This window comes from Oenanthe melanoleuca, chromosome Z (genome assembly GCF_029582105.1).
Source record: "Oenanthe melanoleuca isolate GR-GAL-2019-014 chromosome Z, OMel1.0, whole genome shotgun sequence".
Taxonomy (NCBI): Eukaryota; Metazoa; Chordata; class Aves; order Passeriformes; family Muscicapidae; genus Oenanthe; species Oenanthe melanoleuca.
In genome coordinates this window covers 799,797-916,124 of record NC_079362.1, presented here as the reverse complement: position 1 = coordinate 916,124, position 116,328 = coordinate 799,797, and the positions used below count along the sequence as shown (strand labels likewise).

At 45.8% G+C, this 116,328-nt stretch overlaps 5 protein-coding genes across 7 annotated transcripts; 1 reads left to right on the top strand and 4 right to left on the bottom strand.

Moving 5' to 3' along the window:
- Positions 1-36,661: 36,661 nt before the first annotated feature.
- Positions 36,662-42,484, bottom strand: LOC130264649 (maestro heat-like repeat-containing protein family member 6). The gene is made up of 14 exons (XM_056512997.1): positions 41,922-42,484; positions 41,621-41,685; positions 40,854-41,506; positions 40,462-40,609; positions 40,067-40,254; positions 39,841-39,978; positions 39,461-39,575; positions 39,162-39,299; positions 38,753-38,929; positions 38,469-38,624; positions 38,210-38,311; positions 37,743-37,845; positions 37,413-37,469; positions 36,662-37,137 (listed from the first exon to the last, which is right to left on the bottom strand). Exons 1-14 carry the CDS (start codon positions 42,031-42,033, stop codon positions 36,932-36,934), a joined length of 2,358 nt encoding a protein of 785 aa, XP_056368972.1. The 5' UTR covers positions 42,034-42,484; the 3' UTR covers positions 36,662-36,931.
- Positions 42,485-52,098: 9,614 nt separating this feature from the next.
- LOC130264910 (translation initiation factor IF-2-like) lies at positions 52,099-54,590 on the top strand. Its single transcript, XM_056513535.1, has 3 exons — positions 52,099-52,178; positions 53,228-54,000; positions 54,278-54,590. The coding sequence occupies exons 1-3, from the start codon at positions 52,099-52,101 to the stop codon at positions 54,505-54,507; spliced, it is 1,083 nt and encodes a 360-aa protein (XP_056369510.1). The 3' UTR covers positions 54,508-54,590.
- Positions 54,591-60,613: 6,023 nt separating this feature from the next.
- Positions 60,614-62,106, bottom strand: LOC130264654 (serine/threonine-protein phosphatase 4 regulatory subunit 3-like). 2 transcript variants are annotated; one of them, XM_056513006.1, is made up of 2 exons: positions 61,914-62,106; positions 60,614-61,807 (listed from the first exon to the last, which is right to left on the bottom strand). In XM_056513006.1, exon 2 carries the CDS (start codon positions 61,472-61,474, stop codon positions 60,755-60,757), a length of 720 nt encoding a protein of 239 aa, XP_056368981.1. In that variant the 5' UTR covers positions 61,475-61,807; positions 61,914-62,106; the 3' UTR covers positions 60,614-60,754. The 2 variants fall into 2 exon arrangements, with proteins under 2 accessions (XP_056368981.1, XP_056368982.1); XM_056513007.1 differs by having other exon boundaries at positions 60,616-61,807; positions 62,065-62,106.
- A 14,955-nt stretch (positions 62,107-77,061) lies between these two features.
- Positions 77,062-89,223, bottom strand: LOC130264650 (serine/threonine-protein kinase PAK 3-like). Of its 2 annotated transcripts, XM_056512998.1 has the most exons (14): positions 89,022-89,223; positions 88,597-88,634; positions 88,035-88,160; positions 85,231-85,365; positions 84,615-84,953; positions 84,172-84,334; positions 82,567-82,630; positions 81,949-81,997; positions 81,087-81,199; positions 80,311-80,428; positions 79,756-79,855; positions 79,125-79,321; positions 77,735-77,872; positions 77,062-77,290 (listed from the first exon to the last, which is right to left on the bottom strand). In XM_056512998.1, exons 1-14 carry the CDS (start codon positions 89,098-89,100, stop codon positions 77,162-77,164), a joined length of 1,788 nt encoding a protein of 595 aa, XP_056368973.1. In that variant the 5' UTR covers positions 89,101-89,223; the 3' UTR covers positions 77,062-77,161. The 2 variants fall into 2 exon arrangements, with proteins under 2 accessions (XP_056368973.1, XP_056368974.1); XM_056512999.1 differs by lacking the exon at positions 79,125-79,321.
- A 7,849-nt stretch (positions 89,224-97,072) lies between these two features.
- On the bottom strand, positions 97,073-107,482 carry LOC130264651 (uncharacterized). The gene is made up of 9 exons (XM_056513000.1): positions 107,381-107,482; positions 105,862-105,941; positions 102,971-103,109; positions 101,554-101,728; positions 100,588-100,635; positions 100,277-100,339; positions 98,760-98,870; positions 98,567-98,623; positions 97,073-98,037 (listed from the first exon to the last, which is right to left on the bottom strand). Exons 2-9 carry the CDS (start codon positions 105,906-105,908, stop codon positions 97,190-97,192), a joined length of 1,488 nt encoding a protein of 495 aa, XP_056368975.1. The 5' UTR covers positions 105,909-105,941; positions 107,381-107,482; the 3' UTR covers positions 97,073-97,189.
- Positions 107,483-116,328: the final 8,846 nt, after the last annotated feature.

Here is a 116,328-nt window from a genome sequence, read left to right as displayed (position 1 = left end):
ATCAATTCCTTCTTTCCCAGATGTCATAGTGAAGTATATCTTAGCAGCATTTTATACCATAAGTAAAACTGGCTTTTGGTATGCACAGCTTTCAGTCTGCATCAAGAGAGAAATAACACATAATGCATGACATTTTAAGGACAGATGGATAAAGTTTTTTGTCATTACAGAAAGCTACCACCCATTGGAAAAAAATGGCAATCAAATATAAAATAAAGAATTATTATTTTTTTTATCTGAAGCTGTATTGCAACTTTCTGGCACCTCACTAGGATGTGGGTGAGAATATTTATTGTGCCTGAGGTGTCACTAATTTACCCCATCCCTGCTTCTACGACAGTTTGTGAGTTGGTTATTTGCTTATGGACAAGAGATAATCAGCACGCTGTGCTAGATAGCTGCACTGTTATGCAGTGAGCACAATGCCTTTCAATGTCTGTGTTTTCAGATTACTTGCCTTTCTATGGTAGGGGTCCAGATTTATCACAGTAATTTGTGTTTAAGAAAAGACTTATCACTGTTCTTAACATTTAGAAGTTTTGGAGAAAGAAGCTTTGGACAAAGGTAAGATTTAGAGGAAAACAACAGTGGCAAAAAAACTCCATTTTTTTATGGAATTAGTTGAAAGAAAAACAAATTGATTCAGTGCTTTCAGGTCTAGGAGGAAAAAGCTTGTCTGAATTTTTTATCAGTTTAGTCTGTGGGCCACTTTCAGAGTACTCTTGTTAGAAATCAGTTTAGTTTAGATCTGCAACTTGCTTAGGTCTTCACTAACTGTTGATCAGAAGTGATTATTCCAAAACAATTTTGTGTAAGATGCAAAGTCTTGTTAGGTATAAATTATCTGCCAATACTTGAAGATTTGTAAACTGTAGTGCACAGAAACTGGAATTATAGAAATGAAAAGAAATAGTGAGTAGTTTAGATACATTTGTTAAGTTTGACCGACTAAGCATAGAGGTTTTTTTTTCATTATTTAATTATAAATTTCTGACATTATTTACTCAATTCCTAAAAAAAAAAAAAAAAAAAAAAAAATGTCAGTACATAATTTAAATTATTTTCGAGTTAAAAATAACACCTTTGGCTAGTACAAATGTATGCATAAAATTTCTTAACTATATTAATTTAATGAAATCTATCAACAGACTGGTTGCTGGAAAAGCATGACTAAGGCTTCACTTAAAACTACATGACAATCAGCTGAAGTTTTAACAGATTTCTACCTTGTCTGAACAGAGTATCTGTACACAATTGGACCTCTACAGAGAAAAGAAAATACAGCATTGTATCTCTGCATTGGCTAACTACCTTGCTGAAAAGCTCAAAGAAGTAATATAAACACGGGCATTTAAATGGTTGTAATGAGCCTTTGAAGTTTATATGCATCAGGACACCCGAGAAAAGTTCACACTTTTCTTTAAACTACTGTTTTGTTTGGTCTAAGTTACCACAAATTTGTTGGAAGCATTAATTCTCTCTGAAAGCACCTGCATGGTGTAGACCTAAGGTGCCAAATAAGCCTTTTGTCTATTGCTGTTTTCTTCTTAATGCTTAGCTAACCAAAAGTGAAAATTGAGTGTGAAGTATACTTTTTTTCCTCTTCTTAGATATTAACCTGAACAATCAAAATATGCCAGGCTATATATGTAGGTTTAATATGCCATAACTCTCCTTTAGAGAACTGTTTTACCATTTCTAGGGCAGAATTCCTTTTTTTCAGGGTTTGCAACAGTTATATCATCCAAGCCTTGTTCACCTGGCACCTTTCTTTCTTTCCTTGTTTGCTTGGTGCTGTATCATAAGCTTCTAGAGGATTCATTCATGATCTGTCTTCCCAAATTCAGGTGACTGGCCAGGCATTGGCCAGGTACACTTGGCAGGCAGAATGTCACAGCAAAAGGCAGGTCTGATGGAATATGCTCCCTTGCTTAATGAACTCCCACCATAACGCACTTCTTGTGCTGCAGGCCCTCCTCTGTGACCATGTCTCAGCAGGAACCTGTTCTTCATTTGACAAGCATTGTTATGTAGCTTTATGCATAAAATGCCAGTTCTTTGTAAAATGTCACTGTAGCCTTCGTTTTTCGAATTCACTAATTTAAGTTAAGAAGCGTAAAGTGGCATAACTATATGCTACCATATGTAACACTACATTTACACCTGGAAATTTTATTTGCACACCTATTTCAGTCACAAGCTTCTCCTGCTCATATTCCAATCTGACAGAGCTTACACTACAAGTGTTTACTAACACAGATGTTTGAACTTCCCCTCTGCTACAAGAACACCACTCTTAGGCATCAGTTCCATTAAACAATATATTTTATGCTCGTGGATTGGTTACACTTGGCCAAAACCTTGAAAACTATGCCCTGTGTACTGGAGTAATGCAATTCTCTAACTGGATCAGCTGAAATAATGTATTCCATTAGACTTGGTGCAAGTTGTATAAGACTATTTTTATCCCTCTGAGTTGCAGCAGTATAATGGGTAGGTCATGCTAGAAATTATATTAATGAGTAGTCTTTTGGTATTTCAGTACTTCTAGGTATAAATAAGTTTATAAAGAGTAACAGTTTTCAGTGTCTGAGTTCAAAGTCTGAGAAGAGCTTTTAAGAGTATGAAGAATTCAGCTCAAAGATAAGGTTTGTTACTTAATCATATTGCTGTTAGAAAAAATAGACTAAAAAATTTGAAGGAATCATATGTGAACTGTTTGTTCCTGTTATTAAATAGAGAATAAGCAGGGGCACTGTCTGAAAGAGAAATCATACTTCTGTACTTGGCCATAGAAAATATGAAGGGGTGTTTGGAAAAGACCTGTGCTATATTGATGTGTACAACAAAACCAATTGATTCTATGATATAGAAAGCGATGAAAAGCAATGATTTTGAAGCTGAGAAGAGTAATGAAAATGCAGAATATATTCATTCCTTCAAATTGTTTGTACTGTCATTCAGAATTTAATCCTCAAAATATTCCTGCAAGACAATAAATAAAAATTAAAAAGACGGAATAGCAGCAGAAGAAGAAAGGCTACAAGGTTTTAACTGCAAGTACTTTACAGCAAGACACTAAAGATATTACAGTATCTCTGTATCTGTTTTCTCAGGGTTGATTTTTAAATTAATTGCATAATTCATTTACTGGTAATGTAAATAAAAAAAGGACAATGGGACCTCAGATTTTTGAGGTCTTGTCTGAGACAGTTCATTAATATATTAAAATATATTGATTTTAATTAATTAATTAATTAATTTAAATACATTTTAATAAATCTTAATTTAATAAAATATATTAATCTCTGTCACCATGTCTTACCAACAAGATAGGATAAAAGTTCTTTCTGAAATTACTGATAGGAAGTTTTAATTCTTCCAAAAGATTATAGAAATTAATGATTCCCCTTAGATGTAGGGCTAAGAACTCACTTTAGTAGGAAGAAACACCTTAGAGATAGAGATTTGTTGCTTGAGACAGAAGAGAGCTAAGTCAACCCTAAAACTTAAAGAAATGTAAGAGAAACACCTTTGCTGTCAGACCACCATTTAAGACTATTGTCCAGTCATATGAGGCAAGCAAATATAAGAAAGCGTTTACATCATACATGAAGCTGTATGTGAGGGCAGGAGCAAAAAGGATAAACTTCTGTGAGTTCTTGGCAGTTGTGAACTGTAAAGTTAGAATGTGTCATAAACTTTCTTAGACGGTGTCATGAGAAACAAGAAATTCTAATGTGAATTTTAACATTTTCTTTTTTGTTTCTGCTACAGTCTGTAATTTTAAGTGAGCAAGTTATTTTTGTCCTTATAATTTGTGAATGAAATGGAATCCTTTTATCTGACTTTTCTGTTCCTTCTTTGTTACAAATTTCACTACATATGGTGGGTTGACCTTGGCTGCCTGCTACTAGATACCCACAGAGCTGCTTTCTCATTCCTCAACATCAGCCAGATAGAGAGAAATTTAGATGAAATTCATGGGTCAAGATAAAGACAGAGAGAAAACTGCTAAGTAACATCACAGGGGAAACAGACTGGACATGGGGAAAATTAATTTAATTAATAAATTTTAAAAATGCCAATTAAATGTAATTAAAAGACATCTGTATGGAGAGAAAAAAAAATACAAAATATCTATACTAGCTTCTCTTCATCCTCTTCTTTTTCTTAGGCTCAATTTCAGTCCATCAATCCTGACTCCTCTCCCTGAGTGGTACCAGGATATGGGAAATGGCTGCTGGGATTAACCCATAATAGCTCCTCTCTGACACTTTTTCCTTATTGCGCTCTTCCAGTACTCCCAGGTGGCTTCTTTCCTTCACAAACTGCTTCAACATGGGTTGTACACGGGCTGTAGTTCCACTAAGATAAACCTGCTCCAGCATTGCCTGTAGGGCAATCACTTGTCCAGTTCCCGGAGCATCTCATCTCCTCACTCTTTGATCTTGGTTTCACACATTTCTCACTCATCCCTCTCAACTGTTGTGCAGCATTTTTTACCATTTCTTAAGTTTTCTGAGCAGTGCTACCACTTTGACTGCAGGGCTCAGCTGTTCCTGTGTCTGTTGGAGCTGGCTAGAGCTGCACGGGGCAGGCACATGGCTGCTCCTCTCTGAGCAGTCCTTGCAGTCCTCTGCAGTGATCATAATGCTTCCTTCCAGCCCCAATGCAGTAAGGTACCGAGTCACTTTCACCATAATGAGAGCTCCAGAATCTCCAAATGGTTTTATATTTTACCTCCACTGGAGCTGCTCAGTTTTCTTGACAACTGGTACTCCATAACTCTGAGAGTAAGAAGTTTTTTTTGGTGGCTGACATTAGCTGGATACGCATCCTGGCATTCCTGAGCCTCATAGGAATTGTGCAGTATTTGTGCTGGAACTGAATAGTCCTCCCAAGCACAGGTTGGGAGACAGAACTCGGGACTGGTCTTTGTCTCATGGAGGGTCATGAGCTATGCTTTCACAAAGATGTGAGTTATGCAGAAGAGATTTAGTAATTTTATCTTCCTTTTGATCACTGAAAAAGTAACTTGCTGAGGTGCTTCTCTGTGTCCTGAGGAAGTCCTTCCAAATTGCTACCTGTGTGGAAAGACTGAGGGATATGATGACTGGGAGAACACTGTATTGTATAGTTATGTTACTATATCCTTGCGTTTGTAAGTGTAAAATGCAAAAGGTCTTATAGCAGCAGAAAACAAGAGTTATGGAGCTGACTGCAAATACAAGCTGTGCCTCTCCTACTGTTCCATCTACAGGGAGCTGGGAACAACCGGCCTCTCCGTAGATAATAGAACTTCCTGTCCTTCTGAGGAGCATACAAGGATACAAGATCTGAGGGGAACCGGCAAAAATGTTCCACCTGTTTCAAAACTGAAAAGCACTCAGTGTTTGAAATTTCAATCAGTGTCCCTAAAGGAGCAGCCAGGTATTGCTTTATATTTTATATATATGTATATATGGGTGGACATATGCTTGCTTTTAAGATAACAACATAAGTAAACTTATGCATTGGGATACTGGCATATTGGATCCTGCACTTTTTGGGTTAAGCACACGGAATAGCAGGACCTCTTGCTGAACTATCAGTGGTTATGGTCCTTTAGGTGGAGATTGGAAGTAAAAGCACTGCTGTAATTCAGAGAGATTTCATCGACTTTGTAAATTATTATGAAACAGGAAGATGCAATAATATTGTTTTAAAGAAAAGCATGACAGGAAATTAATACTTGGCAGGCCTGTGTTTGGCATTCTGTGTTTATAAATAGAGAACATTCAATGATATGGATACCAAACATTCCTCTGCATACTGGGTAAAGCAGCAGTATCGTATCATTTCAATGTGGGACTGTCTTTAAGAGGCTCCTAGTGATTTAAAGAAACCAATAATTTAAAATTCAGAAAGTGTACAATCGAGTATATCTGAAGAGTCTTAATCTAATCTTTTAGTTTGAAAGAGACCTACAGATACATAAATTAAAAATCCTACTGCAAAAATACACGTATGTTTTTTGGAACATCCATTTAAAAAATAAAAAACTCCCAACCCCCAAAACTTTCCTATTGATGTAAGTGTTGGGTTTGAGTTTTTTTTTATTGAAGGCATGGGGAATAGAATAATGTGACTAAATTAATGAACCATAGCAGGTGTTTTCATTTCAAATTCATCTCTAGCTGTTTGTTCTCCTTATCAGTCCATGGAATCATGACGATTGTCATTGCTATTGCAAATGTAATAAAAGTGTTCATATTAAATGACCCACCTCAATTTAGTTGGCCACACAAATTGCTGCTTTAATTTTTTGTTGATGTTGATTGAAGATATTTTCATATGCCAGAAGTCCTACCACATCTTTCTATAAATGCAGTCTTAAACTACAGAGACTCTGCTCTCCCCTCCCTCCTTTTCAATATCAAAACTTAAAGAAAAACTAAATTCAATTATTGAATTTGGAATAGAGAAAGTTCTGAGTTTTTAATTGAAGAAAGAAGTTCTAGGTCAGGATAAGATGGCAATTTCTGTTTTAAGCGTCCCAGAAATATAAGTCCAATAGTGTTTTTAACTTTAAATTTGCTAAGAGCACCAGGCTGGAAAATATTTTCACAACTTTAAATATGATGGGAGTGTAAAATAGGAATGAGAGGTATCTTTTTTGATTTCATATTGTTTACCAAACAGTTTAAAAAACCATTTAAAATCTGCACTGACATTACTTACTTAGGCTGTATAATACTAAATTTTATTACTGAGTTCCAAAAATAAGAGAAATGTGAAGACTAATGAGAAAGAGTGCTGCAAGATATAGAATGCCTTTTGTGCAGAGTGCTTTGGTGCATGCTTGTGCTATGAAAAAATGCCAGAGCTGCATTTATGAAAGTGGGAAGATTAAAAGTGATTGTGAATTGCTTGAGATCACACAGCTGTGTGAGACAGTTCTGACAATTAAGCAAAATTTTCCTAGATCCAGGAATGGATTATGCTTGATAAGTGAACAATAGAGATATATCTCCCAAATCATGCTTTTGAGGATTTCTTGTGTTGATTTTTAAAATAAATTTTTTAACTTTTTCTTTACTGTCACAATCATGAGGTAAGTCAGACCTGAAAAAAGTTTCTTACAAATCACAATTCCAAGACATGATTTCTCCTATTGGAAAATAAAGATATGGTTTTGTAACAAGCAAACCCAAAAATTGAATCAGCTTTTCCCTAAATAATTATGTCTTATAGTCATTCTTCTACTAGCTAAGAAATATTTGCTGTTGCAGTGCTGTGGTTTTGGGGGTTTTATTTGGTTGTTAGTTTGTATTTTAAATAGTTTTGAAAATCAGCCCTTCAAAAACAACCTTAGAGTCCATGTACAGCTTGTAAATGAGAGTGACAGTATATATATCTCTATCTTTGGTAGAGAAGCCTGTATTAATATGAGTATGTGTTGCTTCCGTCAATACACACTGATTATTTAATATCTTCAAGTGATCTAGGATTCAGAAGTAATTGTATTATCCAAAAGGGAGCATTGTGGAAAGCTGCTTGCAAATGATGATTTAATAGTGTTTACAAAGCATATCTCTACCAAAAATGAAACAGCATATTATGTAGTTTCTTCCTTACAAGAATGTAACCTTGGGAATCAGCCAGCAGAGGAGCAAAGGATACTTAAGGATGGAAGAGGTAAGAGTAAGCAGCAAAGGTAATAGTAAATCCATTGTTTGTTTCCTCCACTGACACTAAAAACATCAGTTTAATTTTTTTGTCTCTGATTCCAAAGTAGGATTTGCACATGCATTTTTCTTGTGTGGGAACCTAGTAATTAAACTTTATGGTAGATTTTTCTTATAAGATTTAATCTTTTTCATTCTGAAATCAGATTTTAACTTCATTTTGGAATAAAGAAGGAAATCCCAAAAGGCTAATTTTTTTCTTACAAGAAAATTCAATGAGTCAGAGTCAGCACATGGAAACAGAACAAGACAGCTAGTGAATACTGCAGCCTATGGTTAAAGTGTAGAGGAAGTTTGGTATCAAAGAATGAGCAAACTGAGACTTACAAGACTTCAGCTTTCAGTTGGAGTGTATATTTGTGCAAGAAACAGAGATGATCACCTTAATGTCAGGGAAGATCATGTTAAAGGATTGAATAATCATTCTGAGACGTTGAGAAAAGCAGCGCTATAATTTCAAAATCCCAGGGAGTTGCCTATTTTATGTGTGAGTGCTAAGTAACTGAGATCATGACTTCTTGAAGTTTCATTTCCAAGTTACATTGTCTCCATCCAGATGGACCCGCTGCTGTATCATGTCTTTTATGTACAATAAATAATATTGAGTTCTAAGGTTTGTATAATCCTGTTCGCCATTCTTAAGAAGAAAATGGAATTATTATGGTGGCAAATGTTACCCAACATTAAGAAAATAAAAAAGAAATATGCTGTGCAGCTGTTCCACTTTGGGAAGCTATTGGTAAATTAAAAATAGTAGTTCTTCACTTACAGATTCTGAGTTATTGTGTGGCTATTGTGCAAAAGTCTGTATTCAGTACATTCTAGTACTTGTATGTGTCTGAAATCTGGGATGTAGCTGGTATGAATTCCTTGCATAAATAAAAATTACTTATTTTTGCAATGAAAACTTCTTTAGTACAGTACATATTCTTTCATTAGTAGATGTACCTTTTGCTTCTTGAAGTAAGCTGTTCTTTCACTGAAAATTGGAAACTAATTTCATGTAAGTAGTTTGTGGTTTAAAATATTTTTTTGTCCAAGTAACTACAGCCATTCACAGTTTACAATTGGTATTAGTAGTTTTAATTTGTCTGAAATACTAGCTTTTCATACCACACACTAAAATAAATTCAGGGGGAAATCCCCCACATTATTAACAATTTTGTTAGGAAACAACTCTAGAAAACCATAAGTGGAACAATCAGCATTTGTAAACAGTAGAATTGTGGATGTTCTCCAATGACAGTGTAACTTTGTTGGGGCTTGGCTTTTTTCCCTTTTCTCTCTGTGGAATTTTCCCCATGGTGATGCCAAGAAAACTTGTTGGCTACGCCCTAGCACAGGTAGCTAGAGACAAAGTGGGGGGAGAAGGAACACCTGGAGACTGGTGCTAATTTTCATAGCTGCTCTTTTTTTTATTTGTCTGGTTAGATATACTAGTAAAGAGCTGTTATTCCTAACCCCATGTCTTTGCCTGAGAACCCCTTAATTTCAAAATTATAATAAATTGGAGGGAGGGGAATTTGCTCTCTCCATCTCAGAGAGGGGATCCTGCCTTTCTTGGCAAATACCTATCTTTCAAATCAGGACAAGCTTTTATTCATTATGAAATTGATTTAGTTCTGTGATGTTGGAACACCACAGGTACTATAAAGCATCTGTCCTATTTTAGTTTATAATTCTTAATAATAATGGGGATAGTTTTTGTAATAATTTTTACATCTGTGTTTTAACATTGATGAGTTACAATGTGAGATACTACTGGCACCTGAATGTTAATTCAGACTGAATGTAAAAAAATCATGATCTAACATATTCTTATGTTTGTATTCTGAGACTTTGTGAAATTTGGTACAATTTGCCAGTGTGCAATAGAAGGAGCATCAGCGAGAATTCCAGCTAGACCAAACAGAATTATTTATTTGAATCTTCAGTAGAGTTTTAAAGTGTCAGTTTGATTTACATATTTTTATATTACTCTAATCAGAGCTGATAGTCCTGAAGTAGTTACAGCTGAATTTTAATAATCCACATGATGATATTTTACAGAAGGTGTTTATTAAACTACTATGTAGGTCCACCAGTTCTAAACCATTGCTGTTGACTTGCCTTTAGATTTTTAGATTGTTGTTTAGTGGTTGTTTTTTTCCTAGACTGTTTAGGGTAACTTACATTAACTCAAAAACTGGAAGATCTTATTCCCTTCTATAGAAGGATGAAGTCTGCAGGTAATTGAGAAATAGCCAAGCAAAATTACTAAAGTAAAAATTGAGATCTTTATCTTTCATCTCTCATTGTTGGTCTTTTTGATACTTAATATGATAACGTGGATACTGGAAAGGACAAAGAATTGCCTAGTCTGATCACTAACTTGAAAAATGCAAATACCTTTTCATTGAGGCTATAATGGTGGGTCAATTTTGGAATAAGTATTTTACTAACTCTAGAACATTGTCATGCTCTTTCTTGATTGAATGAAGAACTCTGAACAATTACTGCTTAAGCAGGGTGAATTGATTATAGTAAAGAATGTTAAAATGCATTAGGACTGTAAATTAATCAATCAATCATTAGTTACCTATAGAGAATCTCAGTATGCCTAATGTCCTTTACAAGTTCTGAAGTAGAGGAAGGAGTTTTATTATAATATTTTGAAACATAATTTCTTATATAAACCTGTGTGGGGGAAAAAAATCAGATTTTATTAGAAGCAGATATCTATCACTCTAATAGAATGTAAGGTATGTCACTGGTTTTTTTTGCATTATGAATTTTAAATCAGTGATATTGAAAGTTGTAACTTATGGAGAAACATATGGTCCAATAGTGGTAGCCCAGGTGGAAAAATCTTATAGAAAAGGTATTGTTGAGAAATTAGAGAATGAAACAATCACGATCACTATGAAGTTTAACAAGGACAGATGCTGGATTGTACTTCTGGGACAGGGCTGTGTGTATAAACTGAGGAATGAGGTGCTGGAGAGCAGTGCCATGGAAAGGAACCTGGGGGTCTTGATTGACGACAATTGAATGTGAGTCAGCCCAGATGGCCACAGCCTGCCCCAGCCTTGCCACCCACTCTGCTCTGCAGCAGAGTCCTGGGGGCACTTTTGGGAACTGCAATGTAAGAAAGACAGCTGTTAACAGCATCCAAAGGAGTGCTGTGAGGGGAAGCCATGAGGAGCAGCTGAGGTCACTTGTCTGACTGAGGGGAGACCTCATCATAGCCAAAAACTTCCTCGTGAGGGCAAGAGGAGGGGCAGACACCTCTGCTCTGTGGTGGCCACTGACAGGACTCGAATAAATGGCATGAAGCTGAGTCAGGAGAGGTTTAGGTTGTATATTTCTGACCCACAGGATGGTTGGGCACTGGAGCAGGATCACCAGACCCAACACCAAACCTGACAGAGTTCAAGAAGTGTTTGGACAATGCTCTCAGGCCCATGGTGTGATTCTTGGAGTGTCCTGTGCAGGCCCAGGAGTGATCCTGATGAAATCAGCATACTATGTGATTCTATGACTCTATTCCTTAAAATCTCTAAAATTAGGAGTCAAAACTTTAATTTAAAATTCTTGACATTTTTGTACTGAAGTATAAAGGCCCACAAAATTGTGTCTGGCCTTATCGAAACTGAGTTTTTTAGCCAACAATTTTATTTTGTTTTTAATAGAATAAAAGATGGGAAAAATATTTTCTGTATAATTAATTGATTCCTTTCAAGAGAATGTGAAAAGGCTACATAATAATTTGACCTAAAATGTAAATACATTTTCTACATCAACCCCTGCATTTCTCTTCGCCTTGTATGAAAATTCTACAAGGTGATCCATGGACTGGATAGGCATGCTGATTAAAGAGATACTTCTTGTTTTAGCATTAAGAAAAGTTATAGGTTGAGCTAAGAAGAGTTAAGTAATGAACAAGAGAGGGAAAAAAGAACAAGTATTGTCATGGCAGTGACTTGCCATCTCCAAACAGCACATTAGTGCCCAGCTTGTGTCTGAGTATTGGCTACTTTGGAAAGAACACACCCCCAGTTCTGACTGCTGAGCATGTTGTTGTATGGCATATATCACTTGCAATTGTTCAGCTTCCATCAGTTGTCCTGGCTGCTTCTCCTCCCAGGCTCTTGCTCACCCCTGGCCTGCTTGCTGCAGCGACAGAGTGACAAACAGAGAGAGCCTGGACTGTGCAGGCCCAGCTCAATAACCAAAACACTGGCGTGTTATCAACACTGTTTTGGTCACAGATGCAGAGTGCAGCACCATACTGGCTGACACGAGGAAACATAATTCTGTCCCAACCAGTGATACAGATATATATGTGTATACAGACTCTAGTGCATAACTCTGTTACTATAGAGGTGCAAATTATTTTAGGCAGTCTACTTCCTTAGCTGCTACTTCCTCTTTCTGTACTTAGAGAGTTTATTAGCTCTCTAATGGGCTTTCAAGTACACTTCTGTTATGCAAAGTAAGGTACTGCTCCTTTAGGCTTCACTGAGAGAGCTTCCTTAAAAAGTATCCCCAGGTGCATTGAGCATTTGCACCGAGATTTGAACAGTGCAGAGGTGGATGGTGAAGAAGACAAGGCTGTTGTGCTTTCTAGAGATATTATGGACAAGGAAACTGCCAAGAGAAACAGCTGTAAGTGCTCTTAACTTCATTAATGCAGTGGAAGGGCAGGAGTGACCGTCATGAGTCATTAGCACAGGGAGGTGAAGCTGCCAAGGTACTTAGTATGTACAGACTAGATGTGCATTCACCATCTGACACTGTCCAGATCTGAAGATTGAAGGGATTTTAGATTCTGAAGCCAATGTTAAGTTCTTATATTTTGGTTTAGTTCAGTTTGTTTTCTATTAGACCTGGATGATGTTTTAAAATCAATGACTGTTACCTCCCCTTAATTGCTATCATGTATAGAAATTCCCACTTTTGTGTCCAAATTATTTACATAATGTCTAGAAAAAAGCCTAAAATCTAAGATCAGTTTTTCAACATAAAATCCATTTGAGCATTCTCCTTATTGCAGTCAAAATTAGCACAGTGATCTTACAGATATGGTTAAGCCACATTTGGTTGTGTCATTGCCCCAAGTGCTTGCTTGGTGAATGCTGCTTTAGAGTTACTGCAGAGCATACATGTCAGGAAGCCAAGCTGCAATAATGTTGTGGATCCTGTTCTACAACTCCTCATCAGCTCTGAGGTCCTATACAAAACCTTCCTGTTAGAAGGACTGCCAAAGTTGAATGAGGTGAGGTTTACTCTTTGTTATACTGTCCCTCATACTTCTTGTTCTTCCATATAATCACTGCCCCTGTTTTGCCTTGGCAAAACTGAGCCTCAGATATGCCTGTAACAAGTATCAGAAATGCACTCTAAGGTTAGCATATCTTCTGCAGTGTCATCCTCAGTGAAATCAGAGATGCTGGGACAGGCCTGTTCTGAGTATGAATTAGTGTGAGATGTAAAGTGACTTCCTAATTAGTATTAGGATGCAAAGTCAAAACTTGTTGCTATACCCAAGTCTTTTAAGTTCAGCTGCCAAAATTCTGTAAACTTGTACCAGCAGGACCAAGCCAGTATCTTTTGAATTTGCTCCTTTTTCTGCTGAAATAGTATATTAATAAAAATAATATTCCAGAAGTAGCACATGTATCTTTTCCATAGTAACTGCTAACACAAGGACTGGATTGAAAACTTGGAAATATGAAACTTACAACTACATACAGAGGGATTTTGGCTCCCTCTAGTGAAAAAAAGGCATCAACATTGCAGTGGCAGATTGACTAACCTGTTCAGATACGGACAGGAAAATCATTCCAGGACGTCTGACTAATGTACAGCAGTGCCTCAATCTGCTACACAAGGCAGGACTTGGCTGACATAAAGTGACAGAACTGGATGATCTTTGTTAAGATAAAAGATGTCTCATTCTGCAATTTCCTTAGGAGTTGTTTTTTGTCGTTTTTGTTTTTGTTTTAAATTGCTGTACAAGTGTATAGAAGGAAAAGCTGCTGAAAGATTGACAGCTGTTGGTGTGGGAATTTTTTTTTTTTTTTGTTTATTTTGTCTAAAAAAAATTTAACAGCTATTCTTTTTGCATTAAAGTACTTGTGAATACTCTAATAAAAAGCATCAAAAGAGAGGGACAATTAGGTGGAATGTGTAAAAGAAGGGAATTAAAAAAAATCAGATCCACTTCTGCAGAGAAGTGGTCTCTAAGTATCTCTATACTGTTTCTAGCTGCCTTAGACCAACTTTACTTTTCTTCTTCCTTTTTTTTCTTTCTTAAGAGAAGAATAGAAAAGCCAAGTGAGAGAAGAAAATGAAGGGATATAGCAAAAGAACATGTCTAAAAGAGAAAAAGAGCATTGTCAAAGGAACAAAATAATTACTATTGTTGCCAATGTTCAACTGAAGAACAGCTTGTCAGATCAATGTCAAGCTCTGTTGGTGTGATTTAAACAGTTTATTTCTCCTAGATGACGCAGCTGTGCTTAAAGTGATTATAACAAATGGCAGAGGCACAAGAAGGTACTATTATTGTTTGAGCAGAAGTCAATCCTTTTCTATAATTCACCAATATTTTTAAAAATTTCTGTTTTCCTTTATTTTCTTTTCTCCAAGGCAAGGCATGAAAAGCAAAACTTCACTTCCAGTTTTCTGCAGAGATCAAGAAAAGACAAGTTGATGGGTTTTCTTTTCATCCAACCTATTCAGAATTTAGCAAATGAAGACTTTAGGCAAGACTCTTTCACAAGAGAGCTTTCTTTTCAAACACAATGATTAGGCATCTCTAATATATTTTTTGCTGTATTATTCAGAAACATAGAGTTTAAAGTAAACAGAAGGAGTGCGAGAAGAAGGACTTAAATAATTGCTGGTCTGAGTGTTCTTTCTAATTTCCTTCACTTACATGTCAAGTAAATCCAGTTCCTTAATGTACTGTTAATTGTCCCAAAGGTATATATCAATTCCAATGGATTATTATTTGATTGTAGGAAGGACATGGTCATTTTCTAGGTTGGTGCTCAGTTTCTAATTTAATGGTTGAGATTATGGGAATTTATGTGTGTTATCCAGGTAAACTGCTGTTTAATTTGGATTAACCTTGAATTCAAACACATAAATATTTAGAGAAGGGAGAAAGGAGGAGGAAGTAAATGCTGGCATAAAAGTCCACAAAAATGTGTATCAAGGAGAAAAGCCCAGATCTTCCTAATGTGGTGCCTTACCTACAGGCATTTCAGAACACATGGAACTGCTTCCATGGAAAGGTTTGGGATTTTGTTTCACCTGCACCAAACATGCACCAAACATGAGTAAGAGTACATAAATAGTTATGTCTGGGCAGGAATTTTCTTTGGGTGAGAGAAAAAAATTTAAGCCTGGGTTTATCAGAGAACTGGTTACCTTGTCTTGAGAAACTGCCTGTCTGCAAGAGAAGGTGTCAATAAGAAAGAATCCATGGCTGTGTTTAGCTGCAATTATTATTTTTTTTTTTTTAAGAGAAAATTTATTCTTCTACTAGGAACTTGACAAGGACTTATAAGAATGTTGGTAAAGTCTCAGATGATGAGCTGTTCACAACAAGCTAGTCTGTTTAAGTGAAGGTGTGAGAACAGATTTGGGAACTTGACCATGTTTTCTTCAGAGAGAGAATGGCAGAGCTAGGTTTTCTGCTGTGTGTCTACAAAAGAGTTCAATACAAGTAAATTAATTTTATAGGACATAAAATTGAAAGCTTTGCCTGAAAAGAGTATTAATTTACACTTGCTGTTTAGCAATGTGCAAAAGTTGTTGATTGTAGTATACAAAAGAAGAAGGTTGAAAACTAAAATAAAGTTGGAGTTTGATTTCATTAGAGGCAGTGATCATAAACTTGCAACAAAAGAAGCCTATTCTGACAGGTGAGATTTTCACAATAAATAGTAGTAAATAAGTAGTAATCAGGGAAGATGGTGTAATTGTTGTGTAACATATTGAAGTTAGGTTATAAATCACCTACTAAAAACTACAGTCAATTTTAAAACTAGTTAAGCCTCATGTGGTGTTGTAATCATTTGTAATAATATTTAAATTTTTAATAAAGTATTTTACCCAAAATGCCTAATTGTTCGCTAAACATTACAGAAAAGAAAAATATTTTTTCTCTGTTGTTTTTAAGCTCTAGTGATGCAGTTGGATCACAGTTTGTCCAAAATTAAGGTACTAAAATCTTCTTATAGAAGATAAAAGTAAGCTTTCTAAGAGAAAAAACAAAGGCAGTATAGCTCAGAATAAAAAAAAAAAACAAAACAAGCAAATGTTATCAATGCAGAGTAACAAAAAATACAGTAATTTGCACAGTGTAATAATTCCAGATCTCTCTGGACTATTGTTAGTCACTGACCTTGTATATATACATATATATATATATATGTATATATCTGTATACACACACACACACACACACACACACACACACACACACACACACAAACACACACATAAATATATAAATGTATATATGTATAAATATTCTCCATTCATTCAGAAAATGAGCTGTAGATTCTATTAACAATTGCTGCTAAAGAAATAGGGAACACCATTGCAAATATCATTGTGTATATAATGGCCAAGTAATTAACTGGGCAAAGAGAAATCTGAATTGTTGACTTGAGCCACATGGGTACTATCTTCCCTGTAACTAAACACAGTAAAAGCAAATACAGATACTCCAATTATAAATTTAAATCAACTGTTTTTTTCTGAAATAATCTCTTCTGTCTATCCTAAACAGAAACTAATCTTCTTCAGAAATGTGAAACTATGAATTTTTAAAATTGTCAGATGCTTTTACCTGAGTTCTGTCTTTCTTTACAGTGTATGATGCTACTGTTCTATCATGTAGAGAGCAGAGCAATTGCCTGAAAGCTAAGATTGAAAGAGCTGGTGAAGTATCTGTTGGAGAAAAGAGATGAGTGGCAATGTAATCAAGTCTTACAGAGTCATGAAAATGGTAAGTAGTACTATTTTTGCCAAGTCCTAAAATCAGAGGCACTCCTTAAACTAGTAGGAAACAGCTAGTGAGTACTTAAAAAACAAAGTGCCCCCTTTTCTTTTTCTCCTACAAAACTGGCAGTGAACTTTTGCTTCAGTAGACTATAGAGAGACAGAGCATCAAGAGGTTCAGAAGGGACTTTTTTAGAAATCACTGATGATGATCTGTAAATGGGGATATAGCCTAAATAACATCTGTTTTCTGCTCCTGGCAGTAAAACTGGAGAAGATGGACCCCTACCCACAGTCTAAGAACCCTGTCCTTTTCTCAGGAATCCTGTGTTCTTGCACCTGACTTCCAATGCTCTCGTTTTCCATTGGATTCCTCTCTATCTTCCTCATGCTGTCACTTTGCCAGTGATGCTGTTAGGAAGTGTTGTTCTTTTATCATATTTGTTGCAAATATACTATTTGCAAAATATACTATTTGGTAGGATTCATCTACTCAGAAACAACATGAGCAACTAAAAAACCTGGAGCAGATGCCTAACATTCTTCTGCTACAGCAGCAAACAGAATTGGCATATGTGCTGGGATATGTGCTAGGCAAAGTGTGTGAAAATGTAGATCTGCTTTCTACTGCCCCTGTTATTTTCTATCATCTACAGTCCATTTATTCTACTTGTCAGCAGGACATTCCTTGCTGCACCTTTTTTTTTCTTCACTATGACATGAAGGTAGTTTGAGTTTTTCTTGGTGCTCTTGGATATTGTAGAATAACTGACACGGAGATTTCAAGAAAAGCACAGTTAAAGCAGGGAATATGTTTGGGTAGAGTAGAATATACTTATTTGAAAACCTAGGCTGTTTTTTGTATTAGAAATAGGACATAGGCATGCAACATTTGTATATCTGTGTAATGTAAGCTTTGGACTTTCGGGAGAGATTTAACTGATTGCATATTAATACCAGTTTATTTTCTTCCAGCTATACTGATAAAAGCAATTATATTTGACTTTACTGTCTTAGCTTAGATTGTTCCATGGAGTTGCCATGCAGATGTTCCATATAGATTTTAAAATATCAATATATCTGTAGTATGGGAGCATTTCTAAAACAGTGTTAACATGACACTTGCAAAGTACATGTAATATTTCTTTGCTGTTTTTTCGTGTTGTTTTGCATTCATATTTTAAGGCCTTTAGAATGTATTTTGTTCATGAAATTCCACTTAGATATTGAAATGAGATTAGTAGTTGTCATAGTTTTGTTCTGTAGCTTCTCAGCTTGTGAGCATTCCCTTAAGAGGAAAATGTCTTTCTTAGACAGTTCTTATTTCAAAAAGGAAGATGGCTCATGGTTTGTTTAGGAGTTGTGCTAATGGAATATATAGTAGAACTGTCACTCTGTTAGAGTTAAACAGCTACATGCTCTTTCAAAGAAATTGTCTTTTTCATTGCTCTGAGCTGAAGTTGTAGTGTTGATCCTTCCTCCTGGAGTAGTTTAACCTACACAGCAATTGTGTAGGTTAATTGTGCACAGAATTATTGTGCACAGTTACAGTCACAGTCAACAATCACTCAAGCACTGCCTAATCGTCTTGGGACTGAAATTTTGAAAAGGTCTGCTGCCACGCAATTGATGTAACTGAAAGGAAGATTTTGGTTTTCTTCCTCTGACACCAGTCTTGATTCTTGTCCTGGTTTGAAGGACAGGTGTCTGCCGATGAAGGCAGAAGTTTTCCTTTGAAACAGAGACTTTAATTCCACTCCCCCCAAGTATTATAATTGTTTGAATCAAGGACTCTGAGGCAGAGATAAGGGGGTAGGAATAACAGCTCTTTTACTAATATATCTAACCGTACAAGCAGAAACAACAGCAGTTGTTAAAATTACTAACAAAACAGAACAGATGACTCGGTTCCAGTCCTTTCTTTAGCTGCAGGCACACTCTCTCTCGGTGGGAGCGGAGGCGGGAGGGGGCGGGAGCTGCCACGCCGGTCTCGGGTGGGAGCGGCTGGAGCGGCAGCTCCTCGCTCACCGTTCGTGTCCGGGTGATTCTCTGTGTCCGCAGAGGCAGGAGGCTGCAGCGGGGCAGGTGCAGGGCAGGGGATCGCAGAGGGTCTGGCTCTCCTGCCTTCGGCCGTGTGGCTGCAGACCGGGGATCCTCCTCCGAGCTCCCGGAAACACAAATCCCCCCTCTGGAAGCCCGAGAGCCCCTCCTGAAGCCGCTCCCACCTACCCCTTTTGTCCAGAGTTATCAAGGGTCCTGGGTGTAACCCGGCCAGCTCCATTGGCATGATAATGGGAAAAATTCTTTAAAATGACACAGTAACAGAAAAAACACTCAACCCCCAACATTATCCACCCCGAATTTTTCCCATGCCAACATGCTACAGCAAATTAAAACTTTTAAACCATATACATCCATGCAATTACAGGCACAGTATCATAGATAGTTCACCCTAGAAAAAGGTCTCCTTGGGGTATGCATCTCCATCCTTTTGCATCACCCACCAAGTGCAACCTGATCCTTGAGCGAAAACCACTCCACGAACAGGACTGTCTTTGCTGGAGGGAGAGTTCACCCAAACAGTTTTTCCTAACATGCCTCTGAGTTGTACCACTGGGACTTTATCTCCATCTGGTGTTCCCAGGGGCTCAGTTTGGGCAGTGCCTGCTCGGTTAGTGGAACCTCGGCTATTCACTAACCATGTGGCCTTTGGTAGATTGATCTCCCAGTTCTTGAAAGTCCCCCCACCAAGTGCCTTTAAGGTGGTTTTAAGCAGGCAATTGCACCGTTCGACTTTTTCAGCTGCTGGTGCATGGTAGGGAATATGATACACCCACTCAATGCCATGTTTTCTAGCCCAGGTGCTTATAAGGCTATTTTTGAATTGAGTCCCGTTGTTTGACTCAATTCTCTCAGGGGTACCATGCCTCCAAAGGAATTGCTTTTCCAGGCCCAGGATGGTGTTCCAAGCAGTGGCGTGAGGCACAGGGTAGGTCTCCAACCACCCGGTGGTGGCTTCCACCATGGTCAGCACGTAGCGCTTGCCTTGGCAGGTCTGAGGCAGTGTGATATAGTCAATCTGCCAGGCCTCTCCGTACTTGTACTTGGACCACCCCCCCCATACCAGAGGGGCTTCACCCACTTGGCTTGCTTAATGGCAGCGCACGTGTCACAGTCATGGATAACCTGGGAGATGCTGTCCATGGTTAGATCCACCCCTCGGTCTCGTGCCCACTTGTAGGTGGCATCTCTACCCTGATGACCTGAGGCATCGTGGGCCCATCAAGCTAGGAACAATTCTCCCTTGTGTTCCAAATTTAAGTCTATCTTTGAGACCTCTATCTGTGCAGCCTGATCTACCTGCTCGTTATGCCTGTGTTCTTCATTAGCCCGACTCTTGGGAACATGAGCATCCACATGACGGACTTTCACGGGTAGCTTCTCTACCCGAGTGGCGATGTCTTTCCACTCATCAGCAGCCCAGACTGGTTTTCCTCTACGTTGCCAATAAGCCTTTTTCCACCTCTCCAGCCACCCCCACAGAGCTTTGGCTACCATCCAGGAGTCAGTGTAAAGGTAGAGCTTTGGCCATTTCTCTCTCTCAGCAATGTCCAAGGCCAGCTGAACAGCTTTGAGTTCAGCAACTTGACTTGATCCACCTTCTCCTTCAGTAGCTTGTGCAACCTGTCGTGTGGGGCTCCATACGGCTGCTTTCTACTTCCAGTTCATCCCCACAATGCGACAGGAACCGTCGGTGAAAAGGGCGTAGCATTTTCCATCTGCTGGCAGTTGGTTGTACGGTGGGGCTTCTTCAGCCCGGGTCACTTGTTTCTGCTCCTCTTCGTCAGCGAGACCAAAATCTTCACCTTCTGGCCAAAATCCCAGGGCGATTCGGGTGGCCAATACGGGCACGCTGCGTGATGAGGGCAATCCACTTGCTCCATGTGGCGTCGGTGGCGTGGTGGGTAGAGGGAACCTTTCCTTTGAACATCCACCCCAGCACTGGCAGTCGGGGTGCCAGGAGAAGCTGTGCTTCCGTGCCAATCACCTCTGAGGCAGCTTGAACTCCTTCATAGGCAGCCAGGATTTCCTTCTCTGTGGGAGTGTAATTGGCTTCAGATCCTCTGTAACTTCGGCTCCAAAATCCCAGGGGTCGGCCTCGGGTCTCACCAGGCACCTTCTGCCACAGGCTCCAGGACAGACCATGGTTCCCGGCTGCAGAGTAGAGCACATTCTTTACCTCTGGTCCCGTCCTGACGGGACCAAGGGCCACTGCATGAGCGATCTCCTGCTTGATCTGGGCGAAGGCTTGCTGCTGCTCAGGGCCCCAGTGGAAATTATTCTTCTTGCAGGTGACCAGGTAGAGAGGGCTCACAATCTGGCTGTACTCAGGGATGTGCATTCTCCAAAAGCCTATGGCACCTAGGAAAGCTTGTGTTTCCTTCTTGCTTGTTGGTGGAGACATTGCAGTGATCTTATTGATGACCTCAGTGGGGACCTGGTGCCATCCATCTTGCCACTTCACTCCCAGGAACTGGATCTCTCGGGCAGGTCCTTTGACTTTGCTCTTTTTAATGGCAAAACCGGCTCCCAGCAAAATCTGGATGATCTTCTATCCCTTCTCAATTACCTCCACTGCCATGTTCCCCCACACAATGATGTCATCGATGTACTGCAAATTTTCCAGTGCAGCCTGGATCAGTCCGTGGCAGATGGTGGGGCTCTGTTTCCACCCCTGGGGCAGTCGGTTCCAGGTGTACTGCACGCCCCTCCAGGTGAAAGCAAACTGAGGCCTGCACTCTGCTGCCAAAGGAATGGAGAAAAACTCATTGGCAATGTGAATGGTGGCATACCACCTTACTGCCTTGGACTCCAGCTCGTACTGCAGCTCCAGCATGTCCGGCACGGCAGCGCTCAGCGGTGGAGTCACTTCATTCAAGGCACGATAGTCACAGTCAGTCTCCATTCTCCATCAGATTTGTGCACAGGCCAGATGGGGCTGTTGAAGGGTGAGTGGGCTTTGCTGACCACCCCTTGGCTCTCCAGCTCTCGGATCATCTTGTGGATGGGGATCACAGCATCTCGATTAGTCCGGTACTGCCGGCGGTGCACTGTCATGGTGGCAATTGGTACCTGTTGCTCTGTCACTTTCAGGAGCCCCACTGCAGATGGGTTTTCTGATAGTCCAGGCAAGGTGTTCAACTGCTTAATGCTCTCTGTTGCTACAGCAGCTATTCCAAAAGCCCACCTGAACCCCTTTGGGTCTTTGTAGTAGCCATTCCTGACGAAGTCTATGCCTAGAATACGTGGAGCCCCTGGGCTAGTTACAATAGGATGTTTCTGCCATCCCTTCCCTGTCAGGCTAATCTCAGCTTCCAGCAAAGTGTATTCCTGTGATCCCCCCGTCACCCCAACAACAGAAACAAGTACCTTCCCCACATGTTCTGATGGTATCAGGGTGCATTGTGAACCAGTATCAACTAGTACTCTATGTTCCTGTGGCTTTGATGTGCCAGGCCATCGCACCCACACTGTCTAATAGATCCTGTTATTCCATGCCTCTCCCTGGCTAGAGGCAGGGCCCCTCTAGCCCTGGTTATTATTTCTTTCCTGGGCATACATAGTGGAGGTTCCTTCCAGGGGATCTGACAGATCATCCTCCCTTCTGTGATACCCTGCACCTTTACCATGGGAGGTTGAGGCTACCTTCATCTTAGCACGGTTCCCTCGGTTGGCATTTCTCTCCCTGAGCTGACGCACCCGTGCTGCCAGGACAGAAGTGGGTTTCCCATCCCATTTTCCCATGTCTTCCCCATTGGTCTCACAGGAAGAACCACAGGTCAGCTCGTGAGGTGTACCCTCTCTCCCTAGCTGGGGGGCATTGTGTTCTAGATTTGGGTCCTGTGACTCACACTGATGCTGCACTGATCTTCCTTATCTCCTTTTTTATCTCCTCCCTCATCTCCTCCATCCTGTCTTGGACCTCTTGGAGGTCCCTGGCCATGGCAGAGACATTGGCCTGCATTGGGCCATTCATCATACACTAAATTTCTGAGTTTGTTGGCAACAGAACCCACTGTCTCTTGGTGGTCATCAGCATTGATCATTGCAATGAAGGTGGTATACTGAGATGGCCCCAGGTTTGCCAGATTCCACAGCATCTGCCCTGTGCACCTGACCTTGTCAGGGTCATTGTCATGCTGTCCATCCCTCCCAAAGAGTACCTCTAATACTGCCCCTTCTCTCAGCTGCTGGATCCCTTCCTCTAGGGTCTTCCAGCGCATTCTACAGTGGTGCTCTTGCATTCTTTCTTTGTGGACAAACCTCTCTCTCACACTCATTAAAAGCCGGTCCCAGAGAGAAAGGAGGCCTTGCTCCCTTATGAATATCTGGTCCACACCTGAATCCTGGGCCAAGGATCCCAAATTCCTGGCCTCAGTTCCATCCAGTTGCACACCTGCTCCCGTAAGGTCCCAGAGCCAGAGTAACCAAGTTGTAAAAGGCTCACAGCCTCGCCGTGCAATGTCTTTACGCAGGTTACAGAGACTGTCGTATGAGAGGGACTCTGTGACAATTTCAATTTCTGGCTCCCTTGCTGGTTGTGAGGACCCTCCTGGCTGATCCCCATTATCTAGGTGCCTCGTTTTAATCTTAGATTTTCTAGTTTCCACAGGGGAAACTGCTGCTGGCTGTGGCTGCTCCTGTGATCCAGCTGGAACCTGGACAGATACAACATCTACGGGTTCCACTGCAGCACCATCTGACTCTCCCTCTTTAGGGCAGGGGGAGGGTTTCTAACCAGCTGGAGAAAAGTGCTCCTTCAACATCTGGCTGTGCTCCTTCAACACCTGGCCTATATCCTTCACTAAAGCCCCCACTCACTCTGGGTGGTTCATTTCTGCGGCGGGTAGTGGGGCAGCATCAGGCTCTGGGGCAGCATCCCTAGCCCCTGGGGCAGGGTCATGTTCTGGGGCAACATCCCTAGTCCCTGGGGCAGGGGCAGGCTGTGGGGTACCATCCCTAATCCCTGGGGCAGGATTAAGCTCTGGGGCAGCACCTTTATTTCCTGGGGTAGGTATCAGTGTTGTTATCCAAGTTTATATTCCCTTGTTTCTGAATGCTAAGTAGAGCAGGCCTATCAGCAACGCCAGCCACTGTATAATAACACTAACAATTAAAACAGATCTGAAATCCTTGAAAACTGGTGGGGTAGCCTCAAAAAACTGGTTGATGGGTTGGGAGACAATTTCCCTTGCATTCATTACCTCACAGTAAGTACCATTATTGAAATAACCTCAGAAACACGCAGTTAGAGTACAATAGCTCTGGATCCATGTGGCCACTTCCCAGAAAAAATTAAAAACCATGAATTCCTGACATAATCAATCCACCAGACAAATCGGATAATAGCTACAGTAACTTTGGTGAGAGGACCCATATTCAAATAAGGGCTTGCAAATGGGAGAGAGATATCTGTGGCCACATGGAGCCCAAACCAGATTAAACCGGACAGCATGTTGCCACTTAAGAGAAGTGTTACTCCTGTCTTAACTCTCCACTCTGTGCCCTCTGCCCCACGTTGGGCGCCAAAATCTGTCCTGGTTTGAAGGACAGGTGTCTGCCGATGAAGGCAGAAGTTTTCCTTTGAAACAGAGACTTTAATTCCACTCCCCCCAAGTATTATAATTGTTTGAATCAAGGACTCTGAGGCAGAGATAAGGGGGTAGGAATAACAGCTCTTTTACTAATATATCTAACTGTACAAACAGAAACAACAGCAGTTGTTAAAATTACCAACAAAACAGAACAGATAACTCGGTTCCAGTCCTTTCTTTAGCTGTGGGCACGCTCTCTCTCGGCGGGAGCAGAGGCGGGAGGGGGCGGGAGCTGCCGCGCCGGTCTCGGGTGGGAGCGGCTGGAGCGGCAGCTCCTCGCTCACCGTTCGTGTCCGGGTGATTCTCTGTGTCCGCAGAGGCAGGAGGCTGCAGCGGGGCAGGTGCAGGGCAGGGGATCGCAGAGGGTCTGGCTCTCCTGCCTTCGGCCGCGTGGCTGCAGACCGGGGATCCTCCTCCGAGCTCCTGGAAACACAAATCCCCCCTCTGGAAGCCCGAGAGCCCCTCCTGAAGCCGCTCCCACCTACCCCTTTTGTCCAGAGTTATCAAGGGTCCTGGGTGTAACCCGGCCAGCTCCATTGGCATAATAATGGGAAAAATTCTTTAAATTGACACAGTAATAGAAAAACACTCAACCCCCAACAATTCTTTACCAGGTTGGCCTAACTCACTGAATGGCAGGGTATTACCCACTGCTTTACTGAATTAATTCTCTGGCATCTTTTGTCAGTTAGAAATTAAGTCATGGTACCATGCAGCTAAGATGACAGAAGACAGGGAAAAGAGGAAGAAGAGGGATGTCTTCTTAACAGCTTCTTGTAATATTTGTCTTGCTCAGCTGAAGAGAAGGAGGTGCTTCCAAAGACTTAGAAAAAGTAATACCTGAAATTTAAATAGGTGTAGGCAGGTGTAGATAGATATTAGTCTAAGTTGTTGATTACAGACAAGATGACTGAGAGAGTCTTGCTGCTTCATTTGAGTAATCGTCAGTCTTTCTGTAGTTCACTTTCCCATCGTTAAATACCATAATTTCCCTATGTTTACAATGATATTGCAAAGATCAAATTAAAGTGACTATCTGAAAGATCTGGGAATGACCCTGGTGATATATAGTCATCCAGAGTTTCTGAGATACAAGTTTTCAGGCTGCAGATAAATCATTATCAATTGCCCATAGCTGACAAAATAACTATTAGACCATATATACACATCTGATCAATTGTGTTTTATTGTAAATAAGAATCAAAATTATTTTACCATTTTGCCAATATTTTTGCAAATGCAGTCTAGAGAACTAGCAGTTAAAACAAAGCCTGACAATTTGGTATTGAAGCAGAGAGCTACATAAAGCTTGTGGAGATTATGGTATTATGATACTATTGTATGCTCTATTGAATTGATTTCTGCAAAAAACATTTAGAATCTGCGTATTGCTAACATGGCAAGATTTTGTCATCTTTTGAAAATTTGTTAAAAGTCCATTTTCATATCAAATATTTAAAACACCTTGAAAGAGAGGTAATATCTCAAATAAAGCCAGGCTTTCAAGTGATTTCTTCAAAGATAAAAGAGGAGTCGTTGTGTTTGATGCTCAGCTGTTTCTGATGCTTTCATTTAATGCAGTCAAGCAGGCTTCTAGGGCTCTTGCTACTGTAGATATGAACTGCTGTTTTCTCCTCATCTTTCAGATAAATTTGTATATTTATAGTTTAATTTTAGGCTGCCTTACAGGGAGCAAGGAGTTGAATCCATTGATCTTGATGGGTCTCTTCCAACCTGAGATATTCTATGACCCTGTGATTCCATGTGTGTAGTCACTTTTCTGTCAATCATTTGTAATGAAAAAGTAGAAAAACCTACAATCCATTACAGCAATCAAACAACTAACCACAGTAAAGGAATACCACAGCTGCTTTACAAATGCTCACACAGTAGCATAGGAGACCCTACAACATGCATTGTAGATCACAAAAACATAAAAGGGGAAACTAATCTTTTGCAATGGGCTAAAACTTGTTAATTAATTAAAGTTAGTATAACTTAAAACTTTCAAGTAGTAGGAAAAGTAAGTCTTTTTCTTTGTGCATGATTAGTAGAAGCAATTCCTTTTTCTGACAAGTAAATTTGTTCTATCACCTTTAGCTAGACTATGAGATAATTTACTTTGAAGGTGTGGGTTTTGTTTTGTTTTATTTTGTTTTCTGGGAGGCTAGGTTAAGGCTGAGAAATGAAAGGGAGCTACATGCCAAAAGCATGTTAAAACTAGGTGAGAATTTTTAATTGAACTCTTGAGGGGATGTTTACAATTCTGAGTGTCACAATTCACAAACACATTTCTGTCCATAGAAATGATAGACCACTTAACTACAGGCAGATGATTGTCAGGACTGTATTCCCAGTGCTTCCAGCATGTGCCAGCATGTATTTATTGGAGGGAGCACCATCAGGTTTTGGTGACACTGGACTGTGAATTCAGACAGCAGCAGTGCAGGCAGGCATTTGTGCTTTGTGTCTGGCAGAAAGCTAGCATAAAGAGCATGACATACATTTTAAACCACTGAAGCAATATGCCCACCTTTAAAATGCTAACAGAATATGTAAAAAGGTATTTATGAAAACTGGTCTGCAGAAGTGACCTGAGGTGCACCTCTGTCATCTGAGTGGACAAACTTATGAGAATATCTTTACGGTGCTGTCATTAGTAGACTTTCCACAGTTGTTTACTTTCATGGCACTTAAAAATGAAAGCTCAGTGCAATTAATTATTATATCTTCAAAATTATTTTACAACAGTGAAATATGTTTCCTGCTTCCCTTCACATCTCATTCCTTGCCCTTTCTGAGAGTGGCTACATTAAATATGGAGTTTGGTTATACTGGCAAGTGGAATCTAGAAGTTTTCACTTTAAGGGTTATTGCCTGAAGAATTTGTGAATTTCCTTTTGAGATCTGTGTGTGGTATAATAGGATAATGATGTCCTTCCTAAAAGGAAAAAGAGATGCTCCTGTCAGTTTGGTCAGTAGGTGGCATTAGACACTTATACAGCTCAAAGCTGCAGGCAACTACTTTCAAATATATTCCCACTGCACCATTCACTGTGCTGTGAGTCTATTAATGTAGTTTTATAACTGTGATACTGTTGGTCTGACTTTATTATGTAAATTTAATAGGATCGTAAGAAATACCATTTTACAGTCTTCAAGAGTAGATCATATTTCTGAAGAGTCATTATCTCTCTGGAATCAGATATTATAATCTACACAAATAAATTTTGTAATTTTAATTTTGGGTTTCTTAAAAATCCAACATATAAATGCATATATTTTATATATTTTCATTTTGTTTATAGATTAATATACATTTCATTAATAAGCAATCTGTATATAGTCTCATAAAACTGATATTTAAAGTGAATTGCATATTGACATGAATATCCTGTAATGGTATATTGATATTTGCTCTTAAGCTCTAAAAATTAATAAACTTTTGGATGAGATGTCTCAGGATCCTTCCAGGTGATTTGGAAATTGCATATTAAATCTTTGAAATGGAAATTCTGAATTAATCCTACTCTGTGCCTCAAAGAAATGCATTAACATAGGTGCCTGGTCCCTGTTGGATTATAGGTTGATTACTGGCATGCTAGATGCCCTTCTAATAAACTAAGAAATAAATCCCTCTAAAATCTTCAACAACCTTCTGTTTGATTTATGTCACTCTTCCTATAGAGCTGCTTATTTTGAATTTGAAATGGCCGGTAATTCTCTATTCATCTTTGCAGGGGGCATCTACACAGATAAACAAACTAGGTGGTATTCTTGCTAAATAGCTGGAATGAAACATAGTCTGTCCCTTTTTGTACTCACCCCTTTCTTTTTTTGTCAGATCTAGAAGGGCTATACTAAAACTGTTTGACCTGTTTGTAAAGCACTACATGCTAAATGACAGTAGTGCGTATCAAAAGAAAAACTGATGTCAAAATGTAGATAAATTGACCCTCAAAAGGATGACTCAATTATGGCGTGAAGTTTAGAACTCCTCATTTTCTAAGTATGGCTCTTTTTTTGTTTTGAACAGTACCGATACCTTTCTTGCAATAAGATTTAAAAGTTAATCACTTATCCATTACTACATCTCTCCTTCCCTCAATATCTAGCTGTGTCTCTACTCATGGAACTATCTAAGGGCAAGGATCACTCTGTTTTAGCTAAATAAAAAGACATTTGGGTTTATAACTTACATAATATCATACATAATCTCTGCATTGATGAGATTCACTACTTATTTGACTGCCTGAGCTGTTCTCTAAGCATTTGTGCAGATGCCTAGAATCCTTCTCTGTTCAGCTGGGATCTTTTTTCACTGAGTTTTGTGTTGCTGATTTGCTATGATTTTAACCGTGAGTTGCTGATGTTCTGCTGCAGATTACAAAACTCAGAAATGTTTCTGAGTTTTGGTAGTTCTGGACCATGATTGGGAATTTATTTTGTCTCAAAGTGAAATACATGAGACAAAAGTACTGTTTTCTATAGCAGGCTTTTAAAGTTGTGCTACTCTGCTGATACGATAATGTATCTGCTACTAGGGCTGCTTTTGGATTTAGAGATCATTCAAGCTGCCTTATTTTCTGCTGGCTATTCACCCATTCTTGCTGCCAGTTCTTTGCCTGTGCCTACTCAAGACGTTGTATATCTTTTGTTCACATGATCTTTATTATCATTCCTTTGTTTGTATTACCTACTCAAAGTAACATGTAGCACATGTTTTAGTTTGACTGCTGTTTTTGAAAAGAGCAAACTTAGCTCCACATTTTCTTCATCTAAAGCTGCTATTTTTCTTCCCATTGTTCACCAGCATACAAACTGTGCTTAACTTGAATACTTAAAAAAAGTTGACAAGCTATATCAATTTTGATGTAGAATTAAAAAATCTTGAAATCAACCACTTTTTATTTGATGCTGAAAAATTTGAGGTTTTGGTAGAATTTGTGGCTTACTCCTGGATAATTCCTGCAACACATCACTATTACACAGCAGGCTGAAAGTCTGTGGGTAAGTATCAGAGACTGACTTATAGCTGGTGTCTACTACAGGCTGCCTGATGAAGGGAAGCATATTGAGAAAGCCTTCCTGCTCCAGGCTTTATCTGGAGGCGTTGTGTTCACAGTCTCTTGTCCTGCTAGGGGACTTCAGCTACTCTAATAGCTGCTGGGGAAGTAATACAGCCAGCTGTAGAGAATCCAGGAGACTCCTGGAATGCATGGAAGGTAACTTTTTGTCCCAGATAATAGACAATTCTATCAGTGGATCTGTTAGTCACCAGCATCAGGATCAGAGGTAGCCTGGGCTGCAGTGACATGCACTTGTGGAGTTTGCAGTCCTGAGAGATGTAGGACAGTTAAAGAGTAAAGTTAGACTCAACTTCAGGAAAGCAAACTTCCAGCTCTTCAAGGCAGTAATAGACAGGATGCTCTGGATCAGAGTCGGCAGATCTTCAAGGAATTCTTCAACAGGGTGCAAGCGATAACTGTGGCCAAGAGCAAGAATTTGGCAAAGAAGACAAGAGCCAAAGGCATGTTCTGCTGAGATGCTGGTGACTCCTCATTTCGGTTTATGATGGCTCATGACTCTCCAGTCAGGGCCCTCAGCCCTAAAGACCTGCTAAGCTTTTGATTGAACAAAGGGCTGTAATCACTTTGATGAGGATTTTATTTAGGAGGCTCTCAGGAATTAAAGAAGGAAAAAGAGCTGGAAAAATGCAGCTGGGTGGTGGATTTGGCACAGCTTGGTTTTTGATAGCAGGCGAGAACCATGGGATGGGTAGCTTCTGTTGAGGGCTGCCAGAAGATTCCACCATGTCTGATGGAGCCAGTCTCTGATGAATCTGAAGATGGACATGCTACTGGGCCAATTAGAGAGGTTGGTAAGGCCACTGTGATGACATATTTAAGAAGAAAATCAAAACAGCACATGTGCAGTTTTTTCCCAGGGGTGGTGAGGCACTGCTGCCAGGGCTCATCCACGGCTGCCACCATCCTGGTGTGACCCACAGTGAGCCTTGCCTGCCTGGCCACCCCTAGGCAGCCACGCTGTGGGTAGAAGGGCAGGGGGGGCAGCGGCTGCTCCTTCCCAGCAGCCACATGAAGGGAGGCGTTAAACAGCACCAGCCACCACTGCCCGTGCCGTGGCAGGGACACCTGGCCAGCAACAGAAACATGATGAGCAACTCCCAGAGCAGAACTCAGATGAGATCAAAGTTTTGGTGCTGTGAGATCCTGCAAGAATCTTTGAATTAATGGAACTTTTTAACAAAAGTGGTACCTACAAGGAGCAGTTCTTCTTCTAGTCAGAAAAGAGGAAGAAGTGAGGACATGTGAGGGAAAACAACATGGCAGCACCAAGGCAAGTAGAAGAAGAAGGATACGAATAAAGAGAATTCACTGGGCCATACCCCTGTGGGGTGTCTTTTGAGTTTTTGGAGGACATAGCCTCCTTTTATCCTAAATTCCCATCTTGCCCTCTTACTTTCCCCTTTGGCTGAAGTAGTAAGAAGGTACAGATATCCCAATCCTCCTCATCAAGCATTGTATGACCATGAAAATGAGCTTTAAGTATATCCTGGGCTGAGGGCATGGTCCTGTGTTGATTCCATCTGTCTGAGCTGTCTATTCTGCCTTTAGCATCTACTGCCCTGCAGGGAGAAAGCACTGCCCAGAGACTGTGTGCAGGAAATAATAATTTATTTCCTTTTCCTCCAATGAAGATTTGTGAGAGTCCTTCTAGAGCTGCCAATAGGTTGGCCTCTTGCAGGGCTGGGGAGAGTCCTGGGGGCTGGGGACCCTTCTCTTAATGGGGTGCAAGGGTTCCCATGGCAATGGGTCCCAGCCCAGGACAGGGATGCAGGGGCTGAAGCTGCTGCCCTGGGCAGAGGGATCAGCTGCTGTCACCATCTCCTGCCATGGCTCCTTCTGGGGCCCGTCCCACGCCATGGGGACAGGTGGGGGATGGCTGGGACCCCTGGGGAAAGCAGTATCCAATGTGCCAGCTTCCTCCTCTGCACCATAGACTTAGGGGCCACAGGCAGGAGCCCCCACCCAGGAGCTGCTGGTCTGGGAACAGCTGGAGCTGGAGCTGGAGCTGGAGCTGGAGCTGGAGCTGGAGTTGGAGCTGGAGCTGGTGGAGCTGGAGTAGGAGCAGAAGCTGGAGCAGGAGCAGGAGCGGGCACTGGAGCAGGAGCTGGAGCTGAAGCTGGAGTTGGTGGAGCTGGAGTAACAGGAGCGGGAGCTGGAGCAGGAGCAGGAACTGGAGCTGGAGCTGGAGCTGGTGGAGCTGGAGCAGAAGCAGGAACTGGAGCAGGAGCTGGAGCTGGAGTTGGCACTGGCCACAGGGCCATTGTTCTCTGTCGCTACTCGCGATGTATTTCGCTAAAATAACGACACGGACTCCTCTAGCTAGGTGGCTAAAGAAGCGGTTTATTGAACGGCGGACCACATTCTTATAGTGTGTTCCACAAACTACAAACAGAACAGCAGTCTATTGGATAATTGAAGAAAACAAAACTTTCTCACAAACCGTGAGAACTGTTTATCATCGAAGCACAGGTGTTAATCTTGTTATTAATTCCTTTTTATTTTTCCCCAGCGTTATCACCCTGGGAAAGGCTCAGGCTGGAACTGAGAAACTGTCTCAAGCCTGGGAAAACCTCCTCTGCATGAGAGAGAAACTGTCTCAGCGTGGGAGCTTCCCTGCCTGAGAAAAGTTTCAAGCCCTCGCCATTGGCAGCCTGAGGCTTCAATGGCGTCCACAAGTCCCTCTTATAGTTTTTAAAAAAAAAGAAAAGAAAAGAAGTGCTTGTAGTCCTCCACGGGGGCCCTACGTGCAGGAGAACAAACACCACTCTGGAGATCTGTGGATGCCTGAAGCACTCAGGGAAATCCTCACACCTGGTGCTTTTTTAAGAAACTCAGTGCTAACATGATAGCAAAACCCATCACCATTTTCCAAACTTATAATTTCTTATATATATTTCAAAAGAGCTTATTTAACAATGTCCCAAAGCTAAAACATTTCCAAAGAAACAGATGAATGCTCATCCTCTGCTTGTAGAGGGATCGTCTGGCTGGTGATTGGCATATTGTTCAGCATTTGAAGGCTGTGCCTCGGCTGCATTCTGTCCCTGATGTCGCAGGTCAGGGCGGACACACCTTGCAGGCAGGCAGTGCATCCCAGTATCTGTTGAGATGCAAGCATACCCACTGCCCCAAACGATGAGGCAGGCATGTATCATCTGCAGCCTGTAAGAAAGTGAAATAACTCACAAAAACAAGATTATTAGAATCTTGTGGCACAGTAAGGTGATTGAAGGTATACAAAACTTTTCCCAATCGGCTGTGTGGTTCTTCACCAGCCACTTCCCTTTTCTGTTTATATAAAAACTTTTTGACCAAATTCAAAAGTACCTGAGAAATTTGTTGGAATGCCATTGTGACTGCTTTCAACTCAATTATCTGAGCAGAACCTGTCTCGTGGCCTTCCAGCATTTGCAAACCAGACTCATCCTCCCAGGTAACTGGCCAATGATACCTGTAGGATGTAAATCCAGAGTGCTATCTACTTAATTTTTGGTGGGGGCCACTCATCCTGGACATTCCTCTCCATTCGGAGAGCACCTCCCCCCGGCACCCCCACCCCCTCCAAGAGGTCCCAATCCCCCTTTTCCAATGCTCCCATCCTGACCGTCTCCCATAACCCGTGGGGATTTCTGCCACGCCTGCTGGTCAATATGAGACCACGCCTCCGGCGGGAGGGGTGCAGGTCATCGGCATCCACGGTGCCGGACCGGAGCGATGGCGGCGATCCGTGCCGGCCGGGAGACTTCACGGGAGCCGCTGGCACTGCTGAAGACGCAGGAACGGTGGCACCGGCCGTCGTCAGAGCAGCAGGACGCGGCCGTACAGATGAGGGGGGGGTAACATCGTCCCGAAAAGATCGGCAGGGGAACCCAGAACTTCCGGGATCGCGGAACTGAATGTCGAACGCCGCTCAGGGGGCGGCACTGCCGCCCGCACGGCCGGCGGTGTCTGCTGCCCTGTCCCCGGGGGCGGGCCCGCAGACGGTACGGGGCCCGCCCCCACGGCCGGGCCGCCCGCGATCCGCCGCGATTCTGTGGAAGTAGCAGCCGCGTAAGGGAGCAATGCCGAGCGCAAAGCCGCTGATTGACCTGTTGCGGCCGCCACGAGTAACTGCTCGACAACATCCAGCGGGATAACTGGCGTTTGGGCCGCTTCTGCCGGCCATGGAGGGCGGTGGGTGTGGTGACGTCAGCGAGTGACTGTCTCTGTGCCCGTTGCACTCCCGCCCCCCTGGGGATGAATGTCTCGGTGTGCTGCGGAGCGACTGTGGGGGGTCTTCCCGCGCTGCTGGTGCTTTGTTCGTCTAAAAAGTCTTTTGATCGAGGGCCCGGAACATAGTCATTAAACAACAAATGCTTCGCCCTCGGGGGTTTTTGGGGGGGCAACTCCGGCTGCAGGGGTTTTTCCGGGTACCAGTCAAACTCGTCCCCGCTTTGTCCTGTTTCGCTCCATTCAGAGCCTGATTCCCCCTCTATCAATTTTACATTGATGGTCCCCCAGGTTTTTATTATAGGAACAGCTGAGGGTTCCCCGTTACATATAGCATCATACAATCGGTCTCCTAACTCTCGCCAAGCTTTCTCAGAAAAAGCCACTCCTTCATTCTCAGGGAATCCTCTTTCTTTTGCCCACTCTAATAAGGTTACCAAGTCCTGGTCTGGGATTGGGGCATCCAAGCCTTCAAGAACATCCCTCCATAAGGAGAGTACGGTTCGTTCTTGCTTAGATTGCTGATTCCCCATCATCCCGGAATTTCCCACCTAGCCGCTATGCTGGGAGGGAGGGGGAAAGCGCAGTACCTCTCTCGCGGGGAAGGAGAACAGTCCGCGGCTCTCCCCGTCCGGGCTTGATCGGCACTTGGCTCCACGGGCTGCGGGATTTCGCTCGCCGATCCGAGGCTCCAAAGCCGGTCCCGATCGCGCTGCTCCGATGAAAGGCGATCTCGGTGGAACCTCCAAATGTCGCTACTCGCGATGTATTTCGCTAAAATAACGACACGGACTCCTCTAGCTAGGTGGCTAAAGAAGCGGTTTATTAAACGGCGGACCACATTCTTATAGTGTGTTTCACAAACTACAAACAGAACAGCAGTCTATTGGATAATTGAAGAAAACAAAACTTTCTCACAAACCGTGAGAACTGTTTATCATCGAAGCACAGGTGTTAATCTTGTTATTAATTCCTTTTTATTTTTCCCCAGCATTATCACCCTGGGAAAGGCTCAGGCTGGAACTGAGAAACTGTCTCAAGCCTGGGAAAACCTCCTCTGCATGAGAGAGAAACTGTCTCAGCGTGGGAGCTTCCCTGCCTGAGAAAAGTTTCAAGCCCTCGCCATTGGCAGCCTGAGGCTTCAATGGCGTCCACAGTTCTCGTCCCTGATGGCACCAGAGCGCAGCAGCCTCTGAGCCTCCTCACTGCACTGGCCCACAGTGATGCTGATGGTGCCACACATCAGCGGAGCCGTGCGGTGCTCGAGGGCAGGCTGCAGCCCCTGGACCAACACCTCGGCATTCAGCCCCCTGGATGCACAGGTCGTGCAGGATGGAGCTCTCTGCGGCCTCAGCCACCACCAGTGCCGGAATATCCCGTGCAGCTGCTGGCCCAGCCCGGGCCTCACGGGCTCCAACAGCTGTGGCTGTCTATGGAAAAGTCCAGCCCACACCTCGGGCAGGAGACCACCCAGGAACTCCAGCCCTGAGGGGCCCTGCTCAGCTGGGGACAGTGTCCCAGGATGCCACAGGGCCGTGGGGGTTGTTCTCTTCCAGGTGTCCAGGAGCTCTCCCTGCCTGGCTGACACCACTGGCAGCTGCTCGAGACATGTTAAGTAGAAAAAAGTTTAGTTAATAAAGTTTAAGATCTAGAAAGAATTAAGCAGATATAAAGGTGACAAACTAGCCTTAAGAATAGAACAGGATTGGCTGAGATGAAATTAGATGAAGTTTCTTAGTACTGGAATATAAACATAAATATCCTTGTTGGCAGTGTTTTATTGGTTAATAAGTTCTTAAAAAGTCTTGTAGCCATAAGACTTGTGACTTCTGGTCACGCTTTCAATACCTGTTACAAGAACTCACGTTTTTTGTAGAAGATAAGAAAATAAATGGCAGTTTCTAAGCAACTAGAAGTACCATTTTTCTGCCTCATTCACAATAAGAAAGAATCCCCATGGAACGTGATAAAGTGGAGAAAAAAGTCCACACTCATGAACCAACAGAAACACAACAAAAAACCTAAAAACCCCAAAAGCAGCAGGAAACCTGCAACCCTGCCTGCTTGCCCTGCCTGCACAAACTCCTTTCAGAACAGGCACTCCAGCTCCAGCTCATGTTCTACCAAGTGTGTTTCCAGGTGCAGGTTCAGACGTGCAGCCCCAGGCCCTCTACAAACACAAGCTGCCCTCTGCCTCTTCACCTGCCTACACTCCTGCCTGCGGTCACAGCAGCAAAACCAGGCTGTTCCCAGCCAGACATCAGGCTCTGCTCCCCCAGGATGCTTTACCAGCACCTTCCAGGACTCTGCTCTGGGCACACAGCACTTTTCATGCTCACTCTGAACAGGCTCTGGCACACAGAGCACAACCTGGCTGGCTCTGCCACCAGCACACCCCGAGCACAGGCGGAGGAAGAAGAGGCAGGGGCTGCTTTGCAGCCATGCCCAGAGAGACTGGAAGGGTGCCCTCCCTCTGGTCCCACTTGCTTGGCTTTCTGACTGGCTCTGAGGCAGGGGCTGCCATTCCTCACTTGTGGGGACCAGAACCGCACCCAGGATCCCGGCACTGCCTGGCAGCGCTCCGGACACTGGCACGGTCACGCGTCCGAGTCTCGGGCACTGTGCAGCTGCTTCATTTGCTCTTTGGAACACCCAAAGCTCTCTGTGAAGCCCTGATGCTCTCTAGTTCTGCCCTCTTCCTGACCCTGTGCAGGGATGGAGCATTGCTGTGCCTTCAGGAAGCTGTTCTTGAAACCTTGCAGCATTCCAAGCTCCTTTGCCCTCTGTGGATGTTTGCCATGGAATCCCTCCCAGCTGCATTCAGAGCATAGTCAGGTTGGCTCTTCTAAAACCCAGGGGCTTCAGAGTGCTCAGGAAGACCTTGAACTCCACAGTGTTGTGGAACTGCAGCTTCAGCACACAGTGTGTTCCACGGCTCAGGATTTGCTCTTCAGCTCCACAGAGATGCAGGCAAAGTGAAGGAGCCAAACAGTTTATTAATGGAAAGAAAAAATCTGGGAGGGAAAAGGGAATGGGTATGGTCTGAGGGCTAGAGAGATGCAGCTGTCTAACAGGAGGAACAGTGAAAGGAAAACATGGGGATGGACATGGTCTGAGGGCTGGTGAGATGGAGGTGTCAAAAGGGAGAGAGAGGGAAAAAAAGGGGATGGGCAGTGTCTGAAAGCTGGAGGGAGAGAACTATCTTCAAGAAGGGAGAGGGCTGAAGCTATGTGAACTTCCCATGGGCTCAGCTGTGCCCAGCATCAGCTGTGCCTAAAGCTCCAGCGACATTTGGATGTGGTGTCCTCTTCAGTGTCTCCTGGTAGTGTTCTTGAGACATTGGTTTCCTGGATCCAAATAATGACCCTACTTCTTCAGCTCTGTTGGCAAACTGGGGTTGAATTCCAGTGTTACACCAAGACAGGCTGGTGTTGTCTCTTGGGGCATCAAGGCCTGGAACAAAGAGGAAGAGGGCCATGGTAAGAGACTGGACCTGCAGCAAACTGAGGAGGCCATTCTGCCAGGGAAGCCCCACCCAAATCCTGCTACGTCCAGCAGAGAGGAGCTGCCAGTGGGATCACCTGAGAGGTGCAGGCCATGAATCCTGTCTGTGTCCCAAGAAATCTCTCTGAGTTCTGCCCACACCCTTCATCCACACAGGGAGCAGAGTCCTCCGCAGCCGGGGCAGGGCCTGCAGCTCCTCCTGCCAGCCCGCTGCCCTCACTCACCCTCACAGATGAGCTGGAGTTCTTCCTTCTGTCCCATCAGGTACTGCCCGGCCATCCCTGAGAACACAGAGCCTGTCACGGCTCTGCCCAGCGGCACAGCTCCCTGCCAGCGGCGCTGCCAGCCCTGTGGCCACTCGCCCTCGTGGCCGGCAGGGCTCAGCCCGGGCCCTTGCCGCATGCTGCCGCCCAAGGGCTCGGCTGCGGGAGGGCGGCAGCAGCCCCGAGGGCAGCCGGGGCTCAGCGGCGCCGGTCCGGATGGCAGAAGCTGCCGGGGCAGCAGGCGGGGTTGGGGCCGAGCTGCGGCGGGGCGGGGAGGGAGCCCGGGCTCACCCATGAACCTGACGGCCGCCTCTCGCAGGGGCTCCTGTGGGCTCTCCAGGTACGGCAGGGCCTGGCGCAGGTGCTCGGCCGCTCGGCTCCTGTCCTCTGCCAGCTGCGGAGAGCGGCGGGAGGGAAGGCTCGGGGCGGGCTCTGCCCCTTTGGCAGGCGCTGCCCGCGCCCGGCCCCGGCCTCCCCTGCCCGCACAGCGCTGAGGCGCGGCCAGCAGCCGCTGGGCCGGGCTCTGCAGGGGCACAGGGCCGGCTGTGCCCGGGGAGCCGCGGTGCCGCCCCGCCCTGCAGCCCCGCTGGGCCGGGGCTCCGTGGGCAGCCGGCTCGGGGCCGCAGGAGCCTGGAGAAGAGCCCGTGCGGCCGCTGCGTGCAGCACTGGGCAGGGCCACAGCTGCCAAGCGCACACAGTGAGCGCCGCGCTCAGGGGGCTGCTGCAGCCTGAGCCTGGCGCTTCCAGGCCGTCCTTACCAGGCACTCGGCGAAGTTCCAAAGTTCCGCTGTATTCAACACCTGCTGGAGATTTGTCTTCTTCAAGAACCCGACCGCACAATGCAGCGTTTGCCGAGAGGCCTGGAGAGCAGCAGAGATGTGGAGATGGCACCGCAGCCCAGGGCACAGGATTCGTGTCCCTGTGCCAAGGCCTGGAGGAGGCTGCAGCCCTGGGGGTGCCAGAACAGAGCAGCCGAACCCCCTCCCAGAGATCCACCAGCACCACACAAAACCTCACCTTCGCCACCTGCTCGCTCTCATCATGGCAGTGCAAGAACAGTGGGAGTAGGCTCTGGCTCAAAATCTTCATTAACGGCTTTTTCCCCTCATCTACTACCAACTGCATCGTCTTGACAAAGAGGTCAAGGGAGAGCTCCTGCACATGACTGTTGTCCTGGAGGGTAGGAAGGGTTTAAGGTCTTAAGACCAATTACTCCAGGCTCACTTGGGCAAAGGTTCAAAAATCAATAGGGCAGATGTTTCTGGCAGCCAGTGCCCATGGCTGGGGACACAGGGCCTTACGTTGTCAAGGAGCATCAAGAGTGCTTCAGCCAGCTTCAAGGAGGTGGTGCTGGATATCAGGACGTCTTTGTCCTGGAGCACATTCGTGAACACACAGAGGGTCATGCCAACCACCTCGCCATCTGCATCACCCAGCAGATCCAGGAGGCTTTGAGACAGGCTGCATATTCTTCTGGCCTGTGTGGAAGACAAGGCTGTGTTGGGAAACCATGAATGGCTGCAGCGCCAACACTGCCCTGGCACTGCAACCCCACCCTGCTGCTGCAGGGCCCAGTGGCCAAAGGCCTGTCCCGAAGAGCTCAGGGAGGTGAGGCAGGAGAGCTGGGAGCATCTGCCTCAGCTCCTGAAGCCCAGCCAGCCCGAGGGGCTGCTTTCCCCAGCGCAGCTTCAGCCACTACCCCCTTCTCACCATCGAGGGATCCTTGCTGAGCAGCACAAGGCCTCTGAGCGCCAGATGACACCTCTCCCTGCACTCACTCTGCAGGTACCTTGACATGATCTTAAGGATGTTGTCACCATATTGAATCACGTTAAAGCACTCAAAGACCTGAAAGGCACAGGGGAGCCAGCTGGCAGGAGCCCAGAACTGCACAGGGCTGGGCCCAGACAGCAGCACAGGGCACGGGCACCATCCCAGGCAGCTGTGGCTACGAGAGGACAGAGAGCTGGGAGGCAGCTCAGCGAGGCAGTGCAGGTCATCAGGCTCACCTCCACAAGGAATGCCAGGAAGGGCAGGTCCCAGCGTGGCTCCTCCGTGTTTAGAAGCTGGAGCAGGTAGCATGCAATGCGGGAACAGAGGGGGTTCACGATATGTCGCATCTCCCTAGTAGGGGGAAAAAGGCACCAAGGCCCTGAGCTGAGGGGAAGCAACACTCTCCCAGAAGTGACTCACAGAGATCCAGTCTTTCCCCACCATTCCTCAAGGCAATGTTGGCACTTTAGGAGGCTGCCCGTTCTCCCAGCCTTTTCCAGTCTGCTTGGCCGTCCCTTGGTGACAAGGCCCTCTGGCCCACAATCACGGGCCCTGTGTGGGGCACCCAAGGCACGGAGCACAAATGTCGGAGGCAAAGGGCAAATGGGAGTCTCACCTGGCCAGCAGACCCACGGCATAGTGGTGGGTGTCAGCACACAGCAGCGTGTCCCAGCCATGCTTGCGCACCATTGCCATCACCACATTGTCACACCGCAGTCGGAAGAGCAGGGACTTCATGGTCTGCACTGCAAACCTGTGTGCAGAGCAAACCCAGGTCATTCTGTGAGCTCTGGCTCCTGCCCTGGGGGCATAGGAGAGACAGGAGGACTGGGATGGCTGACCTGCTGTGGTTTGTTTGAAGGTTGTGTTCCGCCTGGCATTGTGTCCAAAAGCTGTCTACCTCCTCAGTTCCATGCATGGTGCTGTTGAAAATTTGAACTAACAGAGCCACAAGGAGGTGGGGGGCATAAATGTCCATTGCCTCATGGCACTTGGGCACCTGGATAATCGCCCGGAGTGCCAGAGTTGCCTGCAAAAGGAGCAGCACGAGACAGCGCTCAGTGCCGAGGTGCCCATGGGGCAGGACCTGAGGGGAGAAGCAGGGGGAGCAGCGGGCCTGGTGCCCCCTGAGCCTGTCCCTAGCCCAGGTTTCAGCCTGTGCCTAAGGCACAGAGAGGATGGAGAGCTGCTGGAGAGGTGACCTAGGGGTGAGCAAAGGCCAGTTCCAGAAACTCACAGCCAGGGCAAAAACATCTTTGTTGTCTCCATCCGAGGTGCACATTCTGTGCAGAGGCCAGTCCTCCATCACACAGAGCAGAGTTGGCAGCACCTTCTCCACTGTTGACTTAGATGGGCCTATGGTTCTCCACATCATTACAGCAGCTCTGTGGGATCAGAGCTCTGTGTCAGGGGGGCCTGATTCACAGAACCATGCCCTGAAAGCTGCGACAGAGCCTCGGTGCCCTGATGGGCAGGGAGGGAGCTTGGCAGTGGCAGTAGGCTCAGGAAACAGAGGGGCCTGAAGGTCCTGGACCTCTCTGCCTGTCTGGCAGACCCCATTGGCTGTACAGGGCGACAGGCCCTAAAGGCTGCTGGGCCCGGAGCTCTCAAGGCCCATGGGCCCCGTACCTGTCACACGTTGGGGCACAGCGCAGGAGGGTCAGCACCATGTCAGCAGGGTGTTCTTCAGCCAACCTCACAATGTCAATTTGCAGCCTAACATCCACAATGGCATGGGAAATCAGACTCCTGTGAATGCTTTTCACCATGGCTGGTACCTGGGGGAGGCATGGTGAAGACTTGGAGCGCTGTCCAAGGGAGCAACTCCCCAGCTTCCTCCAAGAAGTGCTTCTCTCCCTGCCACACTGTGCTGGCCTCAAAGACTGAGGGGGCCCAGTGAACATGGCGTGAGTGGACACGCAGTCCTGGGAGGCCTCGAGCACTGGCCCCAGGTTGCTTAAGTGCTGCTGAGAAGAAGCACAAGGGTCTTTGAAGTAATCCACTATGAGTTCCTGTCTCAGAGTGGGAGTGGTGTCAGTATTTGTGATGCCCTGATTCTCTCCAATGTCAGCAATTGTCATGGCCGTGTCCTCAGTCCCTGCCATGTCAGCCTTTCCCCTGTCATCATTCCTTGCAGTGTCAGAGTCTTCTGAGCATTCAGACAAATCTGCGCTGACATCAGGCTCTGCCTGGATCTCGGTCAGCCTGGAGTCAGGCTCAGCTGTGCCTTCTGTTGCTGTGCTGGTGTTTCTACGTCGAATCAGCACAAACTTCCGCAACATCTGCAGGAGAACAAAGGACAAGGAAGAGAGGCAAGTCCCATGGAGTGCTCAGTGCACTTTTCTGGGCTGAGTGGTGACAGCAGGCCCAGCCCAGGTGGGGATGGCTGCAGGTACCTTCAGTGCTCTGCGGAAGCAGCCACGGGCGGTGTCCTGCTCTTGTGTCCGGTCCATGGCTGCACCTGGCAAAGAGCGAGCGCAGCCAGAGCTGAGGGGAGAACACAGCCCAGCCCTGCGCTCCCCAAGCAGGGACAGCCCTGGGATGCCCCACGGATAGAGCACGGCCACTGAGGGGTGTCTGCCCGGCCCCTCTTCCCTCCTGTCCCTGGCCATGTCCTCAGGGGATGGCATGGCATGGCATGGTATGGACCCATGTTTGCAGCAGCAGTCAGCCCTGTGGCCTAGCTCTGCCACTCACCATCCTGCATTGGCTCTTCAGGCTCTTCAGGCTGTTGTGGTGGGGAAACTCCAGCGCCTTTCTTTTTTTTCCTCCTGAACACTTTGAAGAGGTTGAGAAATCTGCCTTCCATGGCAGAGTCTGGCCTAGAGGGCACCTTTTAGAGAGATGCCTCGGGAAAGATGTGAGGCAACAAGTCGTGCAGTTTTGCCTTGAAGACACCCATGACAGAGAAGCCTCAGGAAGGCTGCAGGACTGCAAGTCCTGCACTCTGGTCTTGAGAGCTCCTGCTACAGGGACAGGAGACTCCTTGTAAACAATTCAGGTCAGCAAGTCCCACAGTCTGGCCGCGACTGCTCCTGCAAAAGAGAAGCCTTGGGAAGGCCACGGGCCACCAGGTCCCGCAGTCTTTCCACGAGGTCACCTGCAGGAGTAACACTCAGAAAAGCTCCGGGTCAGACAGGGACGAGTGTGCTGTGTGGGGGCTCCTCACGGCACCGCTCTGTCCCGTCCTGTCCCGTCGCGTGCTCCGAGCACTGTGGCGTGGCCGTGTCACCGCCAGCTCCTGTATCACCACACATCACAAAGGGTCCTTTGACACCCTGTCCTGTTCCACGCCATGGTGACCATGCTGAATCGTGTCACAAAGGGCCCTTGCACGCACTGCCACCGGCCCTGTGGCTGCCCCCAGCCCAGCCAAACTGGCCCAGGTTGGAAGGAATCCCTCACCCCAAGTGTCTCAGACAGCCCAACAGGAATGTTAGTAATGGCTCAAACCATCAGCAAACGCTGCCCTGCTCTGCGGGCTCAGGGCAGCAGAAGGAGCCCCCAGGGCTCCGACGCAGCCGCAGCGGGAAGGGCACAGGGCCTTGCACAGGAGCTGGCTCGGCCTCCCTGGGACACGTCCCGGCTGGTGGCCGTCCTAAACCCGTGGCTGTGACACAGACAAGGAATGTGTGGGCCAGGGCACAAATGCTGCTCTCCTGGTTTGAAGGACAGGTGTCTGCCAATCAAAGCAGAAGCTTCTCTTTGAAATGGAGAATGTAAACCCCCTACCTCCAAATTATTATAATTTTGAAATTAAGGGCCTCTTAGGCAAAGGTATGGGAATTAGGAATAACAATTCTTTACTAGGAAAATTAAAATAGAAATACAGTATTACAAAGAACAATCCCAGAAACACTGACAGAGTCAAAATACACCCTGACACCCTGTCAGTCAGGGTGTTGGTAGCAGTCCCATTAAATGGTTGCTACAGTCCTTCTGCAGTGGCAGATGTGGTTCAGTTGAAGCTGTGCACCTGTGGGGGGATGTGGAAAGATCCAGTTTTCCTCTGGAATCCAGTGGAAAGAAGGTAGCTTTCTGTCCAAAATCTCAGTTTTTTATCTAGGTAGGAAAGGCTTGGCTCCTTCCCCTGGATGGAGCATCTCCCAGTGGGATGATGTAATTTTATCAGTCATACAGTGGGACTTAATGGGCCAGAAGCAGATGATATCTTCCTGGAGGGAGGATGGGTTGTGGAAAAGATAAAGATGATTGTCCCACCTAGTCTTAAAGATGGCCCATTAGCAGATGGTATGTGCCACGGAGATAAGGGTCACTACCCCACCTGGCTTCAACAGATTGTGACAGAATACACATTTCTGACCACATCTTATATTGCAACCCAAGACAGCTGCTCTGACCCCTGGGACCCAGTGAGCACTGAAATCAGCAGGTGTGGCAGAGTCCCTGCCCAAGCAGACCTGCCACTCCCCAAGCCCTGACAGTGCTGGTGCCTGGGCTCCTGCCCCAGAGACCTGTGCTCTGGGGGGGCTTCTGTGCCAGAGGGAGCCAAAGCATTGGGGGCTGTGCTCCTTCCTACAGGGGCTGTTGGCAGGAGCATCTGGAGCAACTCCTGGCAACTCTTGGCATCTGTCAGTTGATGTTGCTCCTTTCTGGAATGATTTTTTTTTCATGGAGGGGATTGGCAGTAGCCCAAAAAGACCATCAGCAACTGAGTTTCCCAGGACAACTAGATTGTACACAGATACTGTCATGCTTGCTTGTGCTTTTCTGACACTCTTGAGTTCTGGAAATAAAAACTCTGCCCAGCCTGACATTCTCTGCTCCAGGTGGTGAGTGTCTGGCTGTGGCAGCTCATGTCCAAACCCAGCTGGATGCCTGCTGAGCATGGCACTGGATGGCCACAAACAGGGAATTTCCCCAGTGAACATCAAGGCAGGGGTGGGGAAGCGCAGAGGATAGGGATAACTCTGGGAGGAGAAACTGTTCTGTGTCCCTGATTATGATGCCAGCACCCTTAAGGAGCAGCCAGGACAAGTGCTGGAAGCAGACAGGTGCAGTTTTGGGCACCACAATATAAAAATATATTAAGCCAGTAGAGAGAATGCAAAGGAGGGCTGCAAGGATGGGGTGGGGTAGGGAGGGGAAGCCCTGAGTGCAGCTGAGGTCACTTACTCTTTTCAGCCTGGAGAAGAGGAGACTAAAGGGAGTCATTGTGGTCTTCAACATCCTCCTGAGGGGAATCAGAGGGGCCGGTGCAGATCTCTTCACAGTTTTGGTCAATGACAGGACTTGAGAAAAGGGCAAGGAGCTGGGTTGGGGCAGGTTTTGTTTCAATATCAGGAAAAGGTTTTTCACCCAGAGCATGGTAAAGCTCCCCATGGTAAGGTTCCCCAGGGAAATGGGCACAGCACCAAGCCCATCTGAATTTGAGAAGTGTTGAACAACATTGAGCAGTTCCATGAGGTTTTAGACACTACATAAACAGTCAAGGGTTGTGAACTCCAGGTTTACATCAAAATATACCCCGAGTTTTACTTTAGAAGGTGTTTTAAGAAACTCGTTTTATGTCCTATGACACCTCAATTCCTTGTAGATTCTATGGAGCGTGTAATCCTTTTGTTTACATTGCTTATTAGTACTATAAAAAAGAATATTGGTGCTGGGCAACTCAGAGACACCCAGCGTGTGTTAAGGGTAGAATACAGGGAATAAAGATAAGGAATACAGAAGAACTCCTAATACATACTGATAAGTTTGGACATTTTGATAGCATTAAGAATGAATGACACAAGAAGTAAAGATGGTAATTGAAAAGAGTCCACTAGAATGTATTTTTGCAAGATTTAGAAAGGTGGTATCCTAGGAAATAATTTCTTTGAAGAAAGATAATCTGATTCAATACTGTAAACAAAGATTGCCTTTATATAACTTAGAAAGTGGTGAAAAATGACCCCCTAATGGCACTTAAAATTTTCAAACACTGCTACAGTTGATCATATTTTTAAGAAAAGATGAAAAATGGGATCAAGTGATACATGCAGACTGAAGAATAAACCTCAGTGGCAGAAAACACGTGGCTTTGATTTGGCCTCACAGGATGCTTTGGTCCTAACTTTGGAAATAGATTACAGGTGGAAAATAAAGAGATGTTGTTCAGCATGTGGTATAGGGCAGAGATGCTTGAAAATGGCAAAAAAGCACAAGGAAGACACTGTTCTAGATGTCTAAGACCTACAGCTGAGTTACCCCAGGTCAGCTCTACACTCTTGCTCAATTAAATCTGAATGGTAGTGAGAATGAGATGAATAATCCTGGTGGGGGGGGCAAGTTCAAGGAACCCAGTGAAATATGTACAAGGAATAAAAGCAAGAAAGCTTTGCCTTTAGTCACCCCCTTAAGGCAAGTAGTTGGTCCCACAGGAGAAGCTGTATGGGTGAAGATCCCTTTTACTTATAGTGACCTGAGCAGCTGGTGGGGAAAAGTTAAAAACTAGAGAGAAATCCCTAGCAAAGTAGCAAAAATATCTTAATTCTAAGACAGTCAAGAATCAAGACCCAGACTGAGATGATACTGATTTCATGTTGGCAGAGCTAACAAAACCAGAAAAAGAGTTGGTGATAAAGATGGCCAGAACACCTGTGCAGGGACAAATTGCTCGTGGAGCCTTACAAGGTGCAGTGGACAAGTTGTTTCCTGTTGTGAACCCTTTGTGGGACCCAAACGATGCAGGCAGCTGTGCAGTGTTAGCTAGATTCCAGGAACTAGTCCAATTTGAATTTAAAAGGCATTCCAAAAGCAAAAAATTGGTCAGTAATATAGAATGTTAAACAGGGACAGCATGAGTCACCCACTGGCTTTGTAGACAGGCTGTGAGCAGCAATGCGTGAATACACTGGCCTAGATCCCTCATCAGATAAGGGAAAGCAGCAGGTAGTTTCCCTGATATTATTCTAGCAATCTAGCCCAGGTATCAGGCAGAAACTTCAGAAGCTGAAAGAGCCTTTAGATAGAGACTTAAAGGCATTAATGAAAAAAGCATAGCAGGTGTACAATAATAAAGATAAATATAAAAATAAAGATAATAAAGATAAATGCGGCCCTGGCTGGGCAGGGGCGGGCGGGCTCTGACTCAGGGCTCGGGGGCTGCTGGGCCCTGTTTTCAACCAGGGGCCGCCATAGCCAGGGGAAGGAGAGGCTGTTGCTAAGATCCTACCCCTGGGCATGGCCACAGAGCCTGTGGCTCAGCAGAACCCTGCCCTGGCAAGCCTGGAGTGGCTCCAGGGAACCAGGGAACTGGGCCCGCACCACCGCCCACACGGCCTGGGGAGAGAACAGAATAGGGCTGGGGGAGAGAACAGAACAGGGCTGGGGGAGAGAACAGAACAGGGCCTGGGGCAGAGAAAAGAACAGGGCCTGGGGGGAGAGAACAGAACGGGGCCTGGGGTAGAGAAAAGAACAGGGCTGGGGGAGAGAACAGAACAGGGCCTGGAGGAGAGAACAGAACAGGGCCTGGGGCAGAGAAAAGAACAGGGCTGGGGGAGAGAACAGAACAGGGCTGGGGGAGAGAAAAGAACAGGGCCTGGGGCAGAGAAAAGAACAGGGCTGGGGGAGAGAACAGAACAGGGCCTGGGGCAGAGACAGCCGGGCCCGGTTCTGGCAAGGCCCCCCCCACGCCCTTTAGATAGGGTGGAGGGAAGACCCTTAGCCGCGGCTGGAACTGAATGCAGCAAACACCAGAAAACAGCCATAAAGCCTGAAAACTCATCATCGTTATTTGGCTGAGCCCTTACAATCTTTGCCAGCCCCAGCACGGCCTTAAAAATCCCTGTATCATAAAACAACTCCTGGCCTCGGCCTGGAAGAGATCACAGAACCATCCGCTGCCTAAGCAAGGTATTAACTCTTTCACTGCCCAAAAAGAGACTTGTTCTTTGTTCTCTCTCCTGAGTGAAAGAAAAGGACCAAGATTGTGATACACACAGAAACAGCATGAAAACACCAAGGTCAGACAGAAGGAAGAATCAAGTCCCAGATGAAGGAAGAAGGAGAGTAGTGGACTGAAATTTCTCCTTCTTTAAGCTATGAAGAAGAGACTCTCATTTCCCTATAATACATAAAAATATTATAAAGTAAATATAGCTTTCCTAACTGTAAATATGAGGAATGACATTGATGTTAGATTAAGCAGATGTTGAAATAGCTGTGATCGCTTAAGCTTGAATAGTAAGAAGATGAAGACCTCTGCTGCTCCCCAGGGAAGAAGAAAAAGAAAAAAACCTCTGTTTTTTTAAAAATAAAGAAAGCTTTTGTTTACATTATTATAATCCTTAAATTGTACCCCATAGTTGATATGGTCCTCAATAATAGTTCTAGGAAAACCATTAGTTAAAGAAAAGATTTTTACATAGTGATCAAAATTTCATTCTGCGAGGCGCCTAATCACTGTAACATCAAGGCCACGAGAAAACTGTTTCTTTTGGAGAAATCTCCATAGACTGAAGAGGGAAGTCTCCTCTCCCAATGAATTGGTAAAAGACTATTTTAGAGATGGTAAATTGAGTTGTTTTCTAAACATTTTCAGTGTGAAAGAAAGGAAGTGTTTAGGGGAAGAAAGAGTAGTTTAAAGTTTTATTCTGAGGCTTGGTTTTTTTTCTTATAGTTTTTAGTTATAAAGTTTCTCTTTGTGCCATATAAAGTTCAGCCTGTTTTGCCTTCCTCCTAATCTTATCTCACAAAAAAATTTCAAATTAGTGAACCAAAACAACTACAGCCTGGATGACCAAACCTGTTTGGGATCATGGACTAAAATTGAAATTTACTCATAAACCAGTGTCTTTTTCACTCATTATACTGTCACTGGCCTTCGATGTTAACACCTACGTAACACTAATAAGAAACACAGGTAATTATAGAGGACTCAGGGATTGCTGGCTTAGTAGAGAGGTGCAACAATGGAACCTTGACTTAACAGGCGTACCATCAAGGAACTGGTCAGATTTGAACCCCTATAGCTTACACAACACTAGTGTTCAATGTAGACAGGCAGGATCTTCTTTGAGAAAGCCCCTTTTCCAATTACTACCTATCAACAAGTCAGTCACATGCATGGGGAAGAACAACTCTGGAGCAAATCTCGGCAACTTTTCCAGTAACACAGATGGGTGGATCAATGTCTCTCAGCCAATGTGGAAAAACTGTCTTTGATAGACTGTCGCTACCCGCGATGTATTTCGCAGAAATAACGACACGGACTCCTCTAGCTAGGTGGCTAAAGAAGCGGTTTATTGAACTGCGGACCACATTCTTATAGTGTGTTCCGCAAACTACAAACAGAACAGCAGTTTATTGGATAATCGAAGAAAACAAAACTTTCTCACAAACCGTGAGAACTGTTTATCATCGAAGCACAGGTGTTAGTATTGTTATTAATTCCTTTTTATTTTTCCCCAGCGTTATCACCCTGGGAAAGGCTCAGGCTGGAACTGAGAAACTGTCTCAGCCTGGGAAAACCTCCTCTGCATGAGAGAGAAACTGTCTCAGCCTGGGAGCTTCCCTGCCTGAGAAATGTTTCAAGCCCTCGCCATTTTGAGCCTGAGGCTTCAATGGCGTCCACAGATAGACATAGCAGAAACGAGTTAATGAGAATTAACACCAGCTGCTGTAAAGAATAAAATCCCAAAGATACAAACTCTTGATTAAAGTGTTGGTTTAATATTGAATATCAAGTCTTAAATAAACTCTTAATTTAAGTGTTAGTTCACTATTAAATGTTAAATGTTAAAATTCTAAACCTTACCTTTTGTTATCATTGTTAAGTGTTAATATCCCTTGATAAGTTAAGACATGTTCTGCTGATCATCTCTGACCCTTTTGACAGCTCCCTCCCTTCAGCCCTCAGACCCTGCCCATCCCTATTTTTCCCCTCCAGCTATCCCTTTGCCTTCCATCAATAAACAGTTTGGCTTCTTCACTTTGCCTGCATCACTGTGGAGTTCAAGCGGTGCAAATCCAGAGCCCTGGGACTCACAGGCCCCTCCTGCCATTCTCTTCTGTGCTGTGTTTTGTGCAGAGACACGGAGGAACGAGGGCAGATCAGGCTGGAAAGGTCTCTGTGCTGAAGCTGCAGTTCCACAACACTGTGGAGTTCAAGGTCTTGCTGAGCACTCTGAAGCCCCTGGGTTTTAGAAGAGCCAACCTTAGTATGATCTGAACGCAGCTGGGAGGGATTCCATGGCAAACATCCACAGAGGGCAAAGGAGCTTGGAATGCTGCAAGGTTTCAAGAACAGCTTCCTGAAGGCACAGCAATGCTCCATCCCTGCACAGGGTCAGGAAGAGGGCAGAACCAGGGAGCATCAGGGCTTCACAGAGAGATTTGGGTGTTCCAAAGAGCAAATGAAGCAGCAGCACAGTGCCCGAGACTTGGACGCGTGACCGTGCCAGTGTCCAGAGCGCTGCCAGGCAGTGCCGGGATCCTGGGTGCGGTTCTGGTCCCCACAAGTGAGGACTGGCAGCCCCTGCCTCAGAGCCAGTCAGAAAAGCCAAGCAAGTGGGACCAGAGGGAGGGCACCCTTCCAGTCTCTCTGGGCATGGCTGCAAAGCAGCCCCTGCCTCTTCTTCCTCCGCCTGCGCTTGGGGTGTGCTGGTGGCAGAGCCAGGCAGGTTGTGCTCTGTGTGCCAGAGCCTGTTCAGAGTGAGCATGAAAAGTGCTGTGTGCCCAGGGCAGAGTCCTGGAAGGTGCTGGTAAAGCATCCTGGGGGAGCAGAGCCTGGTGTCTGGCTGGGAACAGCCTGGTTTTGCTGCTGTGACCGCAGGCAGGAGTGTAGGCAGGTGAAGAGGAAGTTGGCAGCTTGTGTTTGGAGAGGGCCTGGGGCTGCACGTCTGAACCTGCACCTGGAAACACACTTGGGAGAACATGAGCTGGAGCTGGGCCTGTTCTGAGAGGTCCAGAAGTAATTCAGCCTTGCCAGGGCTTCTTAAGAGTGCATTGGTGTTCCCAGGGAAAGCTGCACATTTGGGGAAGTGCCTTTGGAGAAAAGGGGCTTGTTTCTTAAGGAAAGTGCTTCCCAAGGAGCTCCCAGTGAGGTAGGTACAAGTGTTCCCCCTTTGGCTCTCTGTGGTCTTTTCAGTCCTTGAGGCCCACTGCCCTTGGCACAGGGGCAGGAGAAGGCAGAAGGCTATGAAGAGCAGCTTTGGCATCTGCCTGCATCTGCAGATACCAAGCCAAACACCTGCAGCAGGGTGTGTTACCCTGCTTTGGACAGAGGAGTGAGCTTGCCAGGCCACTCTCGATCCTTTCCTAGCAGTCCTGTCAAGTGCAGAAGTCTGAGCTGAGCGCCCATGTGCCAATGTAAGAGCCGTGCCCAGGAAGGGTTGGTGGGAAGGATGATCCAGGAACCATAGGCCTGGCAGCCTGAGCTTGCTACCAGGGAAGGCCTTGGAGCAGATCCTCCTGAGTGCTGTCCCACAGCACCTGCAGGGAACTGGGGGTACTGCTGGTGGCTGGGAAACCTCTGCAGAGAGATGGGGACAGCTGTGGGTCCTGATGGGCTCTTGGGAGCTTCTGTGTGACTGTTTAGGGGGGTTGGTGTTGGTGGGTGTCTTGGGGAAGGAGTTGTCTGGAAGGTGAGAGGTCTAGGCTGAAACTGGAGTCAGCTTGTTTGCCACAGCATTGGTCATGGAGGACAGAAGGAATAGCTGTGATTTTTTCTGTTAGTGGGTCCTGATTGTCCCGCAGGGAAGAAGAAGGGACAGCTGTACTTTATGAGCCACTTAGATATCTGTACCAGGAGGAGGATCAGCCATTTTGCAATCTACTCATTTGTTTGAGATAATTTTGGAACATGTGGCCCCATCGTGTGACAGGTATAGGGCCCACATGCCCAGAGGGCCCAGGGCTCACCAGCCCATCACCCTGTACAGCCTGCTCCAGGTCTGTCTGACCAACAGAGAGTTCCAGGGCTCTCTGGCTGCTCCCTTTCCCTGCCCTGGCATGTCAGCCCCCGAGCCTGCTGCCATGTCCCTCCCTGCCCCTCAGGAGCCTGTCCCCACAGGGCTGGGCTGTCTGGGTGCTGCCATCAAGGGGCAATGGGCAGAGGCAGAGCTGGCAGCCAACTCAGGTCCCTGCTGCTGCCCAGTCCATGGTGCTGTGTCTGAGACCGCCCTGAGACAGAGCTCTGACCCCACAGAGCTGCTGTGACCTGTGGAAGACGATCTTGTGCTCCCCCAGGACTGCAAAGCCGGCGTGGCTGAGACTCCTCAAAGTGATGGGGAGCTGGCCAGAGCACAGCACATGCACCTTCAATGGGGACACAACGAGAATCTTTGCCCTGGCTGTGAGTTTCTGGAACTGGCCTTTGCTCACTCCAAGGCCGCCTCTCCAGCAGCTCTCCATCCTCCTTTCCCCACTGCATCTCCCAGCCTCAGGTGCTGGGCTGAATCCTGGCCTAGGGGCAGCTTCAGGGGCACCAGGCCCGGTGCTCCCCCTGTGTCTCCCCAGCCCCTCCCTGCCACGCTCGGGCCCTGCCGCACGGACACCTCGGCACTGAGCGCTGCCTCGGGGTGTTTGTCCTTTGCAGGCAACTGTGGTGATGTGGAAGATCCTCAGGTGCCCTATGTCCCACATGTAGTGACACTGGATTTCACCCGCCTGTTTGTCCACCTGCTCTTCCAAGTGCTCTTCAGCACTCTGGATACACCCATGGAGGTCGATAAATTCTGGAAGAGATGCCAGCAGCAACACGGCCTTGCTGCAAGCCCCAACAGGTTCTCCACCCAGTCTTTCTGTCCCTACTATGTCCCCAGAGCAGGAAAAAGTGCTCCCAGCATGACCAGAGCTTTGATTTACACACAGGTTTGCAGTGCAGACCCTGAAGTCCCTGCTCTGCAGAATGCAGTGTGAGGGTGTGGTGATGGCAGTGGAGCGCAAGTATGGCTGGGACACGCTGCTGTGTGCTGACACCCACCACTATGCCGTGGGTCTGCTGGCCAGGTGAGACTCCCTGCTCTCCACTGTCCCTGGCATTTTTGCTCTGTTCCTCGAGTGCCCCACACAGTGCCCATGGTCATGGGCCAGAGGGCCTTGTCACTGAGGGACTGCCAAATAGACTGGAAAAGGCTGGGAGAGGAGGGTGTCCAAAAGGAGCTGCCTCCCAAATGGCCCAGGCCCCCTTGCAGGATGGTGGGGAAAGACCAGACCTCTGGGAATCAGTCCTGGAGAGGTTTGTCCCCCTGGCTCACAGTCTTGGTTACTTTTACTCCTGCCAGGGAGATGTCTTGTGTCTCCCCACGCTGGTGTTTCTGGATCTTTCGCCACCTTCTCCGGCTTCTCAGCACACAGGAGCCATGCTGGGATCTGCCTGCCCTGGCATTCATTGTGGAGGTGAGCCTGATGGCCAGCACTGCCTCGCTGAGCTGCCTCCCAGCTCTCTGCCCTCTTGTAGCCACAGCTGCCTGGGACGGTGCCCGTGCCCTGTGCTGCTGAATGGGCCCAGCCCTGTGCGGTTCTGGGCTCCTGCTGGCCGGGTCCCCTGTCACTGCCCTGTGCCTTTCAGCTCCCGGAGTACCAGGACTTGAGTGGAAACAGCGGTAAACGTGTCCTACAAATCTTGTCACGGCACCTGCAGAGCGAGTGCAAGGAGAAGCGTTACCTGGCACTCAGGGCCCTTCTCTTGCGATGAGAGCCTCAAGCTGCACTGGGGAAAGCTGGGCTTTGTGTTGGCTGGGCTTCGGGTGCTGGGGCAGCTGCTCCCAGCTCTCCTGCCTCCCGGTTCAGCTGCCCGAGTGCTTCGGGACAGGCCTTTGGCCTCCGAGGCCTGACGCAGCAGGGTGGGGTTTCTCAGACTTGTGTTTCTCACAGGCAAGAAGGATGTGCAGCCTGACTGAAAGTCTTGTGGAGCTCCTGCAGGAACCACATGAAGAGACAGTGAGGATGACAGTGATGGTACTCAGCTTTATAGTGTTCGAAAACAGCAGGCGTAGAATACAGCGGAGCTGTGGAACTTCGCCGAGTGCCTGGTAAGGACGGCCTGGAAGCGCCAGGCTCAGGCTGCAGCAGCCCCCTGAGCGCGGCGCTCACTGTGTGCGCTTGGCAGCTGTGGCCCTGCCCAGTGCTGCACGCAGCGGCCGCACGGGCTCTTCTCCAGGCTCCTGCGGCCCCGAGCCGGCTGCCCACGGAGCCCCGGCCCAGCGGGGCTGCAGGGCGGGGCGGCACCGCGGCTCCCCGGGCACAGCCGGCCCTGTGCCCCTGCAGAGCCCGGCCCAGCGGCTGCTGGCCGCGCCTCAGCGCTGTGCGGGCAGGGGAGGCCGGGGCCGGGCGCGGGCAGCGCCTGCCAAAGGGGCAGAGCCCGCCCCGAGCCTTCCCTCCCGCCGCTCTCCGCAGCTGGCAGAGGACAGGAGCCGAGCGGCCGAGCACCTGCGCCAGGCCCTGCCGTACCTGGAGAGCCCACAGGAGCCCCTGCGAGAGGCGGCCGTCAGGTTCATGGGTGAGCCCGGGCTCCCTCCCCGCCCCGCCGCAGCTCGGCCCCAGCCCCGCCTGCTGCCCCGGCAGCTTCTGCCATCCGGACCGGCGCCGCTGAGCCCCGGCTGCCCTCGGGGCTGCTGCCGCCCTCCCGCAGCCGAGCCCTTGGGCGGCAGCATGCGGCAAGGGCCCGGGCTGAGCCCTGCCGGCCACGAGGGCGAGTGGCCACAGGGCTGGCAGCGCCGCTGGCAGGGAGCTGTGCCGCTGGGCAGAGCCGTGACAGGCTCTGTGCTCCCCAGGATGGCCGGGCAGTACCTGATGGGACAGAAGGCAGAATTCCAGCTCATCTGTGAGGGTGAGTGAGGGCAGCGGGGCTGGCAGGAGGAGCTGCGGGCTCTGCCCCGGCTGCGGAGGGCTCTGCTCGCTGTGCGGGCGGGGGCGGCGTGGGCAGAGCACACAGAGATTTCAGGGGCCCATGGGGGATTCGTGGCCAGCAGCTTTGTGCTGATCCCGGTGGTCCCTGCTCCCTCCTGGACATGGCTGGAGCGGGATGGAATCGCCCTGGCACGGGAGTGTCCTTGGGTTCCTGCAGATCTGGGATCTGACCATGGCTCTGTTCCTTTCACTTCCAGCCATCGCAGACATGGCAGATGACATCAACCTTGCCGTCGGAAGCCTGGCCATTCAAATTTTGTGCTTCCTCAGGGCAGTAGAGAGAGTTCAATATTCTATCTTCCAGAGGCCGCAAGATCAGTTCCACAGGGTGTGGAGGACACGACCTCGTCTGTCAGGCCTCGGCTGGCTGCACTGCTGGAGATTTGCAGAGCTGATCTGGAAGGCTCTGCCTGCTGGGTCCTCTTAAGCCAGCAGCGACTTTCCAGTTATTCAAGATTGTTATTTTTTTCTTTTTGTTTTACTTCAGTATATAAATATAGGATGTGCTAGAATAGACAGATTCCCAGGAGCTTTCTTTTGCTGCCCAGGGTCTGCAGGGCACTGGGGAAGAGGGAGAGAAGGGTGCTTGTGCTCAGCAAGCTGCCCAGGTGTGCAGTGTTACAGGGAAATGGCCAGAAGCCCTTTGGCCTTTGCTGGTTGTGCTGAAGCCTTTGTGCTGGCGACAGAGTGGGTGGGCAGGGGCCGGAGCTGTGGGGATCCCTGTGGGATGGGACCTGGAGATGGCCACGACCCTGTCCCAGCCAGGAACTGCCATCAGTGTCCTCCTGCCCGGGTGTTCCTGGCTGGATTGCTGAGGGCTCCGTGGTGCCTCTTGCTCGGGCTCCTCTGGAGCTCCTGTGGGGCTGCAGCGCTGCTGCCGGGCAGGTTGGCCGGGCTGAGGGAGATCCTGAGGGTACGGGGTGCTGGGAGACTGTGAAGGGATGAGGGGCTGTGGAGGCCCTGATGGGACAAGGCAGTGGGAAGGAATGAGGGGGATGTGTGAGGGAGTGGGTGCCAGGAGGCACAAGGGGACAGGAGGCGCCTGAGGGGCTGGGGCGGTGGGAAGCCCTGAGGAATTGGGTGTCAGAGGCCATAAGCAGCCCTGGGCAGCCGCCTTGTTCCTGACATCCACCTGCTCTGATGCTTCCCCAAAGATGAAGCAGGGGCTGTTCTGAAGCCATGCCCAGGAGAGACTGGAAGGGTGCCCTCCCTCTGGTCCCACTTGCTTGTATTCCCAATGCCCAGAGTGCTGTAATTCCATGGTTTTGGTGGGAATTTGGGAGGGGAGCTTGAGGATTCTCAATTTCTGAAACCTGGAATGTTGCTATTCCTTGGGAATTGGGTGGAAGTTTGGGAAATTCCAACAACTGGAATGCCATTATTCCATGGTAGTATGGGACTAGAACTGGAGAATTGAAGATTCCCAACTCTCAGAATATCATTATTCCATGGGAATTTGGGAGGGGAACTGGAGGATTCTCAATTCCTAACACTTGGAATGTAGTTATTCCATGATTATTTGGTGGGAATTTGGAAGGGGTACTGTGGATTCTCAGTTCCTGACAACTGCAGTGCTCTTGTTCCATGGGAATTTGGGGGGAATTTGGGAAGGTGTATGGTGGATTCTAAATTCCTGACTCCTGGAATGTCATTATTTCATGGGAAATTGGGACGGGAACTGGAGGATACTGGACACCTGGAATGTTCTTATTACATGAGGATTTGGGTGCAGAGCTGAAGGATTCCAAGTATCTGATGCCCGGAATTTGTTATTCCTTGGGAATTTGAGAGGGGAACTGGAGAATTAAAAATTCTCAATGCCTGATATGCTGTGATTCCATGGCAATTTCAGAGGGCATATGGACTGTTCGAAGTTCCTGACATCTGGAATCCCATTATTCCATGGGAAATTGTGAAAGGAGCTGGAGGATTCTAAATTCCGCACACCTGAATGCCATTATTCCTTAGGAATTTGGGTGCAGACCTGGAGGATTCCAAATTCCTGACACCAGGAATGATGCAATTTCATAGTATCAGAGAAAATCTGGGAGGGAAGCAGGAGGATTCAAAATTCTCACTGCCTGGAGGGCCATTATTCCATGGGAATTTGTGAGGAGAACTGGAGGGTTCATAATTCCAAAAACCGGGAATGCCTTAATTCCAAGTGAATTTGTGTGGGGAATGGGAGTATTCTAAATTCCTGACACCTAGAATGTAGTTATTCCTTGGGATAATGGTGGGAACTGGGGAGGGTGTATGAACGTTTCTAAAGTCCCAACACCTGAAATGCCATTATTCCATGGGAAATTGGGAGGGGAACTAGAGTATTCTCAATTCCTGACACCCGGAATGCTGTTAGTCCATATGGATTTAGGTGCAGAGGTGGAGGATTCTATATTCCTGACACCCAGAATTCTGTTATCCCCGAAGAATTAGGGAGGGGAACTGAATAATTCTAAATTCCCAATGCCTAGGATACCATAATTCCATGGAGATTTGGGAGGGGAACTGGACGATTCTAAATTCCCCATGGCTGGGAGGCTTTTATTCCGTGGGAATTTGGGAGGGCATATGGACAATACAAAATTTTGGATGCCTGGAATGCCGTTACTACATGGGAATTTGTGAGGGGAAATGGAGGATTCTAAATTCCCAAGGCCCAGAATGCTATAATTCCTGGGTTTGGTGGGAGTTTGGGAGGGGGTCTGGACGATTCTCAATTCCTGACACCTGGAATGTTGCTATTCCTTGGGAATTGGGTGAAATTTTGGGACACTTTATGGGGGATTCTCAATTTATGACACCTGGAACGCTGTTATTCTTTGAAATTCCGGTGGGAATTTGGAGGGCATACGGGGCATTCAAAGTTCCCGACACCCAGAATGCCATTATTCCATGGAATATTGGGACGGTAACTGGAGGATTCTCAATTCCTGACACCTAGATTTCTGTTCTTCCAAGGGGATTTGGGTGTTGCGCTGGAGGATTCCAAATTCCTGATGCCCAAAATTCTGTTATTCCCTTGGAATTTGGGTGGGGAACTGGAGAATTCTAAATTCCTAATGCCCGGGATGCTGTAATTCCATGGGAATTTGGGAGGGGGACAAGAGGATTCTCAATTCCTGACACCTGGAATGCTGTTATTCTTTGGGGTTCTGGTGGGAATTTGGAAAGGGAACTGGGGCATTTTAAATTCCCGATACTCTGAATGCTGTTATTCCATCGGCGTATGGTGTGAATTTCAGACTGTGTGTGGGGGATTCTAAATTCCTGACACCCGGACTGCTGTTGTTCCATGGCAATTTGGATGCGGTGCTGGAGAAGTCAAAATTCCTGATGCCCAGAATTCTATTATTCCCTGGGAATTTGGGTGGAGCACTGGAGAATTCTAAATTCCTAATGCCCGACATGCCAGAATTCCATGGGAACTTGAGAGGGGAAGAGGAGGATTCCAAATACTCCATGCCTTGAAGACTCATTCCATGGGAAGTTTTGTGAGGATCTTGAGAATTCTAAATTCCTAACACCGGGAATGCTGTAATTCCATAATTTCAGTGGGAATATGAGAGGGAAGCAGGAGAATTCAAAATTTTCGCTGCCTGGATTGTCGTTCTTCCATGGGAATTTGTGAGGGGAACTGGAGGATTCTCAATTCCTGCCACCTGGAATGCTGTTATTGTTCGGGGTTCTGGTGGGACTTTGGGAAGGGAACTGGGGCATTCTACATTCCTGATATCTGGAATGCCATTATTGCATAGGAAATTGGGAGGGCAACTGGAGAATTCTCAATTTCTGACACCCAGAATGCTGTTATTCCATGGGATCTTGGCTGCGGCATTGGAGGATTCCGAATTCCCAATGCCCAGAATGCTATAATTCCATGGTCTTGGTGAGAATTTGGGAGGAAGGCTGGAGGATTCTCAATTCCTGACACCTGGAATGTTGCTATTCCTTGGGAATTGGGTGGAAGTTTGGGAAACCTTACGGGGGATTCTAAATTCCCAACACCTGCAATGCCATTATTCCATGGAAGTATGGGAGTGGAATTGGATGATTCTCAATTCTGGACAGCTGGAATCTAGATATTCCATGGGAATATCATTGGAATTTGACAAGGCTATCATTGGAATTTGACAAGGTTATGGAGGATTCTAAACTCCCGACACCCATAGTGCTGTTATTTCACGGGAAATTGGGAGGACATCTGGAGAATTCTAAATTCCTAATGCCCGGGATGCTGCAATTCCATGGGAATTGGGAGGGGAACGGGAGATGTCCAAACTACCAATGCCCGGACTGCTGTTATTCCATGGGAATTTGGGATGGCACATGCACGACTCGAAATACATGATGTAGGAATCCCACTTTTCCATGGGAATTTGGGAGTGGAACTGGAGGATTCTCAATTCCTTACACCTGGAATGATGTTATTCTTTGGGGTTCTGGTGGGAATTTGGGAAGGGAACAAGGGCATTTTAAATTCCTGATACCCAGAATGCCTCTATTCCATGGGAAATTGGGAGGTCAACTGGAGAATTCTAAATTCCTAATGCCTAGGACACTGCAATTCTATGAGAATTGGGAGGGGAAATGGAAGTATCCAAGGTACGAATTCCCAGACAGCCGTTATTCCTTGGGAATTTGGAAGGGCACATAGACAATTTGAAATTCATGACACCTGGAATCACACATTTCCATGGGAATTTGGGAGGGGAATTTGAGGATTCAAAATTCCCAAGGCCCAGAATGCTGTAATTCCATGGTTTTGGTGGGAATTTGGTGGGGCAGGTGGAGGGATCTCAATTCCTTCCATCTTGAATGCCATTATCCCTTGCGAATTTTGTAAGATTTTGGTACAGCTTATGGGGGATTCTAAATTCCTGACAACCGGAATTCCATTATTCCATGGAAGTATGGGAGGGGAACTGGAGGGGTCAAATTTCCTGACACCTGGGATGCTGCTATTCCATGGGAATTTTGTGGGAATTTTTCAGGGTGTATGTGGGATGCTAAATTCCTTACACCCAGCATGCCATTATCCCATGGGAATTTGGGAGGGCTGCTGAAAGATTCTAAATTCCTGATGTCTGGAATGCTGTTATTCTGTGGGAATTTGGATGTGGAGCTGGAAGATTCCAAGTTCCTGATACCCAGAAGGCCAATATTCCAGTTGCAATTTGGGTGGGGAACTGGAGGATTCCAAGTCCCTGATGCCCAGAATTCTGGTATTCCCTAGGAATTTGGAAGGGGAACTGGCGATTTCTAAATTCCCAGTGTCCTGGATGCTGTAATTTCATGGGAATTTGGGAGGGGGACTAGGTGATTCTAGTTTCCCCATGCCTGAGATGCTTCTATTCCATAGAGATTTGGGAGGTCATATGGATGATACAAAATTTCTGATGCCTGGAATGCCATTATTCCAAGGGAATTTGTGAGGGGAACTGAAGGATTCTAAATTCCCAATGCTCAGAATGCTGTAATTCCTGATTTTGGTGGGAATTTGGGAGGGGAGCTGGAGGATTCTCAGTTCCTGACACCTGGAATGCTGCTATTCCAGGGCGGTTCTGGCTGTCTCCAGATACTCGTCTGCGTGGTCAGAAAACCTGACGGTCTCTGTCGGTGTCCTGCAGAGTGGGCACGAGGGATTTCTGTGTGCCCATGTGCCCACCGCAGGATGCAGCCCAGGCAGAAGCGGTGGCGGTGGGCAGAGCAGAAGTCCCATCCTTCTGGGAGTCCTGGCAGATGGGGCAGTTGCCACCTGTCTCTGTGGCCATATCACTCCTGATGGCTCCGGGACTGGCACCGAGATGTGCCAAGAACAGGCCGTGCCCAGCACCAGAGCTTGGCTGCCTGGATCCTCTGGGCCTTGCAGCCTCGCTCAGTAGGAGTTCAGGCTGGAGCCAAAGTGGCCCTGCCAATGTCTGAATGGAAGCAGTGAGGGGCACAATGTCACAATCCATCCCCCTGTGGTGTCACAGTCCACTGCTCTCTGACACCAGCCTGCACCCCCAGTGACAACACAAAAGGCATTCCAAGTCCTTGGAACCCCAAGACAAGCAGTGAGGGATGTGAGGTCACAATCCAGTGCTCAGTGGTGTCACCGTCTGCACTTCAGGCTCCTCAATACTGTGATGACACAGTGTGCCTTCCATCCCTGCAGGCACATGTTGTCAGGAGAAAAAAGGAAATACTGTTTTCTAGTTTCAGTTTCTACTTCTCCATGATGCTCTCCCTCAGACACCTGCATCACATGTCCTTGGCCCTGTCTGATCCCTGCTCCACAGCATGCAGAGAGATCCAGAGTGGAGCACTCCTAAATCATTCTGTGTCGAGACCAGCTACCCCTGCTGCTCACTTTGCCTTTGGCATCTGCTGCCCTGCAGGTGCTCGGCTGCAGCAGATTTCCTGTGGAAAAGGTGCGGCCTGCACGGCCCTGGGCCTGTGGCAGCGCCCCTCAGCACATGGGTGCCAGCCATGGTGGGGCACAAGGGCACAGGCACCAGAAGGCTGAGGAAGCAGTGCCCAGGGACTGTGTAAGGGAAATAACAATTTATTTCTTTTTCCCTGAATAAAGGGTTGCAAGGGCCCTTTAGTTCTGCTGGCGGGGGAATCTCTTGCAGGTGGGGGGAGAGTCCTGGGGCTCAGGGGCCCTTTTCTTTGGGGGATGCTGAGGATCAGGAGATCTGGGCCTGCTGCTCTGGGCAGATGAACCTGCCAACATCACCTCCTGCTCTGGCTCCTGCTGGGGCCGGTCCTGCCCTGCGGACATGGTGACACTTGGGGGGTGGCTGTGCCCCCCTGGGCTGGGCAGCGGCTCCTGTGGTGGCTTCCTCCTCCTCCATGGAGAGTGCAGGGCTGCTGCTGGCTGGAGTCCCCATCTGAGAGCTGGAGGAGCTGGAGCTCAGGTTGTTGGGGCTGGAGGAGCTGGAGCTGGAGCTGGAGCTGGAGCTGGAGCTGGAGCTGGAGCTGGAGCTGGAGCTGGAGCTGGATCTGCTGCTGGCTGCTGGGCTGTCATTCTCATCCGCAGCAGCACTGGAGCGCAGCAGCCTCTGGGCCCCCGAGCTGCAGTGTCTCACAATGATGTCGATGGTGTCCTGGATTAGTGGCACTGTGTGCTCCTCCAGGACACTCTGCAAACCCTCGATCATGATCTCCTGGTGTGGCCCATACACATAGAGCAGGTACAGGATGCAGCTCTCTGCCAGCCACCACAGCTCCCCACACACGGTCTCTGTCCTTTGGCGCAGCCAAGTCCGCACAGGGTCCAGAAGTTCCCGTTGCTGGCGGAAAAGTTGTGCCCAGACCTCAGGCAGGACACCGCCGACAGCTCGGGGTGGTGTCTCTTGAGGAGAAGAGGGATGGGGCAGCACAGGGGGAATGAGGGCTGTTCTCATCCTGGCCACCAGGAGCTCTCCCTGCCTGGCTCGTGGCTGCTGGCAGCTGCTCGGGGGCTGGGATGACAATCTCCAGAGACTTGTCTGTGTTGTCAGAAAACCTGACAGTATCTATCGTTCTTCTGCAGAGTGGGCACACAGGATTTATCTGTGCCCACTGCAGGATGCAGACCTGGCAGAAAAGGTGGCCACAGGGCAGAGCAGAAGCCACATTATCCCAGGTGTCCTGGCAGATGGCACAGTTGCCATCCATCTCTGTGGTCATATTTGGCCTCTGCAGCACATGGGGAGAGCTGAGGATCAGGAGCTGCTCTCTGTTCCTGGTGTCACAACCTGCAGGAGAAGGGAGGAAGGAATGGCCAGGCTGCTGGAGAAGGACACTCCCCAGCCCCCTGAGCTCCATGGCCACCCTGGGGGGATGTTTTCCTGCACAGCTCACCCTCAGTGCTGCAAACACCCGCAGTGCCTGGCTGCCTCAACCAGACAGGGCTGGGAAACCCTGCTGGTTGCTCTGGGACTGGCACTGGGACCTGCCAAGAACAGCCACCACTCAGCACCTCGATCCTCGATCCTGGCTCGATCCTCCATACCTTGCAGTCATGCTCAGTAGGAGCTCAGGCCAGATCCAGACTGGGCCCAGCTCTGCCCACGGCTGTATTTAAGCAGTGAGGGGGAGATGTCACAATCCTGCGCTTGCTGATGTCACAATCTGCCTCTCGCTGATGTCACCCTCCATCAGCAGGTGACCAGTGCACGTTGTCAGAAGAAGGAAGAAAATATTTTCTCTTGTTTTCAACTTCTATATTTCCATGTTGTTCTCTCTTGGCCATCTGCATCATGTGTCCATGGCCCTGTGTCTCATCCCTGCTCCTGACACCTTGCCAAGGTTTTCTGTGAGGAGAGGAGTGGTGGGACCTGTCAGCATGGACTGCCTGTGGCTGGATGATGCCTCCTCCTGTCACTGCCTTTCCCTGGGCAGTGCTGGGATTTGGAGATCCTGGGTGCTGGTAGCCAGCCCTGGGTGAGACTCTCCCACCCTGTGGGTTGTGTCCCTGCTTCAAGGAGAAGCTGAAGGGAATGTTTTGCTCCAGCCCCATCCACTCCCACTGGGACTTGCCCACAGTGCCAGGTCCCTCTCCACTTCCCAAGTTTCTGTGTTTCTGGAAGCCAGTGCCTTTGTGCTCCTCCCCACAGCCTCAGCAAGGAGCTGCAGTTGCTGTCCCAGCAAAGTAGGGTACACGGGCCAGAGGAACTCTGTGACAAGCCAAGAGAGCCCAGGACCCATGGCAATGTGGGCCATGCTTTGCCCTCCTCCCTTCTTGCCTCTGGCTATTGTCATCACTGAGAGCAAGCAGTTCTTTTTTCATTTGGAACTAACTATATACGCTAAAACAGTTTAAACATAAGTTTAGTTCACCTTTAAAAACAAAAGTTTTTCTTTTTTCTCTAAAAAAGAACAAAATTTTTTTTACTCTTCAAACTTAAGAAATCACAGTAATTTCCACATTTATTTACTTTAACACCAATGCCTTTGCTTATATTTACAGTTAAAACAGTCATATTTACTTCATAATATTTTCATGTGTTTTAAGAAAACAATTTTATTCCCATAATATTAAAAAAAATAAATTAGTCCATGACTTTTCTCTTTCCCTCAACTAAAACCTGACTTTTCCTTTTGTTTAACCTCAATATTTTCATGTTGGTTTTGTATGTATTATTATCTTAATTTTTTTTTTTTAAATTAAAAAAGTAAAGTGTATATAAGTGTTATTTTAAGTAGCAAAAAAATTAATACTTTGTCTAAACAAATAATAATTTTGTAATATCTTCCAAGCCACAGCTAAAAGTTATTTTACAATACAAAGGTCTTTTTATTAATTATGCTAAATTAAATTTAAATTTTAGTAAAAGCTCAGTTAAAAACAGTAATATTGCTTAATTACATTTTATTAAAAAGAAAACAGCTTAGTTTAGTCTCTCCCTCCCCAGCTACAAAAACCACAACAAACAAGCTCAACTTAACCCCCATGACAAAGCCAAAAAAACACAACAAAGCAACCCCTATGCAGGAGTATTACTAAAAGTATTAACAACAACAACATTTTTACCATATTAAAAAAACAAAACAAAACAAAATTTAAAAAACCCCACCAAAACCAACAAAACCACAAACCCAAAACACCAACAAAATTTTAACAGCCCAAAAGCCTTCCCTCCCCAGCCTGGCCCCAGTCCTGGACCCAACCAGGCCCACAGGCCATGCCAAGCTTAGCTCCAACCAAACTAATTGCCTTCTAAAAAGCCAAAAATTAAAAAAAACCTTTCCCAAGGTTTTTTGTCTTTACATGTATATTTCACAAAACTACATAAACTTTCTTATTAATGTAATGATATATTACTCCTAAAAATCCAACACTAATTAATCCTTATCAAATACCAAAAAAAGCTACCCAAGTCTCAACAAATAAAAATTTCAAAAAACCTTTACAAACCATCACACCCATCTAATGTGTGCCTCCATATTGTACTTTAATAGAAAGAAAAGCCTATTCAGTCTTTGATCTTCTTCTCTAGGCTCAGGAAATTAACATGGTCTTGGGCATATTAGACTGAGCAGCAGTCTGTGCTAGTAGCATTTTTTAGAATTATGAGTTTCTTCTGTTACTTCTTTTTTCTATAAGTTCCTGGCCCTATCTACAAGCAGATTCACATGGTCTGTTTGTAAACATTCATCCTACTCCTTTCAGTTACAATGCAAACCCCTCCTGCAGCTAACTCTTGTCAATGTATACTCACAAAGTAAATCTTGCAATAGAAAGAGACTCCTCCAAGTTGGTAGCGGGAGGTGGAGGGGGAAGGTTTTTCTTCTGGTCACTGGAAGTCTTGTTGGGGAACTACTTGTGCTCTGGATACCAATGATGTGTATCCAAGCCTTGCAGGTTCATTCCTGAGCTTTTTGACAGACCAAGGAGACTGAAGGGGAGACATTCCAATCTGGGAACATTTTCAAATGGTTAAAAAAAAAAACTTTCTCTTTTTTTTTTTTTTTTTTTTTTTTTTTTTTTTTTTTTTTTTTTTAAATCCTGTAGAACTGTTGCCATAATCCTTTGCTCCCAGAGAATCTTTTCCTTCTCTCTGGGAAGCTTCCTCCCTCTGCTGGGCTCCCAAATCAGGCCAATTCCCAGGGTTCCTTCCCAAACTGAGGAGTAGCCCATGGCCTCTGCTCTCCAGCTGGAACAGAAGGAAGCACAGAGCCTGCTGTTGTGGGAGTGGAGCTTCTCTTTCCTGCTGTTTTCCCTTTGGGACAGGTTGGTGTGTGCTCATTTCATAAAGGGAGGTTTAAGCTCTGCAGGAGTTGTGTTTCAAAGTGCTCCCTCCTCGAGCTCCTCTGTGGGTTCCTTGGACCAAAGGCCTCTTGGTGTGAGCTGCCAGTGGACAGATGAAGGAAGGAGGTTGATATTTCAGGGTTGTGACTGCTGCAGGCAATTGGTTTCCAAAGGAGGCCGGAGCTGAGAGTGGACACTGTCTCACTTGCCTTCAGCAAAGGAAGGTGGATCACAGTAATCTTGTTTGAGGAGGTAGTGATCAGGAGTGTTTTCCAAGAGATGGGCTTGCAGAGATGAAGAAGGGGAGGTTTCAGGTAGGAGCAGCAGCCCCTAGCTGGATCACACCCTAGGGAACCCCAGAGGGGAAGAAGTGTGAGAAGAGTTGTTTCCTTTTGTGCAGACCAGCAATTTTCACATCTTTCAAAATAAGACGGACAGCTAAACTTGTGTTTGTTTAGGTGGTGGGGAGAGCCAGAGACACAGACACCAGGTGAAGGAACATGTAATTTACTCTCATGCAAAAGTGCAAAAATGTCAGAAAAGGATAAGCTAAGCAATGCATCTCATCATTGATACTTGAATACATTGACACAAGAAAGTTTGTCTCTAGAGATTAAGAAAGATACATCACCTAATACCCCACTCCTTTCCCCTGCATCCATATCCACACATCAGCAGGGGGAAGCTGTGCCAGCCAAGCCCTGAGAGCCACGGCCAGGAACTGGGAAATCCTGCGGTGCCTCCACCTTTGCTGGCCACGAGGCTTCGGACTGCGCTGTGAGAGCAGCCCGGCTTTGATAGTGCTGAACGAGCAACATGACAGAGCTTCTGGTGTGGGACATCTGATTTCATTCTCCTCCTGGTTTTCTCCTTGAGCCTGACCAGGGCTCAAAGAGGAGCCAAGGCCAGGTGTGGCCTTATCCAGTTTCTTAAAGAGCAAAGGTAATGACATGTTTCACCAATAAATGGATACATGGATACTATTGATATTAATACTTGGTTAAGGAGCAGATGTCTTGGTTGGAACGTTGTTAGGGACTGAAATGGTTCATAGCTTAAGCATTCTTATGAAGTTTTGTCCATCATAACAAAAAACTGTATCAAGAAGCTACAACCACAGAAACCTCCCTGAAGAACTTTGGAGTTCAAGTTAAGCCACCTAGGAAGGATAAAGAGCACACTATTGTTAATTTGTCTCAAGTCTTGAGAGAAACAAATAAGGCTGAAGGAGAGGAATGCATTCCACAAAAGAGCCAAACAGAGCAGCAGAGAATTCCTCCCTGGCTAAGTTTGGGGCAGGAGAGACCACAGCTCAGGGAAGCCAGATTTCCTCTCCCTAAAATGAAGGGGGAAGGAGGTTTTGGACGTAACCTCTGGTCAGAGGCAGGGAACACCCATCCTCCCTTACACAAAGCATCCCAGGAAGGCCACATCCATGGGATATCCTGTGAGAGGCAGCTGAGGGGGTGTCAGAATCCATCTAAGACACCCTGAAGGGCTCCCCAGGGTCTTTGCACCACAGGGCTGCAGTGGATGTAACAGAGTCTGTTGTAAGATGATGACAAACTCCCCACAGCCTGGGAGGTGTCTGGGTTTTCCTCCCCAGCCCGAGCATGCATTAACCCATCAGATTCTATGCTGTTCAGGGGGACCACCACCACCACCAAGACCAATTGGAGAGGATCAACAGAACATCATAGGAATCCATGGAGTGGTGATACCTGCCTTATTCTGTCTCTATCACTCTTACCTATTTTTTATTTCTTTCTCTTCTTTTCTTTCTCTCTCTCTCTCTCTCCCTCTCTCTCCCTCTCCTATTTACTATCAAATAAAACCCATACTACTGACTCTGGCATATGATCTTGTTTGCACCTTAATTCAAGCAGAGGTATTTCTAGGAACATTTATAACTGGATCTTGACAAAGGGTCATCTACACAGAGGGCAACTTTGGCTCAGGGCCTGTTGTTCAGGCCACAGTTAGAGTCCACAGTTAACACTCCAGTTTTGCCTGGTCAAAAAAAACATTTACAATTGGGCTACGGATGCTGAGCAGCTTTCCTAGTTTTTGAAAAGTTACAACCTTAAAGAACCCAACAGATTTTCCTCCATGAGGGTACCAGCAGTAACACAATACCAATTCTTTGCACCTCTTTTCTGTGTCCTTGGTGCTTTTCAGAGTTCCTCAGTTCCCAGGAGGAATGAAAGCACATGTGGTAATGAGTGTTCATGACAGAACCCACCACTCGTGGGTCTGTTGAGTTAAATTCATCCTCATTCTGTGCAAACAGCAGCCCCAAGATGCTGAGAAGAGCATGGACAGTGGGTGGGTGTGCATGCACACACCCATGGGCTGTCTGCTGTGCGAACAGAATTTTGTTCAGCAGTACCTCTTCACTCCCAAGTGGAGGAAGAGATCAAATCTATATGAAATGAAAATGTTTATCAAAATGCATCAAGTAATACATATTAATATCTAGCATATATGTAATTAAAATTAGATAATGCTGCACATTATATGTTTTAAGATATATATACTGTAATAAATAGAATATATAAAATATATATTTGATCTTTTTCCAGGCCATTGCCTGTGGGGCATATAGACCATCACCTAGTGTTACTGTATTTTTGCCTTCGGGTACTACATATTATAGCACCAACTCCTCTGGGAGTTCTTTTATGGAGTTTCACGAAAAGGGCTTCCATCATTTCAGTGCTTGTGAGAACTTGTTGCTTCCCAGTTCTCCAGCATCCTTCTGGATTTTGGAGCATCTCAGCACTTGTGCCACTGGCCCTTCCTTCCTCCCCAGCCTGCAGCAGTTCCAGCCATTGCTGTCTCCCCCTTGCTACAGCTCATTTGCCAGTGCTGCCAAAGGCAGCAGAGCTGGCTCAAGATCCCTCTTGGCTTCTGGTGTCCAGAATGGCCTTCAGAGGGATGAGCTGCCAGTGGGATGGGGGTGGATTTGTCCTCCCCGGGTGGCTCCTGGTTGGAGTTCTATGCCCAGTGGGGTCCCAGAGTTTTCTCAGCTGCCTTTGCCTGGCAGTACTCAGCCAACGTGTGGCTCTGCTGCCATCCCAAATCTGCGCTTCTCTGAGTGCACATGGGGGACATGCTGGGCATGGCTGAAGATTTCCATGGCCAAAATCCTCCAATCACCACCTTTACATCTGCTCATTGCTTTGGATAGCACATATCTATACTTCTTTTAGCTGAAACATTCAGTTTCCTGCAGATCATTACACCCACACTATTAATATACAAATAGACAAAAATCAACTTAAGTTTAAAAATGACATTTATTTTAAATTGCTACATCAGTGCTGCCAATATATAAACATGAAAATATCACTTCAAGAAACTAATTTTTGTTACAATTGTGCTATATAAATATATACAATTATGCACTTCTGTTTAAAAAGTTAATTTACTGCAGCCCTCTAAAACCACTCACTATACACAAATATAAATTGAAGTTCAACAGCTTAATTTATTACATATTACAATTGTACAGCCCAAATACAAATACAAAAATATCGATATCCCTCTCTAAAGAATCCCAGATTCAGAACTACATTAATAAAATTTTATAACCATACTACTCAATACATACTTAAATATTTGTAAATACATAACCATGCAATATACAGATGTAAATATATAATTCATATTTGATATGACATAAAGCAAGACATACACATATAACAAACATATCTATAAATATACAAATATAAATGTGCCAATGATCCTTACAACCCTATGCACAGAACTACACATCTATACTACTGCACAAGTCTGTAAATATAAACTAAGATGTGAACAGATCAATATACATGCATCAGTATAAAATATACATACATATATACCTATACAAACATAAATCTACATAGATAAATATCCATAAAATTCTAACTCTCTCAGTCCAACTTTACACCTCTGTAACTAGAACTACATCAGGAGGGATTGCAGCCACCCACGTTCCCAGGCTCTTCCACGGTCTCTTCCTCCCATGCAGAGCAGCTCTCCTGGACAGGGACAGCAGATGGCACATCTGGGAAGCAAAGAGAGTCTGACACTGAGTCAGGAGCAGGGCCTTTCCCTTGCACCTGCACTTCTGTCAGGGAAGAGAAAATCTCAGCGCCTCCCCAGGAGGGCTGGAAAGGAAAAGCAGGCCGAGGGGCCAGGCTGTGGCGAGCGCAGCGCGGCGGGACTGTCCCGCAGCCCCCGGCACAGCCGGCACAGCTCCCGGGCCCTGCCGGCACAGCTGCCTTGCCCCAGGACAGCCCCTGTGCCGGCCGGGGCAGCTGCGCTGAGCAGCCCCAGCACGGGCAGGGCCGCTCCTGCCCCTGTGCCGGGCACTGCCCACGGCCACAGCCCACGGCACCCTCACCCCACCCGGCCTCACCGGCCCTGGGGCCTCACCCAGGCTCTGTGCCAGCAGCAGCTCCCTGCTCCTGCTCCTGCTCATGGCCTTCAGCTTCTCCCTGCTGGCTCCTGTCAGTCCTCCTGCTGTCTTCAGGAACTTCAGTTCAGCTGAGGCAAAAACGGAGGCTCAGGAATTGGTTCCAAGGCCTGGCAGAGCTGCAGTTCCAGACCCCTCTGTGCTCCCTGCTGGCACCTCCATCCCCTCAGCCCCGCCATGCTCTCGGCAAACCCCGAGTCCCCTTCAGTTTCTTCAGACCCCGCAGTCCTCTCACCCCCCTCAGTCCCTTCTGATCCATCCCGTCCCCTCAGAGCCGCCACCCCCCTCAGCCTGTGCCCCTTCCCTGTCACCTCAGTGCCACCATCGCCCTCAGCTGCCCCACACCCTCAGCCCCAGCAGCACCTCAAGGTCACCGTCCCTTCAGTGCCAGCGCCTCCTCAGCCCCTCAGCCCCCTCAGTGTCACCGTCCCTCAGCAGCTCCTCAGGGGACACTGCCTGCGGCCACCGGCAGCTGCCACCGCTCCAGGGACACCCGGGGCTGGAACTGCTGCTCCGCCCGGCCCGGCCGCCAGCTCGGGCCCAGCACAGCAACAGGAGACAGAGGGGAAAACAAGAGATTAAGAAGGCATCCGTGGAGGGAAAGAGGTAAATAAGGCCTGATTTATACAGATATCAATCTTTGTAATGAAACTCCCACATATAAATACAACTATGCCTATTTATAGATTTAATTATATACATGTAAATATAACTATACATATGTATGAATCCATCTAGGCCCATCGATAACTTCACATATAAAAATATAACTATATACAACTATATATAAATTAAACTATACATATCTATAAATAACACTATATAGATGGATAAGCATAACTATATAGACATAAAGACAGCTATATAAATCTATAAACATATAAGCTATATAGATATATAAATATAACTATACTTGTCTACAAATACGGCTATTGGCAGAGGGATTTCACCTGCCTGATGGTCACAGGTCCTCCCTCTGTCTCTTGCTGCCACACAGGGCAGCCCTCCTGGAGAGGTCCATCAGATGGGATCTGGGAAGCAAAGGGAACACTGAGTCAGTCTTGGCCCTTGGGCATGTTTCCCTTGGGCACCAACTGTGCTTCTGTCAGGGACTGTTCAAGATGGTCTGAAAGGCAGACTCTCACTTGGAATTTGAAGCCTGCTCTTTAGAGAACAGGGACCCTTCAAAACAGTGTAAAGCACTGAAGTATCTCTATAAAGTCTCAGCACTCACAGTGCAAATGGCACCCACAAGAGCTTGAAACACAGACTGTCCCAGCTCCCACAGAGAAGCCCAGCCTTGTTCTTTCTCTCTGCTGACAGAGAGACCTCAGTCCTCACTGAAATGGCTGAAGTTGAAGGGTGCTGTCAGCTGAGTTATGTAACCAAAGTGGGACACCCAGCTTCATGATACAACTCTGAAGGGGTCAGCTTTATTCCCTGCTCTCTTGCCACAGCAGAGAACTCAGTGTCAGAGCCTCTGGAGAAGCATGGAGGGCAGGGCTAGGGGAGGTTTTGTCACTGCAGGATCTGAACTAAAGGCACCAGGAACCATCAGCTCTGCAGACAAGAACTCAACTCCTCTGATCACCCATCCTGTGAGAGGCAGGCTCAGAGCAGCTGTCTCACACCTCCCTAAACCTTTGGGCTCTGTCCTTACCAGGTTTAGGATGTGTTTTTCTCCAACTGCAGCTAGAATTGCACAAGAAAATCTTGGCTGTTTCTTGGTCCTTTAACAAGTTGATGAGCTGCAGTCAGGTGCCGGTGGCTGGTGTTATAAATGCGTATTGGATGTGTTCCATTTTGTCCAATTAATCAAACAACAAAGTTGAAATTTAGCAGTAATTTATCAATAATAGCAATTGTATATAAATTAATGCAATCTAAGTATATGAGCTATATAAATTGGAGTAAATACAAAATTTAGCAGCAATTTAAGTATAATAGAAGTCCAATGGTTCGGTTGAATAAAGCAGAAGCAAAACCAACCAGGGGATACCCTGACCGGGGGTACGGGCAGGGCCATTCCTCTCACACCGTACCAAATCAGTCCAGCTAAAAATCTCACTTATATACTGTTTACTAATGCATGTTAATACAGAATCTTCTAGGAAGCTCCTCCTCATTTCTATTCCTAAAATCTACATCACTGTGTTGTGTTGCACATGTGTCACCAGTGGTCGGGGGTCTCTCCTCCTTTCGGGGCTCTTGTTTCCCATGAAGGTTCTGGGTCTTCCTCAGTGTTCGCTGTTTGACCTCGCAGGTAGCGCAGGCGCACTGAGCTTAAAGTTATATAATAAATATATGTTCCCAAAACAGGCCTTAGTCCAGTGTCCAGTGGTTTGAAATCATGCCAATTTGGCTCAAATCAAGGTCAAAAACCTATTTCTAGATACTTGTTCTTAGACCTATACACTTCCTATCCTGCCTCCCACCTAACATCTGGATGGTGAGTTTTTCTGCTTTAATCTTTTCCTTTATCTCTTTTTGCCTTATCACAATTAAATACAATTATTGATTAATTATAATGCCACAAATTTGCCAATATTGTTACAATTTAATTCGCACGAATCACATATATAACACTGGGATCCAAGGGGTATGGTTGATGCCAGTGCTGTGTTCCTTCACTGCAGGAGCTGGGCCATCCCTGGCTTGCACAGTTCTAATGACAGTGAGGATTTCAGCTCCTCAACACATCCAGTGGCTGAGCTCAGCTGCAGAGGGACAGGATAAAATCCCCTTTGTCACCTCTGGCTGTGTGTGAAAAGTGAAGGAAATTTTGCTCTGGCTTGAAGAGGAAAGTAACAAAGTCTTGTTTAACATCTATTTCAGTACCATCAGCACTGAGCTATTACTATTGTGGTGGACATTTTCATGGAGACTCCTGGGCCTCTTCCCATTGTTATTATTTCTGTCTATTTTAGATGGATTCTGCATCTGCATTTTTTTCAAGAAAAGGAATAAAAAACTTGATTTTTGTATAGTGGAAGCAGTGCTGAAGGGACCAACAGCAGTGCAGAGATTCCTTTCATGTAATAATCCTTGGAAATAGTATAGATAGAGCAAACTCCCTTTCCAAATGTAACTCCCTACAATCTGGTGTGAATCCTCAGAGCAATAAATGACTGAGGCTCTTCAGGTTACATGTGTGTCAGGACAATGGTTAAGTATTAAGGTAACTGGTGATGGATCTTTCTTAGTCCCTACAGACAATTTTTTTCTTAGTCCCTACAGCAATAACCAGTGCATTGCTTAGCTTATCCTTTTGTATTTCTTTCCTTTTTTGCACTTCAGTAAATGACACTTATTCCATAAACTGGTTGTTAGGAATAAATCCTTCAGAGAAAGTTTTATCCCGCTCCCCGCTCCTCTCCGCGCGGGACGGCTGCCCCCGATCCCAATCCAGCTCCCCGCTCCTGTCCCTTCGGGACAGCTGCTGCCTCTGGTCCCATCCTCGCTCCTGCCCGTCCCCGCTCCCTGCTCCTGTCCCCGCGGGACTGCAGCCGATCCCGATCCCGATCCCCTTCCTGTTCCTAATGCCGATCCCGACCCCATTCCCGTTCCCGCGGGGGGAGGGGGATGCTGCCCGTGGCTTCGGCCCCGCCCTGGGATTCCGGGCAGGGCAAGTGGTTTCACAGGGATAAAAAATTCCCGGGACATTCCCCAGAGAAAGTTTTACAGCGGTTAAAGTTGTATGTCTTTATAAATGTTTCCAGTTGTCTGCAATGTTAATTTTTAATGTTAAGTTCTTGGCCTCACCCTGTTTTCGGCCCCAACTGTCTTACCCCATATCCCCTTCCCCTCGCACGGGGTTAATGCCGTCGCTGCCTCCCTAAAATGGCGCCCGTGAGAGAGGAGGAGGAGTGATGTCAGTGGAGTACATAAAATGAAAGACACAGAGAATGCTGGGACACCATTTAGAGATGGAAACCCCTGAAATAACGATCCCAATTAACATGTAAGACTGCAAATAGCATTCCACAGCTGGGAAAAATAACGCAGAAGGCAAGGTCACCATACGGAGCTGCCCAGTGACCTGAATCACACCCTCTTATCAGGACCTCCCCTTACAAACAAGCCACATTAGTTTGTTTTTTCAGGGATCCGTGAGGATGAGAGGCCTAGGTCTGCGTGTGATGACAGAGCTGAAGAACTTTTTCTGCTCTGTGTCGTCTTTCGGGAGCAGGAGCAGTGTGTGCAGTTGTTTGGGTTGCCTGCCCAGAGCTGATCTCAAATGAAGGTCTTATAAATGAGCAGGTCTCCTGGCCCGTTTATTTCACTGGTGTTCTTGTCTTTGGTGCTGACCCTGCCAGCTGGCAAAACAGCAACCCATTTCCTTCAGAGTTGGTGGAGGGACGAAGTGGTGGCCGGGGCTGAGGCCCCACACACAAGATGGTGGCCGGGGCTGAGGCACCACACACAAGATGGTGGCCGGGGCTGAGGCACCACACACAAGATGGTGGCCGGGGCTGAAGCACCACACACAAGGTGGTGGCTGGGGCTGAGGCTGTCCCTCCCAGTGAGCTCTGCAGCCCCTGCTGGACCAGCCCCAGCCCCGGAGCAGCGCGGGGCGGGCAGAATCCCCATTTCAGCCCTCTGCTTAAATGGACATGAAGAGACAGCCAGGGACAGACACAGTGTGGACCCTTTGGTGTGTGTGCACAAACATCCACCAGCCAGTTTGTAACATCAGCAGGCAGAATTTTGATGTCAAACCAATTCAAATAGGTGAAAATGGGAAGAAACTCCAGGATTTAAATGTTTTTAAAATAAAACCTTCCCCCCCTCCCCCACCAAAGTGGGCCAAGAGCATTTTCTGTGCAGATGGGCTTCATTCAGTGCTCCGTGCACAGGGCTCCGGCTGGGCAGGGCACGGCGCCCACTGCGCTGCGGCTCTTTGTGCTGCCGTAGCTGGGCACACCTGGAGACAGGTTATGAGCACCTATGGGAAAACTGAGGGGTTTGTGGGGGCCGCATTGCTCTGCACACACCCAGGCCACCTGTGGCGCAGAGCTTTGGGCCTCAAAAAGGTAAACCAGAGGGAATGGCTGGAAAAGATTTGATTTTCAGCTTTCAATAGAAGTGACTACAATCAAAGTTACCCAGCAGGGCCCAATCCCGACTGCCAGCTCAGGGTTATAAAGGAGGTATTACTTTCTTTCAATGCTGGGGGCTTGGGGAATCACTTTTCTAAACATGTACTCGCTCAGAAATCTTACCTACTAGCGTGTAACCGTGGAACTAAGACACACTCATTACTTTACGGAAACTCACGTGCTCAGCATTCCCCCGAATTACTTGACATATTTCAATGACTTCTCAGAAGTTATTGACAGGACAGTGGGGGTCTCTTAGGGGTCTCTGGTGGTCATTTGAGGAACATCCCATTCCTCAAATTCTCCTCAGATGGTCAAGAGCCTCCCTCGTCAAACCACCTTCTTCCCCCTGAATGTATTCCAGCTACCTTCTCAGGAGGACCACGCTTTTTCTTCTCAAAGCTAACATTGGCACTTGCACACATTCATCACTGCACTGAAGGAAGAGAGTGATAAACGCAGTCTGTTAAAGCTAAAGGAATTCACAATTCATTACAGTTAAACATTTTCTCAACCCCTTCCTTCTCTGGGAATTGCGCACAGGCATTTTGTCAATGCACCTTGAAAATGCTTTTGCAGACTGAAACCACTTTGCAGCTTTGCTTCAGAAATTAAAAATGAAAACACAGATTGCCTACTGAAACCCTTCTGCTCCCTTCCAAATCAGTTCACTGCTCAAGCACAAGCGTCAGGCTCAGCTTCGATTCCCTCTGTGAGATATGAGGTAATATTTTGCTGTGGCCGAAAGGCTGTTAGAAAAAAAGAATGAAAGGTGTTGGTTCTAGGTATTGTTATTTATGGTTTGGATTTGTTCTAGTTAATTTGTTGGGTGTCACTGTGCGCTGAGTGGAGCAGGGTTGAACACCAGACCAAAAAAAAGTAGGATAAAAAAAATAGGCGGTCAGAAGAGAATATAAGTTTCCTGGTATGCAGCCAATGGGAAAGGGGACAGGCATCACCCTCAGCTGGGAAAGGAAATAAAAAGATGCATTTTGTTGGAGTGTGTGCATGTTCAGCTTTTGGGGGAGGGACACGCACACCCGGCTCTGCTGAATCTGTACAAAGAAACGGTTCTCTTTTGTTTTGATGAGTTTGTCCCCATTTAATTGTATCCAAGAGTTGGTTCATTTCTAAAATCTCTCTCCCAGAAGCTCAGAGCTGCCCTGCACAGTGCTTGCAGTGCTGCAGAGAGCACAAAGCAGGCTGGCCTGGTGCCCCTGACTATTTCTGCACAACACTCTGCATTTCACACCTTTGCTCTGGCTCAGTGCACAAGTGCAGGATTGCAGGCGCTCCCTGCCAGAGCTGTGTGAGGCACTGTCTGCTGCAGATGTGAGCTGACAAGCTGTCAGTGCCTCCCGCTGGCCTCGGTTCCCTGGCACAAGTGCCGTGCCTGAAGGACGCTGCCCTGTGCTGGAGCCTGCGGAGCAGCCCGGCTCCCTCCCGCTGTGCCCCGAGTGCTGCACACACTGCTGGCCCTGCCCAGGAGTGCCAGGGCAGCCGGCACTAGAGCAGCAATGCTCAGCCAGGCCAGCAGCCCTGGGCTGCTGTTTGCCTTTCTCTGCTGCTGGGCAGCCTGCAGACGGCCAGTGCCAGCAGTGTGTGCAGTGCCCAGCACGGCTGCGCTTCCCCTGGCACCAGCCAGCTGCCAGTTTGGCTCTGAGAGCAGAGGATTCACCCGGTGCCAGCAGGAGGCACCCAGGGCCGGGCTGCTGCCTCTGGCAGCTACAAGGGCCTCCTTCCAGCCTGCCTCTGCCCAGGCACCACTCAAGGCCTGCACCTGCCCTGCGTGTTTGGGCTGCCCCACTCCTTTGGTTTTGCCTGCAAATGTCAGTGCCTTTTCTTCCTTAAAAAGAAGCACCAGGGCTGGGCAAAACCTGCCAGTAGGCCATATTCCAAAGGCAGCGTGGTCTGGAGACGATGAATGAAGGAGAGCCTTCCCCACTTTCAAAGCACACCAAATATGGGGAATAAATTCCCAAACTCAAGTTTTTCTCTACAAGGCATCCACCCAGTTGACCATAGTTTTTGTTAATGTTTGTGTTGATGTGTGTCCACCCAGTTGACCATAATTGTGATGTTTGTGTTGACTATTTGTTGTTCACATTTTATGTCTTTGTAAATACTCCTGGCTGTTTGTCCCTTACCCCCTCCCAGTATCCTCTCTCTCATCCACGCACACCTTCCCTACCCGCTCCAAAATGGCGTGCGACAGCAAGTGCTCATGGGATACCACTCAGTGATAAAAACCTCTAAAACAACGAGACAATATAACATCTCAGACTAAAAAAAAATGGTACTGCCAGGAGGGGAAAACAGTGGAGAAGATGGAATCACCAAACAGAGCTTTTTCACCTTGTCACCATGACTTCAACAGCACTCGGTTGGCATGACACCCCTAGACCAAGAACTAGCAAGTGTTTTCCTAGGGACTCTTGTGAGGACAGAAGTGCCAGCTCTGTTGTTTGGCAAAGCTGAATTTCTTCTCCTTCGTGTTGTCCAGCAGGAACAGTGGTGGTGTGTGCAACCCCTTGGGTTCCCCACCCAAAGCTGACCTTTGATAGAGGCCTTTAAAAAGAAACTGCTTTCCTGGCCCATTTATTTCTCCAAAGAAGCATTAAGAGACAACTGACAATTCAGAAGGCGATGTTGAACTTTTTCACAGAGTCAGAAGGAGGGGAATCTTCCAAATGAGTTGAGGTTTAATAAACTTTATTTATTTATTTGCAATCCTATTCTATAGTCCTACTATGGAATCCTACTCTACAATCCTACTCTGCAATCTTTCTCTACAATCCTACTCTAGACTGGTATTGGACAAAATGGTCCTGAATGGATTGCCACTCTCGTTCTCCCTCCACTTCTTCAGTGACAGGATTAGTGGCACCAGGCTGGATGCAGGCTTGGCTGATGTTACAAATTTATGCTGCACAAAGGGGAAAAAGAAAAAAAAAAAAGAGCAATGGACCATGACTTTTGAAACTTGGTATTTCAAAGGTGAGAGTAATATTTTTAAGTGAAAAGGGGATTGAGTCCAAGTATGTCTAAGAACCGTGCTTCAACACTAGTACAGGTTGTCCAACCACCTGGCAGACACCCCATCCATAGAAACATTCCAGCTCCAGTGGGAAGGGGCTCTGAGCAACCTGATCTCTAAAGATGTCCCTGCTCATTTCAGGCCATTTGGACCAGATGACTTTTACAGCTTCCTGCCAGCCCAGCCTAGTCTAGGATTTCTCACCATTTTCACTTGAATTGAGCACCAAGATTGGAGGTGAGGAGGAGGGGGCTCATCTGATGCCTTGGACTTGAGTGGTGGAGGAGCCCATCCCTGGGACACTGTTCCACCTGCAGCCCCTTTGCATTTTACCTGCAGGAGCTCCTTGGCAGACCAGCGCCGCGCCTCGTCTGTCTGCAGGCAGCAGTTCAGGAAGTCCCGCAGCAAAGGCGAGAAGAGCTTGGGCTGCCGCAGCTGTGGGGTCTCTCCTATGGCTGTCAGGAGTTGAGCCTGGAGAAAAAGGAAACACGAGGCTCAGCCTGCTTCTTTCCCATCTGTAACTGCTCTCCCAGATCCCATTGTTTAACCTCCACTCTGCACTGGCAGTTTCTGCCCTGGCAGAGAGGCAGAGATGACTTTCCTATACCACCAAAACACCCAAACCCCAAAGCAGCCACAGCTTTTCCAACATCCAGGGGAGTCTTGCCTTGTCAGCTGATTTCATTGACTGACCTAGTCAGTGGGAGCTACATCACCAAAAGCATGTTGGCTTCCCTGAGGATTCACACCAGCTTGACAGGCTCTTTGGAACAGGGACTTTTAACTGTTTTCAAGTATTATTATATAAAAGGGAGTTACTGCTCAGGTATGGAAACAAACATTTGGAATCTCATGTTCAACACAGACACATTAAGATGCATGCACAAATGTACTAGGATGAAAAAGCCTGTTTGGGCACATAGGAAACACTTGCAGCTCTGTCTCTTAGCAGTCTGAAAATTTCAGCTTCCAGTATGCAGAAAAGAAAGACTTTCTATGCTGTAAAGAGAAGAAGGAGAAGTGCCATCCCTTTGGTAATCCTCTGCTCATTTGGATACTCAAGTGAATGCATTCATGGTATGCCCATCCCAGAAAGTGCCAGGAAACAAATGGGAGGTTTTGGCAGGCTCTCCCCATCACCAGGCTCTGGCTTGGTGATGTGGGCAATGTGGCTTGGGCTATGAAAGAAATATGGTCACTAAGTTTTCAGCAACACTGCACAAGAAGCAGAAGAGACTCTGTGGCCTTTACACACTCATGCCCAGGTTTCAGGCAAGTTTCCCACTGATAAGGAACCACGCAGGAGATGTACTTAATCTCTAAAAACCACTGTTCTAGAAACTTGGTTTATTTTGGGTTTCTTTGCTTCCTTTCTGCATAGATAATACTAGCTCTGAGACTCATGTTTTGATATTAGGGCCATCTACACAGACAGAAGAGGTGGAATGACTTGAAACTCAAAACAAGTGTTGCCTAAGAAGAGCTGGGGAGTGTTTGTCTGTGGTAAGGCTTGAGTTCCCCCACTGAACTGAACTGAATCAATTGCCAATCACTGAACCACTGAACCAAACTATAACAGATGCTGATGTGCTGCAGGGACATTTTTAGAAGGGGACCTTGGTGGAAGTGGTGCCAGCAGATGGCAATGGGATTTTGTCCAGTGGCACACAGAACATGGCACAGGTGAGGAAGACAGCAGGATCAGTAAGTATTTGCTCCTTACCCGGGCAGGAGTTTGGTTCCAGTAAGGAACTTCTCGTTCCACCATTTCAATGCCCACAATTCCAAGAGACCATATGTCCACTTTGGGGCCATATGGTTGACCTGTCACAACTTCAGGTGCCATCCACCCAGCAGTCCCGGTCATGGAGCACCTTTGATTCTGCTCAGGGATGAGCTGAGCAGAAAGGCCAAAATCAGCTGGGGAGAACAAAAAATACTGTGCAATGAGGAAACCAAGCAAAAGAACTCCCCACTCTAAGTCTGAGAGTGCGCTGTTCAGTCTCCCCTGCTAAAATCCGTCCCTGCTCTGTTTCCTCAGGACTTTAGCCAAGGAAACCTGGAACTGGCCACTTCAAAAATCCCCACATTTTTTACACTGCTCTCAGCAGTGGATTTTATTCCCCTGAAGCTTTAGATTGTAGCTCCGTCCCTCTGGAAGGGACACATACAAAGCAGTGACTCTCTGGACAGCGTGTTCCTTGTGATACCTCTGTGCACGTTGCAACTGTGCCTTCAGTTTGCAGCAGGCACCCCTGCGCTGCCACCAGCACCACTTTGGGGGAAGCAGCAGTCACTCAAAAGCAGCTCCACACCCCACATCCCCAGAATCTTGCACCTGACCAAGAATGTACCCAGTTTGACAGAGCCATCGGTTCTGAGAAGAATGTTGCAGCTCTTCACATCTCGGTGGATCACGAGATTCGAGTGAAGAAAATCCAGTCCTTGCAGGCACTGAGAGAGAAAACAGAAACAGGAGGGTGTCACATTACTCACTTTTCAGAATTAAATGCCATTTGGGGTGAACTCTTATCCTTTTTAGCTGAGGACTGAGAGAAATGAATATTTTTCTTTGCCATTACTTTCAAATTCTGCCACCAGTACCTTTGCTTTTACAGGCAAGGAATGCAATGCAGACAGGCTCGAGGTAAACATTTAGAGAGGCAGCGTGGAGAAGAGCAAATACAAGAGACAGAGCTAGAATTTAACAGCAGGAGATCAGAGTATAAGAACAGAGTACAGTGAATATAGGCAGACTGCCACACAATTCACTTGAAATGCTCTTGCTTGCCCAAAGCATTCTAATAACACAGAAACAAAGCTTGGCACATGAAATCTGCCCAATTCTGAACCCCAGTTTCCCAGACAATCCTGCCCAAGCCCTCGGAAGCACAGGTGGGATCCCTGACCTCCCGACTGACAGCTGCAATCTCTCCTTCAGTCATGTGAGTCTTGCTGATGAGATCGCTCAGAGTGCCTCCATCCATGTACTCCATAACCAGCCAGAACTGGTTATCCACAAGGTAGCTGAAAGAAGGAAACAAGGGCGTGGATATGAACATCCATGGCTATGTTGTTGTTTGGAAAAGACAAGGGTTGATTTTTGTTTCTGGGTCTCTTTGTGACAAGGACAGATCAAAAGGAATAGATGTTCCTTGTAGGCTGCGTTTGCAGTCTGTGCTGTCTCAAGGAGAATGACACGTCTGTGAAAAACAGATGTGTTAGATGGCCAGCAAGCGGAAAGTGCAGTTTAGTAATGGCCCAGATGAAAAAACTGTCACACATGGTATTTCTGGAAATAAGCACCTAGTGTCCCTGGAATGCGCAGCAATGGATAAGAGGGGACACAATCCAAGGGAAATTCTCTCTAGGATGATTCATCAGCATGTAAGAGACTTGAAAACATTCAAGTCCCATAAGAACATGAAGGCAGTGCACTTAGAGGCTGTTGACGTATTATGATAGGGCTGATCCAGGTTTTTGAACAATTTTTAAACTATCTGTGCCAGGGAAGACTCATGCAGACAAGATGCACTCTCTTCCCATCTATTTGAGATGAGCAGAGAAATAATGATTGTGCAAAAATTAACAGCTCTGTTTTCTGCCAGTGACCAAAGTGGGTTTTTTACCTTGCATTTTTGAAGTATGTAAACAAACAGTCATGGGATAAAGCACAACAATTCACCTGTCTAAATAGTTGACCAGGTTGGGATTCCTATTGTTCTTCATGACCATGACTTCATTGATGATTACTTCCTTACTAGTCAGTCCTTGAAGATTTATTTTCTTTATGGCCACCTAAAATGACATTGAAAAGCAGTAACTTGAGAAGTTGCTGGCACAAGACCACAGAGCACATGGAGTGGATTTTGCAATGACACATCTGAGCTGAGCCAAAGTGCCTTGTGATTAGACATTGGAGTTATTGTGAACTGACATTCCAACAGCCCATTTCTCTGCTCCCTTGGAGGCCAGTTTCAGGACACGTGGCCACTGATGTTTTGCGTTGTCCGCTTGGTAACCAAGATGTCTCAACTATAACCCACAAGGCTCTGACCACACTCTCTGCTGCTCTGTCTGGGATTCAGAAGTAATCCATGCCTTGTTACTCTGTGGATACATCCTGAGCTATAAGAGGACTTCGGGCTTTTAGGGACGCCTTGCAGATCTCTCCCTATGTGCAGTTCCCAAGTGCAGCACTGCAGGTGGCTAAGGAACTACCAGGAACATTCAGATGTATTTGCTGGCAGCCAGAAATGACAATACAGCTCTGAAGCTGTAGCCGCAAAGAGCAGTGAGATGCTCTGGGGCACCACCTTCGTTTCAGCAAATGAGAGCGAGTGAGCGCGTCCTTCTCTCAAAGGAACTGCTGCCCTCCTCGCCTTCCTTCTGGCAGCTGAGAAGGACAAAAACTGTCCCAAGTGCAATTTTCAGGCTGGCACCAGTCTGTGCTTCTTGTGCCTTTACTGCAGAGCTCTACCCAAAGCTCCAGCCAGAGGGGAAAGCCCTCAAGAGCTGCAGAGTCTGCAGGGGCTGTTGACATTTACCTCTTCTCCTGTGGCAGTGTCGAATGCTCTACAAACCTCTCCAAAAGTCCTAGAAACAAAGCAAAGCAAAGAGAAGCCATTTAGAATTTGGAGTGAAAGCCAGCCCAGGCAGGAGATCTGTGCTGTAAATGCCTAAAACCTGCAGGATGCAGGAGGGGCCAGCCAGAAGGCAGATGATGTATTTTCCTCTCAAGTTCACGGGCACTGGGCCTTTTCCTGAAGTGTTGGGGTTTACTGCCTCAGGTAAAAAAGAGAGCTCATTCTTTGATCTTGGATTGCAGTTTCTAAACTGTTCAGTTCTTATCCTGACCAGGGAGTATTTCCTTCAGCAAACTCTTGGAAAGAAATGTTCCTGGAAACTGTTTTCTTACAGCTATGATAGGGGCATAGCTGCCCCTGTTATAGGGGTAGGTTGCTCTTTCTGGAAATGAAGATAGAAGTGTCTTTGACCATACCTTCTGCTCACACTTAAAAATTCTGACTGGCACTCAGCAGTCAAGCAGTCTAACCCCACTGTCTGAATATGTTTGCAGCTTGCCTGTCTTCACACTTAGTAGATATTCCACCAGCAAATCCTCTGGCCCGTGGTTGTGTAGAAGTAACTGCGGTTGGACTCACCCACTGCCGATATTTCCCAGTTCAATGTATTTCATCAGGGGATTTTCCATATTCACCATTTTCCCTGAGGGAAACAAAATGCAAGATGCTCACTTTAAAGCTGAGATCCCACCTTACAGCAGTTTGCCAGAAGAATGCCTTTCCATTTGTAAAGCAGAGCAGCTCACACTATAAGCAATCCCAACAGGGCTTTCAGCATCAGGACCCTCACCCTTTATGAGCAGGCTGAGCTCACAGACGGCCTTGCCAGTGCCCCATGTTAAGAGCCACACTGCTTCTCTTCACCCTGACAGCGCAGATCAGTCACTCCCATTGGACTCTCCCTCTCAGCACCTCACACGTCCCCATCTTCCCAGCTCGGCACAGCGGGCAGGGACAGCAAGGACAGCAGTGCTCCTCAGGTGCCAGCGTGACACGGACAGCTGCCCAGAGGAGATGCTGACCCTCTGGTGAGTCCAGGCCCTGCCATGCAGAAGCCAGCCCAGAGGAGGGGCTGCTGCCTCGGGGCAGCTCTGTGCTGCGGGCAGCAGCGGGACTCTGCCAGCTGAGGAAGGCTACAGCCTCTGCAGTCACACCAGCCATCAGGGGCAGGGCAGCCACCACAACAGGCTGGCAAAGCCCAAGCACGAGCACGGACAAGCAAAGGGAAGAAGCCACAGCCAGCCTGAGCCCTTTACAAGCTGTTGCCCCATTCAGGACACAACAGGATTGGCTTGGAGATCAGACACACCAAGGTGCAGATCAATGCCCTTCTTGTCCTAGCAGGTGGTGGTAGACACAGAATCAGCTGGGCTCTGTTCTCAGCCCCACCAGGTCTGCCACAGCACTGGCAGCTGTTGCGGACAAGAAGCAGATTAAATGAGCTACGCTGCTGAATCATCAAGGGCTTTATGTGTTTTCCTAGATACTGATCTGAGCAGGGATTGGGCCAAAGGGTAGGATTTTAATGACATGGGAATGAATAGGAATGAGGTATGAAAAAGTGTCATGGATCTGAGGAATATACAGTGAAGTAGCTGGAGGCTTGCTCCTGAGAAATGCCGGCAGTGCAGTTTTATCTGATCACACCACATCAGTGTTTCTCTTGGACACATCTTTATAAGCATAAAAATGAGGATATTAAATACAGATTGTTATACAGGTATCTTGCTTTTCTTTGGGGGCACAGTAAAAACACACCTTGCTCTCTGCTTGGTCGATGTTGTTTCAAAGGAGTTCTACTTTGAAGAGGACAAAAATGTAGCATTCTGATAAAAACAAATTGTAGATATAGTAGTGGCATTTATAACAGTCCATGATGCAGTAACACACCTGTGGTAGGAGGGCTCCTTTGGGATGGAGGACAATAAAACCAACTCCACAGAAAGAAAAATGGCACCCAAAAACTTCCAAAAGCAAATTTTAAAAACCCCAAGCCAGACTGAACTGCCCTTAGAGGCAGCAGGAGCACCCAGGATGCTCTCTTGCTGCCTCAGAGCACAGCAGTTCCTCTGGGGAGTCGTAAATGTCCCTGCAACACCAAACTGAGGAGGAACATTTGGTACAGCTATGCTGACACATGCACACAACACACTGTCCCTCAGACAAGAAATACACCAGACGTACTCAGTAGCTCCAGGTACTTCTCCTCCATCTCGTGTTTCTGAGCAGCTGCGGCCACACTGGACCTAAATGAGCTGAAAAGGCTCCACTTCTCATCCTGGGGACTGGGGGTGTCATGAAACAACACTGCTGCTGCAGCAGGTTGCATGACAGAGCATGTGTAGATCTGAGAGAAGAAATGAGTTTGTGTCAGAAAGGCGGCTGGCAGAAATTGCCCTGAGATCCCATTTCAAATGCAAGCCTTTAGGAAGGTGCTGTCAGCCACATCCAGGGCAGCAGCTGAGATTCAGCAGCCCAGGAAGTGTCCTTAAGAGCAGCTGTGATAGGGACCAAAGCAGGATGGCACTCAGAGGCATCACCCCAGCCCCACTGCTCTGCAGAGGAAAGGCAAGGAGGGCAGCAAGCACCACTTTGGTGACTGCAGTGGCTATCACTCTTTCACTCACTGGCTTTTCTCGAGCCTCTTGCTCCTGAAGGAGATTAATTTTCTCTTTGACAATTTTCATTTCTTTCTTCAGCCTCATCTCCGTTGCCTTGAGCACAGCCTGAGTTTCCTGCGGCTCTGCGGGCAGCTTCTCATTGAAGTTCTGTAAAGAAGAGAGAGAAAGTTTCTTGAGTGGAGTGGCAGCCACTCTTACACTTACCTGCTTTTGTAGATCACGCCTCTGTCGATGGAGATTCCAGTGATCTTGAATTCTTCTCATGTCTTCCTTGTTCCTCATCTTCACTGCCATGATGGGAATCTGAGCTTTGGGCAGCTCTGCTTGTGGCTCTGCCTTGACGTTCTGCAAACGCAAATGCAGAGCAGGTGACAGGGAGCTGCCACCAGGCTCAGCTTTTTCCTCTTTCAGCCTCAAAATCAAATTCATTCTGCCACTCATTTCTGCTTCCCTACCCACTTCTGCTTCCATTGTAACCTTCCCATCCCAGTGCTGATCTCTGTGGATTACAAGGCTCTGTGCTTTGAGTGCCTCTGGGAATGCTGGCCTCCTCAGTCCCAAGAGCTCTGTTTTATGCTCCTGTTCCTGCCCCTCACTCTGTCACCCTGTGAGCCAGGCTTACCTGGCCATTCTCCTGCTGCTCCTCCTCTCGCTGCCTCAGCTGCTCTTCCTGCTCTCGGGCTGGGAACAGCAGTCCCTGAGTCTGGAATGGCACCTCTGCTAAAGCAATCTGCTCATGCTCTCTCTCCAGAAGGGCCTGCACAGAAAGCAAGAGAAGATGGGCTTCACCTTCCCAGACAGCATTTGTGGGCCAAGTCTCTAAGAGTGATGGGCTCACACGTTCCCAAAGCACTGTGCTGCTGCTCTCCTGGGTCATTCTCTGCCCATGGGGAGGCACAGATTCCAAAGTGACACTGGCAGTACAATCAGGGTCCATCTGGGACTGAAGCTCCAACAGCCTCTCAGGCAGCTGACAGGGAAGGGGTGGCATTTCTCAAGGCTCTGCTGAGGGCCTCCCTCCACTTCTGCTGTGTCCCCTTTGTCATTCCATTGTGACTGACCCCCTGCCCTGTCTCACAGCTCCATCCTGTCTCTGCAGGTGGCTTCCAGTGTGGGCTCACTTCCTGTGAGAGACACTTCTGGAGTTCATGTTCTCTTCAGTCCTGCACCACCATTCCTGCCTTTCTGACATCTAGACACTTGTTAGAAATCCTGCTCATTCAGGAGATAAGGATGCATGTAAAGATCCTCTGATGGAGGTCAGAGAGCCTCTACAGCCACCTCAGCATATGGAGGAAGACCAAGGTGGTTATTCTTCCTCCTTTGTCAACTGAGAATTCTCTCATTCATGTATGACCAAAATCCACTGAAAATCACTAAAATCACTAAATCACTAAAACCCACCCGGAACATAAGAGTGTTCCACCTCACTAGGAAAGGCAGAAACTTACAGGATAAACAGTGGGCTTCAGGGCAGAAGATGCTGGAGGAGGAGAAGCCCTCTGAGGGGAAAACACAGCCATTTCTGGAGGGCGAAACATCTGCCTGCCAAGACTTTGTGGACAGAATGTGTGTCTCCTCCTCTCCCCCTGAAAGGATGCCTTTAGGGGAACTTTGCACACCCTCTGGGTGTGCAAAGTGCATGGCTGGGAAGTTTCAGATAGACAGATAGACAGACAGACAGATAGGCAGATCGATGTATAGATAAATAGACAGATCTCACTATTGTAATATCTCTCTTACTGTACTTTCTGGCACTACACATATCTACACTCAGTAGCAAGTGCCCCAAACAGCAGAAATCCTGAACTTGCCCTCCTGTTGCTTCAATTAACCACACCCTTAAGGAATCTGGAGCGTGTAGGTCCTTATGGAATGCATACAGACCCTGAGCATTGCACTGGGAATTGCACTCTTTATGCATCTGTGCTGGGGCAGGTTCTTCTCTTGGTCACAGCCACACTGGCAGTGCTAAAGTGGCTGTAATCAGAAATGAAGCCCAGCCCCTATCAGCTCCTCTGATCTCTGAAGAGCACTTGGAATGCAAGGGTGTTGATTTCCTGCTCAATTCCCAAACGCAACACATACTGATTCCCTGGGCTACCAAAAGGCACAGGCACTGCTAACCTGAGAGTGATGTGCAAGGCCCTACTGACTGGCCTGGCATCAGAACAAAAGCACCTTTTCTTGCTGGCCAAAGAGAGAACAAAGAGTCCTGCTCGTCCTAGCAAATCAACAATCCAACAAACCGAGAAATGGAAGAGTCACCTACTCCAGTGCCTAAAGCATCTGGATGCAGTGAGGGGATGCTTGGCACAGGAACAGCCCTTGTGGGGAGCACTGTCAGGTAGGCATTTCTGGAAGTGTGCCTGGAATGTCCCTCATGAGCCTGCCTTTCCCCAGGCTAAAGCTCCCTCAGCACCTCCTCTTTGGGCTTGTGTTCCCACCCTCCCCAGCTCCCTTGCCCTTCTCTGGACACGCTCCAGCCCCTCAGTGTCTTTCTGCTCCAGAGGGGCCAGAACTGGACACAGCACTCGAGCAGCGGCCGCAGCGGTGCCAGCACAGGGCACAGCTCACTGCCCTGCTCCTGCTGCCCCACTATTGCTGACACAGGCCAGGATGCCCTTGGCCTTCTTGGCCCCCTGGGCACACGCTGCCTCATGTTCAGCTGCTGTTGGTTGGCACCCCTGGCTCCTTTTGTCCCAGGCATCTCCCCAAGCAGACAGTTGCACATTTGATTTAAAATATTGCATCCAGAATTTCAATGTGTCTTTGCTGTTCTTAGCAACACAAGAGAGCAGTCAAAGACTTGCATCTTCACCCCTACTTGGGGCTCCAATGCAGCAAAGCTGCACACTTCACCACAAAATACAAAATGTGTCAACAGAAACTTGCCTTTTCTGGTTTTTGTCTTAGAAGAAAAGTTCAGAAGTATGCACTTTGTTTCTTTTGCAGCAAGGGACAAGAATGGTCAGTCCCAAACAGCTTCATGGACAACACAATTATCTCTTTGCAGCTTATCAAAAGCCAAAACATAGGTGGAACAAAACACTCTGCAGATGTGAAGAATTACTCAAGAAAACTGCAGAACAGTCCCACAAGCGACAAACACAGAAAGATAAAACAAACAAAGCCTTGTGGTACCCAGCACTACCACATGTGCCTTTGGCCATAGCACTGCAGAAGCCAAGAGACAGAGCTACACTGAGCCAAGGAGCCAGATGCTCACCCAGAGGCAGCAGCTCTTTGGTCCCTCAACATGACAGATCCAAGCCCATTTTCCAGATCTCACTGGCACGGGGAATTGCCAGGTCCTGGCAGGACTCCAGCACTCAGCATCCTCAGCCACCGACAGCAACTGCTGCCTGGTCAGAAACTTGCAGCCCTGTCTTGCACTAAAGACAGCACCAGCCAGAACTGACTTACCAGCTCGGAATATTCAGGCTGTGCTGTGACCACGGCTGGAGGCTTGTGCTCCTCTTTGGCCTCATCTTTGGCCTCTTCTCCAGGAGCAGTGGGAACCAGAGGAGAGTCTGCTGTTGGTTCTGTGCTCTGTGGACAGACAGTAGCATGAGGAACAGGGAGTTACCTATCATTTATAACCTTCTTTCTGTTCAGCTCTACAACCAGGTCTACTAAGGACAAATCATAAATTTTGACAGCAAGGGGATTCTAAGTCATTCCCACTAAATCACAATGGGCTGAATCAACAGTACTGAAAATTGCTCTGAATTAGATATTTCACCCTGGCTACTATCAGCAAGCAACATTCACTCTGCAAAACCAGGGTTTCAGTTCTTTTAAAGCGCTGAAATGGAAAATTAGGAAATTGCAGCAATGCCTTTGCATTTGCTGCTGCACACATGGAAATGAATTTTCTCTTAGTCTACCCAGCTAGCCCTCCACACTCTACTACCACAGGCCAAGCTAACAGATTACTTCACAATTCTTAAATACAAGGAACATGAAAGGTTCTTTTCTCACTCACCTCACGAGCAGCATCTCTGAATACACGTCTCAGGTGACCTGTAGTGGGCAGGGAAAATGAACCAAATTCTTTGAGAAAACTGGAGAGAACCGTATTGTTTTCAGAAGGCCTTCTGAGAAGGTCTCCCAGTTTGCATTTTCAAAGTTGTCCTCCTTGATCTGGCAGACTGAGGAAATGTCAGACTCTGTTGCCACAGACTCTCTTGTGTAGAGAATGCAACCCCTGCAGGTTCCCTTGCAAATGCTGCCCTCAGCACAATGCTGGCTACAGATACCCTGTTTTTAGGGGAAGGTGTTAACAGGAGCTTTACCAAATCAGTGGCATCCTAATGCTCTTTCTGTTTCAAAATCAACCCAGCACTAGGAAAGAGCAGGAAGACAAACAAAAGCCAGGTTAGGTTACACCCATGGAAAATCTCTACTTACGGCCCAGGTTAGTCAGGTAATAGCTGGAATAACCAATGCTGTAAAGAGTGCAAATTGCAGCAATAAGTTCCTCATCCATTGTAGCACTGCTGTGCAAGTTTTCAGACTGTGTTGAAGCACAAGAGCAAACAAGGCTCTTGTCAGTGCATAGCTGCCCACTGACAAACCGTGGGATGCTCCTGCACTGAGAATGCCCAAGAGCTGCTCTGGCCCTGAGGCCCTTTGTGCACCAAGGCAGCTTCTGATGTCACCACAACAACGTGGCAACCCTGCCCTGACATCACAAAGCAAACGTTCTGCATTGGTCTGTGACTTTATGCAAAGCAGCCCAACCTTCCCTCCAGCAAACACAAATTAGCCTGGGAAGTTCTGCATCATAAAGCAGCACAAACTCCCCTGGTGGGACAAACCCTGTTGTTCAAGGGATCCAAGAGTAATTCCAAGAGTGCCCAAGCTCCTACAGCCTGTACCTGAACTGAGCATTCAGATGGGACCAAAGCAAAGGAAACCACACCAAGAAAATGGCCCAAAGCATTGGACGGAACTAGGAGAGAAGGCACTGTTGGCATAAGAGCTGAAATAATTCCAAACAAGTGTCTCCACATATTTGCACATTTATTGGACATGCCCAGGGCTCCCCTGTATGTACATCTCTGCCCTGCCTTTGTTCTTCTGTCAATGTTTGACACTTCCCAAACTCCTGGTAGCCATGAAAGTAGTTTCCTTACCTTCTTTTGCTAGAGTTGAGCAGAGGAGAGGGGAAAAAAAACTAAGGAAGGGCTCATGAGTTGAGATACGGACTGGGAGAAAATATTCTAGGGCAAAACAGGTTCACATTTAAGGGGTAAAGTAACCTATTAACAGAGTGAGAGGAGAATAATGAGAAATAAAAATAGGCCTTTAAAACACCTTCTTTTTCCCCAGCCCCTCCCTCCTTTTCACTAACAGCACAGGAAGACAGGCTATGGGGGTTTTGGCCAGTGCATTACTTGAGATCTTTTTGTTTGCTCAGGGAGAGTAGTCTGTCTTCTGCTGTGCCATGGGGTCACTCCCATGGGCAAACAGTCATCCCAAAACCATCATCCATAGGGTGCAGCCTTTTTAGAAGATGCTGACCTAGTTTTGAAGTAAGGGATCTCTCTCCATATCTGAAAGCAGCGGCCCTCTCTCTCTTTTCAGGTCTCCCACTAGACCACAGCTGTCTCTAATATCCACCTGCTCCAGCACAACCACTTTTCTCCTTGGCTGCAAGTGGATTTCTGCATCCCCCATTGACTTCATGGATTACAAGGGGGCAATTTGTTTTACCATGATCCTCACCATGCCTTACAGAGGAATCTTGATCCAGCTCTCGAATCACTTCATCCCTCTCTTTCTTTTCCACTGACCTTGGTGTTGCCATGTTGTTTCCCTCACATGTCCTCATTTCCTCTCCTTTTTTGACTAGAAGGAAAGTGCTGCTTGTAGGTACCATTGTCAACAAGTTCTACTAATTCAAAGATTTTGCAAGATCCCACAGTGCCCAGAAGTTGATCTCATTTGGGTTCCGTGTGGAGGAATCCCTTGTCATGCTTCCGCTGCCGGCCAGGCGGCCCTGCTGCCACGGCACAGGCAGTGGTGGCTGCTGCAGCACTGGCACTATTAACACCTCTCTTCATGGGGGCTCTGGGAAGGACAAGCTGCCACTAGCACCCCTGCCTTCCTCCCTCAGCTCAGCTGGGCAGGGGCGGCCAGGCAGGCAAGGCTCGCCGCGGGCTGCGCCGAGACAGCGGTGGCTGCTGCGCATTGCTGCCACCACAGCAGGGACGGCCCCTGGCAGCAGCCCATGGCCACCCTTTGGTTTTCTTCTTAAATATGTCACCACTGAGGCATTACCGACCTCTCTAATTGGGCCAGCAGCATGCCCATCATCAGAGACATCCGAGATTGTCTCTGTTGGTCGTGGTGGAAGCTTCTAACAGCTTTGCACAGAAGCTACCCCTATGGCCCACATCCCGCTACAAAAAACAGACTGTGCCAAGCCAACTCATCCTATCTGGAATTAGAACTGGCAGGATCTGCCCTCCAGCAGGAGCTGCTCCAAGCTGGGAACGTGACTGGCGGTGCTGATTCCCAGAGGCTTCTGTCTGCCAGGTGAAGCCAAGGCAGGAGCGGGTTGAAAGGTGCTGGCGCTGCTGCTGCTCCGTGCACAGAGCCCCGGCTGGGCAGGGCACGGCGCCCACTGCGCTGCGGCTCTTTGTGCTGCCACAGCTGGGCACACCTGGGACAGGTTATGACCATGTGTGGGAAAACCGAGGGGTTTGTGGGGCTGCATTGCTCTGCACACACCCAGGCCACCTGCAGCGCAGAGCTTGGGCTGGCAGAGGGGTAAACCAGAGGAAACGGCTGGGAAAGGTTTCAACAACTGTTCAATAGAAATGGCCAAAATAAAAGTTACCAAGTGGGCCAGTCCCCACTGCCAGCTAGAGGTTATAAAGGAGGCATTACTTTATTTCATCACTGGGTGTGTGGGGAAGCACTTCCCTAACGCATGCAAACCCAGCAATTTCACCAACTAGTCTGTATCCATGGAACTAAGTTATATTCACTTCTTTGCTGAAACTAACAGGCTACACAGTTCCCCAAATTATTTGACAAATTTAAATCACTTCTCAGAATTTATTGTCATGAGAGTATGGATGTCCTGAGGGTCTCTGATGGTTGCTGTCACAGGTTCAGGAGGAGACATGCACAAAAACCCTAAAACACAATAGGGGTTGCAAAACAATTTTATTCTATTAATTGCAGAGTCAAATAATACGTAACAAGCCCTGGATTCCCAAAAATCCACTGAGCAGGAGATGGCAGGTAGGCAGTGCATTTTCAGGACATCCCCTGGATCAAACCAGTGCATCTTGTACTTCTCACCCCTCCACCACTGAACCAGGCCTTCTGTCTCCTAGTCAGGACTGGAATTTTCCCAGTTACAGCTCAGCTCACACATGGCCATCGCGTGAGAGGAGGCCACAATGGCTCATGATACTGACTCCATGCCAGCAATGGCTCCATCATGCATTGTTCCTTTTTCACCAATACATTGTTTCTATTTCAAGGGGCCACTTCCCACCCATTAAACAATATAGTTTTCTTCATGACCTTGACGACCTGCTCAAGCATAGTACAAATATGGCAGGACCTCAGCCAGGACTCGAGTCCCTGACAAAGTGATTTGGGGAACATCCCATTCTTCAGATTCTCCTGTGGTGGTCAAGAGCCTCCTAAAACCACTGTCATCCCTTGAATGCATTCCAGCTACCTTCTTAACAGGACTGTTGTCTTTATTCTCAAGGCAAAGGCAGCCACTTGCACATTATTTTCACAGCAATGGGGGAATACAGGACTAAGCACTCCATGTTAAAGCTAAAGGAATTCACAAGATTAACCCGTATTTATTACACTTTAACATTTCCCCAAAGCCTCTCCTCTACTATCTGGGAATTTAAGACAAGCCTTTGGTCAATGTACCATGCAAGTGCTTCGGTTGCTTCATTGCATCTTTCCTTGAGAAATTAAAAAAGAACAAAGAAAAAATGAACAAATACCCTTGTGCTCCCTTCCAAATCAGTTCATTACTCAAGCCCAAACCTCAGACACATCCCAATATTCCCTGTCTCCCAGCAGCTCCGAGCTGCATTGCACAGTGCTTGCAGTGCTGCAGAGAGCACAAAGCAGGCTGGCCTGGTGCCCCTGACTATTTCTGCTCAACACTCTGCATTTCACACCTTTGCTCTGGCTCAGTGCACAAGTGCAGGATTGCAGGCGCTCCCTGCCAGAGCTGTGTGAGGCACTGTCTGCTGCAGATGTGAGCTGACAAGCTGTCAGTGCCTCCCGCTGGCCTCGGTTCCCTGGCACAAGTGCCGTGCCTGAAGGACGCTGCCCTGTGCTGGAGCCTGCGGAGCAGCCCGGCTCCCTCCCGCTGTGCCCAGAGTGCTGCACACACTGCTGGCCCTGCCCAGGAGTGCCAGGGCAGCCGGCACTAGAGCAGCAATGCTCAGCCAGGCCAGCAGCCCTGGGCTGCTGTTTGCCTTTCTCTGCTGCTGGGCAGCCTGCAGACGGCCGGTGCCAGCAGTGTGTGCTGTGCCCAGTGTTAAGGACGGGTCAGGAGACCAGCTCCTTTTTAATCGCCTTTATTAAGGTCAGCTCTGAGCAGGGAGCCCGAGGGGTCATGCACACAGTCACTGCTCCTGTGGACAACGCAGTGGAGGAGGAGCTCAGCTTTGCACATGACAGAGCTGGGGCTTCCCTCTTCACGAGAGTCTCTAGGAAGGCACTTGCTGTCTCTTGCTCTGGGGGTATCATGCCGATTGCGTGCTGTCAGGTCACGGCGACGAGGCGCAGAGCTCTGGTTGCTGATCTGATATTCTTCACTGTTTTCCTGGTTTAGGACTATAATTTTTAGTCTTTGGTTTCATACTGGCTAGTTGTTCTAGGGCTTCTTTTTTCTGGATGGTATTAGATGTCTTCTAGTTTACATATAACCTTGGGCATTATTTTTTTCTCAGTTACTAACGTCCCCTTTGGGAAGCAGTGGAAGAGATACCTGACGAAAAAGGGATACAGGCACAAGGCAGGTGGCAATCAACACTTAAAATCTTAACTTGTTGGAGATAAATAGTTAAAAACATTAACAACTAATGAGGAAGTGATTTAAGAATATTAACAACAGGTAATTAAACATTCAGTAAGTAATTGATACTATTAAAAACAATGACTGACTGGGTAGACAAAATCATCCTTTATTTCTGAGAGATAATTCCAATATTTGGACAATTTTTTAAGGTTGGTTTTCGAAAGATTTCCTATAGAAAACTTGAAATTGTTAGAAGATAGGAGAGTTAAGGTTTGGGAATAGAAGTCTTTTTCCATGGAGTTAAGAAAGTGTTTGGCAAGCAGCTTCCCCATGGAACCTATGGCAGGCCAGCAGAAAAACAAGGAAAAAGTCCGAAAAAACCAAAAACCCACTGGTGACCCTAACATGAAAAGTGCGCTTAGAGAGAGGCTCGAGATGCTCACCAGATCTCAGCCAATGGGTCAGGGCTGCTGGCTGCTGCTAGCTTGGTCCAGTCTCAGGTGTGGTTCCTGAGGCTGTTGGACTGTCCTTGGTTTGGGCAGATCTTTATAGAACAGAGATCTGCCAGCCAAGGTGTCGGTGTCTCCGAAGGCGAAACTGTTGGGCACCTAAAATTGGACTGCTGGTCAGAAAGTGTGCCATCAGAGCCAGGTGTTTCTGTGCTAAAAATGTGATCAAGTCACTTTGACTTGGTGATTTGAGCCATAAAACTGGACCCACTTTCAGGGTAAATTTGGAGACCTCAGCTACAGGTGGATGCACCATGTGGGAATTTCCCAGTTGCTGGGAAGAGTTCTCCAGCTGCTCTCTCTGAAATGGGGCTCCACAGCAGCTCTGGGTGGACTCTGGATGATGGTAAAGTGTTTAGGCCATTGGTGATGGATCTTTCTCAGTCACTATCCTGTCTCTTGTGTAGTAATGAGATTACCTTGCTTGGTTCTGCTTGTTGCTAAAGCCAAGCATGTAATATCGTTTTACTTTTTGGTTGCCTAAATATTCCTAGTAAAATATGACCTTTGTTTCCTTTGGTGTCTGTGTCCTTTAAAACGCCCCTGTCAATTGGCGGAACACGGGCCTAAGGCCTACTGGAATCAACCTTTCTTAGACTTGCTGGAATTTCTTGAGGAATTATTTGTGCCCCTCATCTTTTTCAAGAGCTACAATATCCCATGTACATAGGAAAGAGGAACCTAAGCAAGTATCTTGAGTTTCCTGAAAAGAACAAACGTTTTGGACAGCAAGCAGCATTCGCACAGAAGTGGCAGGGTAAAAATCTCAGCAAACTGCAGACACCTTGATGAATGGATTAGTGGCATTATGGGCCACGTTTGCCCATGATGGCTATGTTGCCTTTTTCCCAATCTGAAAATGAAAGTTGAGATGCTTTTAATAAGGAGGTAATATAAAAGTGGATCTTTATTTGAAGGTTTTCATGAGCAGTTTCATAAAGATGTCCACAAAAGTCCGCTCCTTCCAGGGATGACTACATATTTATAGGTTTAGGAAACCAGCATAATTGATAGAGAGCACCAGGTAGGAGGACAAGTGGTTATGCAATTCCCCCCCAGGTCAAGTTCCTTCTCTGGAGTCCCCCCTTCAGCACTGGCTTTGTCCATGGAAAGGTATCTGGAAGAATTGCTCTCAACCTTGGTTCCCAGGAAGAACCAAGATAGCACTGGGGCCTTGTACCCCTCCCAGCTTGGAGCACTGGAATTTGTCTTTCTGCTTAGGGAAATGCTGTGGAAATGTACTGGGAAAACTAGTCACTAAGACAATAGGCCACAGAGCTACAAATATATGTGTGAAGAATAGAGAGAACGAAAGAATAGAGAGGGGAAAGAAAAAAGGAAAAACCTAAATGGCATCAGCAAGATTCTGGGCATGAGCACATAGATTCAGATGGTCTTCTCAGCCTTATTTCTGCATATTTCTGGGAACCAGAGGAATCCTGCTGGAGTCTGTGGGGAGATGGGTTTGGGAAGTAAGAGTTTATTTCTTCTTTTCTCCTTGGAGCAGCTCCTGTTCCTATCATCAGTTAAGCCTCTCTCTAGCCTGATGCCTCTGATTGCTGCAGCAAAACAGTTTATGGCAGGCAGAAGACACTGACACATCCAGGGGACATGGCTTTCTCCAGTGCCAGCTATGAGTGGGAGTCAGAACAAAAACTCTCTTAAACACAACTCCATTGGAAGATTCCCTTCCTTTCCACTGTGTAAATAAGCTCTACGTTCACTTCTGAATTGTCAGTTGTTTCTAAAAATGAGAAGTTCTCTTTTATGATTTTTTAAATGTGGTTTGGAATTGGATAATTCTCCTTTGTTCACAAACTCCAGACCAAACAGCCTTTGGAATATGGCCCACTGGGCAGCTTTTGCCCAGACATGTGGACACTGCTGAAGGCCTAGGCAAAATCTGCCAGGCCTTTTTCTCAGGTTCTGGGTCTTTTTCTCAGGCTGTGAAACCTTTTCAGCTCCAGCCAGGATTTATCCCAGGCTGGAGACTTTTTCTTTACTGTAAACATAAGACAAAGAATGATAACAGAGATAAACACCTGCTAGACCCATAGGAAAGCCAGGGAGAAGAGGTGTCTCTTTCTCTGTCCAATGAACTGTCTGTATTGTTTTTCATGAAGAACCTTATTTAAAGCTATGGCTTCCTTCAATAAATGGCTCTTTTTTGCTCTTTCTTGCACCAAGCAAGAGAGTGTCTTGTTGCTGTTTTTTCTTGCCGCTCCGTAACTTTTCCACGGCAACACAGCCACGGTACTTGTAGATAAGAAAGCAAGGGCAATGGTATTTGCAGCCAAAATCCAATAAAGTGTGGGAAAGCCAAAACATCCTGAGGAGATAAAGGCCTCCAGCTCTTACTAGAAATCAACAGAGCTCCTGCCAAATGATTATGTATTAGTAAGTGCAATCTGTCTGCCTGGATGAGAGTCTTGCTCAACTGAAAAAGCAGAAAGATCAGCAAGGGTGCTTCCAAAGGCCCATCACATGGTTTTTATTTTGCTCATCTGTCTTAAGTTTGCAACTAAATGTGAGCTGATGAGAGGGGGAAAGAAAAAAAAAAAAAAAAAAGACTTATGGCAGGGCTGTGACATTCCACAAGAGGAATCACTGGTGTACATTTCATGAGTGGATCCCTCTCAACCCTATTAAAGTATTGTAGTCCTGGTTTAAAATAGGCATGTATGAAACAGCTTTGAGAGACAGAGACTAAAAGGGCTTGTGGATTTTTTTTTAAGAATTAGGAAAACTACCCAAAAGGTGTTGGTTTATAACATTTTAAAATATACTACATAAAATATTAACAACTGCAATAAATAAGAGTTTAAAAATTGTTTTGGTGTATGATTAATTAGAAACAGAGAAATGTGAAGATATGAATGCACATTTTCATAAAAATATGAAATTCCAGACTAAAAGACACACTGCACTACAATACAAAGGAAGGTAAAGCTGTACTTTAATTAGCTCTTTTTACATTTCTAGAGCTTTTTCCTTCTGAAGACAAGCCGGGATATTCCTTAAGAAAACTGTTGCAGCCAAGAAGCCAATAATTAAATTTCATGGAGTCTTCTGGTGTTGGGTGAGATACCCCGGCTGGCAGATCTGAACGGAGGCAAAGAACGGGCTCTGCGTCGTGTGACAACGAAGGGTGCGTTGACTGGAGCAGGAGGATGAACTGGAGCACCAACTGGAGCTCTAATCCTTTCCCAGGAGGGAGTGGACATGGTGAAAGTACTTAATGGCCTAATACGGGAGGAATCATCCACCCATGAGGTACTTCCGATTCCGGTTGGGCTAACTTGGACATACATGCTCGTTATTGGTCGTCGAAAGCTGTAAGCTTTGCTGCTCCTGCCACAGGGGATGGGGATTCTAATCACACTAGGCTGGCGATATACCCAGACTGAGTCTGAGTGCAAGTCAGAGTCGCTTCTTGTGTAGTACATCCGATCGGCGGTTCGGTTCGCTAGAGGTCGCAGCGGCCCGAAATGTCGGCTGTAATTCCAGTCAAACTCACTTCTTGACCCGCTGGTAAAAACTTTATCGCTGAGCTCTCTCCCTCCTGGGGTAAAAACTTCATCACTAATCGGTCTCCCAGGGGTAAAAACTTCATCACTAATCGGTCTCCCAGGAGTAAAAACTTCATCACTAATCGGTCTCCCAGGAGTAAAAACTTCATCACTAAGCTGTGTCCCAGGGATAAAAACTCCATCACTAATTGGTCTCCCAGGAGTAAAAACTTCATCACTAATTGGTCTTCCAGGGGTAAAAACTTCATCACTAATTGGTCTCCCAGGGGTAAAAACTTCATCACTAATTGGTCTTGCAGGAGTAAAAACTTCATCACTTAGGTTTCTCCAACTTGACGGAATAACATCATCGCTCCAACTTGCTGGAACTGAAAAACAAACAAATCAAGAGAGTATCTTCATTTGCTGTTAAATAACTCTCACAGAGGTAAGTATGTGAAGTACTTGTAACTGTTTGCTTCTTGTCCTAGGTGCTTATTTGAAGCAAATGGCAACTTATTATAGATATTAATTTTTATTTGATAAAGGACAATAACACAAGCATTCTGCTCTAGGAAGTGTTGGAAAACAACAGCACTATTGAAGTGCTACAAATATTTATGCACATCTTCTACTTCTCATCATTATTGTTGTTAGGGTGTATTTTTTTAATCCAGTAAACAAACTAATTTATCAGTCACCTTGACAAAAGTTTTCAGGCCTGTGTTAGCTTTCATCACCTCCCTTCTTCTCTGAAACAAGTCTCAGAATGTTTCTGATAGTACTTACTTTATTACTCCATTATCTTTGCACTTAACCACTGTTATTATTTGCCTAGAGCAGCTGTGCAGCATGAAGGGAGATGCTGGCTCTGAACCCACATCTAAGTGACCAAAACTGCCTGAAAAGCAGACTTACCATCAGGACGAAGAGGAGTGCTGATTCCTCGGGGTATGAAGTAACTCGGAACAGATTCTGCCAGAGAAAGTAAATTAACTTCAGAGAATGTAAATATTAAAACCAAGGAAATGCAAGGAACTGGAACAGTTATGGTTGGAAGGGAAGGCTGTGCTGGTTCCAGACACACTATAGGGTCTGTAAGGTGACACACCAGAGGTTGTGTCCGTTCCAGGCGTAGGGCAGGTTACATAGAGTGTCCCACCAGAGGTTATGGCAGGTCGTGGGTAAGGGGAGTATCTGTGTCTAGATGGTCCCCAGCATACTGGAATAAAAAAAGAATAAAAACCAAATCAAGACAGAATCTACATTTGCTGTTAAATACCACTCACAAAGGCACATATGTGAAGAACTTATAACTGTTGACTTCTTGTCTTAAGTGCTTATTTGAAACACAGGGTGCTTGATTATATAAGTGTTGGAAAACAACAGCACTATTGAAGTGCTACAAATATTTATGCACATCTTCTACTTCTCATCATTATTGTTGTTAGGGTGTATTTTTTTAATCCAGTAAACAAACTAATTTATCAGTGACCTTGACAAAAATTTTCATCCCTGTGTTAGCTTTCACCACCTCCTTTCTCCTCTGGAACAAGTCTCAGAACGTTTCTGATAGTTCTTACATTATTGCTGCATTATCTTTTCACTTACTACTGTTGTTATTTGCTTACAGAAGCTGTGCAGCATGAAGGGAGATACTGCCTAGGAACCCATATCCAAGTGGTTCTCACTGTGGAGAAGCAGGAGCAGGTAAAGGAATTGAACGGGCTGCTTCAGATTCAAAGTGACCCCGCATAGAAAGTAGAAAGTTCATAGAAAGTAAATTTTGAAAAGCAGAGAAATGCACAGAACCGAAGTGGTTATGATTGCAAGGAAAGGTTATTACAAAATGTTAATGATTTATGACAGAAAGAAAAGCAAAAGTCTTCATGAAAAAAAAAAAGAAAGAAATAAGAAATTGGGGTAATGGTCAACAGCAACAAAACATGAGCCAGCAGTGTGCCCAGATGGCCAAGAAGGCCAATGGCCCCTAGCCTGTATCAGGAATAGTGTGGCCAGCAGGAGCAGGGAGGTCATTCTTTCCCTGTACTTGGCACCAGTGAGGCCGCATCTTGAGTGCTGTGTCCAGCTGTGACCCCCCAGTTCAGGGAGGATGTTGAGATGCTTGAGCACGTCCAGAGGAGAGCAAGTGAGGCTGGTGAGGGGCTTGGAGCACAAACCCTGTAAGGAGTGGCTGAGGGAGCTGGGGTTGTTTATCCTGGAGAAAAGGAGACTTAGGGGTGACCTTATAACTCTTTACAACTTCCTGAAAGGAGGTTGTGGTCAGATGAGGGTTGGTCTCTTTCTCCAGGCACCAAGTGACAGAATAAGAGGATACAGTCTTAAGTTGCACCAAGGGAAATATAGAATGCATATTAGGAAACAGTTTTTTATGGAAAGAGTGAGAAAGTACTGGAATGGTCTTCCCAGGGAGGTGGTGGAGTCACCATCTCTGGATGTGTTTAAAAAAAGGCTGCATATGGCACTCGGTGCCAGAGTTCTGTTGAGCTGGTAGGGCATGGGTTGGACTTGATGATCTTGAAGGTCTCTTCCAAACTTGTGATTCTGTGATATGCTGGCTAGGAACCCACATTCAAGTGACTAGAATCTGTTGAAAAGCAGACTTACCATCAGGAGCACGACCACGAGGTGTAACGTTTTCTTCGTGTGGAAACGAAAACCAAATGGATTCTGTCAGAGAAAGTAAATTTACTTCAGAGGAAGCAAATTTTTAAAACTATGGAATAGCAGAGAACTGGCATAGTTATGGTTGGAAGGGAAGGCTATGTTGGTTCCAGACACAGTATAGGTTCTTTAGGGTGACACACCAGAGGGTAAATCCATCCCAGAGTTGGTTCCATGGCACAGTTCCTCAATGCTTAGGTCACCTTCAGCTAGCATTTGCAGGAAATATGGACTATAACTCTGACCAAACTTACCTTCTGATCCGTATGTAACAGTGTGCTGTCTGGGCTCACTGCTGCGTGCTGGAATAAAATAGAAGAATAAAAAAACAAGTCAAGAGAGAATCTACATCTCCTGTTAAATCCCTCTCACAAAGGTACGAGTGTGAAGTACTCATGACTGTGTGGTTCTTGTCTTAAGTGCTTATTTGAAACACAGGGCACCTGACTACAGATATTAATCTTCAGTAGGCAGAGGACATTACAACAAGTATCCTGCCCTTGGAAATGGTGGAAAACAGCAGCACTTTATTTGAAGTGCTACAAATATTTACAGAGATCTTTTACCCCTTATCATTAGAGTTGCTAGGGTGTGTTTTTAAACAAATTTATTCTCCCTTTCACTGTTATTAGGGAACACATGCACTGTTAGCCACAGAAGGGAGTCCTTTACATTTGGACATATTTCACCATCAACTGAAATCAACACTTCATACTCTTCAAATATTAGTCAGGTATAATGTTACAGGCAACATTTAAATTAAATCACTGTAATATTCAAATATGTTACAGTAGTGTGACAAGTTAAAAGTTCCCATATCTAGAATACTGCGTACCAAACAATTTTTGCATAGAAAAGGCACTTTGTTTTCCCCCCTGAAACGGAAAAGGAAGAAATGCTGGACATAGTGATAAGCAGGGTGCAGAGAGGGACCCCTTAATTCCAATTCTGTACACACCGAAGGAAGGAGTAACAGAAGGTAAGGAGCAAGAGACAAAAGAGGGATTGATAGGTTTAGCAGGTTATATTTAATTCACATGAGACAGCAAGGGCTCTGTAAACTCTTAGGAGCTTGCAAAAGCAGATGAGTAAGACATGGGAAAATAAGAGGCTTCCAAAAAACATAGTAGCCATGAAACTTTGTGCAATCTCTGCTTGTTTGAATCACTTGGGACTGATGTAGCCTCTGGTCCATGTGTTTATGTCTTTTTTAAACTTACCTTGCAGTTCCAAAAGCTTGGCTTTTGCATCACATAGCTCATCCTCTGCAGAATACATCTGCACCTGAGCATCTTTTCTAGCCAAGGACATTTCACTCTCCAGAACTCGACGAAGAGCCTCTCCTCTCTCCAGTTGTAACCTTAATTTCATTAATTCTTTTTTATAGTAAGACATCTAGAAAATAAATATTTCAGAAATTGCATTCACAGCTGTTGTATTATCAGGTCTGAATTTGAAATACAGTCTTGAAACTTCATATCTTAGATACTTTTTTTAAAATGCAAACTGATCCTGTTCTTATATCCTTTTCATTTACCTTAAACATATCCCTCTGTTTTCCCAAAGATACTTCTGCCTTAAGACAATAAGGTTATAATTATATTCCACAGGCAATTTTCTAATAACTGTATTTAACAACTAGAAAAACAGTCATGGTGGGATTCTAGATTATCAGACACCTAGGAACTCATTATGGAAACACAAACTTCAGTCCAATGATGTTCAGCAGTCAAGCGGAATGCTATTAAACACTACAAACAAAACAAAGAAAACATTTCAAAAAAATGCTCTTATCTGGTATAAGAAAGATAAGTCTAGTCATTGCTGCCAGAAATTGCCACATTCAAGCCATTTGAATGCAAGAAGGTGGAAAGTAAAACATGCATTTCTTCACAACATCTACAAAGCAGCAGCATCCTTATTAACAGGAGCACCATTATTGGGAAATAATTTAACCCCATTAAAAAGGTTCTCCCTGATGCTCTTGTGGCAAACTAGTACCTAAATCAAGTAGCAGTAAGAAAATACTTTGTTAAAATTTTCTTTATTTTGAATTATGATTACTGCTACAAGTAACAATTCTGCTCTTAGCAGTTTGTTAGGGGCAGCTGCTGTGGGTGCTCATTCCTCTCTTTTAGGTTAAGTGCAGCCAATAAACCAAGTTTGTTGTTCCATATCCATTTTTTAAAGTTCCTGCTTCTTACACAGTGATTTGCTCTTGTCGTGCTCCCGTTGCTCCATCCATGGTGGGGTGATTCTCTAAAATTGATCCCTGGAATTACCGGGATTAAAACACTCAAACCAACAAACCATGTCTTACACTGAGAATTCCAAAGCTGGGGATGTAAAATATTTTCCTGCATGACTTTGCTGTTGTGTAGTGCTCCAGTTTCTTACACACACCTTCAACTATTAGCAATGACACTAAAAGTTACATCAGTTCCTGCAGACAGGCATGAGAGGTCTGTGCAGTGCTGCTGCTTTCTTATTTTCCAACTAGTGACTGTGAATTTGATTCACCTGATGAGAGGATTATTTCAAGGAAACACATTGCATCTAAGGAAACAAATTGCATTTATTTTAAGGATAAAAGAAAGAAAGCAAGAAAGAAAGCAAGCAAACAAACAAACTCCTTACATCTTGATTGTATTGCCTGGTTAATTCCAAGTTTCTTTCCTCAAGTGCCTGGATTTTCATTCTCAAATCTTCAACGATGTCCATTTCTGGTTGATTTCTGTCCTGTGGTAACAGTGGTCCTTGTATATCAGTGCCTGACCTGAAAAATGTGTTTTCCTTTAAAATGAGTATTCCTTTAAAAATTCAATGTTTCTTCACTTCAATTACCCAAGCACTGACCCTGAGATTTAAACATTCACATAAGTAAAATTACTTTGTGCAGTTTTTGTCTGCTATTGCTCTTTGAAGAAAGAATTATATAAAATTGTTTATTTTGCAGTGTATGAGAGAAATGGCAGCAGGAACTTGAAAGAGAGATGCACTTTGGATTAACAACGTTGATGTAAGCATAATGTGTTCATTATTCTTTTTCAGTATCTTTATTTTTGATAATGAACTTCCATAATTTTTGATAATAAACTTCCAAGTGGTTTAAAGACAGCATTCCAATCATGCAAGTTAAAATAACAGGCAAGCTTTTTGCCTCCACAGTAAGTCTCATTTTTTAACAAGAGTTACCATCTCAAAACCATCTCTGTCATGAAACAATCCACAGATGTAGAAATACCCTCTCTTTTACATACTATGTCTTCAGAGATACACACACTCAGACTACAGACATGCAACTGATCACAGACACAACACAAATTAAAGGTTTAGTCCTCCAAATTACTCTGTTTTATCTTAATTTCCACTACTATTTCAGCTATAACAAAATCTACTTGGAAGTCAGCAGAATCAGCCCTCAAGCACCCCAAACAGTAAAAAAAGAGTCAAAACCAAGTTTCTGTATATGAAGTGAAAAATTTAAACATAGAATATGCAAATTTCTGAATATACATACACAGAAATAGGTACAGATACATATATATGCACATATCTGTATGCATATTAAAAATATTAATTAACTAGTTAAATAACTTGAAGTGAAATTATTATAACTTCAAACTTGAAATCTTTTAAGTTCTTTCAGTACTTGAAAATCAGTGTTCACATTATTTGATGTATGTTGGTTTTCGCAGCCTTTAAGTATGTAAGAAAGACTGCAGTAACTGTTTTCTCCATGCAAAACTGAAGTTTATGGGCAATAAATATGAAATACATGGATAGAAGAAATATAATCAAATTAAGCACTAAATTGGTATCATATAATACAGAAATGTAAATATTAAAGTATCATACCTTTGTCTGCATGAAGCAGTTTTCAGAAAAATGATATTATACTGCCATTTAATTAATAGATATTAAATATTTTTAAATAAAAAATGACCACTTTTCTTCTACATTTCTGTATAGGCACAATAAACAATTTCATGACCAAAATGATGTATGTTTTCTAATTATGTTGGGGTTTTTTTGACTAGCAAAAAGGACACAAATGCCATGAAGAAGTGGTTTGGTAATTTAGATTAAATCTTGCCTCTAAGGATAGCTGCAGACTATAAATATTTAAATATAAAAATTATATGGCACCACAAGCATTAGCAAATTAAGGATGCTATGGAAATGAAAAATGTGCATTAGAGCATTGAAACAGAGAATATTATATTACGTACTGGACTAAAATTGCATTAGAAACCTCTTTGAAATAGCATTCTATGAACAGCTTCTGAACTCATAATGCAATAGGTGGAAACTTAAAAATATATATCAGAAAACCATAATTTGTTTCTTTGTACAGAACCAAAAAACCCCAAATCAAAACCAACCAACCAAACAAATAAACAAACAAACAAACAAAGCCCCCCACCCAACCAGTGACAGAATTGCTGAACTATTATTGTGTTAGCCACTTCATTTTGGTTGTCTACCTAAACATTTTCAAATAAAATACAAACTAGCCTTAAGAATTTTTGTTTCTCTGATACTTCATTTAATTATCACAGTGTGGCCAACAAATGCAGTACTTTATGAAAGCTTCCTACTACCACTTGGAGATTTTTCCCTCAGTCTTCATGGAACAACTACAAGTGCTACAACCATAAAGCTCTCTGAAGATTCAAAGAAAAAAAATCACATAAAAGTGTGGAAAGTTTCAAACAATGCACAATTTACAGCCTCACAAACTTCAGAGAATGTTTTCTACTTCCATTTTCATATATTACTAGTTCATCAACTCCTGGTTTTGAACTAAAACATGCTTTTTACCAACTACGGTTTTTATCTAAGACAACATTTTTAGCAGGACTTTAAAATGTTCAGGAAAGCATATGAGCAGGTGAAAGAGCTCTTGAGTCCTACACTGCAGAAGATATTTTGTAGTTCAAAACCTAAATTCTCAGTGTTCACAAGTCTGATGGTTACACTCAGCATTGACCATTGCACAAATCCAGCTTCTCACTGGCTTCAATTCCACAGCTGGCAGAAAATGCAGACTAATTTTGCAACAGAGAGAAATGTTCTTTCTCTTACTACCTAGCAGTGTCATTTTGCTAAATTTCTGCAGCTGAAGGAGCAGACTGCAGTCTGATTTTCTAACCAAAGTCCTTATTTGTGGAATTTGGCTCTTCCTATGTAACTGGCAGTTGTGTACAGACTAAAGAGAGACAAATAGTTTGTGCTAGAGATCAAACCCCTATTAAGTTATAAAACACAGGAGTCATGGTAAGACTTAAAGCCAAGCTCTACCACCTCAATTAATGTGAAAACCCTCCTGTGCCTCCTGGGCAGGATTCCTATGTGCTGGCAGAAACTCTCTCTGCCTCCTGATGATTCTATGACAGCTTGCATGTATCACACCATATCTGGTTCCTCCTCAGCCTGAACTGCATCATTTCAGGCATCTAGAAAATAAAGAAGCCACAAAAGCAGGAAATGAACTGCTAGACTTAAAAATCCAGAACTGGGCTCACCGATTAGCTTCCCCAGAAGAGATGTTGACTGAAGTCTGTGAAGTCATGGTGGGGAAAATACAGCTTTCAAAGTCTATAAACTGTGGGGAATTAAGAACATAAATTAACCATATATACTTTTACTTGATGAGCATCAAAGATTAGTCTATTCTACATCATAAAACCATTAAGGCCTCTAGCAGAGACATGCTTTATTTTATTTGTCAACCCTCTAAAATATTAAGCTTTTAACCACCCATGAGCAATTTCACAGTGTCACTACCATGCCACTTGAGCAATCACCACAACTGCAATTGGACGTTGGCTTTAGAAGACAGAATTGTACTGCTAGTCCTCCAAGCCTGAATATTGTAGACAAATAAACATATATATATAGCAGAATATCCACTGTCAAGAGTTTTCAGAACACCAATAAAAAACTGTTGTTTGTGTAGATCGAGCTGCATTCTCCTAAGCAGATTGCAAACTCTGCTTCTCTTCAAACCAATTCTAAGAGAGATAAATGATAGTACTATGATTTTGAAGCAGAACAAATAGACAAGGTTGCCTGTCTATCAGAACACTATGTTAAAGCCTGCTAAGTTTGTCAGAAATTGCACAGAAGTTTTCCATTAAGATGTAGCCCTGAGAACTGAGAAATTAGGTATTTTTGTAACACTAGTCCCTTTATTATTGCAAGTTACACCAGAGTCTCATAATGAACAGAAAAAAAAAACCCACAAAACCAAACAACAACAACAACAACAAAATCCAAAAAAAACCCAAAAACAAAGCCAAGAAAACTGTAGTTTCATTACAGAATCAAAATGTTTTCTGTCACATCCACATCATTCTGAAGTTTTAAAACTTCTTAAATTTACTCTGAAGTCACATAGAGGAAAAGAGAAAACTAACCCTGAATAGTGTCACCTGGGAATGCCAAAAATTTTGAATATGCAATATTCCTCTGTTCAAATAGGCATCAGTAGCTCACTACCACACAAAGGGATAATTTCAAAAAGCATGCTGTTTCACCTAGGAAAAAAAGAAAACTCCAGTGCCACAGAGCAGCTTGTGGGAGTTCTATAATTAAACGAAACAGCAGACCAAGCTTCTGTTTGCGGAATTATGTTTGATGTGTCTTTAATAACTTGTGTCAGTTTCTTCTTGCAAATTTCTGAATATATGCTGAATACTTCAGAACAGGCCACTGATTTAGAATAGATATGAGGAAGAAATTCTCCTCATTGAGGGTGCTGAGGCCCCGGCATAGGTTGTTCAGAGCAGCTGTGGCTGTTCCATCCCTGCAAGTGTCCAAGGTCAGGCTGGACAGGGCTGGGAGCAGCAACCTGGGAGAGCAGAAGGTGTCCCTGCCCATGGCAGGGCTGGAACAGGACATTTGAAGGTGCCAGAACATTTGAAGGTGACAGACACCACTCAAGGGTAAACCTGAACGTGATCTTAAAAACTCGAACGGCGCTGAGTTGAAGCAGGCAAAGCCTGGAGCAGCAACAAGCGGCAGTGGAAGCGCAGAACTCACCGGACAGGCTGCCGGCGGTGCCTGGAGCGGTGGCGATGCTGCTCCTCCTCCAGCACGACGAGCTGGACGGTCGGAGGGCAGCGGCTCCGGCACCGCAGGAACTGCAGGGCTGGGACCAGCTGCGACAAACGCGGAGCCGCAGCGGGAATTCCACGGTTGCCACGGACGCGCAGGTGATGCCACAATGCCCCGAACCGAGCCGGGCTCTGCCGGCTCCCGCTGCTCTCCCGCCCTCCCAAACTGTGCTAAGGCTCTTGTACCCAGGGACATGTTGCCAGATGCTGCCAGCTGAATCTTTCTTGGGTGTTTGCCATTAACTTGTGTTTTAATTACAAAACTGTAGCTTCTGCTCATTTATCGGTGCTGTAGAGGGATGGCTTTTAATTTTTTTAATTCTTTTTCTGTAAATTGTTTAGCATGGATCTGTCTAAAAGATCCTTAAGGAATTAAAGCCATTTTTACTTGGCTGTGCCTTAAGAATAAATACTCACTGTGAAATATTCTTTGTCCAGAGGATTAAATTACATCTTTTGTTTTCCAGGGCAGGGTTTCTTCACTTTGTCCATAATCCCTCCAAGTCAGCAATACTCACCACTAGTTTCATGTTACTGAATATCAACTCAGCTTTTTACATCTCTTTCCATGGAGAGATTTCTTCTGCAGGAAATGTGCATTGAGCAATCCATGATACACTGTGTTTCTCCAGCAGCTTTCCACTCACCTCTGCCCCATTGTTATTGCTGATGCACACACCTGGTAGAGGCTCCATCCCACTCTCTCACGGCTTTGTCCTGGTTCTCTCTGAAGCAAAGGCTGTAGCTGATGTGCTACAATACATTTATTGTGGGCTGTACTTTGCAGCTGATATACAGACACACACATATGAACAACTTTGGAAGGCCTGAGTCAGCCGACCCAGTGCCTCTGGAAGGATGAGGGCAGCATCTCAGCTCAAAGATGACAAATGTTTTCCCATTCACTACTGTGCTGAGACAAGGCAGCCCTGAGCCACGGCAGAGCAGGAAGAGCTCACAAACAGCCCTGCCAGACGTGCAGGTTTGTCCATCAGCGACTCCGAGGTGGACATTTAAGAGAGATTCAATGGCACCCATGCTGCATATCTCAGTGTTATAAAGCAGTAGTAAAAAGGCCACCAGAAAGTGTATCCATGGCTCTGACAGCCCCACTGAACTCCAGATCCCCAAGAGATTTGATGGCCTCCGGCCCCCTTGGCCAGTGGCCGCTGCTGGTGGCAGCACCCACGAGATGGAGCTCTGAGCTTGACCATGAGCTGGGTGAGCACAATCCCTCCTGCTCGTTTTGCACTCGCTTTTTGCCTTCTTCCCTCCTGCAGAACTGTGGAGTTGTGGGTGTGTGATGCATTTTCTTACAAAATGAGTGCTGATTTCAAATGCCAGTCTGAGATTTTTCTTTCCCACCTACATCTCTGACTTTTCTGATTTGCTCACTCGTCCAGCCATGGGCCCTGCTCGTCAGAAACACCAACCCTCAAGTCTGACCAGAGAGTGGGGCTCAGTTGTGAATAAAGAACAGCAGATCAGCTTCACTCTATTGTCCTGCTGTGCAAGGCAGGGATTATTGGTGGACTACTCGGTTGGTAATGACAGTGAATGGGGACTGACCCAGGGAGAGCCATGGTGAAGAATTTCCAAGGGTTTACTGAAGATGTAATTCTACCATTCTCTAGTTCCTATAAATTTGGGCATGAAGTTCAATGTCCTCCCTGCAGCCCTGGCACAAACAACTCCCAGTATGTTTGGAGGCCTGGAGACCAAATGAGTCATCAGAATGATTTTATCCATCTTTGCAAGGGATCATTTGTTCAGGAAAGTGTTTTCATTATTTTTCTGCTCTGGCAGAGGGCAGCAGTGTGATGTCATTCCAATGTCAGCTGAGGAGAGGCAGAAGTTGTCCTTCTTGCTGCAGAGGAAGATTGCAGCTGCAGTGTTTCCCTGGGCTGTACTCCAGGTAATCTCAGTCCCTGTGTCACCTGCAAGGCTCAGTCCTGGCAGCTCCAGGCAGATTTGCTCTGAGGAATTCTCCAGTGGCCCCAGGCCTTGCAGGTGGGCTTTGAGCCCCCAATCCCAGCCCTTTGGAATCAGTAGAGCTGGTCCTTAGGGACCTGATTCAGGCACTGCTGGACACTGGCTTTTGGTGCACGCAGCTCCTGATGGACATGGATGGTTTTGGTGGGAGGAGTTAGATATCACCCACACCAAGGTAGGCTCACCTGCATATGTGCAGGACCAGGTGGAACATTTTGAGGAACAAAGTGGAGCCTCTTATTGCCCAGAGACGCTCAGAGCATAACTACAAGACTAAGGAAAGGGATGAAAAAGCATCTGGTTAAATGCAAAATAAAATCAGCTGTTTGGGACCCTGAGCAAGGAAGGCAAGAAAGCAGAAGATTGTATCCTAGAAACATTCTTGTTTCTTAAGGCTATACTTTTATCCTACAGGATATACAAGTCAGAGAGAGATTAATTAATTTCTAGCAAAACACTTGTACCATTTGCTTACATCTTTAAAAAAAATTTCATCTTGAATTTCAGCAGTGGTCAGTGATGTTTAAACTGCCTTTTTGCAGCTGAAAATCTGGCTGATGAGATCAAACCCAAAGGCATCTTCTCCCATACCAGCACCTGCGACAGTGATGACAGCAGGCTAGCAAGCAGGGCATGTTTTCTAGCAAAGAAACTAGTCCTTTCCTCTCATGCACCAGGGAGATTGAAGTCAGGGTTAAATGTCTCTAAAATCCTTGGCTGCAACACAGGTTTAGTCCCCCAAAGCAATAGAGAGTAATGGAGTTATTAAGGAAGTGGTTTTGCTGTCAGCAGTAAGGTTTAAGGCTAAAACCTCTCCATCATTTTCTGCTTGGAGTAACAACCCTGAAATCTCCAGGCTTTCTGTTCCAATTCTCCTCCTGTCTCTAATTTTGCACTGTCCATGCCTCAGGTGCTGATGAATGGAGAGTAAACTGATGAATACTTCAAAACTCAGCTTCCTAGGATGAATATTAACTTGTCCAATTTATAGCTATCATGCTTTCATGAGGATTTCTCTTCCCACCAGCTAAGTGCCTCAGAAAAAAACAAATAATTTTTATTTCTGCAGAATTCAGAGTGGCCTGTGGAAGAAGATGATTTTTTTCTGGCATATTTTCCTTCTGAAGGAGATACTCAGTGTGATAGGGCCTGTGATTACTGGGCTCTAGAGTAATGGTGAGCTGCCACAAACAGATCTGCTGACTTCCAAATCCTCTGTAGCTGGGTCCTGTTGTGGAAACAAAACCTCCCCTATTTTGTATGCAAGAGTGGCTGTGCAGTTGCTCTTTAGTTTATTCTTCCTTATTTGCACCTGTAATTAATAGTGGCATTCTTCACTTCTCTTCCTGTATAGAAAACTTCCATAGGCTTCTAATTCTTCTTATTTATGAAGCCGGGACATTAGCAGGCAATTTAAAAAGGGATTTAGATAATGCAATGAATAGGAGCAGGCAAAAAGGAGCGTGGTATGGCTGAGTCCCTTCTACTGCCAGCTGTGTGCTTATGTCTTCCCAAAGAGACTCTCTCCAGGACCAGGTCAACATCCACAAATCCATGAAACAGAAAATCAGGAGCCTAAATAATGCTCTCCTTGCTGACAAGGAAAACAATCAAGATGAAGCAAGACTGAGGAAAAGAAGAATCAAAGGCCTGGTTTATGTGTTCTGAGGAGCTGTGATTGCAGTTTTGGCAGCTAAAAGGCTTAATGCTTTAGCCCAGTCTTCTTGTTCCCCTTTGTCCTGGACAAGGGGCTTAAAAAAGAGGTGCTGGATTTCGAGTGTTTGTGGGAGAATCCAAACACAGGCATAAGCTGCCAGTTTGTGAAGAGGAAGAAACTGACTGCTTTGAAGCACTCAGCTGGTTTCCCAGTTAATTTCCATGTTGAAATAACCAGTTCCATGACTGAACTGCAGAATGGTTTTAACAAACCAAAGTCCTGGCTTTGTGAACACTTTCAAATAGGTGCAGCCAGAAACTTCTTTTCAGAATTAGGGACAAGCTGAATGTAATAATGGAGACAGTTCCACTGGCTCACAGCAGGTGCACCACTGATCTGGAGAAAGACTCCTCGTCTGGAGTGTGGACTGTGTGACAAACTGTCCAGTATGGAAAACAAGCATCCTTGCAGAAGCCAATATTTGAATTTAAGGGAGGCTTCATGTAGCACAGATGGAACACAACTCACTGCACCTACAACTTGCAGAATTCAAAAGGAATTTGAATAAGATGAAAAAAAGACGCTGAAAAAGCCCAGAGTCCATGAGAGCAATTAAACATGCTTCAGCAGAAATTCATCACCCGTGAGAGGTTTGACAGCAGGAGGATTAAATAATACACATGTTAGAAGCATCATGCACAATCACTTTTCAATGAACAGTAGAAACAGCTACAGGAGTAAAAAAAATAAAACCAGAGTTACTCCCCAATGGAGAAGCAGATGAAAGCCAAGTCTTACATGAAACTCTTCTTAAAAGAAAACACATAGAGAACATCCTGGCCATGGACTAGACCTTCTCCTCACAGAAGGAAAGAGGAGACAACTGTGGGAAGGTCTGCATTTTATAACTCAATCTTTATTTCAGAAATCCAAACTTAAACTTCACTTTTCTGTGATTTGTCCATGGAGTTAGTTGTTGTCTTACTCTCTACTTTATTATTTAATTTGTTTTAAAATCACAACTTTGTGCATTAAAATCTCTCAGAAATAATAATGAAAAAAATGAAACAACACACAACATACCCTCCATCCTCCCTTCTTTCATTTGGCACAATATATTTTAAATAACAACATGACGCAGAATAAGCAAAACCACAGCTGGAAGCCAGTTAGAGAGATGAAGTCACACATGACAAAATGAAGTTATTCCAGACAGTGTGAAATGCTATGGTGTTTTTATCTCTTGCAATTAAAACCTTCAGTCTTAAGGATATATCCCAGGTATCCGGATGGATGTGGGCTGCAAGACAAAACCTGAAAGAAGCTCAGGATACAGTGGCTGGTGCCAGCAAAGAGTTAAATCATCTGCATGCTAGGTGTGCAGACAGAGAATTTATCAGGAACTTTAAAAACAGAGCTGCAGAAAGTAGAGCAGTGCTCAGGGTAGAAGCAAGTGCTTTTCCAGGATCCTGTAGGGTGCCGTTTATTCAGCTGTTGTTTGACATACACGCTCAGATCGGGGCTCGAAATCTCTCGGTTCAAGAGGTTCCACGAGAACCTTTCCTAATCCCTACTTCCCTCCTCATGGAGGGAATGAGCTCCTCTGGTCCAGAGAGCGCCCTGCTTTGAATTCTGTGCACAGACATCCGGAACTTTCTGGCTGTTTGCTCCTCTCTCTGGCCGAAGAGCTGCGCTGTCCTGAGGATTCGCAGCATCTCAGTGTGGCTTTGGTGTCAGTCGGTGCTTTCAATGTCCTGCACTTTTATTGTTCCCGTCGGGAGCCCTTAATCCTTAGCACAGTTTGGGAGGGCGGGAGAGCAGCGGGAGCCGGCAGAGCCCGGCTCGGTTCGGGGCATTGTGGCATCACCTGCGCGTCCGTGGCAACCGTGGAATTCCCGCTGCGGCTCCGCGTTTGTCGCAGCTGGTCCCAGCCCTGCAGTTCCTGCGGTGCCGGAGCCGCTGCCCTCCGACCGTCCAGCTCGTCGTGCTGGAGGAGGAGCAGCATCGCCACCGCTCCAGGCACCGCCGGCAGCCTGTCCGGTGAGTTCTGCGCTTCCACTGCCGCTTGTTGCTGCTCCAGGCTTTGCCTGCTTTAACTCAGCGCCGTTCGAGTTTTTAAGATCACGTTCAGGGTTACCCTTGAGTGGTGTCTGTCACCTTCAAATATCGTGGCACCTTCAAATGTCCTGTTCCAGCCCTGCCATGGGCAGGGACACCTTCTGCTCTCCCAGGTTGCTGCTCCCAGCCCTGTCCAGCCTGACCTTGGACACTTGCAGGGATGGGACAGCCACAGCTGCTCTGAACAACCTATGCCGGGGCCTCAGCACCCTCAATGAGGAGAATTTCTTCCTCATATCTGTTCTAAATCAGTGGCCTGTTCTGAAGTATTCAGCATATATTCAGAAATTTGCAAGAAGAAACTGACACAAGTTTTTAATGACACATCACACACAATTCCTCCAGCAAAAAACTTTCTTTGCTGTTTTGTTTAATTATGGAACTCCTCTAAGCCATTCCATGGCACTGAGTATCTTTTTTTAGGGGAAACAGCATGCTTTTTGAATTTATCCCCTTGTGTGCTAGTAAGCTATTGATAACTATTTTAACAGAGGAATATTGCATATTCAAAATCTTTAGCATTCCCAGGTGATACTATTCAGATTTGGTTTTCGCTTTTCCTCTGCGTGTCTTCAGAGGAATTTAAAGAAGTTTTAAAACTTCAAAATGATGTGGATGTGACAGAAAACATTTTGATTCTGTTAGGAAACTACAGTTTTCTTGGTTTTGCTGTAGTTGTTTTTTCTTTTTTTTTTTCTGTTCATTATAAGACTTTGCTGTAACTTGCAGAAATAAGAAGACTAGTGTTACAAAAAGACTAATTTCTTACTTCTCGGGGCTACATCTTAATGCAAAACTTCTGTGCAATTTTTGAAAAACATAGCAGCCTTTAACATAGTGTTCTGTTAGACAGGCAACCTTGTCTATTTCATCTACTTCAAAATCATAGTACTATCATTTATCTCTCTTAGAATTGGTTTGAAGAGAAGCAGAGTTTGCAATCTGCTTAGGAGAATGTAGCTCAATTTACACAAACATAACAGTTTTTTATTGGTGTTCTGAAAACTCTGACATGGGATATTCTGCTATATATATATTTATTTGCCTACAATATTCAGGCTTGAAGGACTAGCAGTACAATTCTGTTTTCTAAAGCCCATGTAAAATTGCAGTTGTGGTGATTGCTCAAGTGGCATGGTAGTGACACTGTGTAATTGCTCATGAGTGGTTAAAAGCTTAATATTTTAGAGGGTTGACAAATAAAGTAAAGCATGTCTCTGCTAGAGGCCCTAATGGTTTTATGATGTAGAACAGACTAATCTTTGATGCTCATCAAGTAAAAGTATATATGGTTAACTATGTTCTTAATTCCCCACAGTTTATAGACTTTGAAAGCTGTATTTTCACCACCATGAGCTCACAGACTTCAGTCAATATCTCTTCTGGGGAAGCTAACCGATGAGGTCCAGTTCTGGATTTTTAAGTCTAGCAGTTCATTTCCTGCTTTTGTGGCTTCTTTATTTTCTAGATGCCTGAAATGATGCAGTTCAGGCTGAGGAGGAACCAGATATGGTGTGATACATGCAAGCTGTCATAGAATCATCAGGAGGCAGAGAGAGTTTCTGCCAGCACATAGGAATCCTGCCCAGGAGGCACAGGAGGGTTTTCACATTAATTGAGGTGGTAGAGCTTGGCTTTAAGTCTTACCCATGACCCCTGTGTTTTATAACTTAATAGGGGTTTGATCTCTAGCACAAACTATTTGTCTCTCTTTAGTCTGTACACAACTGCCAGTTACATAGGAAGAGCCAAATTCCACAGATAAGGACTTTGGTTAGAAAATCAGACTGCAGTCAGCTCCTTCAGCTGCAGAAATTTAGCAAAATGACACTGCTAGGTAGTAAGAGAAAGAACATTTCTCTCTGTTGCAAAATTAGTCTGCATTTTCTGCCAGCTGTGGAATTGAAGCCAGTGAGAAGCTGGATTTGTGCAATGGTCAATGCTGAGTGTAACCATCAGACTTGTGAACACTGAGAATTTAGGTTTTGAACTACAAAATATCTTCTGCAGTGTAGGACTCAAGAGCTCTTTCTACCTGCTCATATGCTTTCTTGAAGATTCTTAAAGTCCTGCTAAAAATGTTGTCTTAGATAAAAACTGTAGTTGGTAAAAACATGTTTTAGTTCAAAACCAGGAGTTGATGAACTAGTAATATATGAAAATGGAAGTAGAAAACATTCTCTGAAGTTTGTGAGGCTGTAAATTGTGTATTGTTTGAAACTTTCCACACTTTTATGTGATTTTTTTCTTTGAATCTTCAGAGAGCTTTATGGTTGTAGCACTTGTAGTTGTTCCATGAAGACTGAGGGAAAAATCTCCAAGTGGTAGTAGGAAGCTTTCATAAAGTACTGCATTTGTTTGCCATGCTGTGATAATTAAATGAAGTATCAGAGAAACAAAAATTCTTAAGGCTAGTTTGTATTTTATTTAGAAAATGTTTAGGTAGACAACCAAAATGAAGTGGCTAACACAATAATAGTTCAGCAGTTCTGTCACTGGTTGGGTGGGGGGCTTTTGTTTGTTTGTTTATTTGTTTGGTTGGTTGTTTTACATCTGTGATTGTTTCACGACAGAGATGGTTTTGAGATGGTAACTCGTGTTAAAAAATGAGACTTACTGTGGAGGCAAAAAGCTTGCCTGTTATTTTAACTTGCATGATTGGAATGCTGTCTTTAAACCACTTGGAAGTTTATTATCAAAAATTATGGCAGTTCATTATCAAAAATAAAGATATTGAAAAAGAATAATGAACACATTATGCTTACATCAACGTTGTTAATCCAAAGTGCATCTCTCTTTCAAGTTCCTGCTGCCATTTCTCTCATACACTGCAAAATAAACAATTTTATATAATTCTTTCTTCAAAGAGCAATAGCAGACAAAAACTGCACAAAGTAATTTTACTTATGTGAATGTTTAAATCTCAGGGTCCGTGCTTGGGTAATTGAAGTGAAGAAACATTGAATTTTTTAAAGGAATACTCATTTTAAAGGAAAACACATTTTTCAGGTCAGGCACTGATATACAAGGACCACTGTTACCACAGGACAGAAATCAACCAGAAATGGACATCATTGAAGATTTGAGAATGAAACTCCAGGCGCTTG

Excerpts from the sequence above, each read along its gene's own strand:
- LOC130264650 (XM_056512998.1), bottom strand. The coding sequence starts at position 89,100 with ATGGATGAGGAACTTATTGCTGCAATTTGCACTCTTTACAGCATTGGT. Across the intron at positions 84,954-85,230 it reads AGCAGCAGGAGAATGGCCAG|AACGTCAAGGCAGAGCCACA; the intron begins GTAAGCCTGGCT and ends TTGCGTTTGCAG. Across the intron at positions 77,873-79,124 it reads GGAACCAAACTCCTGCCCGG|GCTCAACTCCTGACAGCCAT; the intron begins GTAAGGAGCAAA and ends CTTTTTCTCCAG.
- LOC130264651 (XM_056513000.1), bottom strand. The coding sequence starts at position 105,908 with ATGACTTCACAGACTTCAGTCAACATCTCTTCTGGGGAAGCTAATCG. Across the intron at positions 100,636-101,553 it reads CAAGCTTTTGGAACTGCAAG|CACGCAGCAGTGAGCCCAGA; the intron begins GTAAGTTTAAAA and ends ATTTTATTCCAG. Across the intron at positions 100,340-100,587 it reads TGTTACATACGGATCAGAAG|AATCCATTTGGTTTTCGTTT; the intron begins GTAAGTTTGGTC and ends TTTCTCTGACAG.
- LOC130264654 (XM_056513006.1), bottom strand. The coding sequence starts at position 61,474 with ATGAGAACAGCCCTCATTCCCCCTGTGCTGCCCCATCCCTCTTCTCCT.
- LOC130264910 (XM_056513535.1), top strand. The coding sequence starts at position 52,099 with ATGGCAGTGGAGCGCAAGTATGGCTGGGACACGCTGCTGTGTGCTGAC. Across the intron at positions 52,179-53,227 it reads GCCGTGGGTCTGCTGGCCAG|GCTCAGGCTGCAGCAGCCCC; the intron begins GTGAGACTCCCT and ends TGGAAGCGCCAG. Across the intron at positions 54,001-54,277 it reads ATTCCAGCTCATCTGTGAGG|CCATCGCAGACATGGCAGAT; the intron begins GTGAGTGAGGGC and ends TTTCACTTCCAG.
- LOC130264649 (XM_056512997.1), bottom strand. The coding sequence starts at position 42,033 with ATGGAAGGCAGATTTCTCAACCTCTTCAAAGTGTTCAGGAGGAAAAAA. Across the intron at positions 41,686-41,921 it reads TGAAGAGCCAATGCAGGATG|GTGCAGCCATGGACCGGACA; the intron begins GTGAGTGGCAGA and ends GCTCTTTGCCAG. Across the intron at positions 38,312-38,468 it reads AGAGCGAGCAGGTGGCGAAG|GCCTCTCGGCAAACGCTGCA; the intron begins GTGAGGTTTTGT and ends GCTGCTCTCCAG.